The sequence below is a fragment of the Microcaecilia unicolor genome, chromosome 8 (assembly GCF_901765095.1).
Source record: "Microcaecilia unicolor chromosome 8, aMicUni1.1, whole genome shotgun sequence".
NCBI classification, from domain to species: domain Eukaryota; kingdom Metazoa; phylum Chordata; class Amphibia; order Gymnophiona; family Siphonopidae; genus Microcaecilia; species Microcaecilia unicolor.
In genome coordinates this window covers 158,375,045-158,510,360 of record NC_044038.1, presented here as the reverse complement: position 1 = coordinate 158,510,360, position 135,316 = coordinate 158,375,045, and the positions used below count along the sequence as shown (strand labels likewise).

Below are 135,316 nucleotides of genomic sequence, written 5' to 3'. Positions count from 1 at the left end.
GCTCCTTGTGACTCTGGGCAAGTCACTTAACACTCCATTGCCCCAGGTACAAATAAGTACCTGTACATACTATGCAAACCACTCTGAATGTAGTTGCAAAAACTACAGAAAGGCAGTATAACAAACCCCATTTCCCCCTTCCCCCATGCACCCAAGCAGCTTCCCTTCAGGCTGTAAGTCTTCTCCTTGTTTGTTCTCTTGGGTTCCTAGGTGGATACCCTAGGAACACAATCTGTCTCTGAAAGATGTGCCATTATACTGGGACAGGCCAAAGGTCCATCACGACCAGTATCCTGTTTCCAGCAGTGGCCAATCCAGGTCACAAGCACCTGGCATCCCAACAGAGTAAAATAGATTTTATGCTGCTTATCCTAGAAACAAGCAGTGGATTTTCCCAAGTCCATATTAATAATGACTTATAGACTTTTCTTTCAGGAAATTATCCAGACCTTATTTAAACCTTGCTAAACTCACTCAAACACCTTTCACTTAGTACTTGAGCTAAGTACCCTAATATGCATATACTCTGGTCCTCTTTTCAAAAGTCCCTAAAAGGCACTTTCTCTGGTCTATGCCTGAGGAAGAAGGAAAATGAAATATATAAAATTCCCAAAAAACAAAATTGTCACAAAATTCCTCTCTGTCTTACTGTCTGCTTAGGATGCATGTGAGTTCAGTACCTCACCGATCAGCATGGACTTCCCAGGCTGTTTTCTGAGATGCACCCTAAGTATCCCAGAAACATTCTCATGCATAATAAAATCACACAAGTTTCTGTTTTCAGGCATACCTCTTGCTGGAAAGTAGTTGCTGAAAAGCAACTGGACTTCTTACACTTCCTCCAGATCCTAGTTGGCCTTTATTACTCTCTTTTCTGGTCAAAAACCAGTTCTAAATGAGAAATTCCTTTCATTTTTCAAGGTCTAGCTGGCCCTGTGGAGAAGCAACTCCGTGTCATCTTTCTTGAGCCCCCTTGTGCTTTAATAGGTCCCTCAGGAACTTTTACAGTTCCCTTCAAACACTGTCAGGGAACACCCACTATTTCAGATAAATACCTAGGCCCATCCTTTCTTATATCACCTTAGTAGCCATCACAGAATAAGAACAGGGGCTCCAGAAACTTCCTCACATTTTGGTAGCCCTGCTACATATATATTTATGTTGAAGAATATTCTTCTGTAGTAAATGGCCCACATCTTTTCTTTCTTGCCCTTCTACTCTACTATTCTCATTTGTATCTGATATCACCAGGAGTTCTCTCTCTCTCTCCAGTTTATGTAAGCCACATTGAGCCTGCATGTCTATGGGGATAATGTGGGGTATAAATACATTAATAAATAAATATTCTCCCCAAACATCAAAGTATTCAGATGAAGAATAAATGTTGTTGTAATTAGGGTATGGATAAAAATGTGAAACATTGCGTTTCCAAATGGTAAGTAGGTGGATGGGTGGGGAGGTTATTTTTACATGTATTTGATTGCAGTGGGTGGGGCTGTGTGCATAAGACTCATGATGAGGCAGTTCCATGTTGGCTGGATTTCGATTCCCGAGCAGGGGATAAACTCTTGAGGTAGAAAGGTTAACAGCTGAGGATATGGAGTGATTACGTAGGTCTGAAGCATCCTTTTTTACCTCCCCCTGCTTCATATGAGTCAGATTAAATTGATGTGTGATGTAGAGCCCATTTAATAAAATCATAGGTTTTAATGTCCTTGTTTTAATCTGTGCTTTACAAAATTATGTTTGTATTCAAATTGTTTCATTAACGTGCATCTGTGGGAGGATAGCAGAAAAGCTGCCTGTCACCATAGAGATCTGATTCAGTTTTGTCTTTTTAATTTCCCTCCTATTGAACTTTGGGGTTTTTAATAATCCTGTTCCTCAGAATCTAAACTGTAGTCTCCTGAACAGAACTTGTCAAAGAACTCAAGAATGCTCACCTGTTCCCTTGATCCATCTGGTATCCAACACCTGTGTACAATTCTTTCTTGAATGTAGTCCCATGCTCTTTAGATTTACTGAAATGTATTTACAGCCTATTCACCAAAACTGCCAAATATATTTTTCCTGTACATATTTCTATGTACAAAATTTGGGCAAATCAAGCTTAACTGTAATATCTCTCTACAATGCATACTGCAAAATACTGAAAGTGATTTCATATCTGTGTGGTCATATCACTAAGAGGCCATTAACACATGGCTAGTGCATGCAAACAGGCTACTGTAGAAACGTGTTAAAGCGTTTTGTGGTATTTTTGTCTGTTTAGTTATGCTGACCCACATGTTACTGATTTTATTAAAAATATTTTTGGAAGGGCTGTGTCATGGGCAGAGAGTGGGCATTTCTTTGTTATTCAGCTAGCTCATTATAATTAGTGTGTGCTAATTGGATAATGCAGAGTTAACGTGGAAGCACCTTTTGCCTTCTAAATAGGAAGCAATGAATGTGCTCACATTAACTCTATGCAGGTACCTTGAACTAATGACAACATTAGCACATGACCTGCAATAAAATATATTTTTGAAATAACCCAAAAGTGCTGCATTAAATCTGGGCTTTGCATGCAAAAAAATTCTACATTACCAAGCGTTAAGCCCAGATTCTAGCGCATTTTAATAAAGGTCCCCTAACAGATTAATTATATAACAAGTCATCTATCTATGAAGAGCAAGTAGGAGCCTATTTCCAGGCCACTGCTGTACTCCCCTACCTGCTTCCATGCCAGCCCTGAGCTCAGAGGAAACTGAGCACTGCTTAGGCCCTGTAAGCACAGGCCTGCATTGAGATGTGACCTTGTTCCACAGAAAGCCTCCTCAGAGGAGAGTGGGACAAGGTAGCATTTGAGTGCAGGCCTGTGTTTACAGGACCCATGCAGCACTCACTCTTCTTTAAAGCTCAGGGCTGGCATGTGGGGCAGCAGCAGGCCCAGCAGAGGAAAAGCTCTTGAATATGTCAGAGTTGCACCACTGCCAATTTGGCCAATACCTAGTAAGCTTAACACCAGGGCTTGTGAGCATCCAACAAAAAAGTGAGGTGAATACCTGGAGGATATCAAATATGCAAGAATCTTTATTGTAGCAGTCGTATAAAGGGACCCAACACGGCTGTATTTCGGCACATGGGCTGATGTTGGTAAAAAGGAAACTTGAATCCAAAAGGTGTTAAAGTCCTTAGCTGTGCAAATCACTGTGCCTTCCAAATAAGAAACAAGCGTAACTACTCTGCAATGCAAAAAAAACAAAACAAAAAACTCTCCAGAGAACTGGTGACATAGTTCATGCATGCATTTTTTAAAATGACCATGGGAGCACTTACTGACACTTAAATTGTAGGCAGCAAGAGCTTCTGTATTATCCATTCACTAAGCAGTTAGCATGCAGTAATGTAGCACAGGAATGCTCACTCTTCATCCCAACATTCCCCATCAAAATAAAATACAAAAAATTATTTAGCACACAGTTAGTATGCACAAATGCAAAAAACAACACAAGATGCTTTAGCACATCCATTTTTTGTTGCATTTGGCATGCATTAGCGCCAAACACAACGTACATAAGTACATAAGTATTGCCATACTGGGAAAGACCAAAGGTCCATCAAGCCCAGCATCCTGTTTCCAACAGTGGCCAATCCAGGTCACAAATACCTGGCAAGATCCCAAAAAGTACAAAACATTTTATACTGCTTATCCCAGAAATAATGGATTTTCCCCAAGTCCATTTAATAATGGTCTATGGACTTTTCCTTTAGGAAGCTGTCCAAACCTTTTTAAAACTCCGCTAAGCTAACTGCCTTTACCACATTATCTGGTAACGAATTCCAGAGTTTAATTACACGTTGAGTGAAGAAACATTTTCTCCGATTTGTTTTAAATTTACTATATTGTAGCTTCATCACATGCCCCCTAGTCCTAGTATTTTTGGAAAGCATAAACAGACGCTTCACATCTACCCATTCAACTCCACTCATTTTATAGACCTCTGTGATATCTCCCCTCAGCCGCCTTTTCTCCAAGCTGAAGAGCCTTAGTCACTTTAGCCTTTCCTCATAGGGAAGTCGTCCCATCCCCTTTATCATTTTCATCGCCCTTCTCTGCACCTTTTCTAATTCCACTATATCTTTTTTGAGATGCGGTGACCAGAATTGAACACAATATTCAAGGTGCAGTCACACCATGGAGTGATACAAAGGCATTATAACATCCTCATTTTTTTTTCTATAATATCTAACATTCTATTTGCTTTCTTAGCCACAGCAGCACACTGAGCAGAAGGTTTCAACATATCATCAACGACAACACCTAGATCCCTTTCTTGGTCCGTGACTCCTAATGTGGAACCTTGCATGACGCAGCTATAATTCGGGTTCCTCTTTCCCATATGCATCACTTTGCACTTGCTCATGTCAGGCCTCTCGCAAGGGGAAACTGGATTTGTGAGCCCTTGGACCACTGCCGTAGAGCGGCAGTGGCAGGCAAACCCCCCCAACCAGAACTGGGCTAACACACCAACAAGACAGGGGCTGCAGATGTAGATAAGCAAAGCAGGAACACACTAGACTAGAACACTTGGACTGGAACAAGACTTCACCTGCACTTGACTGCCATTCCCTAGGGGTTGAGCCCCTAGGTGCGGGCAGCCAGCAGGACTTACAGGATACAGGAACTCACACAGGGAATAGGACTCCAAAGCAAGCTTGACTAACAGGGACCAGGAATCAGGACTCAGAACTGAGGGTACTTCCTCAGGTAACAGGGTAGAACAACAAGCTTGCACAAACAGGGACTGAGGGAAAAGGCAGAGGGGAACTAGAGACATAAAATAAGACAGACAAGGCAGAACACAAAGCTAGGCTACAACCACAACCTAATACCTGAGCATTAACAGAAGGCTGAACACAAGGCAGCCACAAAACACACAGAGAAACACTAGAGAGAAACAGGCTCACCACAGAGTACTGCAACCGGAGAGAACAATCCCAGGTGCAGTAGGGTGAGAGCTAACTACACACCCACTGGCAGCAGCCAGCAGAAGGAGACAGAGCAAGAACTACAAGTAAAAGGAATATAACAAACACCACTGACCAAACAGACACACCGAAACAGAAGGCAGAGATGCCCACAGACAGAATCAAGCAGAAGTGCAACAGCACATCAACTGACCTATAGTGATTCAAAGGCAAACGTAGGAAGTTCCCAGGTGGTAATAAAGGCACTACAGGTGAGGTCACCAGCAGGGTGGGGCTTAGCAACAGAACAGCAGAGCACGGCTTGGCTGGAACAGGATCCAGGAATGGATTAGACTGGACTGGAATGGATTTACAGGCAAACTTGGCTTGGCTGGAGGAACCCTAAGGCAAGTCCGACAGGGAATATAGTCACAATCATGACAGCTCACATTAAACGTCATCTGCCATTTAGATGCCCAGTCTCCCAGTCTCGTAAAGTCCTCTTGTAATTTTTCACAATCCTCCCATGATTTAATGACTTTGAATAACTTGGTGTCATCAGCAAATTTAATTACCTCACTAGTTGCACCCATCTCTAGGTCATTTATAAATATGTTAAAAAGCAGTGGTCCCAGCACAGACCCCTGGGGAACCCCACTAACTACCCTTATCCATTGAGAATACTGACCATTAAACCCTACTCTCTGTTTTCTATCTTTTAACCATTTTTTAATCCACAATAGAACACTGCCTCCTATCTTATGACTCTCCAATTTCCTCTGGAGTCTTTCATGAGGTACTTTGTCAAACGCCGTCTGAAAATCCAGATACACAATATCAACTGGCTCACCTTTATCCACATGTTTATTCACCCCTTCAAAGAAATGTAGTAGATTGGTGAGGAAAGATTTCCCTTCACTAAATCCATGTTGACTTTGTCTCATTAATCCATGCTTTTGAATATGCTCTGTGATTTTGTTCTTAATAATAATCTCTACCATTTTGCCCAGCACCAACGTCAGACTCACCGGTCTATAATTTCCCGGATCTCCTCTGTAATCTTTTTTAAAAATCGGCGTTACATTGGCCACCCTCCAATCTTTGGGTACCATGCTCGATTTTAAGGATAAATTACATATTACTAACAATAGCTCTGCAAGCTCATTTTTCAGTTCTATCAGTACTCTGGGATGAATACCATCCGGTCCAGGAGATTTGCTACTCTCCAGTTTGTAGAATTGCCCCATTACATCCTCCAGGTTTACAGAGAATTTATTAAGTTTCTCCGACTCGTCAGATTTGAATACCATTTCTGGCACCGGTATCCCACCGAAATCTTCCTCGGTGAAGACCGAAGCAAACAATTAATTTAATCTCTCCTCTACGGCTTTGTCTTCCCTGATCGCCCCTTTTACTCCTCAGTCATCTAACGGTCCAACTGGACGCCTAAGACTGTAAGGTGGATGAGGAAGGAGGAAACTAAAACCGTTGAATGGCCTTCCCCTTTGAACATCGAATACTTAAGTTTGAAAAACCCAACAAAAAAGTCGTATCTCCAAAACTCTCTTCAATAATCCAAGTAACAAAAATAATTCGGCAATGCCAAAAAAAGTCATTCTTTTTCAAAATTATCAGGCACAACACATGACTCAAAAGTCAGAAAAATACCTCAGCTTGAACTGAGCCCCTTCAAGAATGGCAGAGTTTCCTTTGATCAGATGAGATTTTGTTTAGCAGTCGAATGGAAGAGTTTCCTTTTGATCAGATTAGATTTTGTTTAGTAGTCAGACCCTCATATGCTAGTATGCAAAAAGGATTGTGCTCTGTGAGCTAACTCAAAGGCCCTTTTACAGAGCGGCAGTAAGCCCAATGCAAGCTTACCACTCGCTCTTTCGGGACTACCGCTGCCCATTGCGGTTGCCAGTGGTAGTCCTGCACCATTTCCAGGGGAAAAAGAAGACCCCTGGAAATGGCTTGCGCAGCAGTAACCTGGTGGTAATTGGACATCACTAAGCGCTGCCCGGTTACCGCTGGGTTAGCGTGGGAGCCCTTATCGCCATCCCAATGGGTGGCGGTAAGGGCTCCCCCATTGCATGGCAATGCGGTAAGCATTCTCTTCCTGCATGGCCAGGTGTGCTGGGAGCTTTTTTACCCATTGTGGTATAAAGGGTCCCGGTGTGTGGGAAAAACAGCCCCTGCTGCCAGCGCAGGACCCTTTTTCCCACAGCTTGGTAAAAGGACCCCTCAATTAGCAACTGAAAGATTACCAGACAAGAGGTTTGCAAAAAAAAAAAAAAAAAAAATCAACCAAAGAAATTCAATACACTGTCACTGATATATCCTAGGCAATCCAATTAGTAAGAACAGTAAGACAGCTAATGCCTCAGAACTACTAAGATTTATAACAGTATTGCTAGCCTTTCCCTTTGAACTTCTAAATAAAAAAAAAACGCAGAGAAAAGCCACTTACCTCCTAAGAAAATGTATTTAATTTAAAATGGTATTTATAGTTCACTCAAAATAATTTCAAGGTAGATCACAGTGAACTACATGAAAATACAAACACATTCATGCAATCAATCCCGCAACAAAGTAAGCTAATATAAAATACTAACAACAAATCATAATGAAACTCAGGAAGACTGATACAGCACCTAGCTATATAATTATCTGGAAAAGGCAATCATGCTGGGAAAGGCTGAAGGAAAAAAAAGATGTGAAAGACCAGCAATAAAGAGGATTGACAGAATCGCAACAACAATGAATTTTCCATTAAAAAGCCTCCACACACAAATAGAAGACAGAATGTTCTGGAGAAACTCAATGTATATGGTCTCCATCAGTCGGCTTTGACTTGATGACAATTAAACAAAATTTGTTACAGATAGGCACAACACTAGAGATGAATTAGTACCCTTTTGATGATAGGGGCCAGGTTTTTAGTTACAAAATTTCAAGTTCACTGCTTCTAATTTTATTTGCACTGATAATGAATTTCCCAGGAAAGACAGTATACCTTGAACAACTTATTTAAAAAAAAAACAGAATTCCACTTAAATTTTCAAACAAAAAAGAACCATAAATCTTCAATCATCTACTAATCAAAGGCATCTTTTATGGAGTATAGATCTCTATAATGTGACCCAAATAGAATTCTCTTCACGAATCAGAGACAGAAATAGCCCAGCAAACTACCAAACACGCAAAGTAAAAATGTTTCTCTACTATACCCACTGAAATCAGGAGCTTCCTGTTACTGTATTGGGAGTAAACTTAGATTCCCTGTTGGCATTTGCTAATCAAGGGTTCCTTATCATTCATTCTACTTTTGTCCCCACTTTGACAACTATAAACCGCTTATGTGTGCAACTAACATTAATCTATAACTTCCTTATGCAACTTTGCATGCTAAGCGTAGCATTATGCACACAAGTTTATAGAATTAGGGGGTAAAGGTTTACATACAAGCCTTTAAATTATAATCCATCTTTCCACACTTCTTATTGGGACTTAAGGAGGAGATGTATGGGAGACGGTGCTGTATAAATTTATATGCAAGCCTTTGAGCTGTAGTTCATCTTCCCACACTTCTCATTGGGACTTACAGTGGAGGAGATGTATGGAACGATAAAACAATAAGGCAAATGATTTTGCAATATCCAGTTTGGATATTGCAGACCTGTTCTTTTTAATTGTGGGGATTTTATTGACGTGTGTGCTCCTGTGTGTTTATATATACATGACCAACATGTTTCACCCGAGGAACTGCTTCAGCGGCAAAGAGTTACTGTAAACACATATATAAAAGTATTAGTATAACTTTAAAATTAAAATAGACTTTAATGCAAAGTAATTATATAAATACTATAAAATAGTTAGAACATATAATACAAACCAAATTTAAAACATAGATATAAGAATTAACTAAAAAAACCTTTTAGACAAAATTTCAACTATATATGAAAACTTAGTTGTTTCAGGCTGGAATCATGAGGCACCAGCAGAATTGTAGAGGGTTAAAAGACTTATTGAGGATTGAGATGCTTTGACATGAGTGTATAAGGACTGTCCCCAGTGTCTAAAGTCTCTGCCTCTTAGAAGCACTCAAAAAAAAAAAATAGAAATCATGAGCCATGTCTCTGCCTGAAAGAGTCTTCCTCTGGGACAAGATAGGGAAGTTCTTGTCTCCTTTCTAAGACATGCCTGTCATGTATCTATGAGAGACTCTCACTCTTGGGCTTCAATGCTCGACTGACATTCTGTGCGATGAATCCTTTCTTAACTTATTGATTAGCCATTGGATTCCACAGCACTCAAATATTTCACTGTCACTATCCCAAGCTCTCTCCTTTGAGGCTTGGCATCTAAAAGTTGCATATTTGTGTAACACTGGTGTTGATATTCAAAGCAATTTAATCAGCCAGAAATGGCTCCTGGCCACTTAAATCGCTTGGTCAGGCTAAGAGCTCATTTTCAGTGGCACTGAACTGGTTAGTGCCACTGAAAATGTCCTATTAGCACGTCATGCAAAACTGGCTATTGGAGGCATTCCGAGGGTAGAGTCATCACTTGGCTGGTTACGTGCTGATGTTCAGCATTTAACCATCCAAGGTAACCACACAAATAGGACCGCGGACTGCATAAAAGTCAGTCCTATCTTTCTGCAGTTCGCCATAGCTGAATATCACACTTTTAGAATTCTCTACAAATATATAGATTGGAACTACCAAGGATAACTCAAATCATATACAACTTACTATAATCCTCTCCAAATATGTGTACGTCACCTTCTTAGTTAGTTTCAACTGACTTTAAATAATTGAAAAATTTAAAAACTGATAAAATTATTTAAAGTCAATTCAAACTAACTAAGAAGGTGACGTACACATATTTGGAGATGATAATTGTACGTTGAATATCACACTTTACCAGCTATGGTTTAGGTAGGCCCGTAAACCTGGAAATTCAGTGCTGGAGACCAGACATGGCCAGACATTGGACTTCCGGGCATAACACTGGCAGTGATTAGCAAACCACTGAGCCCTGCCAGATGAATATCAACCCCTTTTAACATTATTTATTTATATCCCAAATTTCCCAATTAAATTGGGTTCAATTTATTATTATACTAGCAATACAAATCGAGTTCAATGTATCTAATATATTATTAAACTAACAGTACAAATTAGTTAGTGAATACATAGTATAAAAGACTTGTAAGTTTGAATTAAACAATGATTAAATAGAATGGGATAATTAATTTGAAAGAATAACATTATGAAGTAAAAAAAGAATGGAACTAGAGCTTGAATATGAATCTCTTTTTAATCAATAGCCAGATAAATGTTTAGACTGACACCTTGATGGTGATGTAAAAGAAATGGATGCCAGGGAGGAGCTGATATAGAAAGTGACTTTCTTTGAGGTCCCAATTTAGTCAACCTTTACTAAATTTATCCTAATTATATTTAATATATAAATCATTATGGGCCCCTTTTACAAAGTGGCGGTAAGCCCAATATGGGCTTACCGCTCGCTAAAAGGAAGTACCGCTAGGCTACTGCAGCAGCCCAGTAGTACTTCCCACCCCCAGCACAACATCATATCTGGCGCTACCAAAATATATTTATTTTTGTAATGCTGATGTGTACCTGATGGTAATCGGGCAGTGCTCCCTCCCCCCCTGAAATGGCCATGCAGCAAGTGCTTTACTTGCCACGCGGCCATTTCCTGCAGAAAAGAAAAACTACCCTTTTACCAGCTGCAGTAAAAGGGGGCCTCAGTGCGCATCAAAAACGCGTGTTAATGCCAGTGCAGGCCCCCTTTTCTACAGCTTGGCAAAAGGGGCCCTATGGTTGTACCACAGAAAGGTGGTAGATCAAAGGTATTACCTTTTTCCTTATTATAAGTACTTTCTCTGTCCCTAGTGAGCTCACAATCTAATTTGAATCTGGGGCAACAGAGGGTTAAGGGGGTCTTTTACTAAATGGCAATTCCAACGCAGGCTTACCGCTCACTAAACCAGAAGTACCGCCAGACTACTTCAGCACCCTGGCGGTAGTTCCCAACCCCAGCGTGCACCATTTCCAGCGCTACAAAAATATTTTAATTTTTGTAGCATCGGTGTTTACTCTGCGGTAAGGTTACTTGTGGGTTAGCATGGGAACCTAAGTCCTTTCTCCCGAAATGGCCGTACATCAAATGCTTCACTTGCCGCATGGTCATTTCTTTAGGAAAAAAAGCAGCCTTTTACCCGCTGTAGTAAAAGGGTGCCTCAGCGCACATCAGAAACACACGCTAATGCCAGCACAGGCTCCTTTTGCTGCAGCTTAGTAAAATGACCTCTAAGTGATTTGCACAAGGTCACTTAGGAGCTGAGGTGGGAATCAAACTCAGTACCTGTGTTTCTCAGCCCACCTCACTAACCATAAGGTGCTACTCCTCCACTACAAATGTATTGTATTTATTTATGAACACTTATATATCACCTTCCTGAGCAACCATTTAAAGAGGGTCACAAATAATGTCTAGACAGGTATCACACATTCCTTTCTCTCCCACTTTTACCACAGCAGAATGTGATTGTATCCTTCCAAATCATCCCGAGAGATGACAGATCTCAGTGCAGATGTTCCAACTGCTATTAAGGGGTCCAAGAAGCTCTTCATACAGATATCACACTTATGTATTGCCTTTTGGAGCAACAATTCAAAATGGTTCACAATCTACAATAAAATCCAATCAAAATACAAAGCAACATAACAATTAAAACAAGCTAAAATAAAATCATAAAAGTATAAGTTGAAAGATGCCTGTGGTCTACCCAAGTAGGACACCTACCCTCTTAGCCAGAGTGCCATTAACATTGGGTTAACATGACCAAACAGCAGCATCCAAAGCTAACAAAGAGGAAATGAACAACTATTCCTTTTATAACTGACTGAGAACCACTAATTCAGAAAGATGTATTCAGCAGTCTCTTCTGATTAAAGGGAGCTTTGCCAGAAATTTTATAATATTGCACTACATCCAACATTAAAACTGCCTACATCTTTTGAATTTTTCTGCAACAGATGGCTAAAAGCAGACAACCTGAACACGACTACACTGGGTGGCTATAGCTCAGCTCAAGCTGTGGAAGAGAATGTTGATGAGAGAGAAAGTGGGTATTTCTGAGAAATAGATTTTACCCTGTCAGCTGGATGTAATTATACTAAATCACAGCACTCAAAATGTGATAGCAGGAGAGGATAGCACACAATACAACTTCCTGCAGCTCTATAAATAGAGCCTCCCAATATGTGGGAGTTGAAGGAGCATCAGCATTTTGCAGTACCCAAATACTAGAAGTACTGTTTCATCACCTGCATTCTTCTAGCAGATTTGGAAACTGATATTTATTAGTTAAGATTTTAGTTAGTATTTTTCTTTTTGGTATCCTTGTGCAGGGGTAGAATCTGTGGGTTAGAAAATTCTCTGGCACAAATTTTGACATTCTGCAGTGTATCTGTCACATTTACATAAGTTTGCATATTCAAAAACATGCATATGATGTACATTTTGTTGAAAATTCAAATTGTAGATAATTAAAAAAATATAAAATAGCATCTTAAACATTACTGTCTGTATCTTACTAATTTTGTTGGCTTTTCCTTCTTTTTTCTCCATTTAGATTCTACATATTTTCTATTTTACTTTAATCACCTGTCTCATACCTACAGTATATCTTCTCCTCTGTTCTTCCTCTGTCTATCATACCTACTCTGTTTTCCCATTTAGTCTTTCTCCTCTGTTTCTTACTCTTCTTCAAGCTTCCGTCAGTTTCAATCAGGAAGTTGTTTTATCCTCAAGCCTCCCATCCCTCCACCTACATCTATTAGATTGTAAGCTCTTTGAGCAGGGACTGTCTTTCTTTGTTAAATTGTACAGCGCTGCGTAACCCTAGTAGCGCTCTAGAAATGTTAAGTAGTAGTAGTAGTACATCTCCAATCTGGTCTCTCATTTCTGTCTTCCAGCCTCCTTTTTCCTTTCATCTCTCCACTCCAGTCTCTCCCCCTCCTTTCTCTCTTGCTATTGAAGTATCTCATTCTTTCTTCTTTCTCTTCACTCAGAGCCAACTCAGCAGATTGGGGCACCCCCACCCCCACATTGCTACCACCCCTTCCCCCATGGATCCGGCATCTCTCCCTTCCTCCTTTGGTCCTCTTTGGGGAGGGGAGGGGAGGGGGTATCTCTGTCTTCCATCTCTGAAATCACTTTAGATTCTATTACAGATTCATCATAATTTTCCAATGCAGTGAAGGGATATTATTTGGGCAAGTGGAAGTCCCTGTGACACAGGTCATAATCCACCAGAGCCCATTGTAACTAATCTATTCCTATTTTTTTTCTTTTAAATTCTTTGTGATTTAGAGAAACCCTATAAGAGAGAGCGAATAGTATTCAGTTTGTTGACCATCACTTTCATCCTATTTATCATCTTGCTTTCTCTGATATAATCCATATATATTTGCAAATGTTTTGCTTGGAAATTTGTCTAATCAATAAGAAGTTGGTGTTGTGTAGTTTCACTCTGAATGTGCTCCATATACCTTCTATTCTAATCCCCCTCCTCCTCCAAGGTAAAACAAGGTGTTTGTCTTCATGTGGCTTTCCGAGTCAATAAATTCAAAACATGGAACAAAAAAAGCCCCTTTTATCACTCTACAACAGGGGTTCTTAATCTGGGGTCTGTGGATAGATTTCAGGGAGTCTGTGAACTTGGATGGGAAAAAAATTGCAACTCAATTTTCAGGAACTTCTAACTGAAATGTAGCTTTTCATTCAATAATGAATGTAGGCAACAAGGGGGCCCTTTTACTAAGTTGCGTTGAATGCTAATGTCAGTGGCATACCAAGAACGGGGCGGTCCACCCCGGGTGCACGGTACAAGGGAGTGCAGGGAGCAACCACGTGGCTGCCGGCTCCGCCGGTTCCCTGCTCCCTTTGATGTTACTTCCTGTTCTGGGGCAGGGAACCGGCAGAGCCGACAGCCACACAACTGATCCCTGCACACCCAGGAAGTAAGAGCAATGTACTTGGGGGGGTGGGGGTGGGGGTGGGGGTGGGGTGATGCAGCAGGGGGTGTTGTGACTCACGGGGGTGTGTGATTTGCTGGAGGAGTGTGATGCGCCAGGGGGGCACAGCGGCAATCCACCCCTGGTGGCAGCCGACATAGGAACACCACTGGCTAACATGCACCTAATGCTGCTCATAATGATATATACCATGGGATGCACTCAGGAGTCCTCTGGTAACAACAATATCTACACGTGCTAACTGCATGCTAAAAAATATTTTTCATGTTTTTTGAGGGTGTGTCAGGGACAGAGAGTGGGCATTCCTGTGCTAACCAGTTAGTGCAGCTACGTTAGCATGTGCTGGATTAGCGCACAGAGAACACGTAAGCCCTTACTGCCTACAAATTGGGTGGCGGCAAGTGCTCACACAGTGCGAAATAAAATGCAAAAAGGCCATTTTTACAGATGCGGTAAAAATGGCCTTAACATGTGGGAAAAACCCGTGTAAGGGTGCACTTAGGCAGCTTAGTCAAAGTAATTTCTGGCCTTTAGACTCCAAAAATGTTTGTTAACTTCAATAAATCTCACTATCTAAAATTGTTGCACCTTAAAAAAGTGAAACCAGAATACACTTGGTTTTGTGAAGTACCTTTTTCTCTGAAAGCATGTAATTGATAATAACACTTATTTATTGTTTTTTTTTTAAATATTTTGACAACTGTTTTTTTAACATAATTGGTTTCCTTTGAAGTACAGTTTATATCTATGTATTTTATTTTATGCACTTAAATATATTTTTCTGAGAAGGGGTCCATAGGTTTCACCAGACTCACAATGGGGTCCATGGCACAAAAATATTAAGAACCTCTGCTCTATAACCTTCATGTCCTCTCTTTCTCCCTCCTCCATCCCTTCCAGCCTGTAGCGCTCCTGACTTGTGACGGAAAAGATACAGCTCTCCAGCTGTGACCTGATTCTGTCTATTACAAGACTGCAGTTTTTCTTCTCTCTCTGAATAGAGCTTTGCAGTGCATTACTAGACTTGTAGCCTTTTTCAAAAGGGATCACTTAGAAATACAGTGTTTATTGATTTCCCTGTCACAGGGAAAGTGTTTGTCCTCACTGCTCAGTACCTAAATCCATCTGCCCATCATTTTCTCAAAGAAAGTTTGAAGTCTAGCTTGAAAACTGACAGGCCATGCTTGGAGTAGATACATGGGGAAGCGTTGCTGATAACATTACCACATATCCCTTTCAGCTTCTGCTCATCTCTGTGGTTTTCTCACTCACATGAGGCCTGAAATACAGAAGCCATGAAGATTTAACAAGATTTGTCTCTCTTCATTATGATTATGATTATTTTGCTGGGTGTTCTGGAAGGCAGAGCTGCTGTAATCTTGTAAATGCTACACTCTTTCCCCTCTTACTCACATAATACATTGGTGAGAGAAGAGGTCTTCTGCATTAGATCATAAGAAGGTCTCATCTTGCAGAATAACCCCAAACATCAGAATCTAAAAGCTCTCAACTCAGCACAACAGAACAAAAGGAAAGCACAGGCCAGTCAACATATTGACCCTCAGTGATACAAATTTAATAAATCTGAATTCAATCACTAAGAAATAAGGATCTAGATAAAAATGATTACATGGGTCAATTCAATAGTTAGTGTTTGCTTAACTCCTGGATGATAATAATTGCATTACAATAGTGTTCAGTATTAAGTACACAGAATTACCCAGTCATTGTCTGATTCAATAATTAATATAGTAGCTTTGCTATTCAGTAGTAATTATACTCACTGGTATGTTCTTGCAGTTATTCATACCTCATGGTTTGTTGTAGTTACATGTTTTGTACTTAACTATAGTTACTTATATTAATACTTACACAATAGCATTGTAATTGCACAGTTCAGTGCCTAATGATTAAGAACTGCCTGCATTGATAAAATAGATATACAGTGTAATTGCAGGGTGACTGCATAATTGTGTGTAAATATTGGAAATATCTCCGTTTCCTGCTATTGTGTTTTGCATTCAGTTAGCTGAGGAGATGTAATGCAGTTCCCCTCGGTGCATAGCTCTTTTTAGTTGAGCAGTGATGTGCCTTAGCTGTCTATTTTTATCCATGTTAGTGATGCTCCAATCAGATTTTGGTATTCCCTCTCCCTTAGCTAGTTGGGTAGTCAAAGCATCCTTAATGAATATGTATAAGTATATATTGGAGACAGGTGTACACAAATAGATCTCAGGCATATTCATGTGGAGAGGATTGGGGGGAGGGGTCAAATACCAGTCTGAGCACCAGTGACATAAGCACTACTGTTGCATATTCATTTCAGACACATTGACCTCTATTTTAAAAGCATCTCCATGTGTAAATAGCAGCATTTATTTAGTTGAATTTAGCTCACACCTTTTTCAGTAATACTTCAAGGTGAGTAATATTCAGGACCACTAGGTGTTTCCCTGTCCTTAGGGGGCTCATAATCTAAATTTGTAGCTGAAGCAATAAAGGGTTAAGTGATTTGCCCAACATGACAAGGAGCAGCAGTGGGATTTGAATTGGGCTTCTCTGGTTGTCAGCCTGGTGCTCTATTCAGTAGGCTAGTTCTCTGCTCCCTATGAAGATAGTATACATATGTAAATGGCAACTTCAGGAAGCCACTATCTGCATGTGAAGATCACTGAGATTCAGAGATTTCAGGGGAGCATGGCTTAGGTGTTGTTTAGGCATCACTTGGACAGACCAAAAATCTATATATGTATTCTTCATCTTCCATAGAGATTACAGTGTGTAAAGATTTATATACAATGAACTTATACACACTAGTTTGGGAAAAGAACCGAACAAGAGGTCCTCAATTAGCCCCCACCCCAAAAAAACTAAAACAAAACAAAAGTTTCGCTGCAAACCTCAAGAATCCATCCTCTGTCTCTTTAGACAATGAGATGACTTTTCTGTGGCAGCTGAGAACTTTAAAATCTAAATTTTTTACCTGGCCCAAAGTATCATTAAGAAGAGCCACTACCATGTAATAAGTATAGCAAGCCAGTTCACAAATTATCAATTGAAAGAGGGAATCAAAGCCTAGATGGTGCAAGCCATTGTGCAAACTAAATTGCAAAATCTTAGCTCAGGGCAGCATTGTGCAAAAACTCCAAATAAACTATTCAGGGGGAAGATTGCACGACATCTGCAGCAGGCCTGACCCCCAACCACGCTGCTCTGTTCAAGATCTACAAGAAATAAGGAAAGTACTCAGAAGCCCCAGAGGAAAGATAATATAAAATCTTAGATGGAGCATAAAGGGAGAATAATTGAGTTATGGGAGGATGATCAATGTAGTAAATGTAAAATTCTTCACTCTTTCCTGGAGTGTCCCAAGCTGCATTCTCTGTGGACAGGAAGTTTAGAGGAGACAGGAGGGACAGTGCAGCAACCTGGAGAATGGACTTGTGGTACATTCCTTTTGGGAGTGAAAGGGGCAGGGCTGAAGATAGGGTTTTCAGATCATAAATTGAAATTTGTCCTTCTGGCCATTCTATTGGGTAGGAAAACCATTTTGCAGTCCTGGGTGGATTTGGAGTTGCCCTCAAGGACAAGGTGGTACAGACATATGCATGAAATGGCTGACTGGGTAACCATGGTAACATAGTAAGTGACAGCAGATAAAGACCTGAATGGTCCATCCAGTCTGCCCCAAAGTCACATTCATTATCATTTCAAGATTTAAATCAACAATGAACATGATATTATATACTTGATCATGGTCTTTCTTTGTTTTTTCTGGGACATAGACCATAGAGGTCCGCCCGGTTTTATCCTTATGTTCCAACTACTGGAGTTGCCGTTAAAGCCCACTTCAGCCTATCCAAATCCATCTTGTCATTTGCGGGACAAAGACCATAAAAGTCTGCCCGGCACTGTCCTCATGTTCCAAACCATTGGAGTTTCTGTCGAAGCTCTTTCCAGCCCATCCTAAACTGGATCGTCATAAGTGGGACTCAGACCGTACAATCCATTCCAGCACTGGCCTTAGTTGATGCAGCCAGAATTGTCATCTAAGCACCACTTGACATGCCAACACATATGCAACCCTTTAAGTTTTGTTTTTTATATCATTCATTTTCTAATTAGAGATCCTCTGTGTTCATCCCACGCCTTTTTGAAGTCCACCACCTCCCTTGGAAGGTCATTCCAGGCATCCACCACCCTCTTCATGAAAAATAATTTTCTGACATTACTCCTACCACCCCCAACCTCAATTCATGTCCTCTAGTTTTACTACTTGTTTCTATATTAATACCTTAATAACATATCTTCCTTGTTCCTCCTCTCCTCTAGGGTATACATATTCAGGTCTTCTAATCTCTTCTCATATGCCCTTTGGCTCATATCATTCTTGTTGCCTTCCTCTGGACCACTTTAAGTCTTCTTACATCTTTAGCAAGATACGGCCTCCAAAACTGAACATAATACTCCAGGTGGGGCCTCACCAACAACTTGTACAGGGGCATCAGCACCTCCTTTCCTCTGCTGGTTACACCTCTCTCTATATATAGCGTAGCATCTTTCTGGCTATGGCCACCACCTTGTCACACTTTTGTCGCCTTCAGATCCTCAGATACTATCACCCCAAGATCCCTCTCCCTGTCTGTGCATATCATCCTCTCACAGCCTAGCACATATGTGTCCCTTGAATTTCTACTCCCTAAATGCATCACTTTGCACTTGTTAGCATTGAATTTTAATTGCGAAATATTAGACCATTCTTCTAACTTCTGCAGATCCTTTTTCATGTTTTCCACTCCCTCTGGAGTGGCCACTCTGTTACAAATCTTGGTTTAATCCACAAAAAGGCAGAACTTACCTTCTAAACCTTTGGCAATGTTGCTGGCAAATACATTGAACAGAATCAGCCCCAGCAACAATCCTTGAGGCACTCCACTACTCACCTTTCCTTCTTCTGAGTGAATTCCATTAACACCCACCCTCTGGAATCTATCTGTCAACCAGTTCCTAATCCAGCTCACCACTTTGGGCCCTAACTTCAGCTTGTCAAGTTTATTCAAGAACCTCCTATGAGGAACTGTCAAAGGCTTTGCTGAAATCTAAGTAGATTACATCTATCGCATGTCCTCAATCCAATTCTCTGGTCACCAGTCAAAGAATTCAGTCAGATTTGTTTGGCATGATGTACCTTTGGTAAAACCACACTGTCTCAGATCTTGTAATCTTTTTGATTCCAGGAAATTCACTATCCTTTCCTTCAGGATCGCTTCCATTACTTTTCCAATAACTGGCTTACCGGCCTGTAGTTTCCAGCTTCTTCTCTGTCACCTCTTTAGTGAAGAGGGACCACACCTGCTCTTCTCCAGTCCCAAGGAACCTCTCCTATTTTCAAGGATTTATTACACAAATCTTTAAGAGGACCCGCCAGAACCTCTCTGAACTCCCTCAATATCCTCAGATGGATCCCGTCCAGTCCCATAGCTTTGTCCACCTTCAATTTTTCAAGTTGTAAACACTTACTTCCATGAACAGTGCTTTATCCACTCCATTCTGCTAGTCAATCGTGGTCCTTCTCCAGGATTTTCTTCCGTGAACACAGAAGTATTTGTTTAGCACATTTGCTTTTTCCTCATCGTTCTCCACATAGCAGTTCACAGCATCTTTTAGTCTCACAATTTGATTTTTAGTCTTCCTCCTTTCACTAATATACCTAAACAATTTCTTGTTGCCCATGCTTACATTTCTAGCCATTTGTTCTTCCGTTTGAACTTTTGCCAGATGCATCACTTGGCTTCTTTCAGTTTCATCCGGTATTCACTCTTGGCTTCTTTCAGTTTCATCCAATATTCTCTCTGAGTTCCTCCTCTTGAGTTTTTCTGTACTTCATGAATGCCAACTCTTTAGCCTTTATTTTCTCAGCCACTTGCTTGGAGAACCATATCAGTTTCCTTTTTTTCTTGCTTTTATTTACTCTCCTTACATAAAGGTTAGCAGCTATATTTATAGCTCCTTTCAGCCTGGTCCAGTGCCTTTCCACTTCTCGTATGTCCTCCCAGCCCATCAGTTCTTTCTTCAGGTATTCCCTCATTTTGCTAATGTCAGCATGTTTGAAATCCAGGACTTTGAGTTTTGAATGGCTGCCCTCCACTTTATCTGTTATATCAAACCAAACTGTTTGATGATCACTGCTTTCCAGATAGGCACCCACTCAGACATTAGACACACTTTCCCCATTTGTGAGCACAAGATCTAGTGTCGCTCCTTCCCTCATGGGTTCTGTCACCATTTGTCTAAGCAGAGCACTTTGTAAAGCATCCACAATCTCTCTACTTCTTTCCGATTCTGCAGATGGAATTTTCCAATCCACATCCGGCAGGTTGAATTCTCACGGCAACAATACCTCTCTTTTCTTTCCCAACTTTTGGATATCTGTAACCAGAACTTTAATTCCTCCAATTGTGTTGGAGGTCTGTAGACAATACCCATTTGGACAGAGGTTCTATTCTTTTCAAGGTGATCCATATTGCTTCTTCCTTTCCCCAGGCCCCTGGCATTTCAGTAGCTCTGATATATTTTCTCACACACAGAGCTACTCCTCCACCTTTACAACCATTTCTATCCTTCCTAAATAGATTGTAGCCTGGTATGTTTGCATTGAACTATGTCTCTGTGATAGCAAAAATGTCTAAATCTGCCTCTAGCATCAGGGCTTGCAGATCATGAACTTCGTTGCTTAGACTGCGAACGTTTGTGGTCATTGCTTTCCAGCTACATTTCAGTGGCACTCTCATCTTCTGTTTAGTTTTTCTTTAGTCTCTGCTTTGCTGAGCTGATATTTTATACTAGCAAGTTGAAGACAGATAGGACAAGCTTAAAGCTTCCATATGGTGTGCCTTGGAACTAAAGCACCACAATTATTACACAAAATTAAAGTTATCTTGATTGGTTGGAATGGGTATGAACAGATGTACTATGATAGGGTTAGCATTCTGTAAGATTGCCTGTGTGTGACTGAGGAGGAACATGACTTCTGGGTTGTCTATATATGAGTAGATAACCCTTGGGAGGGTGGTTGGGACTATAAGTCCCAATACATCAGCTAAGATGTCTATCAAAAAGGTTCTGGGGCAAGCAATGACACAGTTTACTAAAATAATCAAATTTAGTTTGATACAGCAGTCAAATTCAGCTAGAAACCAAGTTTTCTCCTGAAAATCTAAATATTCCCAAAAATTAGAAGTCTCTGCAATCATGTAAATGCAAATTAAGCCAACTGTAAGATGCTTTCTTTTTTTTTAAACCCAGGACTAGCAATGGAAAATAAACCTGGCAGAACTTGTCCACTATATAGAAGCCAAAGTTAGAATGCTTCAGCTAGAGTTAGCAGGGTAAAGAACAAGAAACAGTTTGAAAAGCCTATGCTCACTACTATCAGCGATAGGCAGAAAGGGAGAGAGTTTTTTGTTTATTTTTGTCTTTTTTGGGGTCTGGGTTTTGGTCTCCAAAAGAATGTTTAATGCTATGTGGAGGCTCCAGCGCATAAGGTATTTCCTTACCAGAGAGCTGTTCTGTACCCTTGTGCATTGGTTAGTCCTATCCCACCTAGATTATTGCAGCGGGATTCATAGGCGCCGATTCCGTGGGTGCTGTGGGTGCTGTAGCACCCCCAATATTTTTCAAACCTGTCCTCCTTGCCTTCCTGCCTCTGAGCCAGCGCTTAAACTCATTTTACCTTTCTGAACTGCACTGCAGTGAAAGAAACAGAGTACAGCCGGCTCCGTCTTCAGCAGCTTTCTCCTTCCCTCTCAGCTGTGGTGGTCCCGCCCTCATTTCCTGTTTACGCAAGGGTGGGACGCTGAAAGGGAAGGAGAAAGCTGCTGAAGACGGAGCTGGCTGTACTCTGCTTCTTTCACTGCAGTGCAGTTCAGAAAGGTAAAATGTATTAGCCGGTTTTTCTGCGTGCCTCCGTGGATGTTTCTGCATGAGTTTTCCTTGTTGTGGATAGAGGGACGCTCACTAGTTTTGCAGGACTGACAGAAAGCTTTTTTTTGGGGGGTGGGGGTTGTCGTTTGGGCTGGAGATGTGAGCCTTTCTGCGTTTGAAAGGTTTTGGGCTTGCTTGCTGGGAGTTGGTGCTGTTAAGAATGATGGAGAGGTGGCTGCTCTATCCACAGAGTTAAACTTTCCTTCTCCCTAAAGGGAAGATTTCACAAGCGTGGGGAGGGATACTCTGAAGATTGCTCCCAACTTCAGCTGTCTTCCGTGGATGTTAATCCTTTTCTTGAATAAATATCACCCTAGACTTTTCTTTCCTTCTCACAGGCACCCCTGGAAAGGAAGCTGGCAGGGATTTCTAATCTCAGGCATAATGATAACTTGCCAATGAAACCAATTCTGCATTTTCTGAAATAGGAGGCTAGTATCATGGGTTCAAAGATGAAAGATCTGTCCTTAGCTTGTTCTTTTCGTAAGCAATATGAGGAAGGTTTTCTTTTGCAGATGATACCAAGATCTGTAACGTCATGGAAGGCATGGGTAATGTACTAATGGAGGTCAAGTGAAGCTTGATAGTCTTGATTTTGGCTGCTAAGACTTAATCCTAAAAAAATGCAGGTTCTTGAATTCAGGTTTTCGGTGCAGTACATGGGATGAAGCATTGTGTACGAATGAGCAGGATCTATGGGTGATAATATCTGATGAGTTTAAGTGGCTAAGCAAGTAGATAAGATAATGCTTAGGTATAAATGGTCAGGGGTAGCAAGCAGAAAACAGGAGGAGATGGTAAAAGTTTTTAGTAAGACTTTACATGGAGTATTGTGTGAAGTTCCTTTTAAAAAAAGGTAAAAACCAGATGGGTCCATCCAGACTCTGGTTACTAAAATGGTCAGCAGCCTTCATTATAAGTGGTATAGTAACAGTTAAAAAAATACTCTGGAGGAAATGCAGGATGAAATAAAGACAGACCTGTTCAGAAGAGCATACCCCACCGACCCAACATAAAATTACCTGGACACTTGCGACACAATGTAACCAAAGACCAATACGGACATTACCTGATTCTTCTTCCCCCTTTCCCTCTCTAAGTTCCTCCCAATTGTACCTACCATACATGTACCTCATTCTACCACAATATCACTTTGTATTCATTCATGCCATGTATTTGTTCATACCGGAATCGGCTAACACCGTTAACAGTAATATGTAAGCCATATTGAGCCTGCAAAAAGGTGGGAAAATGTGGGATACAAATGTAACAAATAATAATAAATAATAAAAAGAGGGGAGAAATCGCTGAACATGGATGCAGGGGAGGGCAGGGGAGAGGTGAGAGTTGCTGTACATGGATGCAGGGGAGGGCAGGAAAAATGCTAGACATGGAGTGGAGGAAAGACAGGAAGTAGATGCACATGGAGGGGAGAGGAGAAATGCTGGACATGGATGGAGGGAAGGGAGGACAGGAGGAAATATACATGGATGGCAGGGAGAGAGGAGAAATGCTGGACATGGATGGAGGGGAGGGAAGACAGGAGGAGATGCACATGGATGGGAGGGGTGGAGAGAGAGGAAAAATGGTGGACATGGATGGAGGAGAGGGAAGAGAGAGGAAGGAGTTGCATATGGATGGAGGGGAGTGAAGAAAGAGGAAGGAGATGCATACTGACAGATGAGGGAAAGGGAAAAGAGGAGAAAAACTACACATGGATGGAGAAAATAGACGCTGGATGGAAAGAGGGAAGAGAGGGGGCAGACGATGGAAAGGAGAGAAAGAGGGGTCAGATGCTGGATGGAAAGGGGGGAAAGTTAAAGATCGAGGAAAGAAGAAACAAGAGACTGGGACCAACACAATTAGAAACAGTAAACGGCCAGACCACAAAGGTAGGAAAAAATGAATTTTATTTTTAGTTTAGGATAAAGTAGTGTGGTAGCTGTGTTAATAAATACAGAAAATGGAAGTAAGGTGACATGTTTACTGGACTAATTTTAATACGCTTTTGACTAATGTTTGGAGACCAAACCCTCCTTTCTTATGTCAGAGCAGAATACCATAACAGCAGTATACTGTCCTGACCTGAGGAAAGAGGTTTTGGCCTTTGAAAGCTAATTGAAAATTTATTTAGTCCACTAAAATGATATAATATTTTCCATTTTTTGTTTCATTTGTTAACCTATAGTATAGTGATTGAAATATGTCAGTTTTTGAAATTTGCATCTCTTTATATTTGCACAGTACAGGGGGACTGAGGGGTGGGACTGTTCAGGGAAGAAGTCCTGGTGCAGGTTGCAGGCAGCCTTTGAGTGGTGCTGCCAGTGCCCAGGTGAAGACTGCAGCAGACAGGAGTTTAAGGTATTGGGGGGGGGGGGGGGGGGGGGGGAAACGCACTGCCTGTAATAAAAAAAAAAGTTTCAGCACCCCCAATCATTTTGAAAAGTTGGCTCCTATGGTGGGATTTATGCGGGCTGCAAGGTCTCTTTATTGAAAAAGTTCCAGACAGTCCAGAACACTGCTGCGAGACTGATTCTGGGAAAACGACGATTTGAACATGCTGAGCCTCTACGCTACAACCTACATTGGCTGCCTGTAAAGGAACGTATTATTTTTAAAATCTGTTCCTTAACCCACAAAATCATCTATGGTCTTGCTCTGGACTATATGCTCAACCTGATTGATCTTCCACCAAGGAATGCCACACATGCAGCACGGTCATATCTCCAACTACACTTCCCAAACTGGAAGGGCGTCAAATATAAGATGATTTTCACCTCTTCTTTCCGCTACTGGTGTCCTAAATACTGGAATGCTCTTCCGCAGCACCTCAAAACGCAAATGGACCACATCCTCTTCAAGAAATTGCTGAAAACTTACTTCTTTGCTAAAACTTATTCCCCTAGTTACTCAGCTGATTGATATTCCCCCACCCTGCTTAGTTCTCCATTGTTAGCTACTGCTCCCCTTGTCTATTCTTTGTCAACTTTACAATATTTTCTTAAAATGTAAATTTTCCTGACGAAGAAGGGCAACCTTTGAAAGCTAATCAAGAAATGTATTAAGTTATGTCCAATAAAAAAGGTATCATCTTATTTTCTTTTCCATGTTTTATTTTGTTTGATTTGTATTGATAACCTTAAGAGTGGACTAACACGGCTACCACACTCCTCTACCTAATTTTTCTGTAAGCCACATTGTGCCTGCATATGTGGGAAAATGTGGGACCATAAATAAATAAATAAATAAGACAGAGAAGTACACCACAATACAGATTCACAGGACAAATTAATTAAGCAATAAAGTCCAGAGAATAGATATATCAGGTAGCTAAACCTGTAGCAAGAAAGTTGAGAAATTAACAGAACACTTAGCAGACCTTGAAACTGGATAAGAAATTATACTATAAAGTTTGAAAGTGGTTTAATGTTATCCTGGAACACGTTTAATTTAAGGAGAATGAGAGGTGGGTAGACTGGTGGGGGGGGGGGGGGGGGGGGGGGGGGAGTAAGAGGTAAGGGTACATAAGGGGAAAGTAAAGGGGGTTAAGGTGAAAAGTCCAGGTGCCAGCAGGAAATATATGTTTGATTGCAACAGATTAGTTTCCTGTTAATAGTTTGTAACTTCTGATGGATCTTTGGAAACAGTTTGGTTGTTTGCTTTCTGGTTTTTGTTTGGATTATCAAGAAAAAATAGTACAAAAAAAGAGGAAAGAACACTACCGTACTCAGCTAAAGTTACTACTACTACTTAACATTTCTAGAGCGCTACTAGGGTTACGCAGCGCTGTACAATTTAACAAAGAGAGACAGTCCCTGCTCAAAGAGCTTACAATCTAAAGTTCAACTACATTTCAATGGTGGTTAAAAGGGAAGCATTTTACTTCATGTTTTTAGTCCAAGTAGGAAAACAAAGCCACAGGAAATATGAAACTCTAAAGATACTTCTGGCATTAAAAAAAAAAAAAAGAGGTATTTTGAAAATACTTGAAAGCTACCATTCTGGTTATGTTTCACACCAGGCTCATCCTTTGATTACAGCTACATGGTTTTTGCTATAGAGTGTGTGGGAGAGGGAAGGGTTTTCACAAGAGGGGATGTTTCAATTTTTTTCCACATTTCAGGTAGGCCAATCTAATAGTAAACAGGCAAGGAAATAAAATGTGCATTTGAGGTTCTCACTACTACTGGACTTAATCCTGAAATACAAAAGCCCTGATCAGCATATAATTATTCTCCTACAGCATGCCTATAACTTCTGGTATATGAAGCATGATCAGGGACTTTTCCCCGTTTACAAAACCATCTTAGCGGCTGCCGTGCAGCAATGCCAACACAGCCCATTCAAAGTGAATGGGCTGTGTCAGCAGCTTTATAAACTGGAGTAGAGGGGGGTTATTTTGACAATCTGGACTGCAGTTTGGGCAGGGTTTCAAATTCTTTTACTGACCTTTATTCCCTAATAGGTTAACACAATATAATAAATTATCTTCCTGCTCTCATGTAGCATCAAAGAGCTAGTCACACTTATCTTACTGCTCCAAAGGTCACATCTATCAAAGGACTGTTCTATCCATGGCAGACTGACAAAGTAAAAAAAAAAAAAAAATCATAATTAGCAAAATATCTCTTCATCAAACATATTCACCTTCAAAAGGATACACAAGGTAAGTCTGTAAATTGGTGGCTAAACTTAGGTACCAGTTGTGCGTGTAAATTATAAAATAATATCTGCAAATCACACTTCACTTAAACCCTGTGTTCAGTATTTGAAATAGGCAAAAAAAACCCAAACAAACCCCTCTTTATATTGGGAAGGAAAAGTCTCAGAAATGTACAGGTGTATGCTTTTTTTTTTTCAAAGCCTGTTTTCAGCAATCATTGGCTAAAAAAACCCCTTCCATATTTTAGTAAATTATAACAATACAAATCTCTTATCCTTATTTTCCAAAAACATATAATATTGTTACTTAGCTTTAAAAAAATGCACAGATCTCCCCAATGTTGGTCACTGTTTCACACTGCCAAACTGCTGCTTCAGGAGATAGCACTTTAAAGGACCCTTTTACCAAGTTGTGGGGAAAAAGGGCCCTGCGCTGGTGGCAGGGGCCATTTTTCTCACCCTTTTTACTGCAACAGGTAAAAAAGCCCCCAGCACACATAGCCATGAGGTAAGAGAACTATTACCGCATGGCCATGCGATAGGGAGCCCTTACCACTACCCACTGAGGTGGCGATAAGTGTTCCCACACTAACCTTGCAGTAACCGGGCAGTGCGTGGCGATGCCCGATTACAGTCGGGTTACTAGCATGCAAGCCATTTCCAGGGGTTCTCTCTTTCCCCCAGGAACGGCATGCGCTGAGGGCAGGACTACGCCAACGGCCACATTGGGCCGACGGTAGTCCCAAAAGAGCGAGCAGTAAGCCTGCACTGGGTTTACCGCCGCTCTGTAAAAGGGCTCCTAAGAGCACAGTAAGGTTGGGATGAGCAAACAGCACAATTCAAGAGGTCTGCTAGCCCCTGAAGCAGCAGCTTGGCACTGTGAAAGGGTGGCCAACATCGGGGAGATCTATGCATTTTTTAAAGCTAAGTAATAATATTATAGGTTTTTGTAAAATAACAATAAGAGATTTACTTGTTATAATTTATTAAAATATGGAAGCTTTTTTAGCCAATGATTGATGAAAACAGGTTTTTATAAAAACATACACCTGTATATTTCTGGTCCCGCCCTTGCGGAAACAGGAAATGAGGGCGGGACCAGAGCTGAGAGAGACAGAAGGGCCGAGCCTGCACGCGTTGTACTGCTGCTGCCGGCCGCCGTAACCCCGACGGGGTAAGTGAAGATGACTTTTCAAAATCGGAGGGAGGGGGCATGGAACTGGAAGGGAGGGAGGGAGGGAGGGATGACAATCCTGGAACTGGGAGGGCGGGTGGACCCTGGAACTGGGAGGGACAACAACCCTGGAACTCGGAGGGAGGGACCGAGAATGTTGGGGCGAGGCCTCTGCACCCACTGGTCCAACGGGCACATGGTCAGACCCCCTTCCCCGATCCACCGGCCTTGTGCTCCTGCCGTCGTGTGATGTGGGGGGTGGGATGGGGTGTGGTAGCAGCGGCACCTCCTGTGCTAGCCTCCAGCGTTAACTGCGGGGGGGGGGGGGGGGGGAAGGATCAGGTGTGAGGCGTTTTTTTTTCTCCTCTTGCGAGGGTTCTGTTGCTGTCGTCATACTGCGTATGGTGATGTCAGCCTGGGCTACGGAGCCTAGCAGACCAACTCCAAAGAAGCCACGGACACAGGCAGCAAGATGCATACGTTGGAGGTGAGAATTATTATATAGGATAGTTCCTAACTTTCAGCGCCATTTATAGAATAGCACTAAGTGCTATTTTTTTCAGCGGTGATCTGTAGGCACTATTTACTGAATTTACCCCTTGGGGCCTACAAGTCATTATTGAATTGGCACTAAGTACATGGCATTAGGGGTACCTAAATCTTGGTGTCAATTTCTACAATTGCCCCCATAGTTTTCAGAGTCCTTATCTGATTTCTTACTGTGGCAATCAGCTAGTCACTTAAGGAGGTCAACACACTAACCATTGATAACAGGGGCCATTAGCATGTGTTATCACAGATTAATGACTCATGCAAACACATTCAAAGATAAAACGAATATGTTACATTTCCCACATTAAGGTGACCATTATGTTTGTGATGTAGTTAATGTTCTTGTGTAAAACATTCATATTTTTTAGAACACAATATTATTTTACAATAGAAGCATAAGTAATAATTACATAATTATGCAAATTACATTGAAAATTTCACCAAATAACATGTCACATGTTAAATTTATCAAGTGCTAATATGTTTATGAACATTGCTACACCTTAGTATATTAGTATATACTGAAATCTCAGCAACCATCTGATGCTTTTAATTTTGTAAGGGAAGATTTTTACTTGGCAATTTTAAGCATCAAAAATAGAGAAGACCATACAAAGGATGTCAAGCCTTTCTGGAGGCATTATGTGTTCTGTGTGTTTACATGAAAAAAAAGCTCTAGTGCTCTATGATATATGCTTCCTTGAATTCACGTGTTAATGCTGAGCAGATAAACTTAGTTTACCCCCTTTTCTCTTTCAACAAGATGTTTTCTGATTACAGCATTCCTGAAAGATTTCATCCCATGAAGCGTTTTACCATTTAGTACAATATGCATTATATTAGAGATGTGCATTTACTAATGCAGTTTGTTAGTGTGCCTTAAAATATTTAGCTCATGCAAAATAAATTTAATGTATGTTAACCTACATATCAGTATACATAAAGTTGATTTGCATGCTTTAAAAAAGCTCTAATATTCATTTAATTTTTTATTAACATATGTGTCCAAACATCTGAAAATCAGGAAAAAGGTCAAAAGTCTGAAAATAAGCTAAAAGTCTTTTGCTATGCACATCCATGCATTACATATGGTCAGTGGTGTGCTGGAGCAGGCTCTCACAGGCTCGCAAGAGCCGGTTATTAAGTTTTTAAGAATTTTGGGAGCAGGTTGTTAAAGTAGGGCCCTCCAAGGCTACTTTAACTGGCTTCCAAAATGTGGGCTTGGGCCCCCTGCTGAATTCTCTTTTACTTGGCTGGTGGGGATGCTGAGCCCTGCCAGCCAAGTAAATAGACTACTGCTGCTCCTCGCTCCTTGTTTCCAGCTCTGGGCAGCAGGCAGGGACTTCTCGAGCATGTGAGAGAATTCCAGCATGCTGTTCAGAGCAAGACGTTGGGAGTGGTGGCAGTCCATTTATTGGCTGCCAGCAAATGTATGCCTAGCGTGCCCGCACAAGGGAGGGAGGAGAGAGAGGCAAGTGTTGTTTCCCCCCCCCTCCCCCCCGGCAGCCCCTGGCCCTTCCAACTGCAGAGCTGGTTACGTCTGGAGAAAGAGCCTGTTGTTAAAAATTTACCAGCACACCCCTGCATATGGTGGTCAGGACTAGTACAGTTTTGGAATACATGTAGCAGTATTCCCCACCTCATTGCTGGTAAAAAGCTAGGTACTGGAACAATACAGGCTTCTGCAGACTGCTGAGGGAATGTAACACTTCATGTTCTACCATCATTGCAGCAGCCTCTAGTGTTGAACAGAAACAATAACTGATAAATAATGTGACCTATCTCGAAGTCTTGGGTGAGATCCCACCTTGAAAACGGTGCTCAGTTCAGATCACATCTACAAAAGGACATTGAGAAGGAAAGCAACAGTGGGCCTGTTACTTGTATGACTTAAAAATTTGGGGATGAATAATTAAGGGACTCTTTTATTAAAGTGCAGCAAAATTGAATTACCACATACAAAATCGAATGCACAATAACTGCAGCATTGAATGCATGCCTAGCACCTTCTCATGTAGATAACACAGAGACACAAAGATTTTATTACGCATGTGAAGGGCAATTCTGTAACTGGGTGCACACAGTGGTGGCATATATGCCAAGATAATTGGTACTTATGTGTACTACACACTATTCCATAATCAAGTCAAACTAGGGCTTATATACCACTAAATTCCCCTGAAGCATGTAAGTGCTATAGTGCATAACTACAAGGGGGTGTATACATGGGCGGAGCTGGGCATTATGGGCTACATTCTATTGATGATGCCTAAAAAAAAAAAAAAAAATCAGCACAGAAGAAAAGTGCTATTCTGTAAGCCACGCTTAAAGTTGCGAATGATTTATAGAATAACACATGCCCAGGACTCACGCCTAACTTTAGGTGTAGCCATTTGCACCAACTGAAACATGGTGCAAATGTACATGCCTAAATTAGGTGCATAGCCCCGTTATTCTATAACAATACGCTTAAATGGTAGCAACACCACCATTCTCCCCATGATCCTCTCATTTCCACACCCCTTTTTGTTTACTTGTGCGTAATATTCAAGCATGGAATCTGTGCCTAAATTTATGCATATAAGTTCCAATTAAATCTAGTGCCAATAATTGCTTGTTAAAAAGCCAATTACAGGCATTAATTTGCTCCTTATTCAATTAAGTTGCACACATGCCCAAATTTGTGTGCACAATTTTTGGCAACTTTTACAGAATTAGAGAGTATAGGGCTACTAGCAATATTCAGTGGCAGTGCCCACATAGCTAAGCGGGCATATAGGGATTACATAAATTGTCCTAACTTTGCCTGGACAGTGATGTGGATACTCCACTGAATGTTAGCCATCACTCACATAACTTCCAGGTACTAGCTCAAAGCTGCCTGTGCCCTCCCTCTCCCACCCCCTGGAAGGCCCCCCTCTTATTCCCTTCCTCTCCCAGCAAAAAGCAAGGGTTCCTTTCTTTATCCCCTCCCCCCTAACAAGCCCCCTGCTAGTACCTCCACCATTGGACCCCCAGGCCCATCATTCCAATCACTGGTGGTGAAGTGGTCTTCATTTTAGGAGAGATGTACACTTGGTCCTGCCCAGGCCAGTTTCATCATCAAAATGGCTGCCATGACCTCTAGCAGCAGTCTCGTAGTACTACTACATTATTCACAAGACTGCTGCAAGAGATTGTGGCAGCTATTTTGATGAAGGAGCCAACCTGGGCATCACTCCTACCCCCAAAATCTTTGCCACCAACAACTGGAACAATAGACCTAGGGGGCCTACTAGGGGTGTCAGACTACTGGAGGGAGCCCATGTTTGTTGTGGGGGGGGGGGGGGGAGGGAAGGAATAAAGGCCTTCCACTTTAGAAGGGAGAGGGAGAAAAGAAGGAGGCCTTGCTCATTGGGGGGACAGGGTCAAAGAAAGGACATAGCTTATCCCCTTATATAGATCCCAGACGCTATTCAGCTAGGACCTACATGAATATCTTATGTAATAAGTCCTACCACCAAGAAGCAGGCTGGCAAGCCCCAAATTCTCAATGCCAGTGCCAGAATATTGAGGCCCAATTCTGCCCATTACAGACAGCATCTAATAGAACACATACCACCATCAGCTGAATATTAACCAGTAAATGTTAAATGCCAATTATATCTAGTGCTTGTTGTCATCGGAGGATCTTGCACTGAGGTGACAACTTGTTTTGGTCATTAAGTACCCCATGGGTACAGCCACATCACAGATACCATAATAGATTAGTTCTGGTTATAAAATATCTTATGAGGCGTACCCCAAATCAGGATACCATAATAGATTGGTACCAATAAAGTACCCAATGAGAAATGCTCTAAGTGGGATTAGTGTAGCAGATGAGTACTTCATAACAATTCTTGAGCACACTAAAGTTTGCCTTGCAGAGTTAAGTGGAATTATAGCACGAATCATGGCATGTTTGTAACACTGTCTGACCAAGACAATAAAGTTTTAAGGGTCAAGGTTGAAGACTTCTTCATGATGTCAGAGTCCAACTTTTAACAGCATAGAGATTTTATTCCAGAGGGCACTTCCCACAATCTAGAGAGATCCTGATTTACGTTTTGCAGGATACCAACAAGTGACTCAAGTTCTCTCTTGGGGAAATGTACACATATAACACATCACAGGACATCCGTGAAGACTGGCCCTTTCGTCAGCAAGTTGCTGGGAACAATATGGTGCCCTCAGGAACCTCTCCTTGAATCCCTTACAGTCAATCCAGATCCTCAAGGGACTGCAGATCCATAGGTGAAGTTTCAGAGAGCTACTACTGAAAAAGGTGTGAGCAAAATCCAAATAAATAAGAGTCCATTGAGCAACAGCAGCCTCAGTCCAGCCAAATCCCAGTTCAAAGTAAGCCAGAGCTACCCTTAGTGTCAGGGCATAAAAGTAACAGCAGGCTTCCCATTGTCATAGTTAAGGATGCATTAGCTGTAAAGTGACATAGATCAAAAAGAATATAAAACATGTATTTATCCAGTCATTCAGGAAACTTGATATACTGCCTTAATATCAAAAAGTTACCTCAAAGAAATTTATAATACTTGCAGAGGGAGTAAAACCGCATCTTAATGAGCCTTTTGAACTTGTTGTATGAGGTCTCCATACACACTGGAAGGGGGAGAGAATGCCCCAGATGTGTCCCAAATAGCAGTTTGCAGTGTTATGAGTAGTAACTAATCTTAATTGCTAGGGTAGAGGCAAGATCAGAAGGGAGACTGTTACCCTGTTACAGGCTCTTAAAAACCAAAGGCACAAATTTTTGTATTTCACTCTTGCAGAGGAAGGAAGCCAGTGCTCTGATGGTAATATAGCAGGGTGACCCTGTCAGAGGATCAAGATCTTATCAAGTTACAACTTCCCTCAATTGAAAGTTTGGTAAAATTGCATCCTGGTTAGCACACCATACAATGAAATTTTACTCTAAAAAACCCCACAAACAAGGATATTATATTTAATAGCACTCAAACAATGCTTTACTGTCAAAGCTTATGTCAGGGTCCTGACCTTGAAAATCTTGGGGGCAATTCTAGATGACAAACTTTCCTTTAGGCCATATATTTCCCATGTCTCAAAAAGAAAAAAAATGTCTTCAAGCTCCATCAGGTATGATCAGTGAAACTGGTGTGCTCTGATATAGCTTTACGGATGCTGATTCTTTCCACAGTAGTAACTCCTTGCTTAAAGGAATTAATTTGGTTGACTTTGGTCAGCTCCAGCTTCTTCAAATCACAGCTGTGAAATTAATCTCAGGGGCTAGAAAACGAGACCATGTTACTCCACTTAAAATCCTAATCCTCATTTACAGGATTCTTAAGTCTTGAGTCCCTCCCTCCCTGGCTAAATACCTTTTACTCCATGACATATGCATTGCGTTCATCTTAGCACAATTTACTGATGGTTCTTCATATCATCTCCTGTTATAAATCGACTCACTCCTCGCACTGCTTTGGAATAGTTTGCCCCACTATTTAAAAATGGAAATGTCCTATCAACTTTGCAAGAAAGGTACATAAGTACATAAGTAGTGCCATACTGGGAAAGACCAAAGGTCCATCTAGCCCAGCATCCTGTCACCGACAGTGGCCAATCCAGGTCAAGGGCACCTGGCACGCTCCCCAAACGTAAAAACATTCCAGACAAGTTATACCTAAAAATGCGGAATTTTTCCAAGTCCATTTAATAGCGGTCTATGGATTTGTCCTTTAGGAATCTATCTAACCCCTTTTTAAACTCCGTCAAGCTAACCGCCCGTACCACATTCTCCGGCAACGAATTCCAGAGTCTAATTACACGTTGGGTGAAGAAAAATTTTCTCTGATTCGTTTTAAATTTACCACACTGTAGCTTCAACTCATGCCCTCTAGTCCTAGTATTTTTGGATAGCGTGAACAGTCGCTTCACATCCACCCGATCCATTCCACTCATTATTTTATACACTTCTATCATATCTCCCCTCAGCCGTCTCTTCTCCAAGCTGAAAAGCCCTAGCCTTCTCAGCCTCTCTTCATAGGAAAGTCGTCCCATCCCCACTATCATTTTCGTCGCCCTTCGCTGTACCTTTTCCAATTCTACTATATCTTTTTTGAGATACGGAGACCAGTACTGAACACAATACTCCAGGTGCGGTCGCACCATGGAGCGATACAACGGCATTATAACATCCGCACACCTGGACTCCATACCCTTCTTAATAACACCCAACATTCTATTCGCTTTCCTAGCCGCAGCAGCACACTGAGCAGAAGGTTTCAGCGTATCATCGACGACGACACCCAGATCCCTTTCTTGATCCGTAACTCCTAACACGGAACCTTGCAAGACGTAGCTATAATTCGGGTTCCTCTTACCCACATGCATCACTTTGCACTTGTCAACATTGAACTTCATCTGCCACTTGCACGCCCATTCTCCCAGTCTCGCAAGGTCCTCCTGTAATCGTTCACATTCCTCCTGCGACTTGACGACCCTGAATAATTTTGTGTCATCGGCGAATTTAATTACCTCACTAGTTATTCCCATCTCTAGGTCATTTATAAATACATTAAAAAGCAACGGACCCAGCACAGACCCCTGCGGGACCCCACTAACTACACTCCTCCACTGAGAATACTGGCCACGCAATCCTACTCTCTGCTTCCTATCTTTCAACCAGTTCTTAATCCATAATAATACCCTACCTCCGATTCCATGACTCTGCAATTTCTTCAGGAGTCTTTCGTGCGGCACTTTGTCAAACGCCTTCTGAAAATCCAGATATACAATATCAACCGGCTCCCCATTGTCCACATGTTTGCTTACCCCCTCAAAAAAATGCATTAGATTGGTGAGGCAAGACTTCCCTTCACTAAATCCGTGCTGACTTTGTCTCATCAGTCCATGTTTTTGTATATGCTCTGCAATTTTATTCTTAATAATAGCCTCCACCATCTTGCCCGGCACCGACGTCAGACTCACCGATCTATAATTTCCCGGATCTCCTCTGGAACCCTTCTTAAAAATCGGAGTAACATTGGCTACCCTCCAGTCTTCCGGTACTACACTCGATTTTAGGGACAGATTGCATATTTCTAACAGTAGCTCCGCAAGTTCATTTTTTAGTTCTATTAATACTCTGGGATGAATACCATCAGGTCCCGGTGATTTACTACTCTTCAGCTTGCTGAATTGACCCATTACATCCTCCAAGGTTACAGAGAATTTGTTTAGTTTCTCCGACTCCCCCGCTTCAAATATTCTTTCCGGCACCGGTGTCCCCCCCAAATCCTCCTCGGTGAAGACCGAAGCAAAGAATTCATTTAATTTCTCCGCTACGGCTTTGTCCTCCTTGATCGCCCCTTTAACACCATTTTCGTCCAGCGGCCCAACCGACTCTTTGGCCGGTTTCCTGCTTTTAATGTATCTAAAAAAATTTTTACTATGTATTTTTGCTTCCAACGCTAATTTCTTCTCAAAGTCCTTTTTTGCCCTCCTTATCTCCGCTTTGCATTTGGCTTGGCATTCCTTATGATCTATCCTGTTACTTTCAGTTGGTTCTCTTCTCCACTTTCTGAAGGATTGTTTTTTGGCTCTAATGATTTCCTTTATCTTACTGTTTAGCCACGCCGGCTGACGTTTAGTCTTTTTTCCCTTTTTTCTAATACGTGGAATATATTTGTCCTGAACCTCCAGGATGGTGTTTTTAAACAGCATCCACGCCTGATGCAAGTTTTTTACTCTGCGAGCTGCTCCTTTCAGTCTTTTTTTCACCATTTTTCTCATTTTGTCGTAATCACCTTTTCTATAGTTAAACGCTAGCGTACTTTATTTCCTAGTTTCACTTCCTTCAATGCCAATATCAAAACCGATCATATTATGATCACTGTTATCAAGCGGCCCTCGTATCGTTACCCCCTGCACTAGATCATGAGCACCACTAAGGACTAAGTCTAGTATTTTTCCTTCTCTTGTCGGCTCCTGAACTAGCTGTTCCATGAAGCTGTCCTTGATTTCATCAAGAAATCTTATGTCCCTTGCGTGTACAGATGTTACATTAACCCAGTCTATACGCGGGTAATTGAAATCCCCCATTATTATTGTGTTGCCCAGTTTGTTTGCGTCCCTGATTTCCTTTAACATTTCCGCATCCGTCTGTTCGTCCTGGCCAGGCGGACGGTAGTACACTCCTATCACTATCCTTTTCCCCTTTGCACATGGAATTTCAATCCACAGTGATTCCAAGGAGTGTTTTGTTTCCTGCAGAATTTTCAATCTATTTGATTCAAGGCTCTCGTTAATATACAATGCTACCCCTCCACCAATCCGATTCACCCTATCACTACGATATAATTTGTACCCCGGTATGACAGTGTCCCACTGGTTATCCTCCTTCCACCAGGTCTCAGAGATGCCTATTATATCTAATTTTTCATTTAGTGCAATATATTCCAACTCCCCCATCTTATTTCTTAGGCTCCTGGCATTCGCATATAGACATTTCAAACTATGTTTGTTGTTCCTAAGTACATCATGCTTAGTACTTGACAGTATTAATTGGCAATCTTTTGTCTGATTTTTATTGTTATTTAAAGATACCCGATCTACTACAATCTCTTTTGCAACCTCACTATCAGGATACTCTATCTTCCCTGTTATGGTGATATCTTTGAAAGATACCTTATCCCGAACCATGCTCTTTTGAGCGACTGTCGGCCTTCCCCCCATTTCTAGTTTAAAAGCTGCTCTATCTCCTTCTTAAACGCCGATGCCAGCAGCCTGGTCCCACTCTGGTTAAGACGGAGCCCATCCTTTCGGAATAGGCTCCCCCTTCCCCAGAATGTTGCCCAGTTCCTAACAAATCTAAAGCCCTCCTCCCTGCACCATCGTCTCAAAACATTCTTATTTAGGGACGCATTTACTATTTACTGAGCTTCACAACAATTGGCAATGACAGTAGACATTGGTCTGAAACCTGGAAAGCATAACAACTCTTGGTTTCTCTTCCTTCTCTAAGACTTGTTTGTAACTTTCCTTCTCTCTCTTTTCTCACCTGAAACTCTACTTATGTCCTATACAGTTATTTGTTATTATTTAAAAACCACTATACCAGTACTTTCACAGAGCGGTATAGCAAATGGAAATAAACCATTAAAAAACTTGTACATCTTCCATACCTAATTCACAATGAACCTGGGTTATAGGTATGGCAAAGAGGAAGTACTTCCCAACAACATAATAACAAACTTAACAGAGCACTTCTCACTTTTCATTCAGATTTATTCTGCAAATAGACTGGTTCACTTTATGAGATCTGATACAAATACATAAAATTAAATCAGATTACAATATACAGACTATGGCACAGAAGTAACATCTTTAAAACACACACTAAACAACAAATATATGGGACACTGACTAGAAAAAACAGAGGGCACATGAAGAAAAGGAAGGGAAAAGAAGAGAAGGGAAGGAAAAAACTGAGTTGACTAAAAAACCTTCATCATATAGCTGTAAACTAGGGATATGCACAGATCAGATGTTTCAGTTCACTTGAAAACTTAAACAAACAGAAAAACAAAAACCACACGACACACATTAGAGCTTAATGCACACAATAAACTGTATGTGTAACTCACAGGTTAAGGTGCATTGCATTAACTCAATTTTCCAACCACTAAATTTTTAAAAGCACATTAACAAGTGAAATGCACATCCTTAAGCAGACCATAAATCAAACAGAATTTGCTGTCTGTACAGAACTACCGAGCAAAACACAGAAATAAATTCACTAGAGCACTGCAGGTTTCTGTTCCTGTTGCTTTTGGCTATTATATTTAATTTCTTTCTATGTTACTTTTCTTTTATTAGGTTGGCGTTCCTTTTCTTGATTGCTTTGGTTGTATTGCTTTTACCTTTTTTTGTACTGTTTTAATGGTTGTTCTTAAGCAGATTATCAAATAACCTTGAACTTCTCCACAAAACCCCATCCTGTGAAAACAACAATGCCACACTGCAATAATTCAGAAGTCAAGTCTTTTTATTCCTTGGCATGATTCTCAAAACAGCTTTGGTAGACAATATTTTTAGAGGGCAGGGGAGTAAGAGAAAAGAAAATGTGTATCCTGTTTAGATCACAAATATAGAACAAAACAGTTTACTTCAGCAGAGCGTTTTTCACTAACATGTTACATGGATAAATAGTATGTTTAAAAATTGTTTCTCCAGTCATTAATATTGAATGTTCTGGGGGCTGTCTTGGAAGCCATCTATTCTTTTGCCCAATTGCCAACATCCAATACCCATTGCATCACACCTAGAGCCATCTTGAAAAATTATTAGCAGGAGGAAAATTTATTTTGATTGAAATTCATTCACAAAATGCATGTTGACTAGAAAATCTCAACTGATTACAAGCACAGTTTCCATGGTTTCAGAGCATTTTTCTATCTTCCACGTACAAACCTTTGTTTCCAATCTTTGGGTTCAGGATGAATTGACCTACTCCTAGTAATCATTTTCTTTAAAAAAGTAAACAGCTATACAGATTATCTTGACATGCTATCCCTTACTAACCTGCTCCATTTACAAGCACCTTTGTAACATACAGTATGGTGCTCAATTTCAAAGAACATAGACTTACAGTTACATAGAGGTATATTTTCAAAGCACTTAGAATAACAAAGTTTCACAGTAACCTGTGGAACTTTGTAAGTCTATGTGCTTTGAAAATGAACCTCCACATATGCTAATTTAGTACACTTTTAGAAATAGCATAGTTCTCCACTCTGGGAAAGCCAACTGGCATCAAGTCTTTATACCTGACCCTTCTTCCCCCTTTCCCTCTCTAAGTTCCCCCCAATTGTACCTACCATACATGTACCTCATTCTACCACAATATCACTTTGTATTCATTCATACTATGTATTTGTTCAGACCGGAATCAGCTAACGCTGTTAACGGTTATATGTAAGCCACGTTGAGCCTGCAAAAAGGTGGGAAAATGTGGGATACAGATGTAACAAATAATAATAAGTTTAGAAAAAAATACTGCTCATGTTGTCCCATTAGCATATTATAGCCGACTTACACAACTGCAGCTGTGCAGTTCTGTATTGACTGTTTCTGCCACTCTTACTGATGAAGTTATAGAATTTACAGGTGAACTATGTCCTGCCCATGCTCCATTCTTGTGCTATGCAAGTGGGAGTTTTGGGGAGTAAACCATTACATAACTGGTATCATGATTTGTAAGAAAATAATGCAGAAAAATGTTAACCCTGACAGAGGAAATCGCACAGTTCTGCTTTTAAGAGATGCTTAGGGCTAGACCAATGTCCAGCAGCAACAAGTGTACAGAAGACCCGAGTTTCTGTGTCTCAGAACAAGGGGAAGCAACAGAGATAGAAGGAGCCTCAGCCATTGATCAACAGCAACATCTACTACTACTACTACTACTAATCATTTTTATAGCGCTACTAGACATCTAGTGGCTTGTTTACAAATGTACCAGTATTAAGACCAGATCCTATCTTGCTTCTGTGCGATTCTGGCTTCATGAGCTGCTGGAAGAAGTGCAGTATGAAATTTTTAATGGATATGTTTAAATTATAAATAATTTTTAATCTATGGCATGTATGCATTTTATCCCACTGAAAATACATATACCTTGACTCTGTTTCTTGGGCTACCTTTTTCATTTTGCCCTGTTAATGCAAAGGCAGGGCTGGTCTTATCACTTAGTGAGTATGGAGCTCATTTTGAAAGCACTTTAAGTTCCATAGGTTACTATGGAACTTTTAATTCTTTGAAAATACACCACCACATGATTTTGCACACAACCCCACATTTCAGCCCATGACTTATGCAAATGAGCCCCATCCTCTAGACGTGGCACTGGATCAGAGGAACATGGTTAAGACTAACCATCAAACTTACTACACCCTTTTTCTGCCTTAAGTAACCAACATCACTACAAAATAAGAAGGGCCAGAAAGAAGGGAAATCAGAGCACATTGAGTAGTAATAAACTGTACACTGTGCCAAATGCAAAAATCTAGCCTTCTATGCATATCCCCTTATTCTACCTAGCAAATGAAGCTGGTTCCCTACATTATAAAGCACTGTTAGACTGCCAAGCTAGACTAAAAACTACTGTGCAAAACATGGCATAATATTCCACTAATATTATTACTAATTGGCAAAAGTAGAAGAGCTGCAGACAGTATAGAATCCTTACTGATTGCTGCCTAGTTTAGCTGAACTTACTGCAGGCTCCAGGATGCCTGTGTGTTTAGCTTCCTCACAATCCCATCTGTTTTTTTTTTTTACACTTTCAGATATCTCCTTGGAAACAAATGATAAGTCAAAGTGGGCATTTAGCTAAGCATTCAGCTATTTCTTCAACAGACCTTAGCCATAAATAAGAATGCAATCTCTATTTATAAAAAACATTACGGTCATCTATTCTGAAGAGTTCAGAAAATCTTTCAACATACCAATAATTGGAATCAGTGTGCTACAACACTGCCATTTACTCATACATTTTCTAGGAAGTTAATTTAATAGTGGAATCTGTGTGCTAGTTCTTTGCTATTCATTTCAGAGAATTCCCTCCCATCCTTTTATCAACTCACCAAATCCACTAGCCTAAAAAGCAGAACATAGCTAAGAACAGTTAAAATTAGTAACAGCAAACTACAAGATACCAGCAGCAGACTGCCATGTCCCATTATCACAAGGTGAAAGGCGATATCCTCCATAGACTTTATATTAGACATTTGTGAAGTACACAGTTTTTTTAAAATAAAAGTTTCTATTAATTTTGAAAGAGATTTTGTTAGTGATTAAAAGTTACACTTTACCTAAATTCAGACAGCTCAAAATAATTAAATATAAAATGCTGTTTATTCTAAGCAACTGTCCCATAGCCATTAAGGAAATGATTCCATAACTGGGCATCTCCATTTACATGCTCCAACGCCATGCCATAGGAACCTATTCTAAGATGGAATCTAGGCTCCTAGTTTCCATTATACTAGGAGCCCAGTACTGGCACACCTAACCTTTAGGTGCTCGCAGTTACACCAACCAGAGAGGTGATGTGTGAGGGTGCCTAAATACAACAGAGATGCATATTAACTTACAGATTCAAAATGGAAATCTTGCAGTACTACTGCTAGGGGTCAGGTTGCCATAACAACTATTCTGTAATTTACGCACCTGTGTTCTACCCATTTTCCACCTCTGTGTAAGACCCCTTGCACTATGTTAAGCGGGTATTTGCAGAATAGCACCTAGGCGCCCTGTTGCATTTAAGCTGGTATTTCTTTTTTCTGCCTGAGAGCACTGGGCTACTAGCACATGGCCCAAAGTTCCTGGTAAGCATGTCTTAAAAGGGGTCAGTACAGTTAAAATATAATCACCGTCTGGGGTTCTCAGGTGGAACCTGGACTTAGACTTCACCCCCTTCCCCCTCTTTGGGCCTACCTCAAATCAGTGGCGTAGCTACGTGGGGCCTGGGGGGGCCGGGGCCCCCGCAGATTCACCCCAGGACCCCCCTCCCGGCGAACCCGCCCCGCCTACCTTTACTTTTGCTGGCGGGGGATCCCACTCCCCGCCAGCTGACGTCTTCTCAGTCCTTCCTGCACTTCAATTTGTTTGCTGACGTCCTGCACGTAATTATACGTGCAGGACGTCAGACTCAGAGAACAGTTCTGTTCTCTGAGTCTGACGTCCTGCACGTACAACGTGCAGGACGTCAGCAAACAAATTGAAGAGCGGGAAGCGACTAAGAAGAAGACGTCGGCTGGCGGGGAGTGGGATCCCCCGCCAGCAAAAGTAAAGGTAGGCTGCAGCGGCGGCGGGTTCACGGCGGGAGGGGGGGCGGCAATGTCGGCGGTGGGGGGGGGGGGGGGGGCGGCGCCGGGGGGAGGGCTAAAATGTGCTCCCTCCCCCCGGGCTCGGACCCCTCTCCCACGGAAGGCTGGCTACGCCCCTGCCTCAAATTATCCCTGGTGGTCTAGGGGATCCAAGGAATGAGAAATCCCTAGTTGATCCTGGCCCTGCTGGCACTAGATTCAAAATGGTGCTCACCACCCTTAGAGGTAGTTTCTACAGCTAGGGATTCAGGCTGCTACATTGCTACATAAGGTGGGTGCCCTTGGTTGAAAGGGGGGGGGGGGAACTTGAGAACCCTGAACCACAATTATATTTTAACTGCATAGCCCCTTTAGGACATGCTCCTAGGGAGCAGAGTAACAGAATTTGCATGGCTAATCACAACTTGTATCACAGGAACCACTAACATCTAGTCGTGTGTTACTGCAAATATGTGACACCTGCTGATTGAATTATAGATCCACAACAAAATAGTTCAAGTTCCTGAAATGTGCTAAGACAACAAACAAAACAAAAAAAAAACCCCAACCTATAAGGCAGGTGATTTGCATAATTTTGAAATGGCACATTTTTTGTCCATGGATTTCATCGCCTGCAACTTCTAGAAGGGTAAAAATGCTACAAGTAGCAAAATTTGTACTCAAATTGCACTGTGTAATCTTTCCCCAGTTCCTAAATGTAGCACCTCTGGATAAAAAAAAAAAATCTACACTCTGCTGAAGATTTTGGGTCCTGTTTACTAAGCTGTGCTGTATGTGCGGTAACTTTTTAGCACGCGCTAACGATAGAGACACCCATTATATTATTATGGGTGTCTAGCATTAGTGCGTGCTAAAATGTTTGTACGCCTACATGGCGGCTTAGTAATCAGGGCCCTTTGTTTGCCCATTTTTTTTCCTGTGGATTTCTTTCCTTTAGTAAATTTCTTGTGGCATGAGATGAAATATTTCAACACTGTGCAAGAAAATGTGTAGATTCTTTCACACTTCTTTAGTCCTACCTTTGCCTGAAATTTATATTTGGTCTTAAAGAAGAGAAACCCTTATTGTACCTGATCCAAAGTGCTCCAAAAAGATTAGGGATGCTTGGGAGATCTAGTTAATGGAAACACAGTACACAAATGGCAAATGAGGACCACAAAGACCAGCTGCTCAATTTTATTCCTGGTATAATGCCATAATCTTCAGCTGATCTTTGATTTTCTCCTTACTCCACAACTGTGGATCTTCTACACTTAGCTCAGATTTTCTTGAATTCTGTTACTGGTTTTGTGCTCATCACCACCATTGGGAGACCACGCCCTTCAATGAAGAAATATTTTCTAATGCTGCTCCCAATTACAACCATAGGAACCTCGTGCTGTGGGCTGTTATTTGTTACAACATCTTTGGATTGGCAGATGTAACAAATATTCCATAAGCATACACTAATTATGAAAAGTAACATGAAATAAAAAGAATAATTTGATTCATGACGGTCAGACCTATATCATTTCATCTGTTACCACATTAAAACTAGTTCTGTAATATGTAATGATTTCTTACAGAAACAATTTTGGCCAAATAAATGCAAGCCTTCCATTTAAAGAGTGAGAACATACTAGGGCAGGTTACTATCCAGACCACCACCTGTGTTCTAACTACACTAAGGGCCTCTTATCAAACCACACTAGCAAGCCCTGGTGCATCAATGCCAACAAAGCCCATTCACTTTGAATGGGCTTCGCTGGCACTGCCGCACGGGAACAACTAGCACAGCTTGATTAAAGAGGCTCTAAATGTAGACCCAACAAGTCCCACTGTTACTCATAAGACCAGACAGAGAACAGAGCTTTTTTCCCCCCTATAAAATCAAAGGGGCCCTTTTACTAAAGCTTAGCACATGCTAACGGAGATTAGCTTGTGCTAAGTACCATGTGGCCCGTAGTTATAAAACAGGATGCGCAGTAATTAGCGTCTGCTATGTCTATGAGTGCGTGCTAAGCTTTAGTAAAAGGGCCCCAAAATTACTGCAAATGACACTGCAGCTCATTGTTATGGCAAGAGCTATGATACCCCAACAGCAGTGCTGGCAACAAGCATAAACATTAAAATAGATACACTGTAAGGAATAGGAACACCTTTAAGTAAACACCTTATTAGGGAAAACATGAAATCTTAAAGAACCATCAAACATATAAACGGCGAGTGACCGTACTCACTCGCAAATTCGCAGTAGAGACCTTCTCTGCCCCACCCCCACGTCAATATGTGATGACGGTGGGCGGAACACAGAGGGTCTGTACTGCGCATTGCTGAGGGAGGGACACCGCCGTCTAACGCTCCCCCCACCCGAGTCGCCGCCGCCACCCACCTTCTACCCGGTCGGGCCCTCGCTCCACTATTGAAACAGCGAGGGTCCGGGAACGCAGCACTGAGCTCTGCTGAGCTGCCGACATCGCCCTTCCTTCTTCTTCTCTGCCTCTGTCCCGCCCTCGACGACGTTACGTCACACGAGGGCAGGACAGGCAGAGAAGAACGAAGGCCGACGTCGGCAGCTCAGCAGAGCTCAGTGCTGCGTTCCCGGACCCTCGCTGTTTCAATAGCAGAGCGAGGGCCCGGCTGGGTGGAAGGTGGGTGGTGACGGCTCGGTGGGGGGGGGGGGGGGGGGGGGGCCCGAACTCGGGGGGGGAGGGGCAGCGGCGAACTCGGCGGTGGGGGCGGGCCTTTCAACCCCCCCTTCCTATAATAGCCCGTTTTTACGGGCTCAAAGTCTAGTTAAATATTAAAGTAAATCGTTACAGTACTTCTAAAATTATCCATAGCTCTTTAAGAGGTGCTTTTTTGCTTCTCACATATTCTAAAACATTCTGTTAAAATTCTTTTGTATGTTCTCCAAAACGAGATGGCAAGTTATGCTATAACCTGATAATGGAAAGATAAAAGTCCCTAGATTATAAGTGTAACAGCATGCCAGCAACATGCTTTCAATTCTCAAAAGAAATTAATTGGAGAAGTATATAAAAGCCCTAATTTTAAAATGTTTCTTTCAGCAACAACTAATGTTTTATATCTAAAGATACAAGATATTTACAATTATGTGGAAAAAAAATAAGCTCTGGAATCTACAGGAAATGTTTTAGTAACATAGTAAATGATGGAGGATAAAGACCTGAACTAGTCTGCCCAACGGACTCACTCATCATCAATTCATGATTAAACTAACGATGTATGTGACAGAAAATATTTGATCGAGGTCTTTCTTTGGCATTTCTGGAACTTAGACTGTAGAAGTCCGTCCGGCACTGTCCTTACGTTCCAACTACTGAAGTTGCCACTGGAGCCCACTTCCGTCTATCTGAATCCTGATAGGCTGGAGTGGGCTTCGACAGCAACTCCAGTAGTTTTCTTTTCTGTCCTTGGATAAGGGAAGATAAGCCATACTTTCAAAATCTACTGCAGCTACCGAAAATGGTTACAAAGAGGCATATTTTCATGCATATTTTCAAAGCACTTAGCCTTCCAAAGGTCCATAGGTTTCTATGGAACTTTGGAAGGCTAAGTGCTTTGAAAATATGCCTCTATATCATCTTCCATATAAAGAATACTTCAGGTGTTGGTTTCATATTAGAACAGATGTATACAGAGGCCAATACAGAAACAGCATAATAGAATATCAAAGAAACAAGATCTGGTAGTCTGTACATGGGTCAAATACTGAAAACTAATACATATGATTGACCTCCTAATACTGCAAATATTCCCATCTGAATAACTGGTATTCTGGCTCCAAAACTAGTGTCAATAACCGCAATTATTAATTTGGTAAAGCAAATCACTATTCAATACAAAACAATGCACTTTGAAATTCCTGAAATCTGTTTAGGAATGACTATTGTTTTTGTATGATTTTAGTCAGTCTTTCTGATCTATGACTAATTCCTTTTAAAATTATCAATATCAATAGAAATCAAACAAAATAAAACATGGAAAAGAAAATATGATACCTTTTTTATTGGACATAACAATACATTTCTTGATTAGCTTTCGAAGGTTGCCCTTCTTCGTCAGATCGGAAATAAGCAAATGTGCTAGCTGACAGTGTATATAAGTGAAAACATTCAAGCATTACTATGACAGTCTGACAGGGTGGGAGGATGGGGGTGGGTAGGAGGTATGCATGGGGACATCAAAGCATATCATTGATATTCTAACAGGATGGGTGTGGATAGGTGAGGGGTGGGGTGATCAACAGAGACATACAGCTTTACGGTTTATAATGGGCTAGGAACCCCGGATCCTTAAGTCCTTTCTGTTGGGTGTTAAAATATTCAATCAAACACCCAACAGAAAGGACTTAACAAAGATCTACCCACCCCCATCCTCCCACCCTGTCAGACTGTCATAGTAATGCTTGAATGTTTTCACTTATATACACTGTCAGCTAGCACATTTGCTTACTTCCGATCTGACGAAGAAGAGCAACCTTCGAAAGCTAATCAAGAAATGTATTAAGTTATGTCCAATAAAAAAGGTATCATCTTATTTTCTTTTCCATGTTTTATTTTGTTTGATTTCTATTGATAACCTTAAGACTGGACTAACACGGCTACCACACTCCTCTACTTTTAAAATTAGCAATATGATTTTTTTTCGGGGGGGGGGGGGGGGATAATAGTTATTCAGAGATCTTCTCAATCACTGCACTTTAAGCAAATGGACATTATTTTGTATTAAAACCTATTAATGTGTTGCCTGCACAGATGCAATATAACATTACATTCAGTATTACCATGGTGCAGTATTATTTGTCATATGATATGTTTCTCCATTCCATGTATTGCTCCACAAAGGCAATGGACCAGAGCATCAGCTTGCACAACTAACTTGTTTAGCTACATGCTGCATGGAAACAAAGAGGATATATTTCAACCACAACCAACTTTATAGGTCTTTCCTGAACTGACAAGAATTTAAGCTGGCACAGAAATGGTAGGAAGAGATTTCCACAGTACAAGGTTGCAGCTTTTAGTTTTGGCCCCATTATGAAAACTAATGCAAAGTCTTATTAAAGTAGGACTACATTTATGTTTTGTAAAATTTGTGATACATATAACTTAATAGTCAGCACAGTCCTACTCTAGTCTTTTCTCCCTAATGTATCACGTCTATCACTATCTAAATACTTAGCATCTCACAGATCAGCCATTCCAAACCCAGTCCTCTGGGCACACCTAGTCCCATCAGGTTTTCAGGATATCCACAATAAATATGAGTAAGAATTGTATGTAATTGAGGCAGTGAATGCAAATCTCTCATGCATATTCATTGTGAATATCCTGAAAACCCAATGGGACTAGGTTGCGAATGGCTGTCAGAAACTTAGAGGAATCAGAATATATGGACTGTATATAAACATTTTTATGTCTATGGGGAAAATGCTTAATACATCTGGTCTGCAGTGGTGAAATTAGAAAGGACTACCACTTGTTTTATTTGATGGATGTGGTATATCATGTGAATAAATCAAAAATGTCTTTTCTAGGTTTCTGCAGCTAGCTCGATAGCTCAATTGATGCTGTTAAACAGGTGACCTGAATTTAACTTCCAGTTTAGGTTTCTTTTTAGGAGAGATGCAAAAGCACCACAATCTTTAGGGTAAGAGAAAGAAAAAATGCTGCTTTTATGTTGACACCTAGTGGCTGATAAAGGAACAGTGTAAATAACGGTGAAGGGGACTCAACCTGCTTATCTGGCTTTACAGGAGGCTGTTAAACTATTTGATCTATTTATGAAGAGCTCTTTGGAAACAAAAAGAAAATACTGGAGGTGATGTCTTTACTCCTGTCAAAGTCCCGGCTGCTTAGAACAAGCTCCTTTTCTAAAATTCTGAGTAAAGGAATCAATTGAGTAGGATTTATAGTCATGGTTTCAGGCTAATCAGAGTTTTATTGCAAAATGTATATTTTTTTGTCTATTAGATTGTAAGCTCTTTGAGCAGGGACTGTCTTTCTTCTATGTTTGTACAGCGCTGCGTATGCCTTGTAGCGCTATAGAAATGCTAAATAGTAGTAGTAGTAGTATATTTAAGGATTTAAACTCTGCGATACCAGATTTCATGCTTTATTAGATTCTGATGATTCACCAAATGGAAGTCCACAAAAACTACTGACTGCCAAGTGACCAGTCCAGCTTGTCATCTTGGAGATTCTTCTGCCCTCCCTCTGTAAGTATCAGTTAAAATCATACACAAATAGAAGCTTTAGGTGGGTTCAGTGTACATACAGCTTCGTCAGAGGGGGCAGAATGGCAGCTATCACGAGAAACAGTAGTATCAATGCTTTGGGTTTCAAACTGAGGGTGGATAGAAACCTGGACTGCTATCTCCTGGCCTTGTTCATGAACTGACCCATCATCTGAGTCTGCAACAGGAGAGCCACTACGCTGAATTTCTGAGTTAATAGTGTAGATTTCTCCTTGAGCACCAATAGCTTGGTTCTCTTTCATTCCTTCCCCAATTCGATCAGGGTCATCTATCCGTACCACCTCAAACATTTCCTCAACAAATGCCCTGCAGTTAAGGATGAGCGGTGGGAGGGGAATACTTCTGGCTAGTTCTTCAATGTAGCGAGCAAACTCCATGGTCTTGAACTGGGTGACCTTGGCTAGCTCTAGGGTCTTAGCTGAGGTAATGATTGGGATACGCTTAGCAATCTCAAAGGCTTTCTGCAACTTCTCTGCTCCTTCCATTCTGAAGAACTCATTGATGGCCTTCTCTGTCTTGCGGAGGTGGCTGCTGATCATACACAGGCGGGTAATGTTAAGGATCAAAGTGATGGTAAAAGTGATTAAGCAGACTATTACATAGTAAATACCCATGTCTCCTGATATGAAGGCAACCCGCAGGGTGACAGTATGGATGGAGGTGCCATTTAGGTTGGTGGCTACACAGGTATACCTTCCTCGATCAGCAAAGGTTACAATAGTAATATTAAGGGATCCACTGTCAGAGATCAACCATTTTCCACCTGATGCCACAAGCACAAACAAAAAAGAAAGTTAGTAAATATATATGAATTGTGTAGAGCTTTTAAACAAACTGATGCAGTGCTTTATTCTACTATTTTACTTACAGCATGCAATTATGTTTCAAAAATAATGTTTTGGTTATTTAAAAAAAATTAACAATGCAGTTTTCATTATATTCCTCAACGACCAACAAATAGATCCCTAGATAAATTTGCAATGAACACTTCTAACAAGGTCTAATAAGTCTAAATGCAATTACACTGTTCTTTATGGTTTGCTCAAACGCTGAATTCTTTCTAAGAAAAAAAAGGACAGGACATTCTCTACCTGCTGGTTATTCTAACGCAAATAACTATTTTACCACCAGTACAGGCACGCATCACTTAATAACCAGACATGTTTGTAGACAATGAAATAAAAGTGAACAAGAAATAAAAGGTCTGCAACAACAAAAAAAAAATAGAGCACACTACTCACTGTGGCTGGCAACTATGTTTTCAAATCATAGCCTTACCTCCTTCATCTTCAGCAAGCAGATGTCCTTTAGAATTGTACCAAAGTATTTGCTCATACTGGCTGGAATTTAGATTGCATTCGATTAAAGTGCTGGTTCCTTCTTTTGCTGTGATGTCATGGTGCGTGGGTGACGCTAAAACCCCATGTTGGTCAGAATAAAGAGAAAAGTTGTGCGGAAAGGATCTGTGATCAGTTGCATTAGTTCTGTTAAGGACTACATGTCCTAGAAAAAATTCAGCGGAGACATGAGTGTTGACTATCAAGGTAAATAAGTAGCAATAGGGATTCATGGAAGATGGTAAATAATGTTCAATTAACTCCAAAATATAATGCAGAAGAGTGACCATCAAGGTCTCTGCGTTATTTAACCGGGGATCTTCATTGGTTCAAAGGTCAGGTTTTCTTTTGTTCAGCCATGGTTTGATCTTTTCAAGTAAGCAGCGCTCCAGAGCTATTCCTCTGCAAAAACAAAATACAGGAAAGCAGTGCTAGATTAAGGTCCTTAAATTAACTGATATGAGAATACCAGAAATACCGATGGCTGAGATTTTGCTATTTCCGATCGTTCAGTTTTTGTTTTTGGAATTCATGACAGAATGCCCCGAGCATGAAAGAAGTTTGCGATTATATAAATTTCTTATCTAGCCAGGGCGAGGGAGCTAGTCTACTCCCTACGAACACCCTTAAGCAGTGAAAGGCAGCGACAAGAAGCTAAAGTGAAACCAACAACAGACCAAATACCACAGTTACAAATAACATAGTGAGATTTGCTATGCTCTGAACTCTGAGACCCAGAAGAGCTAAGTATAAATGCTAGCAGGCGGGGACAGGTGACTTGGCTTAGCGGTATATGAAACTAGAGCTGGAAGCTCTTCCCGGGGGTGCCGGCTTCAGGCCGCGCTCTCTTACCCCACTGGTTATGTAGTTAGGTCTTTCTCGCTGCTATTAAGCAACCTATATACTCCTCCCACTTTCACAGCCACAGTTCACTGAACCGCTCACCCCTTTTTCTCCTGTGCCGACAAGTAATTACAAACAAAACCGACCGTTTTCCGTCACAGAACTTTCATACAGTCCAGTCCACAGCCCGGAAGTACGCTACGAGCACTTCCTAGGCCAGAGGTCAGCTCTGCCTTCCCCACCCCTTTCCTGCTCTGCTGGCGAAACCTCGCTGGGCTGGAATGAACCACAGTAGTAGGAGGAAAAGGTGTGTGTGTGTGTGGGGGGGGGGCTTTTAATTCGACCGTGATGTAACGCCTATGCAGTAGGCACTAAACAATACGGACGTGGCAGATTTTGTTCACACAGCGCAGGTTTTGCGTGATTTTTCCCTATTCCTTTCCCCTACCGTCAACGAGTGTGACGTAAGCGCTGGTGGTGTGCCCCATCTTCAACTTCCTTGTCCTCGACTAGGCGCCAGTTGAGCCTGGCCTTCTTTGTGACGTATGTGGGGGGGGGGGGGGGGTTCTGTTTGGTTTTCTCCTTGGATTCTCTGACCGTGACGTGGTCTCCACTCGTGACGTTGGCACGGCCTTGAGCCTCTGGAGGGAGGTGTCAGTGTGTGTTGTATAATACACACTTGTATTCTGCACCTAGGACCAGGTGAGTGAGCTTGGTGGAGAGGAGCGGAAGGGGCAGCTTCAGAGCTGCCGGTGTAAGTGAGGGTCCTGGGCAGTTTAGTTCAGCTCAGACCTATTAGTCCCACTATTTTTTATTGCGTCTCCTGGGCTACCCTTAAACCTAGAGCAAACTTTGTTTTCCCTATAAAATAGAAATTTGATCTTTAGTTTCAAAGGAAAGAAGCATTCGGAAGTTTTTCTCTACTGAAAGCCTTTGAACCCATTAATTTTTTTTTAGCAGTAATATGGCAATTTAGAAAGCCTTTGAACCTGGTGAACTGGATGTTTCAAAATAGTCCTTTAGTTTGGCCCATGGCTCCTATGTAGTTTTTAGCTGGAATTAAAGGAGAAACATTTGTAGTCCTCCATAAAATAGTGTTAGATTTTATCAAAGTGCTCCAAATAGTGGTCTAGTGTGCTGGGTAGGAGATGCCAGTGGACAAGTCGCATAGGGTGCAGCTATAGTTCAGTATGGTTCTGGTGACATTTTATCAGAATATTTGCTTGTCCTCTTCATCACGTTTCTCCTGCCTGCTTCCATTACCTTTCTCACATGTGGACGGTCTGGTTGGGCCATGTGACTGTTTATTCCATAGCTGCCAGCCTGAGCTGTTTATGGTTATGAAACTTTGCTGCTGCCAGCTTTCATTTGCAGGATTATTGCAAGGAAGTGCGCATGTGCCTCCTGCTGGTCACCTGCAGGCTGGCCAGAGCTAGATGCAAAATAACATATATACAGAAATTATTATCTATTTATTTATTTATTTGCTGCACTTGTATCTCACATTTTCCCACCTATTTGCAGGCTGAATGTGGCTTACAAAATGTTACGACATATACATATTATAGAATAAGAATTTCAGAATATAGATACAGATAGGTACATAAGAATATCATAGCAATCATATTAACGGAATAATTTTACAATTGTTACAAATAAGAGTGCATAAGTAAATCACATTGGAATAGAAGTGGATTGATATATAAACATAACATAATGATATCAGGACAAGATATAATATTCAGTCATGAGGATGTAATTAAGATGAACAAATAGGAGGGCTCCATAATAGTTGTAATAGGAATAATTTGGGAGTCGAATCGTTATGGGGAATCTTTGTTGTACGCCTTTATGAATAAGTAAGTCTTTAATAATTTTCGGAAGGTTGTCAAGTTGTGTGTTGTTTTTTAAAAAATAACATATATACAGAAAATTTTTTTTTTTTGTTACATTTGTACCCTGCGCTTTCCCACTCATGGCAGGCTCAATGTGGCTTACATGGGGCAATGGAGGGTTAAGTGACTTGCCCAGAGTCACAAGGAGCTGCCTGTGCCTGAAGTGGGAATTGAACTCAGTTCCCCAGGACCAAAGTCCACCACCCTAACCACTAGGCCACTCAATATCTTTCATCATTTTGCTGTTAAGGATATTTATATAAAATGCACGAGGACCATGGAGACAGCAGTGGGATTTGTAGAAACCCTGCTGAAATGAATTTACCTTTGATAATTAGAAAATGTGTCAAGGTAATATATCACTATGCACAGTAAAACAATATTCCTTATCATCCTGCTGGACCAGTCCAGACTAGTGGGTTATGTCCCTTCAGCAGTAGATGGAGGCAGAGAAGCTGAAGATTCCAATGGTGACTTCAGTATAACAAGTGTTGTAGCCAAGATTCTGTCAGTATTTCTCTGCCTTCAGCAGATGGTGCATGTTGGACTGATGCAGCAGGATTATTCTGGTAACAGATCTAGCTCTCTTGATTACACACTGTGGCCTGTATCGAGTGGTTGAGGCTGGCTGTCTCCTGGTAGTTGGATTATTATCCTTTTTCTGGTTGACTCTGGGGTGTGTGTGGGGGGTGGGGGTCCAGTTTAGAAAATGGCCTTAGCTAAGTGGATCTGAATTTTGTGGCTTTGATGAGGCCTTTCATTCCTTGCTTAAATGGTCAAGCCAGTTTTTCTAGTTGTCATCTATTCTAGGTCCCTTGCTTCTTTCCAGAGATCTTCCAAAAAGAGTCAGATAACACTGCTTAAGTTAGATATTTGTAGGGCTCTCATTCATTATCTGCAGGTCACTAATTCCTTTTGGAAATCTACTACTACTACTTCTTGACATTTCTAAAGCGCTACTAGGATTACACAGCGCTGTACAATTTAACATGGATCTGATCATGTGTACCATTTAGTGGCCCAGGTAAGGATCTAATAACCTTTTAGTCATCACAGGCGTGTTGGATTAAGGCATCAATTGAAGCAATGTTCATTCTCAAGCAGAAAATACAGTGGGGGAAATAAGTATTTGATCCCTTGCTGATTTTGTAAGTTTGCCCACTGACAAAGACATGAGCAGCCCATAATTGAAGGGTAGGTTATTGGTAACAGTGAGAGATAGCACATCACAAATTAAATCCGGAAAATCACATTGTGGAAAGTATATGAATTTATTTGCATTCTGCAGAGGGAAATAAGTATTTGATCCCTCTGGCAAACAAGACCTAATACTTGGTGGCAAAACCCTTGTTGGCAAGCACAGCGGTCAGACGTCTTCTGTAGTTGATGATGAGGTTTGCACACATGTCAGGAGGAATTTTGGTCCACTCCTCTTTGCAGATCATCTCTAAATCATTAAAAGTTCTGGGCTGTCGCTTGGCAACTCGCAGCTTCAGCTCCCTCCATAAGTTTTCAATGGGATTAAGGTCTGGTGACTGGCTAGGCCACTCCATGACCCTAATGTGCTTCTTCCTGAGCCACTCCTTTGTTGCCTTGGCTGTATGTTTTGGGTCATTGTCGTGCTGGAAGACCCAGCCACGACCCATTTTTAAGGCCCTGGCGGAGGGAAGGAGGTTGTCACTCAGAATTGTACGGTACATGGCCCCATCCATTCTCCCATTGATGCGGTGAAGTAGTCCTGTGCCCTTAGCAGAGAAACACCCCCAAAACATAACATTTCCACCTCCATGCTTGACAGTGGGGACGGTGTTCTTTGGGTCATAGGCAGCATTTCTCTTCCTCCAAACACGGCGAGTTGAATTCATGCCAAAGAGCTCAATTTTTGTCTCATCTGACCACAGCACCTTCTCCCAATCACTCTCGGCATCATCCAGGTGTTCACTGGCAAACTTCAGACGGGCCGTCACATGTGCCTTCCGGAGCAGGGGGACCTTGCGGGCACTGCAGGATTGCAATCCGTTATGTCGTAATGTGTTACCAATGGTTTTCGTGGTGACAGTGGTCCCAGCTGCCTTGAGATCATTGACAAGTTCCCCCCTTGTAGTTGTAGGCTGATTTCTAACCTTCCTCATGATCAAGGATACCCCACGAGGTGAGATTTTGCGTGGAGCCCCAGATCTTTGTCGATTGACAGTCATTTTGTACTTCTTCCATTTTCTTACTATGGCACCAACAGTTGTCTCCTTCTCGCCCAGCGTCTTACTGATGGTTTTGTAGCCCATTCCAGCCTTGTGCAGGTGTATGATCTTGTCCCTGACATCCTTAGACAGCTCCTTGCTCTTGGCCATTTTGTAGAGGTTAGAGTCTGACTGATTCACTGAGTCTGTGGACAGGTGTCTTTCATACAGGTGACCATTGCCGACAGCTGTCTGTCATGCAGGTAACGAGTTGATTTGGAGCATCTACCTGGTCTGTAGGGGCCAGATCTCTTACTGGTTGGTGGGGGATCAAATACTTATTTCCCTCTGCAGAATGCAAATAAATTCATATACTTTCCACAATGTGATTTTCCGGATTTAATTTGTGATGTGCTATCTCTCACTGTTACCAATAACCTACCCTTCAATTATGGGCTGCTCATGTCTTTGTCAGTGGGCAAACTTACAAAATCAGCAAGGGATCAAATACTTATTTCCCCCACTGTAGTTCCACAAGGGTCTCCTTGCGCATTTGATGAGACACAGGCCCACCCAGTCAGCAGCCCATGAGGCCCCCAAAACTCATCAGTGGCGGTGCCTCACTACTCTCTCTCCCTCTTCTCCACTCATGGCCTGGCATCTGCCCGTCTCTCTCTGAAATCCCCCCTCCCGGTCTACCTCAGAGCTGCGCCAGCCCTGCAGGCTTCTCTCTATCATGTTCTGCCCTCAGTGATGTCACTTCTTGTTTCTTTGGTGGGAATGTAGTAGAGAGACGCCTGCAGAGCCAGCGCAGGTTACCTATGGGAATTGCGACAGGCAACGGCTCTGAGTTAGGACCGGGGGAGGGGGTTCAGAGAGAAATGGGCAGACATCGGGTCATTAAAAAAAAACTATATTGTATGTATTACAGGGGTAGGAGTGGGGGTGGGAAGGGCCCACCCAGGTTAACTCTGGGCCCACCCAAAATGGCAGGTCTGCCTAAGCCCCTGGGTGGAAGTGCCTCACTTCCATTCTCCCCCTCCCCCTGCTGATACCTCTACAGGCTGCAGCTGGTGCGTGCCTTCTGGCCTCTTGCTGGCAATGTGATGAAGCAGCTAGAGGATGATCTGCAGAGGCACATGGAGGACATGAGGAGGATCCTTCTGTGGCACCCCTGTGAGTTCATCGTGGCGCACAGTTTGGAAAACACTGTTACCCGATAATTTCCTTTCTTTGAGTCCTGCTAGACAGTCCAGGACCCTCCTTGGAAGACTGAGGGATTTGAGATGTCTTTGAGTTCCATGCCTGCTGCTAAATTGTAAGTAGTTTCAGGTTTTGCAGAGGTTTCCAAGAAGGGCAATTATTTTGCTTTGTCAAGTATTTCTTTTTCTTTTTCTATTACTGATGGTTTTGGTATTGGCATATGGACAGAATCTTGGCTGCATCACCTGTTATGCTGATGTCATTGGAATCTTCAGCCTCTCTGCTTCCATCAGCTTGTGAAGGGTCATAACCCACTAGTCTGGACTAGTCTAGCAGGACTCAAGGACAGGGAATTAGCAGGTAAGAGTACATTTTCACCTTATGTGCTCATCATGTACATTATATTAAGTGGCTTTATTTCTGTGGTTTTCTGTTTGTTTTGTGGCTTTCATCTCAGGTTTTTTATATTTCATAAAGTGTATCATTAGATATTTATCTCTTAGTGTGGATATGCATCATTAAAAGCAGGGGAACCTGCAAGGTACATCAGAAATAGCCTCAAACTGTGACATTCCATATCTGAGGGAAACATTGGTGTGACTTATCAATATTTCCAGTGGTTCACATACAGTGCCTTGCAAAGGTCTTTGCACACATAGATTTTTCACATTTTGTTTTTTAACAAATACAGTCCAACATGCCTTAAAGCAGTTTGTTTCACTGAGCTACACAGCTTTCTCTAAACTGTTATTGTGGAAGAACAATTATAAATATTAAAAAATTAAGACTAAGAAAACAAAAAGTCTTGATTGCATGTGTTCACATCTTTTGTGCTTAGAATTCACTTGTGTGCAGTCGTAAGATGACTTTAAAGAACTTCAGAGGTTTCCAGCAGAAACTGGGGAAAATGTCGATTCTGGAACAGTTTCAGGGTTTCTCCACAAATATGGCCTGTATGAGAAGATGGCAAGAAGGAAGCCACTCCTGAAGAAAGGCCCTCTGATGTGTGTTGTAGAGCAGTGTTTCCCAAGTTCAGTCCTGGAGTACTCCTTGCCAGTCAGGTTTTCAGGATATCCACAATGCATATGCATGAGAGAGATTTGCATATAATGGAGGCAGTGTATGTAAGCATATTCATTATGGATATCCTGAAAATCTGACTGGCAAGGAGTTCTCCAGGACTGAACTTGAGGAAACACTGGTGTAGAGAATGACATGGGGATAAAGTTTATCATCGTCCCCACCCTGTCCCTGTGGGTTCTATCTCCATCCCTGTCGTGTCACTGCAGGCTCTGTCTCCATCCCCACCCTATCCCTGCAGATTCTTTCCGCATCCCCATGGGCTCTGTCCTCATCTGAAGAAGCCTCGAACACTTATGATTTTATATTAAAAAAACTTTTTTTTAATTATATAAAGGAACAATGTGCTGTGCAACTGTTGTTTATAAATCACAAATAGAAAACAATAATAACAATGAGCAACTATAATAATCCCCTCCCCCCATCACTCTCTAACCTTCCAACCCCAACAATAGCTGACTTCTACCCCAAGGAACCCTAATCCAACCTGTTAAAATGTCAAGGGGTACAAAATACAACCCATTCTGTACACCCTAGAGGGGGAGAAATATGCCTTGTAAGCACTGTTATGATTTTGTAATCTGAGGATGAATAATAAGTCATCAACAATCAGGATTCAGTGTAGCACTCCTGTCTTCCACAGTCCTTCCTGCAATAGAAAATGTCTTCTCAAAAGATGTGCTGGTGACAGGAATGTACAGGATTCCCCCCAGGCAAATTTTGCCAGTTGTGGCCAGCACTTTTGCTTGTTTTTCCAAAAAATGAAAGCATCATCGCCTGCATCACTCGAATATAAATAAGTGTCTAATTCATTAACAGCCTCAAAGTAGAGAATGACACGGGAACAAAGTTTGTCCCCGTCCCCATGGGTTCTGTCCCCGTATCATTCTCTAGTGTGGTATTTGCAAGGAAATCACTTAGGGATGCTGCCATCATGTGTGAGAAGGTTTTGTGGTTTAAGACCAGTGGAACGTTTTGGTTCTAATGCTAAGCAATATCCCCTGGATTCTATAAAGTTTGCCGAAGTTTGCATGCCAAATTTTGGGCGTAATCCTGAGATGACGCACAACGTAATTACTTAATGAGCCAATTAATGCTAATTATTGACATTAATTGCCAGTTATTTGGATTTGCATGCACTTCTACCTGCTCGCTATTCTGTAAAGTGCACCAAAATTGTCTAATGTGCAACCGAAAAGAGGGCGTGGCCATGGGAAGAATATGGGCGAGTCAGGGGTTGTCCCCATTATTTAGTTACGATTTTACAAAATTCCGGGATTGTGCACCAGCATATTTACTTCAGGTTTCACTTAGGGTAAATCTGGGTGCCCAAAGTTGGCTGCGGGAATCGGTGTTAAGCGCTGTTTTATATTGGGCACTTAGCACACAGTGCCTTTTATAGAATACAGTTTCAGTGTAGATCTTTTCGGTGCTATTTACTAAATTCCATCCTAAATATGTGGCATAAAACATAGGCCATCACCCTGCTAACATCATCCCCACAATAAAGCAAGACGGCGTGAAGCATCCCCACAACATGATGCCATCCAGGAGACTTAGAGGGGAATCCTATAAATGATGCCCAAAGTTAGACACTGCACCAATTCTGTAAAGGTCACTTAGTGTTAAGCAACCTTTCTAGAATAGCGTTTAGGAGGAGATTCTATATATGACACCTAAAAAATTGGTCCTGAAATCAGTGCCGACTAAGCGTATTCTATAATCGGTATCTAGATTTAGGCGCCGATTACAGAATATGCGCTGGGCAGGTCACTTAACCCTCCATTGCCCAATGTAAGCCGCATTGAGCCTGCCATGAGTGGGAAAGCGCGGGGTACAAATGTAACAAAAATAAAATTAAATATTTCAGCGCCTAAATCTGCGCGCATCCATTTACACCAACTAAAACATGGCTCGTAGAATTAGGCGCACTGGGCCATATTCTATAACTAGGCATCTAAATTTCAGAACGCCCACAAAATGCCCATAACCATGCCCTTTTTTGCCTACACGCGTTAGCAGTTCGGTGCATATCGTTACAGAATACGCTTAGCGAGTTGTGCACCTAAATTCTAATCAGTGCCAATTAGTGCTCATTATTGCTTCTTAAGTGCTGATATCAGCACTCAGCTTGTTAAGCCAATTAAGTTACATGCAGTGTTATAGAATCTGCGCCGAATTCAGCGCCTAAATCTAAGCGCACTATTTAGAATCTGGGGTTAGTACAAATTCCTGCACCCAACTTTGGGCGTGAGGACTTATGTCTGCTGAAATCTGGTGTAAATGTCGTCGCGCAACTGGTTGGATGCGTAAATGGTGCTATTCTATAACCGCACTTAAATTTTAGGAAGGCCCAAGGCCCTGTCCTCACCATTACCCCCTTTTGAGTTGCATCATAACAACACTCTGTAAGCCACATTGAGCCTGCAAAAAGGTGGGATAATGTGGGATACAAATGCAATAAATAAATAAAAATAAACATATAAGACAATTTAGGTACACTGTGTTATAAAACAACATAGGCAGATTCATGTGTGTCGTAATTGGTGCCAATTAACATCAGTAATTTACAGCTCATTAACTCATATGTTTGCATACGGATCTGGGATTCGTGCCCAAATTTGTGTGACCTTTACAGAATCCAAGGGATAATGACAAGTATTGCAAAGCTCAAACAAAGCCTGGAGGAAAACCAGTCCAGTCTGTCAATAGACCTAGAACTAGGGAGATGATTCGCCTTTCAGCAGGACAGTGATAGATTGGAGGGTGGCCTGTAGAAGCAGAGAAAATGATTGCCGTTAAAGGCCATACAGCATATCCAGTTTGCCCATCCACACCAATTACTAATCTGTGCAGCCCCTTCTTCTTTCTTGGAGATCCTCCGTGCTTGTCTCACATTTCCTTAGATTACAACCTTTCTTAAGATCTTGTTCTAGAGCTTTGACAGAGGCCCTTCTGTGCATTTATGCAACAGAAGTATTCAAGTTTCTCGTATCACGTCTCCTGTTTTTCACCTTACTTCCAAGGTACAGTATGTATACGTATCTCTAGACCTTTGTCTCCCATATATTTTGTGACATTTTGGATTGTTATGATTTAGACATCAGAACGTGAAAAATGTACACAGGTGTAATGGCATTTTGTTTATTTTCCTAATGTATAAAACCATTTAATTTACTTTAAACTGATGGTTTCCTCTTATTGCTATGGCCAAAGTTAATATTTCACTGATAAACCTATTGGCTTTTTTTCCCCCAGTCAGTGATTTGTATGTGTGAAAAGTTTGGAAATAAGATAACAATTTTCAAAAGCCACTTACTTAGGTAAAAGGGCTTTTTTGAGAATTACATAAGAACATAAGAGTAGCCGTACTGGGTCAGACCAATGGTCCATCTAGCCAGTATCCTGTTTTCCAAACAGTGGCCAAGTCAGGTCACAAGTACCTGGCAGAAACCCAAATCGTGGCAACATTCCATGTAGAACTCCAAACAATAGCAAGATTCTGGAAACCTAAAGAGTGACAAGATTCCATGAAGAATCTCAGAGTAGCAACATTCCATACTACAAATCCCAGGGCAAACAGTTGCTTCCCATGTCTGTCTCAATAGCAGACTGTGGACTTTTTCCTACAGGAATTTGTGCAAACCTTTTTTAAACCCAGATACATAAGTACATAAGTATTGCCATACTGGGAAAGACCAAAGGTCCATCAAGCCCAGCATCCTGTTTCCAACAGTGGCCAATCCAGGTTACAAATACCTGGCAAGATCCCAAAAAGTACAAAACATTTTATACTGCTTATCCAAGAAATAGTGGATTTTCCCAAGTCCATTTAATAATGGTTTATTGACTTTTCCTTTAGGAAGCCGTCCAAATCTTTTTAAAACTCCGCTAAGCTAACCACCCCTACCACATTCTCTGGCAACGAATTCCAGAGCCCAATTGCACGTTGAGTGAAGAAAAACTTTCTCCGATTCGTTTTACTACATTGTAGCTTCATCACATGACCCTAGTCCTAGTATTTTTGGAAAGCGTAAACATCTACCCGGTCAACTCCACTCATTATTATATAGACTTCTTTCATATCTCCCCTCAGCCGCCTTTTCTCCAAGCTGAAGAGCACTAGCCACATTAGCCTTTCCTCATAGAGAAGTCGCCCCATCCCCTTTATCATTTTCGTCACCCTTCTCTGCACCTTTTCTAATTCCACTATATCTTTTTTGGAATGCGGCGACCAGAATTGAACACAATATTCGAGGTGTGGTCGCACCATGGAGCGATACAAAGGCACCTTTCCTAATAATACCTAACATTCTAATTGCTTTCTTAGCCGCAGCAGCACACTGAGCAGAAGGTTTCAACGTATCATCAACAACGACACCTAGATCCCTTTCTTGATCCGTGACTCCTAACGTGGAACTTTGCGTGACATAGCTATAATTTGAGTTCTTCTTTCCTACATGCATCACATTGCACTTCCTCACATTAAACGTCATCTGCCATTTAGACGCCCAGTCTCGTAAATTCCACTTGTAATTTTTCACAATCCTCCCGCAATTTAATGACTTTGAATAACTTTGTGTCATCAGCAAATTTAATTACCTCATTAGTTACTCCCATCTCTAGGTCATTTATAAATATGTTAAAAAGCAGCAGTTCCAGCACAGACCCCTAGAGAACCCCACTAACTACCCTTCTCCATTGAGAATACTGACTATTTAACCTTACTCTCTGTTTTCTATCTTTTAACCAGTTTTTAATCCACAATAGAACACTATCTCCTATCCCATGACTCTCCAATTTCCTCTGGAGTCTTTCATGAGGTACGTTGTCAAACGCCTTCTGAAAATCCAGATACACAATATCAACCGGCTCACCTTTATCCACATGTTTGTGGCTAACCACTGTTACCACGTCCTCCGGCAAAGAGTTCCAGAGCTTAACTATTTGTTGAGTGAAGAATATGTCCTATTTGTTTTAAAAGTATTTCCATATAATTGCACATTGTTTCACCCACAGTGCATTCTTGCACATCTTGTGTGTATTTTATTTATATTGAGCTAAGGTATTGCCAGGGATGGAGTTAGGGCAGAGAGCACAAATGTGTATGTGATGCTTTTTAAAATTTTTTTTTAAATTCATTCATTTTAAAACCTTTTAACTCATGGAATATGTTTAACCACAGTACATCAGGTTTTAACTATGTATGTTTTAAGGGTAAAGTATTTACAGAAAAAGCAGACACACATCTCTGTGAGTACTTTTTTCTGGGGTAGCTTTCAAATAGAAAGTAGCATGCATTATCACTTTTGAGAGCAGGATAAAGACTTTGCATCTACCTGCGAAACTTTGAAAGTTAGCTCCTAACTTGTTGGGGTGGGGGGGGGGGGTGGGGGGGTTGCTTGGGGCTGAAAATCTAATGGATTATTTGAAATATTGAATTTGAGATTGTTCTTAAAGGTGTCTACCTTTGCAAAATGCTTTGTTTGAATCCTGGTGCAAAATGTGTATTTGGGTTAAAAAGAGATGTTTTATGGGCATTTTTAAGTTGTGTTAAAAGATAGCATGCCTGTCTGGGATTTTCAGATACGCGTGTGTTGTTTTGCCCCTTCTCTGCTGCTGGACGAGTTGCAGGTACAAAGTACATTGGCATTTATATTAGGCTAAAAATGACTCTATACCTTTTGCAAATAACATGGATTATTCAAAATTGTCCCCTTTGTAAATGACAACAGAGACCAATTGGGCCATTGAGTTTATTCTTTTCAGGGTTTTCTACTATTTGTGGGTATTTTCTGCCATGTGGTTCTGTTCAGAAATATGTGCTATAATTTTTCATCCACATGACATATGTATAGTTTTTGTTTTCTGATCCAGGAAATGTTTGCAAAATATCTGACAAAACAAGAATCCAGAACGTGAAAAGTGCAAACGAGATGGCAAGCCAGGAGGAAGAAAATGTGACAGAGGCACAGGAGCATGTCCCTGGTGATAACTGTGACCGAGATGAGGGTGAACCTGTAACAGCGACCCGCAAAAGACCCGAAGCCAAACCTCCTAGTGATTTGGCCTCAGCTGAGCAACAAGTCCCAGAAGACGTGGAAGAGGCAGGTTTGCATTGGAGGAAGTAGATGGCTTATAATGCTAAAAAGAATCTCTCACCTCGTTGCTGTCTAAAAGCTTGGTTGATGGCCTGTGTGAAGTGGGTTCGTAATCTAGATCCTAGTCCCAAATGACAGATGTGGCCCAGTTGTGATGGCGGTTTAAGTGATGTCGACAGCTTGCACTGTCTCAGCAAAGAGATTTGACTGTACTAGTCTGGAGTCTGAATTAGCCCATTGTCCATATAGGTGGTCATTCCAGAGAAGTGTTGAGGGTTATTGGTGGGTGGGGGGAGGGGGCACGGCGGATACACATACCTTGCTGCTTGTGCTACATCTCTGTTCTTTGACTAAATGACAATCTTTGGTTTCTGTTACCTTTTAATCCAGCATTTTTCACATGTACTAAATTTAATAAACACATACCCTGCCCTCACACTGTTTGAAAATTCATAAATTGTATTTTTCAAAGCATTGTGAGAACGTACCATAGGGAAGCCCTGGCCACCGCATCTCAGGGTGCACTGAGCAGGGCAGGATGCCACCATTTTGGAGGCGGTGCTGGAAGGAGGAGGGAGTGTTACTTGGCCACGAGGGAGGTTTTTTTTTTTTTTGGTGTGTGGAAGGGATAGAGGTTCATTGGTCCTTCAAGCCTTCCTGTGCTCCTGTGTCAGGGGGCGTCGGGGGAGTGGGGGTAGGGCATGCTTTACAGGGCTCCCCAATGCTCTGCAAACCCTAACACCAGCTTGGAGCTAGAGTAAGGTTTTCCATGGGAACAGTGCCAATGTTTGATGCACTGCCCGCTGAACATTGGGGAAGAACAGTATATGCTTTGTTTAGCATGCATTTGCATGCTACTTGTGGTCAGAGCCTGGGAGCACATTGTTTCACAAGCTCACAGGCTCTGATCATGGGGGGATGGGAGCAAACATGGGTGCTAATATGGCATTAATAGCCTCTAGCACTCAAATTTGCTTCTAATCATTGGCCCCTGCTGGTATTCTATAACATGTGTGAGCAAAATCCATGGCGTGCAATTACAGTGCTTTCATGGTTGGGACAGGGGTGTATGCACATGTTAGAATGCATGCAGTTACACATAAAACTGCTACACTCCAGTGCAAGCACTTTTAGTGACCTTTGAACTGGAGTAAGAGCTCGTGCCTTTATTGTGGACTTGAGTATTGTTTGTAGTGCTGATGTTCTGCAACTTAAGAAAATGTTAAAAATGCAGCTTTTTGTCCAAGCTTTTTTTTGAACAGGCAACGTATTAATGGAGAGTTTACATGGCAGCACTTTGATTTATACATGATGATGGAGGATATATATGTTTTTTATAGTCTGTGTTTATCTTTTAATATGCATGTTTTTGTGGATGCCGCTTAGGGCCTGATTCTGTATATGGCACCTAAAATTAACACGTGTTAGGCAATCACAGCTAAGTACATAAGTAATGCCACACTGGGAAAGACCATGGGTCCATCGAGCCCAGTATCCTTTCCACGACAGCAGCCAATCCAGGCCAAGGGCACCTGGCAAGCTTCCCAAACGTACAAACATTCTATACATGTTATTCCTGGAATTGTGGATTTTTCCCAAGTCCATTTAGTAGTAGTTTATGGACTTGTCCTTTAGGAAACCGTCTAATCCCTTTTTAAACTCTGCTAAGCTAACTGCCTTCACCACGTTCTCCGGCAACGAATTACAGAGTTTAATTAAGCGTATTCTAAATACCACGTGTAAATACGCTTAGGTATAGTTCATTCAAATAAATCTACACATATCCATTTACATCAATGAAAAGCTGGTGTAAATCCCTGCACGTAGATTTTACGTGCACTAGCCCATGTTTTATAACAACGCACATACATTTTGGAATGCCCGCAAAACGCCCATTTCCACGCCCCTAAACACACCCCTTTTTGCCTCCACGTGATAGAATTTAGACGCATTACATTACAGAATACGCTTATCAATGTACGTGCATAGATTCAAATTTTTGCCAATTCTCATTATTGCTTGTTAAGAGCTGTTAACGCTTAACAGCGTGTTAAAACAATTAATCTTTGCGCGTAGGTATAGAATATGCCTCGATTCCGTACATAACTCTAGGCGCACTATATAGAATCTGGGGGTTAGAGTTTAAGTGGGTTAGAAGTGTTTAAAATAAATAATTTCTTTTTTGAAAATTTAATCTCCCTTCCTTATATTTTATTACTTCACTTTTCTGTACAAGTGGATGATTGATTTGCTAAATTTTGAAGTTTCAGTAAAATAAAAGCTTGCACCTAAAGTTTGGCGACTAAATGTAGCCTTATTCTAATAACATTGGTTGCCATTATAGAATTGATGTTTAAGGAGGTGGAATTCAATAAATGATGCCCAAAGTTAGGTACCGGGATGATCTGTGCTAAGCTAGTATTCTGCAAAGGGCACTTATTGCGGAAGGACCTTTACAGAATACTAGTTTAGCACGCATTTTGGAGGAGCTTCTATATATGTCGCCTGAAAAATCGGCACTCGAATCAGTGCCTAGATTTAGGCACCGATTATAGAGTACACTTAGTTCATATTTCAGTGCCTAAATCTACGAGCATCCATTTACACCAACAAAAACTTGTTGTAAATCCCTGTGCGTAGATTTAGGCGCTCTGGGCCATATTCTGTAACTAGGCACGTAAGTTTTGGAATGCAGATGAAACACCTATTTCCCCGCCTATAATCACGTCCCTTTTTGCCTGCACATGTTAGAAGTTCGGCACACATCGTTACAGAATACACTTAGTGAGTTGCACGCCTAAATTCTAATCATTGCCGATTAGTGCTCATTTTTGCTTGTTAAGTGCTATTATCAGCGCTCATTAGCTTGTTAAATTATGCGCATTGTTTATAGAATCCGCACCGATTTCGGCGCCGATCTTTAGGCGCACTATATAGAATCCGGGGATTTCCATCTAACTGAGTGCGCGAATGCCCCTGCCCCGCGATCCCTTCTGGAGTTTCGTGCTGTGAAATTGAGGCACAAGTATTAGAATAGGGCAGATCCATGCATAACCCCAAATTACTGTGAACACCAATTATTGATAGCGTCTAATTAGTTTGTGTGGCTCTGTGATCCATTCCTAAATTTGTGCTCAGCATTAGGTAACCTGTAGAAAATCTGGAGTTTAGTGCGTAACTTTAGGCGATGTTTCTTGAATTTACCCCTTGTTGCTTCTGTCCTTTCTTTAGAAGGCTTCAGATCCTTCTGCTAAATCTCCCACAGGATGGGGGTACTTGGGAAGCTGGGGCAAGTCCTTAATGTCCACTGCCAGCGCCACAATGGCAACTGTAGGTAAGGTTTGACTTTTTATGTGAATCGGTTTGTCTTAATAAGTTGCTTGAGTCTCTCAATTTACAGAATTTTGTACAAGGTTGTAGGCCCGAAAGCCTGTTTTGCTTGATAGAATCTGCACAAATCGCAGAAATCTGTTCTACATTTGTTTATTTATTGGGACTTATTAACTGCCTTTATTCACCCAAGGCAGTATGCAGTAGGTTTTGCACTGTAATTAGTATTTAGAGAAGGAGTTTGATGGTATTGCTTCAGCTTGCTTAAAACGTTTAAGCATTGCAGAAATATACTTTTAAAAGGGAAGAGATTAAAGCATAGTGACATCCAGGACACTAGTGTACCAAGGGCGGGGCAGTGGGGGCAATCCGTCCCGGGTACAGGCAGCAAGGGGATGCACCGATCAGTCATGTGGCTGTTGGTTCTGCCAGTCTCCTGTCCCTTCTGACGCCAACTTCCTGTTCCAGGGCAGGGGACCTTCAGAACCGACAGCCAAGTGACTGGTCGGTGCATCCCCTTGCTTGGAGGAGGGGGGGTGTACCGGCCCGGGTGGCAACAAAGGTAGGTATGCCACTGATCCAGGAAGAGACTAAGGGAGTAATTTACCAAGCTGCCTATTAATATGTGGCAACAGCTGGCTTTAATATGACTGCTATCATTTGCAAAATAAAGTATTAGAGGGCAAGGGTAATATATTTGATATACCACCTTTTGTGGTACAACCAACGTGGTTTACCTATGTGGTCATCTCTGGGAAAAGGTGACTAAATCACTAGAAACAACAACAACAAAAAAGAGGTTTTAATGAATTCTGTTAGAACAAACAATTTGTAATACAACAGTCCAAACTTCATCCTTTTTATGTGAAAAAATTACAGAAATTCAAACATGTAACATTTGCAGACTGCTTATGGACCCATGACATGAAAAACTGATATTTTGGATCTGCTACCTTAGTCATTTTTTTCCCTAGAGACAGGACTGTGCAGTTCAGTGACATCTCTTCTTCCTTCATTAGGACAAGGGATTTCTACTGCCATCGAAAAAGCTGAGACATCCCTGGGCATCCCAAGCCCCAGCGAGCTTTCTTTAGATAGAAAAAGCGAATCCAACACAGGTTAGTAAAACAGAACTTAAAGTAAGCTAATCCTAACGTCTTTATACATACATAGGTAACTCACCTGATTTGTAGGTCCGACTGCTGTTGGAGGTCATAGCTTTAGCTGTATAAACTAGGCCTGCTGCTTCTGAAGTCTTATATGAACAGAGATTAAATATTGTCCCACTCTGGGCTATCCTCCGTTTATGTATGTATTATGTGTATATATAATATAATGAATACATTTTGGCTTTATATTGACTTGTATGCTAAAATTTCAGTTTTGCATGATGGCAAATTTAAACAAACCATTTAGGGCCCTGTTTACTAAGGTGCGTTAGTGTTTTTAGCGTGCCTACACTTAGTGCACGCGCTAACCATGTAGGCGCCTAAAGGGATATTGTAGGCACGTTAACGCGCCTATAACACTGCTTAGTAAACAGGGTCCTTAATACATAACAAGTTTCACATTTGATATACAGTACATGTTGATCAAATAGCTAAGCATTCTACAAAATATAAAACTGAATAAGGTTAGAATAATTTTCACAAAATAAAATCCCCACAAAGCATAAAGGCAGAATATACACTTTTGAGAGCAAAAGTTGACCAAGAAAATTTAACAACATCAAGGAACAAGACAGACGTTTGAGGCTTGATGTGGCTATATGTGGATTTTGGATAAATTTGATGTCATATGTTTCATACAGTGAATTATTATGGTACTTCCTTTTCTTGTTTTTTTTATTTAAAATCACAGTAAAAATAAATGACACACTTATTCTAGTGCACTTACCACTAGACTATTTGTTCCTTTTCTTAGTTTCCTGATTAACATTTTGATTAGTAAAAACTTGTTTTTATTTTTTCCATTTATTACAGGAGATCCAGTGACTGAGACCAGTGACGCAGCCAAAGAGAACGAAAGCTCTTCACCCATCAGTGGAGCCTTTGGCGTATTCTCCTCTATCACGACAGCTGTCCAAAGCACAGTGGGTGGATGCAGCTTTTTAATGTTTGTTCATACGCAAACACAGGGTATCAATGTCGGTTGAGGGCTGGTCTGCTTCCCCAGGTCCTAGCTCTCCCTAGGTTGTACTCGGGGCTTCTCTGTTCTGTTCTGAGGTATTTAACCCAGGGGCGTAGCCAGACCTTCGTGGGAGGGGTGTCCAGAGCCCAAGGTGGAGAGGCACATTTTAACCTGCCTCCCCCAGCTGCCACGCCCCGCCACTTTCAAACCCCCCTGCCCCTAAGTTACCCCCCCCCCCCCCATGGCTACGCTACTGGTATAAGCTGTCTAAACTTTTTGAAAGTCTAGCCCTTAAATACTGTTTGGGTAGTGAAAACAGTATTTCTGACAGGGCTGTGAGGATACATATTTTTCTTGTGTTTTGAATACAAAAATATCCATCTTTTGCTTTCCCACCCCTTGATTTCCAGTCTGCTGGTCCTCTTTTTGTGGAAGGAGGTGGCAGCGGTTCCGGGGCTGATTAGCAGCACTTCTGGCCATCTCTTGTTTCCCTGGCCCAAGGGTGACGTAGTTGGAGTCATTCTTACCCAGTAGCATCGGTTGATCTTGTACTTTGGCTGTAGAGTTTCTCTGGTCTCTTTGCAGAATCTCCTTCCAATTAGTGTAGTAAATCTTCAGTAAATGGTGTTAGAACATCCCTTGAAGTTCTTCCAGAAAGTCTTGAGAACATCCCTTGAAGTTCTTACAGAAAGTCTTGAGAGCTGAGAATCAGCAGAAAAGTGATTTTTGTTTTTCTTTTTTCTCTGCAATGTCTTACGTTTACTACAGTGGTAGTATTGTTAGAGATGTGCACCAGGCTATTTCAGTCAGCACTGAGAACATGAACACTGGTATGTCACAATAGGTAAAACTTTATTGATTGGAAACTAGATGTGTTACTGCATTCAGTAGTTTGTTTTTGAGCTTTTAATGTTTTGGAATAACGTTTTTTTCCCTGCACAGGCTGAGAATTGTCTTTTTTTTTTTTTTTGATCCACCAAGTCGCCCTAGTTGATATTTTTATTTTTAAATCATCATGCCTCGGTAGAATGGCTGACCCTATCGATATCCTGTATATCCCATTGCAACTTGATTGCATAGCACAGAATGATGTAGGCTTTGCTTATTGCCACACCAGGGTAAGAGCGTTCTCAGTGGAGGCTTGGATGCTTTGGAGTTTATCGGGAAGAAAACCATGGATGTTATTGCTGAAGGGGACCCTGGATTCAGGAAAACCAAGGGACTCATGAACAGGAATTCCACCTTATCTCAGGTACAAGAGCTTTTATTCCACGCTCAAAAAAAATTAAGTTATTTGCCATTACATTTTCAAGCAGATTTCATACACTATTACTTAGCCACACACCCCATTTACTCTCTTGTGTTCTCTTGGGTGACTCCGTTAGCCTTATTTATGCATGAGAAAGAAAGGAAAGGAAACTGTAGAACTAGACGTGATATGAGGCTGCAAGATGGTAGACTTAGGAGCAGTGTCAGAGAAACAAAACTGTCACAGAAAGAGTGGTGGTTACCTGGAATACCATCCTGGAGGAGGTGGTGGTGATGAAAGCAGTGAAAGACTATTAAAAAAAAAAAAAAAAAAAGTTACCAAGTCTGCTGGTTTCTCGCACAGTTGGGCTCCTTTAATAAGTTGTCTGTGGGTGGTTGCTGGTTGCGTTGTTTTGGGCTGTTTCTGTCTCCATCTCCTATTGGTCGAAATTGGTGTTGGAATGAGGCTTGGTGCATCTCAAATCTCATTCTGGCTCCAAATTCGACCAATCGGAGGGTGAGGTGGATGATGAGGTCATCAGCCCTGCGAGAGGCGACAGCTGCGGCGAGCAGAGCAGTGACCACATGGGAGTGGGATTTCAGCGCCGAGCAGTGACCACGTGGGATTTGAGGTTGGGCTATTTTTGGGCTCCTTTCGGGTTCGGAATCGTGGATTGAGGTTGGGCTATTTTGGGCTCCTTTCAGGTGTGGGTTGGGTTGGAAATTTTTCTATCTGGCAACAATTTTTTTTTTAAAGTGGGCTAATACACTAGGGATGGGCATTCAAAAAATGTCCATGTTTGTTTTTTTTCCCATTGGTGAATGAATGCTGTTATGAGTGCGTATTATGCACACATAGCACACGCTTTTCTTGAAGAGGGCATGCACGCATCCTAGTTTGCCTATGCGCACCCCTCGGGAAAGAGTGTGTATTATGCGCAAATAGTACACACTCTTAACCATGAATGATATTTGTTTTAAATGATTGTCCAACCAACTTCCGCAAATCCCTGAAGACACATCTCTTCCAGAAGGCCTACAAAGAGAAGTCATAGCCTTACAAAACTACCTCACCAATCCACACAGTTATCACAGCACACCTTCAACCCTGCCTAACAACTTCCTTCTCTCTTCCCTTACCTACTACTACTTAACATTTCTAAAGCGCTACTAGGGTTACGCAGCGCTGTACAATTTAACATAGAAGGACAGTCCCTGCTCAAAGAGCTTACAATCTAAAGGACACGTGAACAGTCAGTCTGATAGGGGCAGTCAAATTGGGGCAGTGTGGATTTCCTGAAAGGTAAGAGTTAGGTGCCGAACGCAGCATTGAAGAGGTGGACTTTAAGCAAAGACTTGAAGATGGGCAGGGAGGGGGCTTGGCGTAAGGGCTCGGGAAGGTTGTTCCAAGCATAGGGTGAGGCGAGGCAGAATGAGCGGAGCCTGGAGTTGGCGGTGGTGAAGAAGAGTAATGAGAGGATGGATTTGTCCTGTGAACGGAGGTTTCGGGTGGGAACATAAGGGGAGATGAGGGTAGAGAGGTAGTGAGGGGCAGCAGACTGAGTGCATTTGTAGGTAAGAAGGAGAAGCTTGAACTGAATGTGGTATCTGATTGGAAGCCAGTGAAGTGACCTGAGGAGAGGGGTGATATGAGTATATCGGTTCTGGCGGAATATAAGACGTGCAGCAGAGTTCTGAACAGATTGAAGGGGGGGATAGGTGGCTAAGTGGGAGGCCGGTGAGGAGTAAGTTGCAGTAGTCAAGGCGAGAGGTAATGAGAGCGTGGACGAGAGTTCGGGTGGTGTGTTCAGAGAGGAAAGGGTGAATTTTGCTGATGTTAAAGAGGAAGAAGCGACAGGTCTTGGCTATCTGCTGGATATGCGCAGAGAAGGAGAGGGAGGAGTCAAAGATGACTCCAAGGTTGCGGGCAGATGAGACGGGGAGGTTGAGGGTGTTTATCAACTGAGGTAGAAAGTGGAGGAAGAGGAGAAGTGGGTTTTGGTGGAAAGATGATGAGCTCGGTCTTGGACATGTTCAGTTTCAGGTGGCGGTTGGACATTCAGGCAGCAATGTCGGATAAGCAGGCTGATACCTTTGCCTGGTTCTCCGTGGTGATGTCTGGTGTGGAGAGATACAGCTGGGTGTCATCAGCATAGAGATGATACTGGAAACCATGAGATAAGATCAGGGAGCCCAGGGAAGAGGTGTAGATTGAGAAGAGAAGGGGTCCAAGGACAGATCCCTGGGGAACACCAACAGATAGCGGGATGGGGGTGGAGGAGGATCCATGAGAGTGAACTCTGAAGGTGCGGTGGGAGAGATAGGAGGAGAACCAGGAGAGGACAGAGCCCTGGAACCCAAATGAGGACAGTGTGGCAAGAAGTAAATCATGATTGACAGTGTCAAAAGCGGCGGATAGATCGAGGAGGATGAGGATGGAGTAGTGGCCTCTGGATTTGGCAAGGAACAGGTCATTACAGACTTTAGAGAGTGCTGTTTCTGTCGAGTGTAGAGGGCGAAAACCGGATTGAAGTGGATCGAGGATGGTATGAGAGTAGAGAAAATCAAGGCAGTGGCTGTGAACGGCGCGCTCAAGTATTTTGGAGAGGAAGGGTAGGAGGGAGATGGGGCGGTAGTTGGAGGGACAGGTAGGGTCAAGTGATGGATTTTTGAGGAGAGGTGTGACTACGGCGTGCTTGAAGGTGTCAGGGACAGTTGCAGTGGAGAGAGAGAGGTTGAGGATATGACGGATGGAGGGGGTGACAGTATGAGAGATGATGTTAAGTAGGTTTGTGGGGATGGGATCAGAAGAGCAGGTGGTGCATTTCGAGGAGGAAAGAAGGCGAGCGGTTTCCTCCTCGGTGATGTCGGGAAAGGAGGAGAAGGAGGTTGATTGGTTGAGGGAGAGGGTTGAATGGTGAAGAGGAGGAGATGGCATGGTAGTGAACTCAAGGTTGATCTTTTGCACCTTGTTGCGGAATTAATCAGCCAGTGATTGAGGAGAGAGCGAGGGGGGTGGGTGGGAGCGGAGGGCACTTTAATCTTTGAACACTACTAATTGTAACTGACATCATAAAATGATTATGTATTAACCAAACTCTGTAAGCCACATTGAGCCTGCAAATAGGTGGGAAAATGTGGGATACAAATGCAATAAATAAATAAAATAAATAAATAAATCCCTAATATACATGGAAGCTCTCTAAATAGAAAGAGGACGGAAACCAATTATTGAGGGCTTTGAACTTGTTAGTAAGGCACGAGGAGGGGAAGAAACATGCATGGAGCAGCAGTTACAACCCTAAATGCAGGCACGGGGGGGGGGGGGGGGGGGGGGGGAACATGCATGGAGCAGCAGTTACAACCCTAACTGCAGGCATGGGGGGGGGGGGGGACATGCATGGAGCAGCAGTTACAACCCTAAATGCAGGTATGGGGGGGGGGAACGTGCAGGGAGCAGCAGTTACAACCCTAAATACAGGCATGGGGGCAACATGCATGGAGAAGCAGTTATAACCCTAAACGCAGGCATGGAGCAGCAGTTACAAACTTTAAAGGCATGGGGGGAGAAACATGCATGGAGCAGTAGTTAGAACCTTAAAAGAAGGTATGGGGAAAGGTGCTTAACTTGGCAGTTAAAACCTTAAATGAAGGCCTGGGGTGAACCTGCAAAGATCGGCAGTTACAACCCTAAATGAAGGTGGAGGGAGGAGCATGGAGTGGCAGTTACAACTTGGACCACCTTACTGGGTAGACTGAATGGGCCCATTTGAGTCCATATCTGTAGTCATTTACTATGTTACTATGTTATTGCTGAGGGGGACCATGTCTGTATGTAGATATTCTGCTGCCTTGATCCTGTTGGCTTCTAAATCCCATGTCTATAACAGCAAAATTCATCATAATGGCAGGACCTATGATGATACAATTGCTATCATAGCATTACTTGAGGAATTGGGCAGACGCTTAACTGACCTCCTGGGATGTAGCTTGCAGATGTTTTCTCCCATCTTGTGCACAGCGTTTGTAGTTTACCTTAACTGAAAACGAATCCTTTTCTTTAAAGATTCTGCGAGAGGCAAAGGAGAGGGAAGAGCAGCAAATCTACGACAAGGTTTCCGTGGATACAGAGAAGAAAGCCCACTATAGCCTATTTTTTGATGACTTCCAGGGTCTTTCTCACCTGGAAGCCTTGGAATTACTCTCCCGAGAAAGCGAGGCAAAGGTAAAACAAATGAATAATTACGTTCAAAACCTTTTTGACTAAACTGCAGTAAAAAGGGCCCTGCGGTAGTGGCAGGGGTCAGTTTTGCTAAGCAGGACCCTTTTTACCCACAGCAGGTAAAAAGCTCCTAAAAAAGACATGGCCATGAGGTAAGATTATTCTTACTGCGTGGCCATTTGGGGGGGGGGGGGGGGAACACTTACTACCGTCCATTGAGGTGGCAGTAAGGGTTCCCACAGTAACCCGGCGGTAATACATTACAGCCGGGCTAGCTTTGTGCTAGAAATTAAGTAATTATTTTCCGTAGCACCGGAAATGGCGCATGCTCCGCCGGCAGCCGCATTGGGCCAGCTGTAGTTCCGTGTTGCCGCGTGGCAACTCTTTTAGTAAAAGGGTTCCTCAGTAGTGAATAGCATGTATTAATGGTAATGCACATTAGTAACTCTAGGTGATAATGGTTTTAGTTTTTAAACTTGAATGAACAGAACTTACTGGAAAAGTTGGCTATTTTGTATAATTTTCTAACTTTTTGCATGTATATTTTGCATCCTGTTCTTTGAAAAAGAACCACACTGTCTCTTCTGATGGCTTTTAGGATATGAAAGCCAGTGCAGAAAAGCGATGTAATCAGTCATTTGATAGTTTGATGAGCCCTAAAATAACCTTTAACCTTTATGTAAGGTGGTTTATAAAAGCTGCAGTGGCCTTTTTTTGTCTTTGTTTTACCAGTTTTCTCCACCTCTAGTCTTTAACTCTGGGCCCCTTTTACTAAACCACATAGGCGCTTGCGCCCATCACGCACCAAATTGAAGTTACTGTCCAGTTACCATGTAGCCCTTGCAGTAATTTCAATCTTGGCGCACGTATGAAAAATATTTTTTATTTTCTGGCGCACGTAGCAGATGCAAACCAAGTGGCATCTAACGCACGTAGGTCATTACCGCCCAAATTCTTTACCACTAGGTCTATGGCTGGTGGTAAGGTCTCAGACCTAAAATGGACGTGTGACAATTTTGATTTTGCCGCATGTACATTTTCGGCAAAAAAAAAAAATGAGGCAATGAGGCATTTGAGGCATTTTTTGCAGGTGCGCTGAAAAATGGATCTGCGCGCGCCCAAAACCCGTGCCTACACTACCACAAGCCATTTTCAGCGCGCCTTTGTAAAAGGACCCCTCTGTTTGTTCTCCCTCCTTTGCATGGTTGCATTTCTGATTCCTTTCCGATCTTCCATGTGTCATCAGGTGAAATGTATTGTCAGTGCCCTGTCTGGAGAAGAGCTGGAATCTTTAAAACCTGAACTGGAACAGCTAAAAGAAGCGTTTTCACTGGTGGAGTTTGAGGAAGAGGAGGATGAAGAGAGAGAGGGTAATTTTTTTTCAATAGCTTTACTTCCTGCAGACTGCATTGATGATATGGTTGGAGAAGGCGCTTTGTCAGTTTTATCAGTGGTACCGTGTTTAAGCAGGACCTGGTTCTCTGTTCTTTCAGGAACTGAAGATTTTGCTCAGGAATTAGCTGGACTGTTTGCAGAGGTTCACGTCTCCACAAAGCCAGAGAAAGTGGCCAGAGTGAGTGATTCCTTAATGCTGTGTGATATAAATTCATTTGAAAAACTTCTCCCTGTTGTACTGTGGTAGGTCTTAATGCACATGAAGGAGGTAACTTATAAACAACTTGAATGTGTAGTAAAAAATATGTCCTAAAAAAAAAAACACCTTCTTTGCCTACCAATCATCAGGTTGCTTGCCTGCTTGAAAATAACACAGGCCTTGCAAAGGATTTATATTTATTTGTATAGGTTATATTGCAATTTGCAATAGCATCAAAGTGGATTACGGATCATATTAATAACGAACTATCAGGAACAAGAAACTCCATTTATATTATAAGATAGAAGAAGGAAAAGCACAGATTGAAGGAATCTTCTGAAATATCAGAGAGCAGAATAAGGCTGTCTAACCCCCAACTCCGAGACTGCGACTTGGGGGAAGGCAGGGAAAATAAATACATTTTGAGAGCTGTTTTAAATTATTAATAGGAGAGTTCTGTTCATAGTTGTCGAGGGAGAGTATTCCACAGAGATGGAGAAATTAAAAAATAAATAAATAAAAAGGCTGAATGCTTTGTTGATTCCAGATGAGATTGCACTGGGGGAGGCAGCACTAGGTGAAATCATTTAGGGGCACCAATTCAGCACTACCGCTGGGCTGTTACAGGAACCCAGCATTTGTGCCTGCCCCCACTGCATTTCATTTCCTGTGTGTCAGAACTTTTTTTTTTGTTTTAGCGCAAGCATGTGATTTGAGGGGTAACAGGGCAGGCAGTGCGCAGAGAACAGCGCTGGAGAAAGGCTTCAGCTGGCGGGGGTTGGGGACCCCTGCCAGCCAAACCAGGGACCTTGGATCCAATTTGGGGGGGGGGCAGGCCCCCGTTAGCTACTCCACTGCTTCAGATTGAGCATTGTTTCACTGCATTTGTAAGCTGTTTATGGACATTGTGTATCATTTTTAAGACCCCTGACGCAGGCAGTTTTGCCGAAACACGGACCGTGTCGGGTCTGCTAAATAAAATATGAGTTGACGCCCCACTTCTTAAATGCTCCTTGTGCTTTTGTTTTTTTTTTGCCTTTTCTGATTTTTGACATTGGTACTCTTTTTGTAAAACTACCCTCTAAAGATTCATGGGAGGGTTCAGGTAATGTGATAAGGAGCTGCATAGTTACAAATCTTATTAAAATCCAAAGAAACTTTGATAAATCTAATTTTATTCCAGTAACTGTGTGCAGTATCAGACACATTGCAATTAAAACAAAATTAATGCTAGATCACTGTTACAGGTTACATAAAACATTATGAATAGTTGAACTAAAATTTTAAGCAACAGCATTCAAAATCACATTATCAGAGAGATTGCAAGAAATTCTACAACATCTGTTGTTGTGACAAGTAATTCAAAACATTTACATATTGTAGATTAACATATTAACATAGTAGCTTAGAAGGCAGCAGGTTACAACCTGTTGGTACCAATTTAGCTATTCCATGGCCTGGGTTACCTTCTTCTTCCTCCTGGATCCCCTTGTTGGTGGGGTAGGCATGGAGTAATCTCTGGATCGACAGAGCAGGCTCTGAGTCAATGTAGTTTCCCACTGAAACATACAGGAGTTTTTGGTAAAGAGGAGAATGTTCTAGACAGAGCAGCGGAGCCTCCAGACATCCTGAATGACTCCACCTGTGTGTCTTGGTTTGCAATTCAGAAAGAATGCAAACCTTATTTGCAGTCTGCGAATGTCTTATCCGTTGCATTTATTAATTTTCATACGAAAAGCCATTCCTAGAACAGATAGTGTTACCTCTTCTCCTTTGCTACTCATTGGGCAGTGCCTTTACCTTCAGAGACTCAGAGGATACCTTAGGTTTAGATGTGGAGGAGTGGCCTAATGGTTAGTACAGCGAGTTGCGGACCAGGAGAACCGGGTTTGATTCTTGCTGCTGCCTGATGGCTGGCAGTGGGTTGAGATCTTGGGGAACCGGGTTCGATTGCCTCTGCAGCTCTATGTGACCCTCGACAAGTCACTTAGCCCTCCATTGCCCCAGGTACAATATACTACTTAGATTATGAGCCCATTAGGGACAGTATAAGTACTTAGTTACTTACTTAGTAGATGACGGCAGATAAAGACCTGTACGGTCCATCTAGTCTGGCCAACAAGATAAACTCTTGATTTCTCCTTACTTGTAATAGAAATTGTAAATCTCATGGTCGCCTCATGGATCACTTGCGATCTGTCAAGTGCTATAAATAAAATCCACCTTTATTGGCAGGATTGGGGTTTGAGATGGATATTTGTTTAGAGCAGATAAGTACTACTATGAGGTTTTCAGGTGTATGTCTGCTGATATGGGTAGAACGTTTTAAAAGAGGGCTATATGTATCATTTTTAGAGTTGCCCTTGCCCCGTCCCTAACCTGGCCAGTGATTATATGGTTAGTATTGGACTGTTTAGCAACTTAAATGGCTCAATAGTATCCATATAACTTCCAGAATTCTAGAAGATGTAGAACCAAACAAGCTTAACTTTGATTAGAAGGCAACACCAGTAACTGAGAAGAAAGCCAGTGCTGGGCAGGCTTCTACTGTCTGTTCCCTGATCACAGCTGGACAGATTCAGTTTCAGTAGTTGGAGAACAAGGCCAGTGCTGAGCAGACTGATTGTGGCTGCAGTGGGGCTTCGATGACAACTTGAGTAGTTGGAGAACAAGGCCAGTGCCGGGCAAACTTCTACGGTCTGTGCCCTGAAAATGGCAAGAAGAAATCAAGAGTTTATCTTGTTAGGCAGACTAGATGGACCGTACACGTCTTTATCTGCCATCATCTACTAAGTAAGTATGTTTCTCTAGCCACCTTTGAGCTCTCTTTAAAAAATCTGAAAGCCTGGCTCTCTTCGATCAGCTGTGTCCACTTTTACTATCAAACATATAAATGGCGAGTGACTGTACTCACTCGCAAATGCGCAGTAGAGACTTCCCTCTCTGTCCCGCCCCCGTGTCAATACGTGATGACGGGGCGGGACAGAGAGGGAAACTGCGCTCCCCCCCCCCCCCCCCCCCGAGGCCGCCGCCACCGTAAGTTGAATAGTGATGAGACGGGGCGGCAAACTCGGGGGGGGGGGGGGGGTACCGACGGCAGCGACCTACCAGCCCGTTTTAACGGGCTCAACGGCTAGTAATAACTAAATATTCTAAAAAATGTCACTACAATGCTGTGTATATCTAGTAGTGCTATAGAATTGGACAGTAGCAGCACTAGGTCTCCTGGAGCCACAGGAAACTTGGTTACTAGACAACTAAAAGGCCATGGTCTGCTTTCTGTGTAAAGGCATTTTTCCCGCTAAATTTTTAAAAAGGATAAGTCTTCCGGTAGTGAAAGGAAGGGATTTGGGAAAGAGGGCTTTTAGGTTTTCAGATGTTGCTCCTGTTGCACTATGAATGCTCGTTACTCTCTGGGTCCTGCAGGCCAGTGATTTTAGAGGCTCTTTGACCCTCAACTGCTTTGTGTTACAGGTAAGGAAAGCTGCCTATGAGTGGATGGCTGGGCTCAGCTGTGAATCGCAGCAAGAGGACAAGCAAGGAGAGTCCACTACAGTTCAAAGTGACCACAGAACTTCGGTGGAGGTAATTAAGAAAACAAGTAGTGAAATTAAGGATTGTTGTTCATCCCCCTGTCCTACATGATCCCACCCATCGGGCCTTGTTGGTAAATTTGTTCAGGAGCTGAATATTATAAAATCATTCTAGTATATGTTGTTGTTAATTATATACTTTTTACATAAGTATTGCCACACTGGGACAGATCAACAGTGGCCAACCCAGGTCACAAATACCTGGCAAGATCCCCCAAAAGAGTTCAATACATTTTATGCTGCTTATGCCAGAAATAAGCAGTAGAGTTTCCTCAAGCCATTTTATTAATGGTCTGTGGACTTTTTCTTTAGGAAGTCGTCCAAGCCTTTTTTAAACCCCTCTAAGTTAACCACCTTTACCACAGTTTCTGGCAACGAATTCCTGAGTTTAATTACACGTTGAGTGAAGAAACATTTTTTCCGATTCGTTTTAAATTTACTACTTCGTAGCTTCATCGCATGCCCCCTAGTCCTAATATTTTTGGAAAGAGTAAACAAACAATTCACGTCTACCCGTTCCACTCCACTCATTATTTTATAGACCTCTGTCCCCTCAGCCATCTTTTCTCCAAGCTGAAGAGCCCTAGCCACTTCAGCCTTTCCTCATAGGTAAGTCCTGTATTGCACCTGAAAATAGATCCATATAGAGAAGCAAGATAGAGCACAACTGAAAGCTAAATGTAGGTAGATCCAAGGTGATTAGCCGAGGGGTAGGGCTTCAACCTGTCATTACTTCCTGCCATTTTCTAGTGGCTTGATTTTTACTCAGTGAGCCAGGAAAATAATGTCCATGTTTTTCTGGCAGGATATTCATTCGCTTGCCATAAGAAGTCTAGCAGAATTGACTGCATACTCCATCGAAATGTTCCATAAAACAGCCGCCTTGGTTCTGCATGGCCAGAAGCAGGATGCCACAGCCTTAGAAAGAGGCAAAGCTTTGTCACAGTGAGTATTCTCCCTACCGCTTCCCCCTCATTAAGGGCTGAAATGCAGCATCCAGCAGGCCTGAGACAGGAGAAATGACATCATCTGAGAATCACCTGCACCCCGGAAACTGCTGCTGGATGGAGCTACAGTGGTGAGGTTGAAGCGAATTGTAGTTGGCTTGTTAGGAGAATCCAGCTTTCTTTACACCTGCAGAAACATAGTTGAACATGTGAGAGAGAGTTCAGTGTAATGTGATAAATTATATCTGTGGAAAGGGCCTATGGATTCGCAAATTGGAATTAATGATGGTGGTACAAAAAGAAAAACTGCAGTTGAGTTTCTTTTTTATTGCTTTTTTTGGATTTTTTAAAAAACTTTAATTAGCAGCTGAGGCCAATCTGGTATACGTACAATATAATGAAAGCACTATTTAAAACAGTCGGGGGCGGGGGGCGAGCAATAGCTCTACAGTTCACCCCTAAAGTTAGGTGCTGGGCTGATACATGCTAAGTACAAATTCTATATCAGCAATTGACATGCATAATTGCAGCTATAAAATACTAGAGTAAGCCCACATTTACACCCTAACTTTAGCCCCAAGTCCATAACCATGTCAAAGGGTGGTGCAAATGCACCCACATGCCTGCTGGAATGTACAGGTGAAAAAGTACACGTGTTTGCTATGAAAATTGGCATAATGGACATCTATGAAAAGTCTCTTCCTGATGTAGTTAGTTTTGAAAGTGTCCAACAATATTGTATTTTACCGACTCTGATAAAATGTGCCTTTAGTCTTTAGAGAAGCAATGACTAGGAACTCTTAATTGTTTAAGACGTGTAGAAAATCTGTCCAAATCTGTTTACAGTTCTGTATTAGGTGATGTTTCTTTTGTATTTCTGGGGTATCATCTTATGAAAGCAACACATCACAAAAGGGAAAGTTAAAAAGAGCGTCTCAGGAAGGTAACAGCATCTTCTGACCCCAGACCCTCTGTTGTTTTTCTGATAGAATAACTATCCTGTTGTGCAAAGAGTTATCCTCTCTGTCTAAGCAGATCACAACACATCTAACAGCAGCCGGGGTAAGAAATGGGATTATCTTCTATACTACCATAAAAAGCGGTTGTGTTTACTGACTCTTATGTTGGACTTTGCATTGGAATAGAGAGACTTGTAGACATTTCAAAGCATTTAGCCTTCCAAAGTTCCATAGAAACCTATGGAACTTTGGAAGGCTAAGTGCTTTGAAAATATGCCTCTATGTTTCCTCTAAGGAGTGGCCTGGTATGTGCAACTTTTTTTTGCTTGTGAGCAACAAGTTTTAAAATTCAGCAATTTTGGAGCGCCAATATTACCAGTGCATTTCTATATATAGCACAACCCCCCCCCCCCCCCCCAAAAAAAGCGTTTTTGTGAGCAACCGTGTAAAATCTTTGAGCGACGCTGCTAAAATGCGTGAGCAATCGCCCATGCGCTCCACTTAGAGGGAACATTGCTCGGAGAACTTGGCTGACTTAAGCTAGCACTTTTAGGGACCCTTTTACTAAGCTGCGTAAGCATCTATGTGCGCCAAACACGCGCCAAAATGGAGTTACTGCGTGGCTGTTGCGGTAATTTCATTTTTGGTGTGCGTCTGATGCGCTTCCCAAAACTAATTTTTATTTTCGGACGTGCGTATTGGGTGCGCGCCAAGTGGCATTTGACGCATGCAGGTTAATACCACCTGGTTACTGCACGAGACTTTACCGCTAGGTCAATGGTTGGCGGTAAGGTCTTGGACCCAAAATAGAAGCAGGGGAATTTTCATTTTGGTGCACGTCCATTTTCGTCAAAAATTTAAAAGGGCTTTTTTTTTTTTTGCAGGTGCGCTGAAAAATGATTCTGCACATGCCCAAAACATGCATCTACACTACTGCAGGCCATTTTTTAGTGCACCTTAGTAAAAGGACCCCTTAGTGACGACTTTGATAAATTGAGACGGGCAACTCTGGAGTCCTAGCATTTGTCCTGCCAGGACATCAAGATTCTTAAGAATGTTTCCTTCCTCAGCGACCCTCCAAACCGGTCAAGACGCTTGGGTTATGTACTCCTACCAGCAAAGGGAGACTGAGAACACTAAAACTGTAACAATGTATAAGCCACCTGCCAACCCCCAAGCAACCAGTAAATCTCAGTCTCCAGCAGAGGGTAGACGTGCAGCCTAAGCAATCTGGTAGGCCTGGGATTTGTTTTAGACCTTTTGTTGGTTAGCACCCTGTACTTAGAATCTGTGTGCTTCGGGGAAGTGGGTCCGGTGGGGCGCCGTTTTTCACCTGGGGTGTCACACCCGGTGATCGGGTCCCTCCCCCTGCTGTGCTGTCCTGAGCAGTCAGCCCTGTGCCTCGGCTCCTATGTGATTGCAGGAACCTTGAGAGCCATAGCCTTTGTTAGCTTTTAGCAACCGGGCTGGGAGGTAAGAAGCCAGTTGAAAAAAATATCCTATATAATAAAACGCACCTCCAACATTCTGAAGCTGACTGCATGGCTGAGGCATTCCTGCTCTCTGTATTCATCTCCTGAATTGACATCACGTACTTCCGGGTTCGTCACAAGCAGAAGTGACCAACCATACGAGGTTTCTCGGCTTCAGAATGTTGGAGGTGCATTCTATTAAATAGGATTGGTCAGTTCCTTGAAGCACAGCCAGAGCTCAGCGTCCTGCACAGTAACTCTCAGACACCAGAGAGAGAGGGGGGGGAGGTATCTCTGTCACACACACACTCTCACACACTGTCTCTCACACACACTCTTATGTCTCACACTGTATCACATTCACTCTCTGTGTCACACAGTCACTCTCAAACTCTCTTGGTCTCATACACTCAGTCTCACAGAGAGTCTGTGTCTCACACACACTCTGTCTCGCACACACTGTATCTGTGTGAAACACACACTCTCTCTCTCTCTATCTCTCTCTCACACACGCACTTGCGCACTCTCTTATTCTCACACACACTCTCACAGACACACACACACACTCGCACATTCACTCTCTCTCTCACACACAGTCACTCTCACATACACTCTCTCAAACATACACACTCCGAGGAAAACCTTGCTAGCGCCCGTTTCATTTGTGTCAGAAACGGGCCTTTTTTTATTAGTATATATATAAAAGCTCTGCTTGTTTGTTTCGGGGCTGACCGGGAGAGCTGCAGTTCGTTTGTGAGAGAGAGTGAGTCTGGACGCTGCTACCTGTTGGGTTGCTTACCTCCTTTCTTCCCTGAGGGATGTCGGCGGGGAAACCATCCCATTGCCAGTTCTGTGCGCACCGAGGTGTGGACGCGCCGGGGGCACAATGCAGGCTCTGTGGGGAGCCAAAACCGCCTCTTTCTTCGCCTCCGGTATTGTCCGCAGAGGTTTCCGGGGTCGGCTCAGGCTTTGTTGATACGTCCTTGCTCCCGGGTGCTGTAGCGGCGGTTCTGATTTTGGCGGGAACTGCCGCCATCTTGGATTCCTCCAGCCCTGCGGTTTCGCCTCAGACATTGCAGGATTTTCAGGGGCAGAACGTAGGCTGGTCTCCTGAGTGCTCAGGGGGCATGGGATTCCCACATAATTTTATTTGGTCGATGTTCCAGGCGTGGAAGTCAGGATCCCAGCAGGCAGACCTTCAGAAGGGGGCTAGGTCCCTTAGTTGCCAAGCGCCCTCGTCTGGAGTGGTCAGAAGACCCTGGGTTTTTGTCCTTACAGCACTCAGAAGAGGAGTGCAGTGATCTTGGAGATGACGTTCTTTTGGATAGCTGTCCTGAGGAGGAGGAGTCCTTGCCAGGTGAAGATCCCTCGGTAGTGAGGATCTTTCATAGAGGTGAGCTGGCTGAGTTGATTGATCAGGTGGTTGCTACACTTAAATTTAATTCTCCTGAGACCACGGTGGCGGAGGTAAAGCAGGTAGACCCGTTGGTTAAGGGTATTCGCCGGTCTTCCCATTCTTTTCCCATGAATAAAGACTTCAGAGACATGGTCATGCAGGAATGGTCTTCCCCAGATTCTGCTTGTAGGGTGGCTAGAGCTATGGCAAGGCTTTATCCTCTTCCGCAAGAGGATAGGGACTCCTTAAAGTCTCCTACAGTAGACGCGGTGGTGACGGCGGTTACTAAAGCCACTGCTATTCCTGTTGATGGGGGGGCTGCTGTCAGGGATCCTCAAGATAGGAAGTTGGAATCCTTTATTAGGTGTAGTTTTGATCTGTCCGCCTTGTTGCTGCAGGCCTCGGTGTGTGGAGGTTTAGTAGCTCGTGCTTGCTTTCGCTGGGCTGAAAATCTCTTAGGTGATCCGGCGGTGGATATATCTTCCTGGGTGCAGGAACTAGCCAAGCTGGAGACGGGCTCTTCTTTCTTAGTGGATGCTCTTTATGATTTGCTGCAAGCATCTGCAAAAAATATGGCATTGGTTGTGGGAGCTCGTCGGGCTCTTTGGCTTCAAGGTTGGGTCGCAGATGCGACCTCTAAGTCCAAGTTGTGTTCTCTCCCCTTCAAGGGTTCTATGCTGTTTGGGGAAGAGCTGGATAAGTTGGTATGCAGTCTTGGGGATGCTAAGGTTCCACACCTGCCAAAGATGCGTCCCAGAACAGGTGGTCGAGGGCTATCGGGCCGTGGTCGTCTGCGAGATGCTCGGCAGTACAGGCCGGGTAGGGCCAATGGTAGTGGGTGCTCGAAGTGGTGCGCAACGGGTATGCCCTAGAGTTCAATGGCCCCCTTCCCGATTTTTTTCTGGGATCTCTGTGTCGCTCTCATCTCAAGGCCAGGGCAATTTGCCAAACCCTCCTTCGGTTGTTCGATGTGGGGGCTGTGGTTCCCGTACCCACCTCAGAGAGGGGGGCGGGTTGTTACTTGATTTATTTTGTGGTTCCCAAGAAGGAGGGTGCCTTCCGGCTTATTTTACATCTGAAAAGGGTCAATGGGGCGCTGAAGGGTTCCCTCCTTCCGGATGGAGACTTTGCGTTCGGTCATCGTAGCGGTTCAGCCGGGGGAGTTTCTCACTTCGTTGGATCTGACAGAAGCCTATCTACATATTCCCATCCGGGCGGCGCATCAGTATTTTCTTCGTTTTGCAGTCTTAGGACAGCATTTCAATTCTGTGCTCTGCCGTTCAGTCTTGCGACTGCGCCTCGTACCTTTTTCAAGGTTATAGTGGTCATAGCGGCGGCATTGAGGAAGCAAGGAATCTTGGTCCATCCGTATCTCGACGATTGGCTGATTCAAGCCAAGTCAAGGCAGGAGAGTGTAGAGGCGACTGCGAGAGTGGTGAGTTTCTTGGAGTTGCTCGGTTGGGTAGTAAACGTGGACAAGAGTCACCTAGTTCCGTCACTGTCCCTGGAGTATCTGGGAGTTCGTTTCGACACGTTGAAGGGGCGAGTGTTCCGACCGTCAGCTCGGATTGTCAAGATGCAGGCTCTGATTCGTCAGCTTTGCTCCAAGAGACTTCCTTCAGCTCGCTCTTATCTGCAGGTTTTGGGTCTCATGGCAGCATCGATAGAAGTAGTTCTGTGGGCCCGGGCTCACATGTGGCAGTTACAGTCGTCTCTGCTGGATCGCTGGTCTCCTCAGACTCAGGACTTGGAGGAGAGACTCTTTTTGCCGGGTGCTCCCCGCCTCAGCCTTCAGTGGTGGCTTCACACGCCAAATCTGGAGAAGAGCATGCCCTTGGATCCTCCGGACTGGATTGTTCTCACCATGGATGCCAGTCTGGGAGGTTGGGGGGCCCATTGCCTCGGACAGGTGGTCCAGGGCTGTTAGTTGTTGGAGGAGGCCGGATGGTCCATCAATCGTCTGGAAACGCGGGCGATCCGTTTGGCTCTTCAGTATCTTCTAGGCGGCAAGGCGGTCCGGGTTCTGGCTGACAATGCCATGGCCGTCGCATATGTCAATCGTCAAGGGGGCACAAAGAGTCAGGTGGTTGCTGAGGAGACAGCGGAGCTAATGCGTTGGGCGGAAGTTCATCTGCAGTGTCTCTCAGCAGGTCATGTGGCTGGCGTGGACAACGTGAGCGCGGATTTTCTGAGCAGGCACACATTGGATCCCGGAGAGTGGTCGCTTCATCGTCCGCTGTTTCATCGTCTGGTGATGGAGTGGGGTTTGCCTGTGATGGACCTCATGGCGACGTCCGCCAATGCTCAGGTGCCCCGGTTTTTCAGTCGTCATCGTCGGGATCCGCAGTCCGAGGGGATCGACGCCCTGATGCTTCCATGGCCTCCTCAACAGCTGTTGTACATGTTTCCTCCTTGGGCCCTGGTAGGTCTTGTAGTTTAGAGAATAGAGCGGCACTTAGGCACGGTGATTCTGGTAGCTCCCAATTGGCCTTGTTGGCCGTAGTACGGAGATCTAGTGCGTCTGGCAGTTCGGGATCTGCTGTCTCTGGAGGAGTCAAGTGCAAGGCCCCATAGTGATGCCCGATCCGTCTCCGTTCTCACGGCTTGGCTCTGGAGAGGAACAGGTTGCGGAAGAAAGGGTTTTCGTCCAGAGTAATTGATACTATGTTGCAGTCCCGTTAATGGTCCACCTCCGTCACTTATGTTCACGTGTAGCGAATTTTTGAAAATTGGTGTCAGGAGCGTTCTTATTATTTTCCTTGGCGCATTTCGTTTCTGGAAGTGCTAGAATTTTTGCAGGATGGTGTGGATAGAGGTCTTGCTCTTTCCTCTTTGAAGGTGCAGTTGGCGGCTTTGGCTTGTTTCCGGGGGAAGGTACAGGGTGTATCCTTGGCCTCTTCTCCGGACGTGGTTCATTTTTTGCGGGGCGTGAAGTTGATTCGTCCGCCGCGGCGTCAGGTTGTTCCTCTGTGGGAATTGAATCTGGTGTTGGAGGTGTTGGTGGGTTCCCTCTTTGAGCCATTGGTTTCGAGTACTTTTTAGGATCTCACTCTGAAGACGGTGTTTTGGTGGCTATTGCTTCGGCTCGGTGGATTTTGGAGTTGCAGGCTTTGTCTTGTCGTGCTCCTTTTTTGACTTTTTCTAAGGAAAAGGTGTCCATGAAGCCCGTTCCATCCTTTTTGCCTAAGGTGGTTTCCTCTTTTCATGTGAATCAGGACATTTCTTTGCTGGTTTTGGGGCGATAGGTCAGGAGATTCGACTCAACGCCTTTTAGCTAAATTGGATCTTTGCGTTCTTATTTGACAAGGACTCAAGTGTTTCGGGCCTCTGATAGGTTGTTTGTGTTGTATGGGGGACCTAAGAAGGGTGCTGCAGCTTCTAAAGCAACGATATCCAGATGGTTGAAAGAGGCAGTTCCTTCGGCTTACTTGCTCAAGGGGTGTGAGGTGCCTTCGGTACTTAAGGCACATTCTACTCGGGGGGTGGCTTCCTCCTGGGCTAAAAGTAGTTTGATTCCTCCTTAAGATATTTGCAGAGCAGCTGTCTGGTCCTCTCTGCATTCTTTTGTAAAGCATTATAGGATTGATGTGCAGGCTAGAGAGGATGCGAGTTTTGGTGCGGCAGTTCTGACTTCTGGTTTTCGGGGTTCCCGCCCTTAGACTGTTTACTGCTTTGGTACTTCCCAAGCATCTTGACCGGTCTGGAGGGTCGCTGAGGAAGGTGAAATTAGGCCTTACCTGCTAATTTTCTTTCCTCTAGACCCTCCAGACCGGTCAAGAACCCACCCGGTATGTTTTAGTCTAGTGTGGTCTGCAGACTGGGTTTGGTTTGTGCCTCAGGGTTGCTATGGCTGATTGGTCTTTAGTTCTGGACTTCTCGTTTTCTGAAGTTCAGTGGTAGTAGCCTCTGCGTTGTCAGGGGCAGACCGCAGCGCTTTGGCGTTCGGTCGACAGAAGCACATTAGTGTCTGTTTTGCGTTCCGAGTACAGGGTTCTATGTATTCGTTTTGTGTGTTTGATTGTTCTTTTCTGCTTTGTTACTGATTTACTGACTGCTTGGGGGTTGGCAGGTGGCTTATATATTGTTACAGTTTTAGTGTTCTCAGTCTCCCTTTGCTGGTAGGAGTGCATAACCCAAGCGTCTTGACTGGTCTGGAGGGTCTAGAGGAAAGAAAATTAGCAGGTAAGGCCTAATTTCACCTTTTTGCCTTTTGCACCGAGACCATGGATAATCTTGAACCCCCAAGGAGGCACAGTAATTGGGGCAGGATTATATTATAGGCAAACTAGGCACATGCCTAGGCCCCAGATGTTTAGGAGTAGCCCCCTCATATGTGCTATTTCAGTGGATCCCAAAGCACATTTTTTTTGCTAAGTCAGCTGCTGGGAGAAAGAAGTGTGGAAGCAGGGAGCCAAAGCTGACACTGGTTGCAGAGATCTATTCTCCCCTTTTTCTGCTTTATACTTCAGCAGGAGAATTTAGGGGCCCTTTTACAAAGCAGTGGTAAGCCCAATGTGGGCTTACCGCTCTCTAAAAGGGAAGTTCCGCCGGGCTACAGCAGCAGCCCGGCAGTAGTTCCCTTCCCCAGCGTGCGCCATTTCCAGCGCTGCAAAAATATTTTAATTTGTGTAGCACCGGTGTGCACTCTGTGGTAATCAGGCAGTGCCGCATGTTGCCCGGTTACCACTGAGTTAGCGCGGGAACCCTTACCGCCACCTCAGTGGATGGCGGTAAGTGCTCTCCACCCCAGAATGGCCGTTTGGCAAGTGCTTCACTTGCCACATGGCCATTTCTTGAAAAAAACCAAAGACCTGCCTTTTACCTGCTGCGGTAAAAGGGGGCCTCGCCACAGGTCAAAAACATTCTCTGACACCAGTGCAGGCCCCCCTTTGCCGCAGCTTTGTAACAGGACTCCTTTGTGAGCAGCACTGCTTATTACAATGGGGGCTTGTCATGCTTGTTTGCCTAGAGACCATCCATGGGTTAATCCTGCCCTGATAATACTTGGTCTGACCCAGCATTTCCCAGACTGTGGGTTGTGATCCTAAATGATGTCACAAATTCCACGCTTAGGGTTGCAGCCAGGCTGAATATGCAGTCATTGTCCCACACCTTCTATCAAACCTTCACTAGAAGTCGGCCAGCGCCAACTCCACAGAAGTCAGGGATGCCAGGAGCAGTGACAAAGATAGCAAGCACAGGGGTTAAGTACTTGTCTGTTACCGTTAAAATGGGGTCAGTGGTCAGAGTTTGATCAGCACTGCTCTACATTAAGCTTCTACTTTAACTATCAGATCGCTTACCTTGCTGTGACTAATAGATTGAGGTGAGCTGTTGCCCCGTATATGAAAAGTGCTCAGTCACCTTCTCCAGCTTGTGTTTCAAGGTTCAACACACCTAGGAATGAGCTGGAGTGAAGTCTGAACTGCTTGGTGGCTGCTTAGTAATGACACTTGTAGACCACTCTTATAAAGGACATCAACACGAGAATATGCACATTTGAAGGTATTTGTTATGGATGGACAATGTGTGACTGTACCAAGATCATTGAAAAAACATTGATTGAGAAGTTCTTATCTCTTTACTATACTTTGTCATGCTGATGTCCTCTTGATGTGTGATGATTGAAGAATAAGTAAGTCCATCCGTATAGTGATTGCTGCACTGTATATATTGGGTACATTTTATTATTTTTCTGAGCACATCCAATTAAATTTACCAAGCTATTATATGTTTATTTATAAACGTGATTATACTGCTATAGCCCTTAGGATCAAAGCAGTATACAGTAAAAATAATTTCAAAGGAAATAGAAAATGCAATTAATAGGAGAGAACACATCCAACAACAAAAAAAGAAACAAGCATCTTGATTTATCTAAAGCCTGTAGGCCCCATCAGCTCACCTCCAGTTATTCATAGGAGCACACTGAGTAATGTATACCTCCCCCAACCCAGGGTCCTTCACCACTACCTACCTGAGCAGGTATAGACATGTCTGGGGATGTGCTAAGAATGATGGGGTACACAGGATTAGCCACTAATAATTCATGTGTCAGAGCTGTTCTGTGTGGAAGATAACGATCCTACAGAGAAATGGGAAACACCATATTGCTGAATTAAAAAAAAAATCCCTATTCAAATTTGATTTCTGTGCCGCATTATCAACACCTTCTAAGCGGTGTACAAAAATAGATTTACAATTGAAGAAAACAAAAAAACTACATAAAATAAATGTTTCCTGGCTCCTTATCACATGATCAGATTTCTCCTAGAAACTATTGGATGCTTGTGTACCAGACATGGATGTGATGTGCTTTGGCTTTTTAGAAGTAATTTAAAATGAACTTTGGTTTTAGGTAAAAGAAAAAAGCGATGTCCTTAACCCATTAATCACTGCGGTGTTTCTAGAGGTGAGTGTGATTTTTCTTTTTGTAATTCTCATTTGCTGACTAGTATTAAGGACAGTGGCAATAGTTTCAAAACGTTTGTTTTGTATCCGTTAATGAGGTATACCTTGCACTGTCCCCTCAACCATGTGAAAATGAGAATAGTAATAATGTTTTTAATGAACAATGAATTAACATTTTTTTCACTGTTCTTCCCTTTTCATTCTGACCAGACTAAACCCGTCCAGAGCGCATGGGTTTTGTCTGTCATCCATCGGATGGAGACAGAGACCAATGTGCTGCAAGCTCAGCACTTTAAAAGGCACGATTCAGCCACAGCCCAGTAGTATAGCTGAGGGCTAGTGAGGTAGCTCCTAGACCGAGTTGGAGAACTGGTCACCCTGTTGAGCTTGTACCGACAGAGCAGAATTAGGGTATCTATACTTTGGGGTCTACTTGGAAGCATCCATGTCCCTCCCCTGCTATTCCAGTTAGTGTTTCAGAGTTGATTAATCTCCCTCTTTTCCCTCTAAAAAATAGGGAAAAGAAAAAGAAGAGTGTAAGTTTAAGGATCTTTATTACATGACTGCTGAAGGGGGTATTATTGTAGGCAGGAGCTCCTATCTGTCTTGGGTTTTCTCTCTCCTCCTCCGCCCCCCCCCCCCCCCACCCCCCACCCCCCACCCCCCACCCCCCACCACAGTTGGTAAGTCCCTTTCTCATGCCAAAAGATTGAGGATGGCCTTATCACAAGATGCTGAGGTCCTCTCTGTTGCATCTACTGGAGTACTTTTTAATTTTATTTTTGTTACATTTGTACCCTGCGCTTTCCCACTCATGGCAGGCTCAATGCGGCTTACATATTGTATGCAGGTACTTATTTGTACCTGGGGCAATGGAGGGTTAAGTGACTTGCCCAGAGTCACAAGGAGCTGCCTGTGCCTGAAGTGGGAATCAAACTCAGTTCCTCAGTTCCCCAGGACCAAAGTCCACCACCCTAACCACTAGGCCACTCCTCCATAGTACAGTAGATAGAGGGACTTCCTTGAAGGCTGTTTTGGAAAAAAGAGAGATCTCAGTGTTGAAAGGAGATGACCCTACAGTTGTACATCTCTTCTAGAGGAAAGAACTTGCAGGGATGATCTCGCAGACATTAAAAGCCTTGAGTGTTGAGGAACCTTTGTTGCAGGAGTCTCTGGAGATCTCATCCTCTAAAGCATTTCCAGTTTATCAGGCTATTCAAGTTCTCATTACAGTGAGTGGGATGCTCTGGAGCAGTGTCATAGCCAGGGTGTGCCGGACCGCACCCAAACTTTCATCTTCCTTAGTGTGGCTGGCAGGGATCCCCAAGCCCCTCCAGCCGAAGACCTCCTTCCTGCCAAATGAGCTTACTTCTTGGGTGACCACCAGTGCTGTCCCTGAGCTGCTGCTGCTGCCGCCAGCTACAGACCCCTCCACCGTGTGCATGAAGGGGCTGCCTTTTGACCTCAGGTGGTGGTGTGTGGCTTGCTTTTGCTGGATTCAGCAGGAGGAGGCATGTTGGAGGAAGAGGATCTGAAGGTAGCTTGGGTGATAGCAGAGAATACAGTATTAAAAGTGGAAGCTCTTTATTTTAGTTCTTAAATTGCCAGAATAAGCCCTAAATAATAGGTGTGACTTAATGTTGTTCAACCTGGTGGTTTACTTGTGCATCGTTGAGTTGCAACTTTCTTTACTGGAAGTGTATAGAACCCAGAAATTATTGTCCTTCACTCCGAAACCCAATCTACATTCTAGCCTGTGGGGCTTATTGGAAGTCCCATCATTGTAACTTTTGTGTTGCACTCGATGGAGGTCTAGGGCATCACTGTGGAACAAAACACCTCCAGAATTACACCTGCTGGTCCATTACAGGTCTTTTTTTTTTTATTTTTAAAGCACTAAAAACTTGCCTTTACCCATAATGTCAGAATAGTGAATATACTGGGGTAGGTATGGGGATTTCATTGAGTTTTTATTTGATATTAATAAAGGAATTGGGAAAAATGTTTGTTTGTAACCAGAAAATGTTAAAGTTTTTATCAAGGAGGGTGGGGAAAGAGAAGGTGTTGAATAGGTAGCATACAAAAACTTGTATAAATAAAATATAAATGAATATCCCTTTAACTTCTAAGCATTTCTCTGCAGCTTGTACTGCTAGTGTGATATAAATGTTAATCTGGTGAAAAAGGGTTTCATGCTGTCTAACTTCTCCCTTTTTTATAGGCTTCCAACAGCGCCTCGTACCTCCAAGATGCATTCCAGCTGCTCCTGCCAGTGCTGCAGCTGTCTTATGTCCAGACGCATACTGAGCTAGCAGAGCAGTAAATGATGGGTCTCCTGAATTGCCCAGAGCCACTCTGCTGTCACCTCTCTGTTAAGCAATCAAGGTGTTGCTCATATGGCAGCTTGGTGCAATGTGTGAGGGAATGCTGGCTGACTTGGTTACATGTGGCATGTGACATTATATGCAGCTGCAAAGAAGAGATTGTCCTCTAAGATGGCCAAAATGGCAGGCATCTAATTTATGCCAAAAAAAAAAAAAAAAAAGAGTGCTCAACTGTTTACCCAGAATGTACCTGCCAGACAAGGTAGCTGCTAACAAGTAGCAGACTGTACCATTTCTAACCAGGTGGCTAATGATTTTTGCCATCAAAGATGCTCTATGCACATCAATTTCTTTCTCAGACAGAATTTGGATCTTCTGGAAGGGATGGAGAAGGACTTCTGAGCAAAATCTCACAAGGAAAGTTCTCTGTTTTGGTGCAGAAATTTCATTTTACAAAACACATTGGCATTCTTGGACTTGATTTTTGATGCGTTTTGCTGAGTTGGAGACACTAAAATGATTGTATTTTGAGGAGCTTCTTGGAAGACAGAACATGCTTTGAAAATGAGATGTTAGTTATCTGTTTTGTGCTTTGAGACTTCCAGGCCATATTTGCTGAGCATCGCTTTAGTAATAACTGTCCTTCAGTGTAAAAGTGGTTTATGAAAAGCATATTTTCCTGCCCCCTTACAGCCTTATTGAACTTTCCCTTGCTAACTGCCTTATGAGTCTTACAAAGAGTCAGTTCCATGAGCTGTTTCCCTGGGGAATTGCCTTCATTGTCATCCTCTGAGCAGTGTAAATTTCTGCGTATCTGAGGTTACTTGGCCTTCTGTAATTTCTTTTTTTAATCTCATACAACAATAAAAGCAGTTATTTGGCTGACTGGGCTAGAATTGGGGGGAGAAAGGGGTGGTAGTGGGTACATAGGGGACCTCCTTGCATGGAGATTTTCTCCAGTGCAAAAGAGTCTTGCATCCCTCGGGATTTCAGAGAATGGACGCCTTACATTAAAAATAGTGTTACGAAATTCAGAAATGAAAGCTCAAGAGTACAGTGAGAAAATTGGTTCTCATGATTTCACAGGGCCTTTTATCGTTACAGATGCCCTTTCAGCTTCAGGAGGGTGGAACCTTTAGTAAAATGCTTAATTTAAAAATGAGGACAGACATAGGCAGTTTGAAAATTGCTTACCCAATATGCATGTGGGGTGGTGGTAATTTTGCAGACTTTTTTTTTTTTTTTTTGGGGGGGGGGGGGTGTTAAATCCTGCTTTATATGCATAAAAGTATATGTGGTGACAAGGAGTGTACCTATACTTGACTCGTGTAGGCATGTTCTGGGGCACATAGTGGATGGAGCACGGGCTATGTCTCCATTTATGAGTGTACTTGATATACTAATGTTTATGGCAGCTTCCTGGTCAAGCATAAATGTCCACAGCTTCAGTCTAGCTACAGTTGCTACCATTTTACTCATAGTAAGACCCACAGGTGCCTATGTACCTTTGCAACATAGGTGACTTCTTGACCTCCAGACCTAGATGATCTGTTGGAAAAGTGTTCCACGGTGTATATGCTTAAATCTGCATTTAGTGGAATGGACCTAGGTTGGGAATTGGAACAGCTTACATAGGGGCTCTTTTACTGAAGATCAGTGGTAGGTTCCACATTAGGAGTCACCGACCAGGCAGGGGATCTAGGCATCATTGTTGATGATACGTTGAAACCCTCTGCTCAGTGTGCGGTGGCAGCTAAGAAAGGAAATAGAATGTTAGGTATTATTAGGAAAGGAATCGAAAACAAAACTGAGGACATTATAATGCCTTTGTATTGCTCCATGGTGCGACCGCACCTTGAATATTGTGCTTAATTCTGGTCACCGAATCTGAAAAAAGATATTGTGGAATTAGAAAAAGTACAGAGAAGGGCTACAAAAATCCACTGCTTATTTCTAGGATAAGCAGCATAAAATGTACTGTTTGGGGATTTTGTACCCTGGATTGGCCACTGTTGGAAGCAGGATGCTGGGCTCGATGGACCTTCTATCTGTCCCAGTATGGCAACACTTATGTTCTTATGCAACAAGGCCCATATGAATAAAATGAGTCCTGTGGCAGATAACATATGTTAACTTTTAGTAAAAGACTGTCATAGTTCTGTGTCTTCAAAAAGTAGATGTGTTGTATTCTAAAAATATACCAGCATTTCTGTCCTTCCCTATTCCTCTCCCCCCCCCCCCCCCCCCCACCTACCTGGTGTCCAGCATCTCCCTATCCTTCCCTCAGGTTGTTCACTGGCTTCCCTTCCCTGCCTTACCACCTCCATAGTGGTACCTGCATGTCAGTCAGCTTGCCAGTACATCAGTTGTTGACATGGGGTCTTGAGCTTCTGCACATGCTTAAGGACTTGGGTCCTGCCCTTCTGAAACAGGAAGTTCAGAGGGGGTGGGACCTGTTGGGCCTGATTGCCATGAAGGTCTTTATCTTCTGTCAGCGACTATAAGGCAGATGCAGCAACCAAACGTAAAAAAATCTAAATCGTTAAAGTCCCTAACGATTTTAAAATAAGGAAAAATGCACCAAAAAAAAAAGTCACACATGCTGAGATCGGTATTGAAACGTACAATGTATCAAAGAATCACAATACACATCGTTAATCGGCCCCCAAATCATGCGCAGAGCAGCCAAGTGTTATGTTAGCTGCTCTGCGCATGCCACAAACAGTCAAAACGCAGTCCAATCACAAGCACATGGCTCCCAAATCAAAACAAAAATAAAAAAAAAGGGTCGGGAGGGGGCAAGGGCGCTCATCAGGAGCGTCCTGTACGGACGGCCTACGTAGGTTACCGACGTCAGACAGGGGCGGGCCCAGGAGGAGAGAGACGCGCGACAGAAGCTGGGCGAAGGCAGGCATCAGCTTTCTTCTTGCCCGTGCAGCGCCTTCGGACAGAGGCGCTGCACGGGCCCGGTAAGAGGGAGGGGGGCCCGATGGAGGAGGGGAATGGCGGCGACGACCCCAAGAGGGGGCGAGGCACAGGGCGGAGGATGTCGGGAGGCGGAGCTGAGGTGAGACAGAGTAGTGAGGAAGGGAGGGGGGCAGGGGCTGCTAGAATTTTGCTTTTTCGGGGTGGGGGGAGCGACGGAAAGTGGGGAGCAGCGGGGGGGGGGGGGGGGCAAGGCCGTCCGTACAGGACGCTCTTGATGAGCGCCCTTGCCCCCTCCCGATCCTTTTTTTATTTTTATTTTTTTATGTGTTTTCTGACGTCCTTTGGACCAATCACAGCGCTTTTAGCTCTGCTAATGCGCTGGGATTGGCTCAAAGTTTGTTTATTTTTTCACTTAATGATTTTTCCTGGCACAGAGCTGTCCTAACGAGAGGTCCAGACCTCTCGTTAGATTTCCTGCCTTTTTCCTGCGTAAAGGCAATCAGAAAAGGTTAGTGCATGTCGTTTCAATGGGGTTTTCACACTAATTGCTCATCTCCATTCCGTTTTCGTTAGCTGCTGGCTTCCTCGGTAAAAGCCCTTTGATGCATGCAACGGATCAAATTTTCCTCGTTGGAGAGTCATTAAAGGCTCATTTAGCTTTAGTGCATCTGCCTCTATGTTCCCTTACCCCCCCCCCCCCCCCCAAAAAAAAAAAAAAAAAAAAAATTGTGCCACCTGAGGCTTATGCCTAGTCCACTTAATGATCAGGCTGGTCTGTTTGTATGAACAGCACAGGTTCATGAATGAGCATCTCTGCTTGCCTATGTGAGAACTAAAACTTACTGATGATGGTCTCTTTAATTTAACTCTAGGGATATCTCTTTGCAATCCAACATTCCTTATATTTGTATAATTAATCCAAGCTAATCGAAGGAAAACATTCATTCACTACATATACACCAACCAAACAGCAGAAAGATTGAAAGAGAGAGTGATTACAGCCCTTCCCTTAAACCTGACGATTGCCAAGCCCTAATAACTCTTAAACCCTGTGTAATTTTTGAAAACAATGTTGAAGTGGCTTAGGCTTGTTTCTTTCAAGCTCTGTCTAAGTATTTTCCAGTAATGCCTTTGCTAGTAGTCTGCTCTTTTCATAAATAAAAGCAATAAAGAATAGAATAGATGGCTTTAGTCTTACCTTGTTCGGGTGAAAGGGAAACTCATGTGGTTATAAATCAGACTTTTAAAATAGAGTGATCCTATTACTGCATGGCTCATTCCAGCAATGCAGCTGTTAGCTAATAATCTGAGTTAAATTACAGCAGTAATATCCTGTGAGACTGCCTGCTATGTTTTGCAATTATTGTACCCAGCGGAGTTGCTGTAATGGTCTGCCGCAGTGGCTTTTAAGTTGGTTTATCAGAACTGCAGCTTGTCGGCTCTACTTTTTCTGCGAGCTGAAGCCTTTTCATCCCTTGGTGATTTATCCTGATGTCAAAGCTGAGAAGGGGATGTGATCAGATTATCAGCTTTTACTATGGTGACCAAGTGGTGAGAGTCTGCCTTAGAACCTGAATTTTCATGAGCACTACTGCCAAAGCCCCGAGCCTGCTGTCCCGTTCCATATTTTATAAACATTCTTTGTGCTGATACCTATATGAGCTCCAGGTTTATGGTTTACATTTACTGTGCAATTAATTTTACCTTCTTGTCCATTGGATGGACAGAAGCTTTCTTTCTAAAGCAATATTTTTGTGATATAAATGTCTGTAGAAGTTTGTATCCCTGTTATAAAAACTTGAGGCCCTAATTGTTTCCTGCCCAGGGTTTATTGTAAGGGTAGGAAAGAAGTCTGAATAATCTACACATCTCTGATTGTATGACTTTCTGATGTGCAATGTTAATAAATCTGTTTTCTTTTCTTTACTAGAGATTGTGATTTTCTTGTAATATTATGCTTTCCATTTACCCATTACGATTCTGTCAGAAACCACCATCACTAGTCATTTTCTAATTTATTTTTCATTTTGTTATTTTGAGGATATTATTTATTAAGGGCCCTGTTTACTAAGCTGTGCTATAGGCACACTAGTTTTTTTTTTTAGTGCGCCCTAATGCTAGAGACGCCGTAGGAATATATGGGCATCTCTAGTGTTTAGCGCATGCTAATTTAAGCGCACGCTAAAAATCCTAGTGCACCTTAGTAAACAGGGCCCTTAATTTTATACTGAGTAACACAGTAAATGACGGCAGATAAAGACCTGTATGGTCCATCCAGTCTGCCCAACAAGAAAAACTCATTTATATGTTATGTGATACTTTATATGTATACCTGAGTTTGATTTGTTCTTGCCATTCTTAGGGCACAGACCGTAGAAGTCTACCCAGCAGTGTTCTTATACTAAGCTCTGGTGCTAACGTCGAAGCCCCTTAAAATTTACACTCCAGTCCATCCCTATCTATTCAGTAACAATCAGGGCATAGACCGTAGAAGCCTGCCCAGCTCCCGTTTTGTTTCCCAATTACTGCCGTCGCCACCCAATCTCCGCTAAGATTCCATGGAATCATTCCTTCTAAACAGAATTCCTTTGTGTTTATCCCATGTATGTTTGAATTCCATTACCGTTTTCATCTCCACCACCTCCCGCGGGAGGGCATTCCACATATCCACCACCCTCTCCGTGAAAAACTACTTCCTGACATTAGTCCTGAGTCTGCCCCCCTTCAACCTCAATTCATGTCCTCTAGTTCTGCCGCCTTCCCAACCACTTAGCAATTTGACACATGGTGTATCAACTTTGAAATTAATGATTAAAACATACGGACATAAGAATAACCATACTAGGTCAGACCAGTGGTCTATCTAGTCCAGTATCCTATTACCACAGTGGCCAGTCCAGGTCACAAGTACCTGGCAGAAACCAAGATAGTGGCAAGATTCCATGCTACCAATCCCAGGGCAAGCAATAGCTTCCCCATGTCTGTCTCCGTAGCAACTATGGACTTTTCCTTCAAGAATTTGTCCAAACCTTTTTTTAAACCCAGATACGCTAACCACTGTTGCTACTTCCTCCGGCAAAGAGTTCCAGAGCTTAACTATTCGTTGAGTGAAAAAATATTTCCTCCTATTTTAAAAGTATTTCCATGTAACTTCCTCGAGTGTCTCCTAGTCTTTGTACTTTTGGAACGAGTAAAAAATCGATTCACTTCTACTCGTTTTACACCACTCAGGATTTTGTAGACCTCAATCATATCTCCTCTCATCTTTCTCTTTTCCAAGCTGAAGAACCCTAACCTCTTTAGCCTTTCCTCATATGAGAGGAGTTCCATCCCCTTTTATCATTTTGGTAGCTCTTCTTTGAACCATTTCTAATACCGCTACATCTTTTTTGAGATACAGAAATCAGAACTGAATGCAGCACTCAAGGTGAGGTTGCACCATGGAGCAATACCAGAGGCATTGTTGTATTTTTGGTCTTATTCACCATCTCTTTCCTAATCATTCCTAGCAGCCTATTTGCTTTTTTGGCTGCCATTGTACACTGAGCAGAAGATTTCAACGCATTATCTAGAACACTTACATCTTCTTCTTGGGTGCTGACCCCAAGGTGGACCCTAGCATCAATTAACTATGATTCAGATTATTCTTTCCAATGATCATCACTTTGCATTTGTCTACAATAAATTTGATCTACCATTTGGACATCCAATTTCCTAAGGTCTTCCTGCAATATTTCACAGTCCACATGTGTTTTAACAACCTTGAATAGTTTTGTGTCATCTGCAAATTTAATCATCTCGCTCGTTCCGATTTCCATATCATTTATAAATATGCTAAATAGCACTGGTCCCAGTACTGATCACTGCAGTACTCCACTCTTCACCCTCCTCCATTGAGAGAAATGACCATTTAACGCTACCCTCTGTTTTCTGTCCAATAATCAATTCCTAATCCACAACAGAACATTGCTTCCTATCCTGTGACTCTTTCATTTTCTCAGGAGTCTCTCATAAGGAACTTTGTCAAAAGCTTTCTGAAAATCTAGTTACACTACATCAACCAGCTCACCTTTATCGACATGTTTATTCACGCCTTCAAAGAAATGAAGTAGATTGGTGAGGCAAGACTTCCTTTGGTTGTACCCATTCTGACTCTCTGCCATTAAACCATGTTTATTTATGTGTTCTGTAATTTTATTCTTTATAATAGTTTCCACTATTTTACCTGGCACTGACGTCAGGTTTACCGGTCTGTAATTTCCTGGATCACCTCTGGAACCCTTTTTAATAATCGGTGTTACATTGGCCACCCTCCAATCTTCAGGTACTACGAATGATTTTAATGGCAGGTTACATCTTAGATTTCAAATCTTTACACTTATTTGATGTACCATGTGTCATGTGTGAATCAAATAGCTAAGCGGTTTACACAGTACAAAATTTAATAACTATTTTCCTCAAAATAATGTAAAATGAGAAACAAAACTTTCACAAAAAAAAAAAATCATTCTGAACTGTCGGAATCTTGATTATTGTTGGTAGACTGAGTAGGTTTGAATGCCTAATACAAGGGTATATATGACTAGTGGTTCTCAGCGTGATCCTCAGGACATCCAGCTTAGTAGTGCAGGGGATGGATTCAGTGCACTGGATCCATCTCGTACATATTCATGGTTTGATATCGTGCAAGGCTGGGTATGTTCTGAAGACCTGGTTGAGAACCACTGATGTGGATGTAAAGAGTAAGGAAAGGGAATGGGATTTGATATACCACCTTTTTGTGGTTGCAGTCAAAGCAGGGACTGTCTTTTGTGTATGGTGTACAGCGCTGCGTATGCCTTGTAGTGCTATAGAAACGATAAGTAGTAGTATAAAGGAATCCTGCTCAGAAGGAATGGATCCTAAGGAGCTTAGACGAGATTGGGTGGCAAAGCCGGTGGTGGGAGACGGAGATGATGCTGGGCAGACTTATATGGTCTGTGCCAGAGCCGATGGTGGGAGGTGGGACTGATGGTTTGGAGGCGGGGATAGTGCTGGGCAGACTTATACGGTCTGTGCCAGAACCGGTGGTGGGAGGCGGGGCTGGTGGTTGGGAGGCGGGGGATAGTGCTGGGCAGACTTATATGGTCTGTGCCCGGAAAAGGACAGGTACAAATCAAGGTAAGGTATACACAAAAAGTAGCACATGTGAGTTTATCTTGTTGGGCAGACTGGATGGACCGCGCAGGTCTTTTTCTGCCGTCATCTACTATGTTACTATATACAAGTACTTATTTTGTACCTGGAGCAGTGCAGGGTTAAGTGACTTGCCCAGAGTCCCAAAGAGCTGCAGTGGGAACTGAATTCAGGTCCCCTTGTTCTCAGGCTGCTGCACTAACCATTAGGCTTCATTACTTGCCTAAAACCAGAAGACACATGAAAAGGGATTCTATCGCTGATTGTGTAGAGTTACGCACACCTCCCAACTCAACAGTGCATAAGTGCTATAGGACTAGATTTCAGGTAGTGGCACTGAAGAAAATTAGCGTGGAGTGCTGTTGTAGAAATGGCGCTCTTGAGTTGTACGCCATTTATTGAACAGTGCTTAGAGCTGATCCCTGTGCTGAACTTTGGCCTTGAGAATTTACAACAACCAAAACCTGGTGTTAGATGTGGATGCCCCGGATTCAGTAACACTGTGCGCATCTTGAGCCCTGAGCTGTCCGTGCCTATCCCATGGCCCCTTTTGGGTTGTGCACACAATTTTGTAGAATAGAGCTCCCAGTCAAGGCCAATGAACGCCAATAATTGTTAGCATTCAATTATTAGCGTCAATTGGCTCGTTAAGCAATTGAGATGTGCATCTTCTCAGGATTAGGCATACATTTTGGTGTGTGGAATCCATAGGTGGAGCATGGGAGGCGGCATAAGTGGGGCTTCCAGTAACGTGCAGCTTATAGAATACATGCTGCACTTAGGTTACCCATGTATACCTTTGACCTGGCGTAAACAGGTACATCTACATTTAGGCACTGGTATTCAGAATCTGGGCGCCCAGATGCCATTATGGAGTAAGTGCTCTGCATGCATTCAACTGAAAAGGGGTGTGGACATGGGAGGGGTATGGTTGGGTCTAGGGTGTTCACTAAAGATGTGTGCAGTATGGAATTTGGGGGATTCACACCTAATTTACACACAAGGATTTACACCAGGTTTCAGTTGGTGTAGAACCTCACTCCCAAAGTTGGGCGTAGATAATGGAGCTATGCACTATTCTGTAAATATCACCCAACAAGGAGCACCATTTAGAGAATTGCGCTTGGTGCATATTTTTTCCAGTTCCCAAATTTGGGCACATTGGTGTTGCCATACTGGGACAGACCAAAGGTCCATCAAGCCCAGCATCCTGTTTCCAACAAAGGCCAATCCAGGTCACAAGTACCTAGCAGATCCCAAAACAGTGCAATACATTTTATGCTGCTTAACCTAGAAATAAGCAGTGGATTTTCCTCAGGTCCATTTTAATAATGGTCTATGGACTTTTCCTTTAGGAAGCTGTCCAAACCTTTTTAAACCCTGCTAAGTTAACTGCTTTTACTACATTCTCTGGCAACAAATTCCAGAGTTTAATTACACATTGAGTGAAGAAACATTTTCTCTGATTCGTTTTAAATTTACTACTTTGTAGCTTCATTGAATGCCCCCTAGTCCTAGTAATTTTGGAAAGAGTAAACAATCTATTCAAGTCTACCCGTTCCACTCCACTCATTATTTTATAGACCTCTATCATATCTCCCCTCAGCCATCCTGTCTCCAAGCTGAAGAGCCCTAGCAGCTTTAGCCTTTCCTCATAGGGAAGTTGTCCCTTCCCCTTTATCATTTTCATTGCCCTTCTCTGTACCTTTTCTACTGAATCCAGGCCTCCATGCCTTTTTGGACATTTCACATAGGCAACCTGTTATAAAATCACCCCCAAAATAAATAAAGATGACACCAAAATACTTAAATCCTTTTTCTGTTGCGCTCATAAATAAGCTTGAAGCGTTGACTTGTTATTAAGGATTTCCAACCTTATGGTTCCGGTCCTCAGCTATTACCAGAAAATCAAGTGATGAGCAGAGGACAAACAAAGAAATGTGCAGATCAAAGATAGGTGTCTCTTTATAATAACCAGCTGCAGCCCGAGACACAGCCATTCAGTTGTTATTCATGCTACCAAGGGATGAGTCAGCAGCTGAAGTCACAGTGAATCATGCATGCACACTTATTCACCAAACCAAGGCAGCAGAGACTGAATTTATTTATTTGTTGCATTTGTATCCCACATATTTGTAGGCTCATTGTGGCTTACATAGTACCGGGAGGCGTTTGCCGGCTCTGGTGAGAACAATACAAAGTGATATTGTGGTAAGTTAAAGTTCTTGTGGCGCAGTCACATTTGGAGAAATGTGCAGCGGAGAAGTTGAATTATGTCCATTACGTGCTTTAAATGTGATGTGTTGCAGAGATCAGGCATTTAGGTTGGATCGACAGGGTATGCCTTTTTCAATAGGTTAGTTTTTAGTGATATCCAGAAGGTTAGGTGGTCCTGCCTCGTTTTCAAGGCTTTTGGTAATGTGTTCCAGATTTGTCTGCTTATGTAGGAAAAGCTGGATGCATAAGTTGATTTGTATTTGAGGCCTTTGCAGCTTGGGTAGTGCAGATTTAGATATGTTCGAGTTGATTTTGATGTCTTTCTCGTTGGTAAGTCGATCAAGTCTGTCATGTATCCAGGGGCTTCACCGTAGATTATTTTGTGAACCATGGTGCAGATTTTGAAGGTAATGCGTTCTTTGATTGGGAGCCAGTGTAGTTTTTCACGGAGGGGTTTTGCGCTTTCATATCGCGTTTTTCCAAATATAAGCCTAGCTGCCGTGTTCTGGGCGGTCTGAAGCTTCTTTAAGGTCTGTTCTTTGCATCCCACGTAAATTCTATTGCAGTAATCTAAATGGCTTAGTACCATTGTTTGTACCAGGTTGCGAAAAGTAGCCCACGGGAAGAATTGTTTAAGGCGTTTCAGTTTCCACATTGAGTGGAACATTTTCTTAGTTGTGGATGCCACTTGGCTCTTTAGCGTTAGGTTATGGTCTATTGTAATGCCTAGGATTTTCAGGCTGTCTGAGATAGGAAGGGTGTAGTCTGGGGTGTTGATAGTTACGGGGTTGTCCGCACTGTGTTGGGATGAGAGGGTGAGACAATGTGTTTTTTCTTTATTGATTTTTAGCTGAAATGCATTTACCCATGAGTCCACCCCACCCCACGGGTTCCATAGGAGAGTTAGGTTAATGAAGATATTCTACCTTCAGTAGTTGGTATCAATAGTCCAGTGTTAGTAGAAAGTCAGCATAGCAATACAAACCTATTTTCTACTGCAGGCACAAAGATAGATTGACTCAGCAGCCAAACTTTAATACATTGTCCCTTCTTCCTCTTCTCCCCCCCCCCCCCCAAAAAAAAAAAACATAGTCTATCCAAGAGCCTCTGTTTCTTGCAAGGGACAGAAAGTGAGTTTCCCAAACTACAGTAAAAGTGTTGCACATTTACATAATTTGAATTATTTGGTATAATGTTTTCCAAACTTCTGTGTGAATAATTAATTTTGTTTTTTTGAGAGTTTTATGGATGGAGGAAGAAGCGTTCTCAGGGATGGGGAGAAGGGAAGATTGGTTCACAGGTTATCCCCACTCAATTCAAAGCCACAGTCTGTCTTCCTCCTCCTCTTCATGCAGCCATCAGGAGCGGAATCAGGCCAGGTGAGGAGAGGGAAGTTAAAGCACGAACAGCCTCTGCCTCTACAATCAGCTGAGTCTTCTGTCACCTATGACAATTCAACAAGTGTCACAGCCATGGAAGATCAAGGGCATGGTTTACGCAGGACTGAAATGATAAACTTGCTTTTGTGATCATATGAGCCAACTTATCAAAATGCTTGGGGGTGCTAAAAATTATGGAAATTACTCCTCTCTGGACACAGTCAATGAGTTTGCTCAAATATTGGGGGTGCTCAAGTACCCATAGAGCTGGCTCCTATGTTTGTGATGACAGTGCCTGAGTTTCCAGCATTAAGGGGTGGCAACCAGAGCAAGTGCCCTGGACCCCAATTATTTATTATTATTTTTATTTATTAGGATCTATTTACCACCTTTTTGAAGGCATCCACTGAAGACAGTGTACAGAAAGAGTAAGTCAAACATAAGCAATAGACAATTAAAGCCTTGCTGTGTATTTGCTAAGTTTTGTTATGTAATGTTTTTATTATGTACATTTAATTTGTACACCGCTCCGGGCAAGAGCGATATATAAAATGTTAACAAATGAAATTACAGCAGTAAAAATATTTGAACAATACAAAGTATGGCATAATATGTTACATTACAATGTCAACACAATGCACAATAAAACATTTTATTAGACTGCATAGGGTGTAAGCAAAGATAGAACATATAGATAGTTAAGATAGAGTAACAGGAGTATGAAAATAAGGGACTAGTTTAAAGAAGGTTGCAAATTAGGTAAGAAAGTGCTTGAACATTATCTTAGCTAGGGTAGGAGTGGATAAACATGTCCTGCTACAGTATGCGCAGCTCGTGTTATTTACTTCCGTTAAAGGCCTAGTTGAAGAGTCAAACTTTCACCTGCTTCGTGAAGTAGAGAGAGTCTTCTGTTAAGCAAAGCCTTTCAGGCAGTGCATTCCAGAGTGTGGGGGCTACTCCGGAAAAGGCTTGCTTGCGGGTATCACATCGTGTGATGTTCTTTGGAGAGGGTGTGGTTAGGGATACCCCTTGGGAGGACCTTGGTGTCCTTAGAGGTGTGTAGAGAGTCATCCTGTTCTTCAAGTACTTGGGGCCATTTCCTTTAAGGGCCTTGAAGCAGTGGCGTAGCAAGATCTGACATTTTGGGTGGGCCCAGAGCTAATATGGGTGGGCACTATGTGTATAGATATGAGTAGTGTTTCTTGGGATACTACAAAATAATGCCTTAGAATGCACTTGATAAGGATTTCTAAGTAGTCTGCCCAACAGCTGCCCTGCATCAACATAAACCACATAGTGTAGCTTGGCATCAGCTCTTCCCTACCCCCCCCCACCAATCCATCCCCATAGCCCAGAATCAGCCCTTCCCTACTCCCCCCATCTGTCCCTGTAGCTCGGCACTGACTTAAAAAAGCTTTCCATTCCCTACCCCCTCCATCTATCCATTCCTGTGGCCCAACATCAGCCCTTCCTCTCCCCACCATCCATCCCATAGCTAGGCATCAGCTCGACCCTATCTCACTACCCCTTCATGTAGCCTAGTGTAAGCCCTGTCCCTACCCATCCCCCCCACCCAGAGTCAACCCTCCCCCGCCATCACTTACCTTTGCTGGCGGGGGACCCCAACCCCCGCCAACTGAGCCAGGTCTTTGAAGTTCTTCTTCGTCCTCGTGCTGTTCAAAGCTGCATCCAGTTTTGGAGTCTGATGTTGCAGCACGTTGTCCGTGCAGGACGTCAGACTCACAGAAACAGAGTCTGTGAGTCTGACGTCCTGCATGTACAACATGCTGTGACATCAGACTCCGAGAAACTGGATTCAGCAGTTGAACAGCATGAGGACGAAGAAGAACTTCAAAGACCTCGGCTCGGCTGGTGGGGGTTGGGGTCCCCTGCCAGCTGAAGGAATATTTTTAAAGGCAGCAACAGGAGGAAGCGGACCTCGGCTGGCGGGGGTTGGGGTCCCCTGCCAGCAAAGGTAGGTGACGGCGGCAGGGGGGGGGTCGGTGGCGGCGGGGGGGCTATAATGTGCCCCCTCATTCTGGCTCTGGCCCCCCCTACCGCCGCAGTTCAGATACGCCTCTGGCTGAGAGGGCCCAACTTCTTCAGCTGACACTTCAACAGGGAGACCGACCTGCTGAGCCATAGGAGCAGCAGATTGTTTGATCGGTATGCACCATGCGCACCTCAGGGGGCCCTGGGTGGCAGGGTAGCAAGTGAGAGCACCTGCAGAGCACTCAGCTGAGCTGCGAGGCCCGGCATCTGGGGCTGATGAATACTCAGATTTCTTCAGTGGCACAGCACGGGGGGGGTTGCAGCTAAGTTAAAAATCAGCAGCGCCAGAGCTCCAATAAACAACTCCCTGCCCCTGGGATGATTTTTCTGCAGTGCGGAAGCGGTGCCGTATCCGGTGCACGGGTGCAGGAGCAGAGGCTAGAAGTGCGGCAGCTAAGTTTTATAAAAGCAGTGCCGACCCAGAGCTCCAGTCCAACTCCAAATAAAACAACTTCCTGGGCCGATTTTGCTGCAGACTGCCAGATTTCTCCAGCAGCACAGCACAGCAGGGGGGAGGGGGCAACAGCCAAGTAAAAAAAAAAAATAATAAAGTAGCGCCGGAGCTCCAAATAACTTTCCAGGTCGATTTTGCTAGAAGTGCTGCTGGCAATAGAGCAGCAGCATCCACTCCAAGGGAACTTGGCCGCAAAGGTAAGCTTGTAGGAGGTCCTCCTGAAGCCCGACTGTAGGGCAGCCCGAAAAACAAAGTCCTGATTGGTGCATAGGCTGAGACAGGGTGGGCCTGAGCTCAGGCCCACCCGTAGCTACGCCCCTGCCTTGAAGATCAGGCATAGAGTTTTAAATTTAGCCGTGTATTGTACTGGTAGCCAGCGAAGATTTTGCAAAAATGGTGTGAAGTGGTCAAGTCACTTGCAACCTTCTATTATTTTACTTATATATTTATTTGTTTTAGAGATAATGATCTTTGTCATGTCTACACCGACAGTTTCTATTTTTGCCTCAACCAGTTTGTAATCAGCACTGAACCCTGAAAAGGGGATATTAGAGGTATAAAGAATTGATTAGAATTGAACAGGTTTTTTTTTGCCTGTTTGGCCATTAATGTTCATGTAGTATTGGGCTCTGAGGCGTCATGATAATGGGCCACATTGGTGGCTTGAGGGCCAGTAATGTGTGAAGGGGAGTTTGAGTGATCACGAGGTATACCATATCACTGGGTAGACCAACCAAACTATAAAAGGCAAGTCACATCAGCTGAGTTGGCTGCAGCTGTTCGTCATAGCAGTGCACTTGGGTGTTGCAGCAGTAGTGGTGGTGCATGGGTTGGGTTGGGTTGAGATAGCAATAGGGAAGGGCCACAGCGCTGGCCAGATGGTATTATTGGGGCAGTGTGAGTAGAGGTCAGTGTGCTTTGGAAGTAGTGGGAGACACACTGGTAGCTGTACTGGCCATGGGTGCCAGTGTGTGTGAGAGAGAGAGAGAGAGAGAGAGAGAGAGAGAGAGAGAGAGAGAGTTGATAAGGAATTGATGCCAATGATAGTTGTATAATTTTAGAGGGCTGGGGATGTGAGGGGGAACAGAACTAGAGCCCGGGGAGGTGTGTGTTTGTAGGGGTACATATCTCCCTCTTCAATCATGATTCTCCTCTAAACCTTAAAGGTGAACGATTACAGGAGGACCTTGCGAGACTGGGAGAATGGGCGTGCAAGTGGCAGATGAAGTTCAATGTTGACAAGTGCAAAGTGATGCATGTGGGTAAGAGGAACCCGAATTATAGCTACGTCTTGCAAGGTTCCGCGTTAGGAGTTACGGATCAAGAAAGGGATCTGGGTGTCGTCGTCGATGATACGCTGAAACCTTCTGCTCAGTGTGCTGCTGCGGCTAGGAAAGCGAATAGAATGTTGGGTGTTATTAGGAAGGGTATGGAGTCCAGGTGTGCGGATGTTATAATGCCGTTGTATCGCTCCATGGTGCGACCGCACCTGGAGTATTGTGTTCAGTACTGGTCTCCGTATCTCAAAAAAGATATAGTAGAATTGGAAAAGGTACAGCGAAGGGCGACGAAAATGATAGTGGGGATGGGACGACTTTCCTATGAAGAGAGGCTGAGAAGGCTAGGGCTTTTCAGCTTGGAGAAGAGACGGCTGAGGGGAGATATGATAGAAGTGTATAAAATAATGAGTGGAATGGATCGGGTGGATGTGAAGCGACTGTTCACGCTATCCAAAAATACTAGGACTAGAGGGCATGAGTTGAAGCTACAGTGTGGTAAATTTAAAACGAATCGGAGAAAATTTTTCTTCACCCAACGTGTAATTAGACTCTGGAATTCGTTGCCGGAGAACGTGGGTCGGGCGGTTAGCTTGACGGAGTTTAAAAAGGGGTTAGATAGATTCCTAAAGGACAAGTCCATAGACCGCTATTAAATGGACTTGGAAAAATTCCGCATTTTTAGGTATAACTTGTCTGGAATGTTTTTACGTTTGGGGAGCGTGCCAGGTGCCCTTGACCTGGATTGGCCACTGTCGGTGACAGGATGCTGGGCTAGATGGACCTTTGGTCTTTCCCAGTATGGCACTACTTATGTACTTATGTACTTAATCAATAGAAATAAAACAAAATAAAACATGGAAAAGAAAATAAGATGATACCTTTTTTATTGGACATAACTTAATACATTTCTTGATTAGCTTTCGAAGGTTGCCCGTCTTCATCAGATTGGAAATAAGCAAATGTTGGTAGATGACAGTATATATAACTGAAACATCAAAGCATTCCAGTGACAGAGAAACAGGATGGGGGTGGATAGGTGAGAGTCAGGAAGTGTCTGGGTGCATGAGGGACAGGGAGATATCCATGTTTTATTTTGTTTTATTTCTATTGATTACCTTTAAAAGTGGACTAACATGGCCACCACACCTCTAAACCTTAAATTTAGTCTTCGGGGAAGAATAATTAAAAATATGATGTGTTTTCAGATGTATTGTTGCAATAGAGATGTTAATTTGAGTGTGAATACTGTTCATATCTCTGCTAGCTGAGAACTACAGTACACAAGGACCCAGATGCATTTTACAGTGTGTTGCTGGTTGAAGACAGGCATTCCCACCCTTTTGAGGTCACGTCTTTCTAGCTGGTTTATAATGAATGGATAGGCTGGGGAATAGTCAGCAATAGGTCTGTTTTCTACCTTAAAATGAAATCTGGCTCTCTTTGTGGAACCAGTTTTTCTGCTCTGGAGCTACAAGTTGGGGGAGGAGGTTATAAAGGTACTAAAGTCGTTACACCCATTTCTGAGAAGTTCAAATTACATTCCAGTTTCTTGCCATCCTTCAGGTAACTAACTTGCTCTTTCTTTTCATTCTCTAAAGCAATTTTTACAAATGTTAGTTTGTTGTAATCTTTCAAGGATTTATGTCTTCATTTATAGATGCAATTTTTAATATTTCTTCCAATTTGCAAACTCAATGCTTTTATGGAATTTATTCCTACCAGGAATTTTGGAATCACTTTGACATATTAGTTTTTACCCTAAAGAACTAACTACTACTGATTTGCACATGATGCAGCCCTACAGTGGGCGAAACATGGCTGTCTTCAGTCTCTGATTTTAATTTTATGTTGTATGTTTTAGAATACATTTTTTAAAATTGTATAGGCTCCAGCCTCTCCTGTGTTGTTGTTAGCTTCTGCAAGTAGTACATAGAATAGTAATTGACTCAGAATGTCAATTGGTTACTATGATTAGCTACAAAAATGTGTATTCCACTTCCTTTCAGCAATAACTGAACACGTTAATAATAAGAATTCTTAAGTCAAAATAATAATGATATGAATATACAGTACACTGAATGAAAAAGAAGAGATATTGAAAGTAATTTATCACTTTGGCTTCAAGGGCATTCACATGAGGCTAAAACCCTTTTAATGCCTCTTTCTTTCTTTCTTTCTTTCTTTCTTTCTTTCTTTCTTTCTTTCTTTCTTTCTTTCAAAATACTAACCATTTGGATGTTGTACAAGGCATATGCAGCACTATACGCCTTGGAGCTTACGAATTTGTGAAAACTTCATGTAGCCATGTTCTTGGGTAATTCTCAATCACTCATTTCCTGGTGGAGGTAATGTGCATTAATGAGCTGCTTGGGAATTAACAAGAACATTTTTTGCACATTGACCTTGGTACCTGACTTTGTTTCCAGGGGTGTGCAAGGTGGCAGGGGCACTCTGAGATTTCTCAGGCTCTTCACTCCTGATTTGACAGCAGACAAAACCTGGTTGTATAGTCAGATAAAACTGAACAGCTGAACTTTTAGAGATATGATGCCTTGTTAGATGCACTACATTTGCAAATAGAATATATTAAGGGGATTAGCATTAAAGTATAGCAACTTTATGCTCTGAAAATTAATAAGAAAACTCCTAGTGCTTAATTGGCTAAACACTTTTATTTGTAATAGAGATAATTATTCTCAGTGCTCCTTAATTTTTGCCTATATTTCATTTTCTTGAACATTTTTATTGAAATGTTTTAAAGATATGTAGAGTTTATGGCAAAACTTGAGCGCACCCACCTCTTTGATTGATAAATTGTTCTGTAATTCATTTTGTGCAGCTATTATAACTCCTCTGTTTCACACTGTGCATGCAGTTCTGGTTAGGCCATCTCATAAAAGACATGGTGGAGCTAGGAGAGGAAAAAACCACACAAGGTGGGAGGGACACACTATCCCTACATGCGTCAACACGAGAGAGTCCAGGGAGTAAGGTAGATAGGCTCTTCCAAAAGACCAAGGGAGATGTAAGTTCAAAGGATGATCTCTATTGGAACAAACATGATAGACTCGACACAGCTCCTGTGTTTCGGCGTTAAAAACGCCTGCTTCAGGAGTCTCGTAATGTTGGTGATACAAAGGTAGATCACGGTTCCAAAACAACATGCAACTTTTGACAACTTAGATCCGGAGTCTGTAAAGATGCTAGTGGTTTCCGTTGGCAAAACGCCAAGAGAAAAAGGAACAAGGAGAAGTACAGAGAAAGATGATGACAATCGTAAAAGGGGTGGAATGATGAAAGAGCAAACGGACTTGAAGAAGAGAGGGGATATGAGTGGGATGGAATAGGTAGAGAGGGTATGGGATATTTATGCCTTCAAACTTACCAGCATGGGGTATTCCACAAAACTAACAAGTAGGCAATTTTAATTTTTCATTCAAAGAACAATCAAGTTGTGGAACTTGTTGCCTATGGATGTGGTGAATCTAACATAGTTTGGGTTGAAAGAGATTTGGACAACTTCCTAGAGAAGCCAGTAGGCAGGAGCTGCAAGAAATGGATCTGTTCTTGCCTGGTTCTTCCTAATGACCTGCACTGTTCATTGTTCGAGACAGGACACCTGGCTTGATGGACTTTATGAACTAATGCAGCAAGATGTTTTCATTTGTTCTGTGTTTGCTTTTTTGATTTTCCATTTAATATTTTTCTTTAGCAGATCGATCCAGCTGAAAGAGAGCACTACAGAAGTCTAAAGATGTCTGCTATTAAGAAATGTAAGACATTTGTTTTCTTGTTTGCATTTTGCACTAACACCTATCTCAAACTCCAAAACAATATTAGCAATTGAGACTTGCAGCACTAGCAGATCAAAGATTTCTTAGCACTTGGTACAGAGTCTGAAGACCAGCACCAGTCATTCTCAAACTCATCCTAGGGAATCCTCTAGCTGGTTGGGTGTTCAGGATATCCACAATTAATATTCATGAGAAAGATTTACATATACTGCTTCCATGGCATGCACATCTATCTTCTGCATATTTAATAAGGATATCCTGAAAACATGACTGGCTGAGTGGCCCCGGGACAGGTTTGAGAAACACTGGTTTAAGGTTTTTAAATTGCAAGCCAGATATGCTAGTGCACTTTAGGCTCAACATCACATCAACTAGTTATTAAAGAGCACTGAACTTTGGGAAAGTCTGCTATTTCACTGTCAGGCACTGTATGCAAATAAGCCCACTAACAGAATAGAAGGGGCAGTTCATCTAGAGCAGGGGTGTCCAAGCTCAGTCCATGAGGGCCACAATCTAGTCGGGTTTTCAGGATTTCCCCAATGAATATGCATGAGCCATTTGCTTGTACTGCCTCCATTGTATGCAAATAGCTCTCATTCATATTCATTGTGGAAATCCTGAAAACCTTGATCTAGAGATTTTACTGCAAAACATTTAACTACATTTTTCAGAGCTAACGTTAACATTAACAATGTAACTTGTATTCCACTAATAACTAGCGGTTCTAACTGGATCACAATTCTCAAGAAGCTAGACATATCCAGGAAGTTACAATAGTAATTAACAAAATTTACATTCTCATATAAAAATCACTAGTCCATACAAATTATTTAGATTGAAAACAAATTTTTGGAATAAACAGGTTTTTATAAATTTCTGAAATTGAAAATAACTTGAAGTAGTAAGTAAAAGAGTCTTTTCCAGAAGTGTCCAATAATCTAAGTCCTCTCACATTAAAAGAGGAAAAGTAAATGGAGATGTTGATCCTGTAGCTCTAGTTTTTTGTGAAAAGGTGAAATGACCTAAAAGATAGAGCGGAGCTGTAGTTGCATATTTTACAAAATTGAGGTGATGATGCATTTCTGCATGTAGTTCAACTGTGCTTACATAGCTAAAGCTGTTTTTACATTCAAGCTATGCACTAAGATTGCATTTGCAATAAAATGTGGAAAAAAGCGGTTTATATGCCTCTTTCTTGTCCTTTGTAACTCAAGAATAGAGCTGCAACTAGACCGTAATCTTCATCGTAAATCAATGTACAATAATATACACCTATTTAAAATATATTTTTAGATCAACTATTGAAATTATATTTAGGAAGGCTTTTTAAAATACTTAAAGGAATTAAAAACAGTGCAAAATGTCTTTTTCTTTAAGTTACAAAACATTTAGAAAATAATTTGTTCACTAAATAGAATGTTAGGTATTATTAGAAAAAGGAATGGAAAACAAAATTGAGGATGTTATAATGCCTTTGTATTGCTCCGTGGTGAGACCACACCTTGAATATTGTGTTCAATTCAGGTCGCCGCATCTCAAAAAAGATATAGTGGAATTAGAAAAGGTGCAGAGAAGGGTGACAAAAATGATAAAGGGGGTGGAACGAGTTCCCTATGAGGAAAGGCTAAAGCGGCTAGGGCTCTTCATCTTGGAGAAAAGGCAGCTGAGGGGAGATATGATAGAGGTCTATAAAATAATGAGTGGAGTTGAATGGGTAGATGTGAAGCGTCTGTTTATGCTTTCCAAAGATACTATGACTAGGGGGCATGCGATGAAGCTACAATGTAGTAAATGTAAAATGAATTGGAGAAAATGTTTCCTCACTCAATGTGTAATTAAACTCTGGAATTCGTTGCCAGAGAATGTGGTAAAAGCGGTTAGCTTAGCGGAGTTTAAAAGAGGTTTGGCCGACTTCCTAAAGGAAAAGTCCATAGACCATTATTAAATGGACTTGGGGAAAATCCACTATTTCTGGGATAAGCATTATAAAATGTTTTGTACTTTTTTGGGATCTTGCCAGTTATTTGTGACCTGGTTTGGCCACTGTTGGAAACAGGATGCTGGGCTTGATAGATCTTTGGTCTTTCCCAGTATGGCAATACTTATGTGCTTATGGAAATCCCATTGCAGAGAAATTCAATAAGAAGCAAACTGAAGATGCATTGTAGCACAGTGTTTTACAGGCAATGGACAGTTGCTACTTCTTGAGGCTTATGCTACTGTGTGGCCCTTCCGGTAATTTAATTTTTATTTTCTGGCGTGTGGCAGAAACCGGGCAGTAATCGTCATTCTATGTGCGTAGACGATTACCGCACAGTTAACGCATGAGACCTTACTGCTAAGTTCATGGCTGGTGGTAAGGTCTCAGACCCAAAATGGACATGCACCAATTTTTATTTTGCTGCACATCCATTTTTGGCAAAAATTTTAAAAAGGCCTTTTTTACAGGTACGCTGAAAAATGGATCTGCACACGCCCAAAACACGCGCCTATACTAGCTCAGCCCATTTTTCGGCGCACCTTAGTAAAAGCACCCCTTAAAGACCTGGCTTTTTGGGCTGGCTTTGGAGGGTCTGATTGGACCTGCTAGCTAGAGATCGTTTTTGGTTCTTGTATCATTTATTCTTGCCTATCTCCTCTTTCCTCCCTTTCTGTGTGAGTGCATAACTTTCCTATTTTTTAATGGAGGTCCTTTCCATTTCATATTTTGTTGTAACCTGTACACCACTCTACTGTGCAGTGGCATAGCATGTTTGCATGTAGTTTCTGTGTTGAGCTGTATAGCAGTTTTACTTGTTCTGTTTTACCAGTATTAAGTATTTTAGGGCCCTGTTTACTAAGCCGAGCCGTAGGAGTGCAAACGTTTTAGCGTGCACTAAAAATTAGCGCATGCTAACGATAGAGACACCCATTATATTCCTATGGGCGTCTCTAGTATTAGCACACGCTAAAAAGTTTGCGCGCTTACAGTGCGGCATACTAAACAGGGCCCTTAGTGTTCTAGAACCCCATGTAAAATTTGTAGTGCTGCTGTTCATAAGAAAAGGGGATAGGTTTTGACATACCATCTTTCTGTGGTTATAATCAAAGCAGTTTACATATTATATACAGGTACTTATTTTGTACCTGGGGCAATGGAGGGTTAAGTGACTTGCCCGGAATCACAAGGAGCTGCAGTAAGAATTAAACCTAGTTCTCCTGGTTTTCAAGTCGCTGCATTGACCATTAGGCTATTATACTGTATTGGACCAAAGGTCCATGAGGGTCATGTATGTGAACATCATCCGTCAGGTGTGATCCAACTGAAAAAAAAAAAAGGTTTGAGAACCACTGAGTTAAAACAACTGGGCAAGCTGCAAGGTATGTGAGAGGCTAAGGATCTTGGAGCTAGAACAGTTGGATGGAGTCCAGCTGAAATGAAGGATTGCCTAACCTAAGAGGTGACTCAGCAGGAAAATCTGTGTAAGAAGAGCAGGGCAAGGAGTGGATGGGATGGGCCCCAAATAATAATTATTACCAACAGGTTAAGAGTCACTGCCTTCTCTGAAATGAAAAATCCTCAAATTAAAGCATTTAAAATAATGCCAGAATCAAGAAAATCTATGAACTACTGTGGCTATCTTTCTTGAGGTCAGAACCCCCCCCCCCTAAAAAAAAGTGGGGGTAGACCAATGCAGTTCAAATACAAAGATGTTTATTTATAGTCAATCAACATTGAACCATTAAAGATGTGACGACGCAGTCCTGCATTTCGGCGCCACACGTGTCTGTCTCGAGAGTCAAGTAACTTCTATGAAAATAGCTCAACATATATACAAACAATTTAAATATAAATATAATCACATAAATAGTATAAAACAAACCATGAGGAGAGATCTGCAGGGATACGTCAGTTAGCTTTGTATCAGGGGCAAAGCCAGGGTTGGCACTTCCCTAAAAACTGAAATCAGTCACCCCTGGGAGGCTGTTCCCCAATCATCACCATCATAGCTCTACTGTCACATGGTGTGGGAAGAAAAGTTGGTGCAAAGTAATTTGATTGTAATCACATAAAGTGGTATATCAAATCCCATCCCCTTTTCTCTCATTGTGCAGTTTAAAGCCAAAGAGCCAAGCTGTATATACTTTTTTAATTTTGCTCACACCTTTTTCAGTAGTAGCTCAAGGTGAGTCACATTCAGGTACACTGGATATTTTTCTGTCCCAGGAGGGCTCACAATCTAAGTTTGTACCTGAGGCAATGGAGGGTTAAGTGATTTGCCCAAGATCACAAGGAACAGCAGTGGGATTTGAACCAGCTATCTCTAGAATACAAGACCAGTGCGCTAACCACTAGGCCACTCCTTCACTGGAGCTGGTGCATGCAGTACAAGAGTGATGGTCATGCAAGGTATTGGCACCTTCAGACATCTGTGACCCTCCTGCCATGCTGACTAGGCTTACTGTGTTGTGTCAGCCTGGCATTTTCCTTCCAGTTTGGACTGCTTAGGCGTTTTCATGCATTCACAGCTTGGAAACTACATTTAAAAAGTATCACCTTTTCCTGCAAGTTTTGAATATTATAGCCATTTGCTTTAGGGATTTCTTCAAAATGATCATTTTATAGAAAATAGTGGTGGTTATAGTCTGTTTCTTTTAAAGACCTCATACTGCGAAATGGTTCTGCCCTTTGAGGCAGATACTGCAGTTAACAATTTTAGAAGGAGAGGTGAAATCATACTCAGAAGTACAAAAAACAAACAAACAAACAAACAAACAAACAAAAAGATACCAATTCAGAGAAACAAACAGCAAACTCTAGGAAACTGGCAACAAGAAACTCCAGGAAGAACTAATAATGCCTATCTTCCGGAACCTGTGTTTATGCTTATGTTTATTAAGTACTAGTAAAAAAAGGCCCGTTTCTCACACAAATGGCACAGGCGCTAGCAAGGTTATCATGTAATGGTGATTATGTTTTTAAGGGAACCGTTAGGAGGAATGTTCTGTCATGATAAGTAATAATTGGGAAGGGTGTATAATGAGTAATATGCTCCAGGGGTATGAGATACGGATTGTTTTATCTATGGTTTTTTTTTTGTTTTAATCTTTCTTTTTTGTGATTTTTATTTATAGTATTTTTTAAAAGATAAAGAGTACGCAGACTCCATCCATGTCCAGCATTTCTCCTCTCTTCCCTCTCCTCAATCCATGTCCAGCACTTCACCTCTCTTCCCTCCCCTCCATCCATGTGCATCTGCTTCCTGACTTCCCTCCCCTCCATCCATCCGTCCAGCAACTCCATTCTCCCCTGCCCTCTCCTCCATCCACCCATATCCAGCAAATTTCCTCTCTCCCCTGCCCTCATTTATCCATTCAAGTCCAGCAATTCTCCTCTCTCCCCTCCCCTTCATCCATCCATATCCAGCAAATTTGCTCTCTCCCCTGCCCTCTCCTCCATCCATCCATGTCCAGCAACTCTCCATTCTCCCCTGCCATCGCCACCAACCATATCCAGCAAATTTGCTCTCTCCCCTCCCTTCCCTCCATCCATCCATGTCCAGCAATTCTCCTCTCTCCCTTGCTCTCCCCTCCTGTCCTGTCTAGCAATCTCTTCTCCCCCTGCCCTTCTCTCTAATTCCAGCCATCTCTTCTCTCCCCCTGCCCTCCCATCCATGTCAGCAATTCTCCCTGCCCTCCCTCAGCTCCCTGACAGCCCTCCTCTCCGTTCCTTCCCCCCCCCCCCCGCGCGTTTAACCCTTTTACTTTCAGGCACAGTGACGGCAGTGAAGAGGATAACACAGCTTCTCCCTTCCCTCACACAGTGTCCCGCCCTCGTGGAAACAGGAAATGCATCATCGCAGAAGGTGGGACACTGTGTAAGGGAAGGGAGAAGCTGGAGGCGAGCCTGCTGCTGTCCTCTTCACTGCCGTCGCTGCGCCTGAAAGGGAGGAGGAATGGAGAGGAGGGCTGTCGATCAGGGAGCTGAGGGCGGGAAGGAACGGAGGGACCGTCCGAGAGCTGCCTGGCTGCAGCGCTGCTGCGCCAGGCAGCCCTGCGTTGGGGGGGGGGGCAGCAGCCAGGGGAAGGTCATGGTTGGGCTCCCCAAGCCTCTTATATGGGACACCTATGACTGTCCTCCCATCCCATCCATGTCCATCAATTCTCCTCTGCCCTGCCCTCCCCTTCCCTCCCTCCCCTCGATGTCCCACGATTCTCTTCTCCTGACATCATTTTGCCTCCAGTATTCCCTTCCCTCTCATTGTTCCGCCCTCTGACGTCATTACATTTTGATGCGAGGGCGGGGCAATGAGTGGGAATGGATGTTACTAACCCAAGCATCCAGATGTAGAATGTTGGAGGTGCAAATTATTAGATAGGATGTGTTATTCCACTTTTTGGCCAAGGCAAACAAAGCAGTTTACAGAAAAGAACTACAGTTTGTCATAGGAAAGCAAGAGATGATGATAAATATTTAAAAGGTAAATAAACACAAGGAGAGCGGAAGGATCTATATCAAGATCCCCCCCCCCCCCCCCCAAAAAAAAAATATTGCTGCCAGGATCCCCTTGGGTCACCTGCCAAATCCTGAAAATCCATTATGGATAGGGCACTAAATACAAAAATAATATTACACACCTCTTACCTAGATCTCATACTGTTAAGTCATCTTCCATTGGGAAAGTAAGCCACGATGTATTTAATGCTGAAGGCACCATTACAGGGACCAAAAAATGTCAGAGGCCTTTTCTGTAGTTTATTTATTTGGGAGTTAGTATCTTTTTTCACCTTTCCATTGATTACTCTATACAGCAGGCAAGCAGAAGTTTGGACTTGGTGGAGCTGTGATCATATTTCAGCCCAAACAACTGAGAGAGAGAAGGCAAGGAGGAGGTCAGGCAATGAAGCAAGCTGATTGGTTGACCATCTCTTAGTGGTTTATTATGTCACAATTATTACTTAGGTTAAGTTCCTGCTCCCTTTGTTACCTCAATGGTGTTCTTTATTCTTCAAAATACTAGGCTGTCTCTCTATTCTGATGCTTCATGTTTGAGTCAATTATCTTTTTTTTTTTAATTGTATCTATCTATCTATCTATCTATCTATCTATCTATCTATCTATCTATCTATCTATCTATCTATCTATCTATCTTTATTAAAAGCAAAACATGGATAAAATATAATCATATAATGCTGTCTACACAATGTCATGTTCTTAAATATGTTGTTGCTGCTGCTGCTCTTGACCTCCAGTATTGGGAGTGGAGTACAGAGTAGGATGAATCAGGGGCGTAGCCAGACACCCACATTTGGGTGGGACTGGGCCCAAGATGGGTGGGCAGAACTCCACCCTGTCCCACAAGTGATTTGGTTTCTCACTCTCTTGCCTGCATGCCATATAGTCTCTTAAACATCCCCCCTACCCTGCAAACCTTTTAAATAGCAGATTTTCACCAGCAGCGAGCAGCAACTAATACACACTGCTCATGTTGGCCCCACAGTCTTCCCTCTGATGCAACTTCCTGTTTCCACATAGTGGGAATACATCAGAAGGAAGGCTGTTATGCAGGAGGGACAGTTGTTGGGAGTTTTCGGCTGGTGGGGCTTGGGGATCCCTGCCAGCCAAATCATAGGTGTGCTGCTACTGGGTGGGCCTGTGCCCAAAATGGGTGGGCCTGGGCCCATCCAGACCCACCCTTGGCTACGCCACTGGGATGAATGCAAAATCATCTGTTTGACTCATTTTCATCCTAACTACACCCATCTTTCATTCAACAGTCTTTGGAAAAGATGATGATGATGATAAGCACAAGGATAAGGACAAAGACAAGAAGAAAGATGATAAAGAAGACAAACACAAGAAAGAAAAAAAGAAGAAGGAGAAAAAAGTGAGGCTATAACCACACCTTGTCCTGAACTTTCTTAGGTGCAAAGTTCAGTTATTATTAATTTGGATTTTCAGAAGTTGTTTTTATCTGTAGAATCTACAGCAATACCTGTTCATTCTTTCACAAGCCAAGGGTGTGATGTAATAAATACTCTCTGTTTTTCTTATCATTATGTTTTTTATCAAATACAGTTTGGTTCATATATTATCTGTGTTTTCTCGAATTAAGAGTAGCCCGAGGACTAAAGAGAGAGTCATTCTAGGTCCAGAAAGAGCTGTGCACTGCCACAAAGAAGATCTGGCTTAATGGCCAGCTCTTCATTCCCCTGTTCCCCACCTCCATGACTGGGGTTCTAGAGGTAGCTCTCACAGTCTAGGGCAGTGAGTGATATAGGTGGGGGAAGAGCCTCCTGCCACAGCACAATGGTGACGCTTTTGGGCTCATTTTCAAAAGAGAAGGGCGCCCATCTTTCAACACAAATCGGGAGATGGGCGTCCTTCTCCCAGGGTCGCCCAAATCGGCATAATGAAAAGCCGATTTTGGACGTCCCCAACTGCTTTCCGTCGCGGGGATGACCAAAGTTCCCGGGGGCGTGTCGGAAGCATAGCAAAGGGGCGTGCTTAACACATGGGTGTCCTCGACCCATAATGGAAAAAAGAAGGGCATCCCTGACGAGCACTTGGGTGACTTTACCTGGTCCATTTTTTCTTGCGACCAAGCCTCAAAAAGGTGCCCGAACTGACCAGATGACCACGGAGGGAATCGGGGATGACCTCCCCTTACTTCCCCAGTGGTCACTAACCCCTCCCACCCTAAAAAAAACTTTAAAAATATTTTTTGCCAGCCTCTATGCCAGCCTCAAATGTCATACTCAGCTCCCTGACAGCAGTATGCAGGTCACTGGAGCAGTTTTAGTGGGTGCAGTGCACTTCAAGCAGGCGGACCCAGGCCCATCCACCCCTACCTGTTACACTTGTGGTGGTAAATGTGAACTCTTCAAAACCCACCAGAAACCCACTGTACCCACATGTAGGTGCCCCCTTTCACCCCTTAGGGCTATGGTAGTGTTGTACAGTTGTGGGTAGTGGGGTTTGGGGGGGGGTTTGGGGGGCTCAGCACCCAAGGTAAGGGAGCTATGCACCTGGGAGCAATTTGTGAAGTTCACTGCAGTGCCCCCTAGGGTGCCCGGTTGGTGTCCTGGCATGTGAGGTGGACCAGTGCACTACGAATGCTGGCTCCTCCCATGACCAAAGGGCTTGGATTTGGTCGTTTCTGAGATGGACGTCCTCGGTTTCCATTTTTGCCATATCTAAGGTCGACCTAAATGTGGAGATTTGGGCGTCCCCGACTGTATTATCGAAACAAAAGATGGCCACCCATCTTGTTTCGATAATACGGGTTTCTCTGCCCCTTCGCCGGGACGTCCTGCAAGGACATCCTCAGGAAAACTTGGGCGTGCCATTCGATTATGCCCCTCTACGTGTCCTGACTTAGGGTCAATATTAGCCTAGTTCTGGAGGGAACCATGGTTTGTGCTCCACCCCTTCTAATTAATAATAGTCTCTTCAATGACTGGGCTGAGGGGTTAAAGATATAAAAATAGGGAGAAACCCCTTGAGTAGCTGGAAATGAAGCAGACAAGGAACTAGGGGTGCTGGTAGCCTCTTGCAACTTTTAATCAGGGTCCCCCACTGAGTATTCTGCCAATGCCACTTCTACCCTACCTCTGCCCAGGCAAAGTCAGCATGGCATAGGGCTTTGCTCCAGAGGCCTGTGCTCCAGCAATGACTTCCTGCTAGAGGGGGTGGAACAGCAGTGCCACTGTAAGCAAGGTAAGCACAGCACCCCTCCAAATATTGTCATCCCTCCCTGCCATGCTTACCTTGTTTACTGTGTTGTACAAGCCCTGAAATGAAGCTCCTCATTCCCAGTTCCAATTGAGCTGTAAGTCCAAAGGAGCAGCAGGAAACTTTCTGTCCAAAGAAAAGAATGCTGATATTAGCTAGTCAGCCTACTAAATTATCAAATCATTTGACTAAATTTATTGTTTTAGCAAATTGCATGTTGATACAGTGGAAGCAAACAGTATGAGGGCAATTTTAGAGCTATTTCTGTGGATATAAAAAAAAAAGTCTTTTACAGATGTCAATCAGCCACTTGACAAGTGCCCTCCCTCAATGTATGTATCTCAAAAGGGGGTGTGACCATGGGTGTGTCGGGAGCATTCTGAAAAGCTGTGAGTGGAATTACAGAATGCGGCCTAACCGCGCCTAACTTGGGTGTCAGCATTTATACCTGACAATGCCCAAAAGTTAAGTATGGGATCCATGCTAAAAGCTATTCCTTATAAGGCATACACCCTTTATAGCAGTGGCATAGCTACGTGGGGCCACGGGGGCCTGGGCCCCCATACATTTGGCCCTGGAACCCCCTGCCAACGACCTTCTCGGCCCCCCTCCCACCGCCAACCCTCCCCCATCGCCGCCATCGCCTACCATTACTGGCGGGGGACCCCAACCCCCGCCAGCCAAGGTCCTCTTCTTCCGGCGCAAGGCTTCATTCTGTTTCTGTGAGTCTGACGTCCTGCAGGATGTCAGTCTCACAGATACAGAACGAAGCCTTGCAGATCAGCCAGCGGCCGTGTTGCTGGCTGATCTGCAAGGCTTCGTTCTGTTTCTGTGAGTCTGACGTCAGACTCATAGAAACAGAACGAAGCCTTGCGCCGGAAGAAGAGGACCTCGGCTGGCAGGGGTTCCCCTGCCAGCAAAAGGTAGGCGACAGCGACGACGGGGGAGGGTTGGTGGCAGGAGGGGGTGTTGAGAGGTCATCGGCAGGGGGGGGGGGTCAAAGTTGTTGTTGTTGGTGGCGGCGGCGGCGGGGGATGGTCGGCAATGGTGGGGGAGGGGCTAAAATGTGCCTCCTCACCTCGGGCTCTGGACCCCCCTCCCGCCGAAGTCTGGCTACACCCCTGCTTTATAGAATAGTGCATAGCACTGAATTTCATTGGAGCCTACGTGTAGGCACTGCTTATTGAATTCCCTCCTTAATGCACAAAGTTCTACATGCAAGTTATACAATAGTGTCAGTTATGCATGCAACTTAATATAATAACTAACTGCTAATTGGCATTAACAACCAGTTATTGGCTATAATTGGGGCTAATTAGTGCTAGTTGGCACTAATTAGCAGTTAGGTGTAACTGTACTTAGTCATGATTCTACAAAATGTGCATGCAAAATCCATAACATGCAAGTGCAAAGGAGTGTGGACCTGGGAGAGATGTGGGCAGGTCAGGGGTGTGCCTAGCATTTACGCACACAGATTAGGCGTGAGCATTTACACTAGTCATTAAACTAGCAGAAGGGCTTATGCCTAAACTGAGGTGTGTAAATGCAGACTTTAGTATTCTATAATGGCAATTGCATGGACCAAATGCCAGTATAGAATTTACGCTTAGTGCTTACCATCCTGGTACTTAACTATAGCAATCTATAGAGAATTACCCCTTTAGAGATCAATATTCAAAAGCCCTAATCCAGATTACAGCACCTGCTAACCCCTGGATTCTATATAGTGCGGCTAGAGATCTACGCTGAAATCCAAGCGTATTCTGTAACAACGTGTGTAACTTAATTGGTTTAACAAGTCAATCAGCGTTGTTAACAGCACTTTAACTAGCAATAATGAGCACTAATTGGCAATAATTAGAATTTATGCGCACAACTCCCTAAGTGTATTCTGTAATGCACTGTGCCTAAATTTTAATGCAGGCAAAAGGGGCATGGTTACAGTTGGGGAAATGGCCGTCCATTCCTACTCTTCCCCAGTATCTCTTGTAGGTTTTCTGCTGTATTAACTTCATTTTACTGCATTGGCATCTGACTCTGTGGTGCATTGTAAGTCACATTGAGCCTGACACTGTTGGGAAACTGTGGGGTACAAATGAGATAATAAAATTATTGTTGGTGTAAATGGAGGCATGCAGCTTTAGACACTAAGCGTATTCTATATAATGTGCCTAAATCTAGGCACCACTTATAGAATATGCTTAGGCGGAAATGTTTTCCATGTGGATTTTCTAGGCACCATATATAGAATAACGGATAAGTGCTGCCGACTGGAATATTCAAAGGCACTATCTGAATGGTGCCTCTGAATATCCTTAAAGACTGCCTCGGTGCTGAGCAGATAATGCTGGGGTGCAGCCAAAGCAGAATTGGAACTTAATTGGGTAGTGGTAATATTCAGTCTGTTCTTCAGATTACTTAGTACAGACAGAATGCTGAGACACTGAATATCCATAACCAGCATTTAAAAGAAATCACTGACTGTGGCAGATGAATATTAACCTGTTAGCTACATGTTCACATACCCCCTAATTCTATAAAAAGTGCTAAAAATTGCGTATGCAAATTTGGGGGCACAGCCAAATAGAGTGCACAATTTAATTGAATAATGAGCCAATTAGCAACAATAATTGGCTTTTTAACAAGCAATTATTGGTGCTAATTGAAATGAATTGACATGTATGTATGCAAATTTAGGCATGTGATCTGCGCCTAACTTTTATGCGCATTCAGGAAAAGGGGGCATGGAAATGGGAGGGTCATGGGTGTTGGAGGGTGGCGAGTGGTGTGGATAACAGTAACGCACACAATTATAGAATAAGGGGTTCGCATGTAAATTTAGATGCAGGGCATTTGCACCACATTTTCATTGGTGCAAGTGGACGCATATAAATTTACAAGTGACCCTTGCACTAAGTGGTATTCTATAAACTGCACTTAACTTTAGGCGCAGCTTATACAATAGCGCTTAAGTGTTCTTTTTGGTGCTATTTTTTTTTGGAGTAATTTATAGAATTCACTCCATAATGTGAGTCTTACCAGGGCCGCTGAGAGAATGGGCCTGGCCTGGGGCAAGGCCACCCCCACCGCCCTGCCCCTGAGGTTGCCGCCGTTGCTCCCCTCCTCCACCCCCCAGAGGGCACCACCGCTGCTTCCCCCTCCCCCTGCCCCCTCCGTCCGCCACCTGGTCGGGCCCCCTGCATTGAAATCACAGTGCCTCTCACCTCTGTGTGAAAGCGCTGCAGGCAGCAGCAGATCGCCTCCCTTCAGGCCTCCTTCCCTCCCTGTGTCCCGCCCTCGCGGAAGTTACATCAGATGAGGGCGGGACACAGGGAAGGAAGGAGGCCCGAAGGGAGGCGATCTGCTGCTGCCTGCAGCGCTTTCACAAGGAGGTGAGAGGCGCTGTGATTTCAATGCAGGGGGCCCGGCCCAGTGACAGGCGGTCGACAATGGAGGGCGGGTGGGATTGTGGCATCGGGCCCCCCTTGGAGGCCTGGGCCCGGGGAATTGTGTCCCCCCTTCCCCCCTCCCCTCTGCGGCCCTGAGTCTTACCAGGGCTCTTAGGCATGGGGAGATACAGATGTGAGTAGAGGTCTGTTTGGCAGCAGATTTAGAACCCTTTGGACAAAACTGTCCAACAGTGTTCCTTGTAGTGAAGGACTTGCAAGAATTAAAACCAGCCATTAAGCAAAATAAACAGGGGCTTAGGACACCAAGGGCTTTTTCCTCTAGTTATCATGCCTTTAACTCTTTCACTGCCATCTGCCACACCCATTATGCAACATGAATTTTAGTGTTTTTCTTATCATTATAATTCTATACATGGCACTAAAAACTGCATGAGGTGTGCCCAATTTAACTGAATAACAAGCCAATTAGCACCAATTATTGAATCTAATTAGCATTAATTAAAATTTGCATGCACATTTTTAGGTGCCGGGATCCATGAGCAAATTTTATGCAAGGATCCAAAAAAGAGGTGCAGCCGTGGGAAAGATATGGGCGTATCAGGGGTGTTCCTGGAATTTACATGCAGCTTTATAGAATAAGGGAGATCTGTGTGTAATTTAGGTCTGAGAATTTGCATCAGATTTTACTTGGTGTAAATCTTTGCACCTTTAATTGGGCACAGATCCCAGCACCAAATGCTATTCTGTAAATGGTGCCCAACTCTGAGCATCATTTACAGAACGGCATCTAGCATGAAATTTTATGGGCACTGATTTTTTGGCACCATATATAGAATTTTGGCCATGATGTTTTATTTCATACAATAATGATATTTCTCAGCACTTATTGAGTCTTACCCCCCCCCCCCCCCCCCGTTTACTACATAGTAACATAGTAAATGACGGCAGATGAAGACCTGAATGGTTCATCCAGTCTGCCCAACAAGATAAACTCATTTTACATGGTTTGTGATACTTTATATGTATACCCGAGTTTGATTTGTCCTTGCCTTTCTCAGGGCACAGACCGTAGAAGTCTGCCCAGCACTGTTCTTGTACTAAGTTCTGGAGCTAATGTCGAAGTCCCTTAAAACTTACACTCCAGCCCATCCCTATCTATTCAGTCACAATCAGGACATAGACCGCAGAAGTCTGCTCAGCTCCCATTTTGTTTCCCAATTACCAGCGTCACCACCCAATCTCCGCTAAGATTCCGCGGAACCATTCCTTCTAAACAGGATTCCTTTGTGTTTATCCCACACATGTTTGAATTCCATTACCATTTTCATCTCCAGCCCATTCACTATGAATTGGCTACGTTGGCATTGCCGCGCAGCTTAGTAAACTGGGGGGGGGGGTTAATGTCTTTTCAGTTAAGCAATGGAAGGGCTGAGGGGCACCATTGTTGAGCTGTGTTTAGGACATCAATCTGGTCCTTAATCTGGTCCTAATTAACACTCATATTTCACACTTTGGTCTTTCAGAGAGATGATGGTGGAAGCAGCAGCAGCTCTGACAGCGACTCTGAGGTAAAGTGATCCGCACCTTGCAGTATTTAGCAGTTCTTTCCAAAATATTTCTGAATGTTTTCAAAGAGAAGGAAGCTGTCAACTCAGGCCGAACTGGGAATAGATTCCTAAATCTGGAGTTGGGGTACAGTAAAATTCATCAGTTTCACTGAGGAAGAGAAGACGTGATTGGGATATGCATTCATTTCAAACGGCATCGGAAATGTCTATGATTTTTCCTTTGCCATTTCATGTCACTTTAAGCCCAAAATGACAGGAAAAAGCCTGAAATTTCAGGTTCATTTTTTTTCTGTGTTGTCAATGCGTGCTATTGCTCAATATGGTGTACTGTTTATCAGGTCACATACTATTGGCGATACTCCCCCCCAAAATGAAAAAAAGAACAGAAAATAAAATAAAAAAATCCCACACAGGAAACCAAACAAAATGAAAAATCCCATAAAACACACAGGAAACTAAACAAAACAATATTTATTTTGGTCTGTACACCCGTAACATGTGACTGCTTCTCCTTAAGTGGCCCTTCTGTAAAACGGTGTTAACATGCAGTTAGAATGCACAAATAGGCTACTGCAAAACCCCATGAAGGCATTTTGAGGCATTTTGCTTGCTTGGGCGTTCTAACCTGTGTCTTAGTGATTTTTTTAAAATATTATGAGGAGGGTGTGTCGTGGGTTATGGCACAAGCCCAGCTCAAGTTCATGTTGTGGTTCAGGAGTCATAAAACCAATTTTATATTAGTGAGAGTTACATAACTATAGAGCAAAATAATTATACCAGTGTACAAAGGCAAAAGTAGATTTTAGTAAGTCAAGTAAGATATTGTTGAAGGACCTCAGAGTGAAGTGAGAACTAAAATGGGCACTCTTCCAACCTTTTTTTGTTGTTGCTTGTATCATACAGGGGGAGAAGAAGAAAAAGAAGAATAAAGATTAAGAATATCTTGAAACCTGGACAGGGATTCAATACAGTTGCATGGACAGATCAGGCCTGCTGCTGCCTCACCTCTAGTCCTCTGTTCCAGAAGCCACTTACATGTTCATTCTGTGCAAATAGGTCTAAATGTGTATGTGATTGTGTATGTTTTGAATGAGGTATTATTTTGTTCAGAATAAAAGTTTAAAAAGAAAGACTCTTTGTATTGTATTGTTTCAGTTGATTCATATTTTCTTCATCTTCCTTGTATACATCTCTACTTTTTAAAAGTGTCTCATGTCTATTTACCCTGGAAGAAAAGAGAAGCCTCTGGAATAAGGAATCTTAGGATGACAGTGTTGTGGAGTTTAGTCCTGGAGAACCTTCAGAAGAGGTTGCATTGCATGAACATGTCTCAGGTTGTGATTTGCACAGGATGGAAAACAGACAAAGCAGATATGTATGTGAAAAAGTACAATATTTAATGAATAAAAATCAAAATAAAATTAACAAGCCCGACACAGGCCATGTTTCGTCCAACTGGGCTGCATCAGAGGCTACAAAACAAACAGTTATATAACAATTAGAACAGATTTAAACAATTAGAGATAAAACAATAATTGAGTTCTATAACCATGATCGAATGCTCGGCTGATAATCAAAAAACACCATGATAATAAAATCTAGTATATAAATGAATTAAAATGAAATAATTTGTCATGTCATTTTGATATTTCATTTTAATTCATTTATATACTAGATTTTATTATCATGGTGTTTTTTGATTATCAGCCGAGCATTCAATCATAGTTATAGAACTGCTACCTTTGCTGGCGGGGGACCCCAACCCCCACCAGCCGAAGTCTTCTTCCTTCGTTTGGTTTCTGACTCAGACGTCCTGCACGTACAACGTGCAGGGCGTCAGACTCACAGAAACAGAACGAAGCCCTGCAGATTGCAAGGCTTTGTTCTGTTTCTGTGAGTCTGACGTCCTGCATGTTGTACGTGCAGGACGTCAAACTCAGTCAGAAACCAAACGAGGAAGAAGACTTCAGCTGGCGGGGGTTGGGGTCTCCTGCCAGCAAAGGTAGGCGACGGCGGGCGGGGGGTCGAGAGGGTCATCGGCCGGGGGGGGGTCCAAAGTTGTTGGAGGTGTCGGCAATGGCGGGCGGGTCGGGGGGGGTCAGTGTCGGCAATGGCTGGCTGGCGGGTGGGGGGAGGGCTAAAATGTGCCCCCTCACCTCAGCTCTGGACCCCCCTACCGTTGAAGTCTGGCTACGCCCATGTCTTGGGGTGATAGTATCTGAGGATCTGAAGGCGACGAAACAGCATGACAAGGCGGTGGGCATAGCTAGAAGGTTGTTAGGCTGTATAGAGAGAGGTGTGACCAGCAGAAGAAAGGAGGTGTTGATGCCCCTCTATAAGTCGTTGGTGAGGCCCCACCTGGAGTATTGTGTTCAGTTTTGGAGGCCGTATCTTGCTAAGGATGTCAAGAAAAGCTACAAAAATAGTATTGGATTTGCATTACAAGACGTATGAGGAGAGACTTGCTGACCTGAACATGTATACCCTGGAGGAAAGGAGAAACAGGGGTGATATGATACAGATGTTCAAATATTTGAAAGGTATTAATCCACAAACGAACCTTTTCCGTAGATGGGAAGGCGGTAGAACTAGAGGACATGAAATGAGATTGAAGGGGGGCAGACTCAAGAAAAATGTCAGGAAGTATTTTTTCACGGAGAGAGTGGTGGATACTTGGAATGCCCTCCCGCGGGAGGTGGTGGAGATGAAAAAGGTAACGGAGTTCAAAAATGCGTGGGATAAACAGAAAGGAATCCTGTTCAGAAGGAATGGATCCTCAGAAGCTTAGCGGAGATTGGGTGGCAGAGCCGGTGGTGGGAGGCGGGGCTAGTGGTTGGGAGGTGGGGCTAATGCTGAGCAGACTTCTATGGTCTGTGCCCTGAAAATGGCAGATGCAAATCAAGGTCAGGTATACACATAAAGTAGCACATATGAGTTTATCTTGTTGGGCAAACTGGATGGACCGTACAGGTCTTTCTCTGCCGTCATCTACTATGTTACTATGAATTTAACATATGGAAACTCGATGTCCCCCACCATTTGAAAGATTGTCTAGCTGTATGTACAACTCATTCCTTACATTCTTCGTAAGATTTGCTTTCAACAGTTCTGTCTATGAAAACAGTGGTGTCTTGTATTACTCCATTGTTGTGGAATGTAAGCAATGGATTCTTATCTGCACTTTTGTAAGCGATGTAAAGCCTGGGTTTTTGACCAGGTCTTTTCCACAATATAAGAGCTTCATTGGTTATTTATTTTAAGGGAAGCATCTTTGATTTATGCTTTGACACGTCTGGTTGTAATGTTTTGCCCTATGATGTTCTTTGTAGGTTTTACTATGGTTTATGTTGTTGTAATTGCCCTAAGCTGTTTAGATGGGCAGAGATAAATCAAAGAAAGTACACTTTATTTATGTTTCTGTGCAGCTTCAGTGCACCCCACCCACAACAAGAAAGAAGAAAGAAAGAGGCAATGTGTGTAACTCCCACCGGTATTACACACACATACCAGTGCAGTTCTTAAGTAAAACATAAATTACTTTTGTTGACGGATAGAATGTGATTTTTGATTCTCAGGGATGTAGAAGTCTCAAATTTCAAATCTGGTGATTGCTCTGCTGTTAGCTCACAGAATGCCAGGAATAAACATTAGACGAGCCTAGGCAGTAGAAAGTTGCAAGGGACAGAAATGTCACCTGTCCCCGCCCATCCCCAATGGATTCTTTTCCATCCCTGCAAGAAATCTGTTCATCCCTGCCTGTCCCCTGTACTAAAATATCCTGACTTGTGGTACAATAACCCAATTTAACAATAGCCCATGTTGATAACGTCCCCTCTCAGTGCTTATGGGGATTTCAACGCTATTGACCATATCCATTAATTCTTTTTTGTGCTATCATAATTGCTAAGCTAGCTTAGAAACACAAGGAACAGACAGGCAGGCTGGCCTACTACTACTACTACTAATCATTTTTATAGCGCTACTAGATGTACACAGAGCTGTACACATTATATACAGGTACTTTCTCTGTCCCTAGTGGGCTCACAATCTACGTTTTGGTACCTGGGGCAATGGAGGGTTAAGTGACTTGCCCAAGGTCACATGGCCTGGCACTAGGGGCGTAGCTAGGTGGGGCCATGGGGGCATGGGCTCCTGCAGATTTAGCCCTGGCCCCCTGCTTCCACCCCCCCGCCATGACCCTCCCCCACCACATTTGACCCCCCCTCCTGCCGCCGCCAACCCTCCACCGCTGCCGCTGTCAGGTACCTTTGCTAGCAGGGGTCCCCAACCCCCACCAGCCAAAGTCCTCTTCAGCGCCGGTGCATTGCTGATCTGGATTCTGTTTCTGTGAGTCCTGACGTCGTGCACGCTCCTACGTGCAGGACGTCAGGACTCACAGAAACAGAATCCAGATTAGCGAATGTGCTGGACTCAGAGACTGGCGCTGAAGGGGACTTCAGCTGGCGGGGGTTGGGGACCCCGCTAGAAAAGGTACCAGGTGGTGGCAGGGGAGGGTTGGCAGTGGCAAGAGGGGGTTCGAAAGGGACAGGGGAGGGTCAAAAGTGGTGGTGGGGGGTCGGTGTCGCAGGGGGCAGCTAAAATGTGCCCCCTCACCTCGGGCTCTGGACCCCCCTCCCACTGAAGTCTGGCTATGCCCCTGCCTGGCACTACACTTCTGCGGGAACCTCGCAGGAGCTTCATCCATCCCCGCGGAATCCCCGCTAACCCCGTTCCCATCCAACTCTCTACTAGGCAGCAGTCTAGGATAGCAGCTTCTGAGAAGCAGCAAAGAGCAGCAACAGTCAAAGCAAAATAGATCCTGACAGCCACACCACATGCAAGGAACCAGCAGTGTGCACTTTACCCATAGGGAGGGTAGACAATTTTCAAGGGATGATCATAATAATTTAACTAAACTATTATTAAAATCTTGTAGGGTGTGTAAGGCACTTCATACCCTTCCACCGGTCTGCTCATAAGGCATTCTTTTCTTCTTTTGGTACAAAATACCTAAAATGCTGTTGGAGCACCACCTGCTGGCCAGCTGGAATGTGTGTGACCTAGCCAGCTAAATTTCTGGCAGTTACCATCCTGTAGCTTTAGTGGGCCAATTATTAGGTAAATGTCAGCATTTTAATCATTTACACATGTAAGTGGCAACCTATGTGTGTAAATGACCTCTTATAAAATACCAACTAGCATAAAAATATGCACATCCTGTGCATCACATACACTTTCACTGTGGGCATGCAGATAGGCAAAATTTGGGCAGAGAATGGGTGGTGGTAGCAAATAAGCATGTGGATGCTAGAATACAATAATTTGCACGTGTTCTTGCTAAATGTAGGCACGGTCCACTTACACCAGCTATTGGACTGCTTCCTGAAGTTATACTACGGTATGCAGAAAAGGAGAATAACAACAACAAAAAAAGAAACAGTAATAGCACAATGTGTATCTCTAGAGCAGGGGTTCTCAACCCAGTCCTCAGGACACACCCAGCCAGTCAGGTTTTCAACATATCCACAATGAATATGCATGAGTGTTCCAAAACTCAGTCAGGTGTTCTCTCTGCTTGTCTAAGCATTCTAAGCCTCTTTCTGGCATCACCAGAGATTTTGATTACACTCCCACGGGAATCCCATGGCAACTTCTTTCATCCCTGCAGGAATCCCATGGCAACTTCATCCATCCTTGTGGGAATCCTGCAGGTTTTGTGGGACTTCCACAATCCCCATTTCCATACAGCTCCCTAGTCTGGAAACACAGGATATTTAGGTGGGATCAGCAAGAACTGGGAGGTCTTCAATCTATATGATCACTCTCTCCTTGACATTCCACTATCTATACAGAGCACAGAAGCAGCCTAGCTGACAGGGAAGCCAGGTTCAAATCCCGTTGCTGTTCCTTGGGCCAGTCACTTAACCCTCTGTTACCTCAGGTACAAAATTAGATTGTTAGCCCTAGTTTACCTAAATGTAACTCACCTTGCGCTACTACTGAAAAGGTGCGAGTTAAATCAAAAAAACTTGTCCACAGCCTAGGAGTTTGCTCCAAATCAAAACTAATTTTACTGAAAACAGATAAGATGCAAAACAAACAGGAGATCTTCAATGAATGTACAGGTCACAGTTCAAATTCACAAGAGAAAATACAAAAAGAGACTTTTAACTTCTATTGTCTCATGCTTTAGGAAATTAGTCACTTCACCAATTGGAAAAACATAAACATCACCTTGGCAGCCCCAACCAATCAATTTTTCTTCTCCTTTCATCCTACAACAACTGAAGAAAGACCTTTTTTCCTCATCAAGTATAAAAAATCACTTCAACACCTTTTTGGGGAATAACATTCAGGACGTAGGTTCCTGTCTGAAACATAGGGATCCTGACCCTTCTGTACCCTCTTGCTCATTCCAAAAAGTGAACTACAGAGACACCAAGGGTGGCCCATCCCAAAGCTGGAGATTTACCACCACAATGTTGGAGACTGAAGGCCAGTATCTAGCCCCGCCTCCCATCTCCACCTCCTTATGTAACATACTGAGGCTGCTGCAAGTGGAATGCGGGGGGCAGATGGGGTAGGCGAGGGGGTCGGGGTGTACAAGCTGTCCTGAAAGCTGCCGATTGGTGACAAGTAGGAGGAGGTACACAGGGTGCGCCTCCTACCCCAAGGTAGAGGAAAAGGGCCACTTTTAATTCCTGGAAAACTGCGGAGTGCTTTTGTGGTTCGGTATAAAGGGGACTGGTAACATTTGCTGAATCACCTTTAAAAGAAGATTTGTTTGGGATCTTGACTTTTTTTTCTCTGTCTTTGCTAAACCAGAATACATGAAAGCAGAGAGGCTTGTGCATCCTGTGATAGGGTGGAGGATGGTGAACAGCACATGCACTTGCTGTGTGCAACATATTAGCAATAATGTTTCTGGGAAAAGGATACCTGTCTTCTAGAGTCTCAGATGTGCAGTACGTCTTTTCAGAGCAAAGCTGAAGAGTCAGGTGGGACTGACAACTGCCATACTTGATTGGACCTTCTGCTCCCCATCCCTCACACCTTGTATTTTGCTAAGGAAGAAAGCAGGATGTGGATTAAGTTTTCCAATATGTCCTCTTTGTTTTTTGGGCACTAGTCATGGCCAGAGGCAGCTGCTAGAAAGATTTATTTATTTATTTGTTGCATTTGTATCCCACATTTTCCCACCTATTTGCAGGCTCAATGTGGCTTACAATATTACATCATGTCAAGCGTCATTCAAGAGTAGATACACAATTAATTACATATAGAACAAGTGTAACATAGTGGATATAATCAATTCAGTAAACAAGAAAACAGTCAGAATATCAAGTGACTAGTGGTGTGTTAGAAATCCTATTATTGATTATTATGGTAAGTCTTGTTGAAAAGGTAAGTCTTTAATGATTTTCGAAAGTTGATTAGGTCGTGAATAGTCTTCAGATCAAGTGGCAATGCATTCCACATCTGCGTGCCAATGTAGGAAAAGCTAGACGCATGTACTAGCTTGCATTTTAGACCTTTACAACTTGGGAACTGAAGTGAAGATTCTTTCATTACTGTGAAAAAAAAAGTAATATTAAACTATGACTTGTATGGAAAGTTTAAGTGCTTTTGCTGACTTGGAGGTAGGGTAGAGGCAAGAATATTTTCACCCTGGGACCTAAGTAAACCTTAAGTCTTGCCCACCACTCCACTAGACTCTCTTTCTTTTGAGATAGTGGCTTTGGCATAGCATCTTCCCTGCTCTCTTTTCTCACCCTCTGAGAAGCATCTTCCTCCCTTTTTCCTCTGACTGTAGTGCCCAGCATCTCCTTTCTCTCTCCCCTGCCCAGCATCTCCCCCATCCAGACAGGATCTTCCTCTTTCTCCCCCTTCATCCCCTGTAAGCTGACCAGCATCACCCCATCTCTTTGCCCTCTTTTTGCAGTGTCCAGCATCCTTTTTCTCTCCATCTCACACCAATACAGCACCTTTTCCCTCCATCCCGTTACCCATTCAGTATCTTCTATCTCTCTCCTCCACTTGACGAGACCCACTAAACACCCCTTTTCTGCCTTCATCTGGGCTCAGCACTTTTTCCTCTCCCTTCCCTGTCTCCCATTCAGTGCTGTCCACTCCTGACTTGCTACGCACACATTCTCTTTCCAGTCCTAATCTTCCAAATTCCCTTTTTTACCCCACCCGACTGCCCAGTACCATCTCTCCCTGCGCCTATCTAGCATTTCCTTATTTCTCTCTTCAGGCCTACACCTGCATTTGCTTTGCCTTGCAATAAGTTGGATGGACAGCTCTGAAGTTTTTTGAGCTTTTGTGGACCTTCTGCAAATGATGGAACTCAGGTGACTGGCCAGTTTACTTACTGGAAGCGCCAGCCTTGCCTGCAGGGATATTTGTAACTAGAGATTAGAGTGAGAGAATATAACCATAAGGCCCAGTCTATTTGCTCAATTTTATGCCAGGTCAGTGCAGTGTCAGAGAACTTAGTTGATAACCGTCTCTCTTTTTGCAATAAGGGATCTTC

General features: G+C 43.0%; 2 protein-coding genes and 1 long non-coding RNA gene across 11 annotated transcripts; 2 read left to right on the top strand and 1 right to left on the bottom strand.

The window, feature by feature from the left end:
* Positions 1-48,368: 48,368 nt before the first annotated feature.
* Positions 48,369-51,258, bottom strand: MFAP3 (microfibril associated protein 3). 4 transcript variants are annotated; one of them, XM_030213160.1, is made up of 3 exons: positions 51,175-51,258; positions 49,825-50,285; positions 48,369-49,309 (listed from the first exon to the last, which is right to left on the bottom strand). In XM_030213160.1, exons 2-3 carry the CDS (start codon positions 50,171-50,173, stop codon positions 48,525-48,527), a joined length of 1,134 nt encoding a protein of 377 aa, XP_030069020.1. In that variant the 5' UTR covers positions 50,174-50,285; positions 51,175-51,258; the 3' UTR covers positions 48,369-48,524. The 4 variants fall into 4 exon arrangements, with proteins under 4 accessions (XP_030069020.1, XP_030069017.1, XP_030069018.1 ...); XM_030213157.1 differs by lacking the exon at positions 51,175-51,258 and adding an exon at positions 50,829-50,935; XM_030213158.1 differs by lacking the exon at positions 51,175-51,258 and adding an exon at positions 50,736-50,932.
* Positions 50,947-94,514, top strand: FAM114A2 (family with sequence similarity 114 member A2). 6 transcript variants are annotated; one of them, XM_030213150.1, is made up of 14 exons: positions 50,947-51,033; positions 62,959-63,188; positions 66,414-66,516; positions 67,532-67,630; positions 68,495-68,604; positions 69,760-69,894; positions 73,957-74,115; positions 75,359-75,482; positions 75,606-75,685; positions 79,181-79,291; positions 80,105-80,244; positions 81,236-81,308; positions 90,432-90,485; positions 92,706-94,514. In XM_030213150.1, exons 2-14 carry the CDS (start codon positions 63,018-63,020, stop codon positions 92,805-92,807), a joined length of 1,461 nt encoding a protein of 486 aa, XP_030069010.1. In that variant the 5' UTR covers positions 50,947-51,033; positions 62,959-63,017; the 3' UTR covers positions 92,808-94,514. The 6 variants fall into 6 exon arrangements, with proteins under 6 accessions (XP_030069010.1, XP_030069012.1, XP_030069011.1 ...); XM_030213152.1 differs by having other exon boundaries at positions 50,971-51,033; positions 62,940-63,188; XM_030213151.1 differs by lacking the exon at positions 50,947-51,033 and adding an exon at positions 51,342-51,424 and having other exon boundaries at positions 62,956-63,188.
* Positions 94,515-109,750: 15,236 nt separating this feature from the next.
* Positions 109,751-119,931, top strand: LOC115476665. Its single transcript, XR_003943213.1, has 3 exons — positions 109,751-109,856; positions 112,006-112,066; positions 119,846-119,931. It is a non-coding gene; the product is annotated as an uncharacterized LOC115476665 (long non-coding RNA).
* The last annotated feature ends 15,385 nt before the right edge of the window (positions 119,932-135,316 follow it).

Excerpts from the sequence above, each read along its gene's own strand:
- MFAP3 (XM_030213160.1), bottom strand. The coding sequence starts at position 50,173 with ATGGTCACTCTTCTGCATTATATTTTGGAGTTAATTGAACATTATTTA. Across the intron at positions 49,310-49,824 it reads GCTTGCTGAAGATGAAGGAG|GTGGAAAATGGTTGATCTCT; the intron begins GTAAGGCTATGA and ends TTGTGGCATCAG.
- FAM114A2 (XM_030213150.1), top strand. The coding sequence starts at position 63,018 with ATGGCAAGCCAGGAGGAAGAAAATGTGACAGAGGCACAGGAGCATGTC. Across the intron at positions 79,292-80,104 it reads ACCACAGAACTTCGGTGGAG|GATATTCATTCGCTTGCCAT; the intron begins GTAATTAAGAAA and ends TTTTTCTGGCAG. Across the intron at positions 81,309-90,431 it reads CACATCTAACAGCAGCCGGG|GTAAAAGAAAAAAGCGATGT; the intron begins GTAAGAAATGGG and ends CTTTGGTTTTAG.